At 40.6% G+C, this 122670-nt stretch overlaps 1 protein-coding gene and 1 long non-coding RNA gene across 2 annotated transcripts; one reads left to right on the forward strand and one right to left on the reverse strand.

Annotated features, from left to right (window-relative positions):
- Positions 1–66076: 66076 nt before the first annotated feature.
- On the forward strand, positions 66077–113004 carry LOC139779837 (uncharacterized). The gene is made up of 3 exons (XR_011720026.1): positions 66077–66148; positions 86159–86230; positions 110837–113004. It is a non-coding gene; the product is annotated as an uncharacterized lncRNA (long non-coding RNA).
- Positions 84226–85010, reverse strand: LOC139779836 (jerky protein homolog-like). Its single transcript, XM_071718314.1, has one exon. It carries the CDS (start codon positions 84940–84942, stop codon positions 84361–84363), a length of 582 nt encoding a protein of 193 aa, XP_071574415.1. The 5' UTR covers positions 84943–85010; the 3' UTR covers positions 84226–84360.
- Positions 113005–122670: the final 9666 nt, after the last annotated feature.

Raw genomic sequence — 122670 nt, forward strand, 5'->3', positions numbered from 1 at the left:
CACGTCCGCGTCGATGCCACTACTATTCGCGAATGTCTTTTGTTCAACAGATGTCGCGATCATGGTTGGCTACGTATACGAGGTACGTATGTAGGAGGTACATTTGTACGAGATACGTATGTACGAGGTACATATGTACGTACGAGGTACGTATGTACGGGGTACATACGGGAAGCCCCCTAAAAAATTGTACCTCTTAAAACTGTACCTCCTAAAAAATTGTACCGTGAATTTATAAGTGCGGTACCTCCAATCGGTACCTCCTCCTTTATCAGTAGGGGAGACCGGGGCTAGACCGCTAACGGGGTAAATCCGCCAAATCAAATATCTCGGAACCTGTATATTGTGCGAACTCGCTATTAACATTGTAAACGCTGCTTATGGTACCCATGTGACCAACGGAGTTTCGGCAGGTTACCTGCCGTGTTATGATTTTTACGGAGGCAAACGTGTTTTCGTGGTGAAAAGTGAAATTTTCTGCGCGTGGAAATTTTGTAATATCTGCAATAATATTTGCTCTCCAAATCTCGAGGTACGTGATTATAAATGCATGCTGATTATAAAGAGTAATGCATGCTGAACACGAATCCAGTGTAGATATCTAATATTTCATGGGCGATCAAACCTGAAACTGATTTATCCCGGGGGGGGGGGGGTGGCGGTTTAACTCCGGCATTTTTGAGATTTCAATTTTTGCACCGTTGTCGTTTTTGCTCTATACCGGTTAAACAAAGCGACGTAGATAAAAATTTCCTGTATAAATTTTGTAGCTAAAGGTTCACTCTTTACAGTGGTATACCACATTTAACTACAATTATTTATTTTGTTGTTAAAAATCGGCACCGAAAAAAAACTAACGGTCTAGCCCCGGTCTCCCCTACCTCGTGTATTCCGTACCTCGTGCTACTGTACCGGGAAAAGTATCTCCTAGCAGCATGTAACTCGAAATGTCATTTCCATTTAGAAATTAGTACCTCGAATTTGGAGATACTACGCGGTACATGCTTAAGAGTGTAGAACTGCGTCCGAGTTTCGGTTTAAGCCAATCAACTTGCAGCTTTTACAGAAAAGCAGCAGTTTCATTGGCTTAAACCGAAACTCGGACGCAGTTCTAGCTTCGTGGACACAAGGCTTTAGAGATGTAAATTTAAGGCTGATTTGCTTTAGCGACAAATTTAAGGCTGATTCATTATTTCACATTAAGAATGTATCGTCATTAAAATAATACTACTATTCCTATTAAATATAATTACCTTATACGTACGTTTTTCGAAATCTCTGAAATATTAATGAGACGCGTATATCATCTATTGTCGAGGTATAGGTATAAGACGTCTCACAGCTTGTAGTAAAACCAGAGAAGAAAATTACGTTACTGTAAATGTGGCACCGAGTTGCGTACATTTGTTGCAAAAAAATTTAATTGAATAGAAAGGACGTCGAAAACCCGACATTGCAATTGTTCTTGATGTATGCGCTTGCACGCGTGCATTAGTAATCATTCGTACGGATGTACACGCAACGTTAGCTACAAGGTCCAGTGTGGCACTATAAACACCGGTGTGACGCCAATTACGCAAAGGGTCAACCGCGATGTTTTGCCGTATGAGAACCGAAATTATCCTTGTTCCACCTCTCCCCGCCCCGTATGTTCCCCGCTCGTCCTGTTCCTGTCGCCAACTAACCAGTGCTTCCGATTGCGCTGAAATTTCAGATAATTTCGCTTAGTCGCGGCACCGGCTGCACCGACCTATCGTGTAAATCGGATATTTCCTAGCCTAGCAACGCTGTCTCGGCTGATTTCGCACGAAAATCCTGTCTAGGCGAAACAATACGGTAATGAATTGACATGTTACTCTCAAATCATCTCTTTTAATGGGACTTAAACATTTGTATATTGCACCCTATGTTAATTGATATATCATCTTTATGGTTTCTTATTTATAATTTTTTTATTTTAATTACAAAATTACATCTCTCTAGATATTAAAACAATTAACAAATATCTCCCAAAAAGAATATATTTTATGTTGCGTGTTATATGAGTATCCTATTAACAATTAAATTTTAAGCGCAATAATCATTTTACTAAATAGATTAAAGCTCGTTCGTTATACTATACACGTATAATTAGTCTAACGACATAGAATGTCATCATTACATTATTTTCTGTAAAGAACGCTATGCAAGTTATTTATTAGTTTTGATATCAAGATGTGAAAGTTTTCACGCGAAAACCATTCAACTACACTCACGTTCGCGAACATGTTTACGATAAATTCATTGATGTAATTTCTGCGGCAGTGCACAGACGCGGTTTCAATTTTTGGACAAAGCACAAAGCTTAATAATTTAATGCGCTGGATAACACGAGTACGTCGAACTAATATTTTAATATCGTCCCCGTTTATAACATTTCCTGAATAATTTAATTGATCGACACGCCTCATCTCAAAATAGGATACATATTTGCGAAATTCATGCAAATCTATGCTTTTTTAAAGAAATCGACAAATTCGAATGCAATGTAAGTCCTATATACTTCAGTACTAAATTATAATTAAAGAGAAAGCAAGATTTTGAGCTTCAATTTTATTTTAATTTTATTAGTAAAATTTAATTGATATGTGTGAGAAATTATCTTTATATGTGATAATGTAACGTTACTTATTAGTTTCATGCAAAGTAATGATAGAAATATCAAAAATTGGTTAGAGAAGAACACATTTTCGAGGGGTGCAATCACTTTTCATTAGCTCATTCAATCAGAGAGACATGATACACCCGGTCGATTATATGCCATGCAATTTACCGCGCTTCTTCACGCCGGAAATTAATTTTATATCGGTCCGCCGTTAAGGCGTGAACAAACGAGAAGCGCCTTCACCTTATTACCGAACAATCCCGAGCACGGTCAGTTAATTCGCGAAGACGTGGCGAGAGCCGGAAGGGGTGAATGCGACTTTCGTGACGGCGGCGGGGGGGGGGGGGCGGGCCACGAGCCCGGCTTAATCAAATTCAAGATTAAACTTCGGAGTTTCGTAAGTTGTTCCTTGCGAATATTTGTCGGGGAGTGATTTTAATTTCCATAAGTACCGCAATCTCGCTTCTCTCGGTATCCCCTCCCTTTCCGCCTCTGTTCCTCTCCGGCAGCATTTTCCGCAGCCCCTTCAACTGCTTCGGTGTGTTCGCGCGACCGGTCGACCATTCACGCGCGCGAATGTTGTAATATTAAAATTTTCGATACCAGGAATTCGCATGGTGTTCGACGATTTGCATTTTAACGACCGTGTGGGGGAGGAGTAGTGCCGACTCTCGCGTGAACATTCCGGGCACATCGTGAGATCTTCGGGAATCGAGGAGGAAATTTTTAGTTATGATGCGCCGATTAAAATTCTGTTGCGATCACATGCATCTCTCTCCGATATTAAATGTTGTCGAGACAACTCTGAATGGTGAGTCATTTTGTTTTCGTGAACATCTTTTCGTGACATTACAACATCCTTGCTTCTTCTGACATATTTTTTCAAAGATTCCAGTTATATTCTTGAGAAATTCAATTTGTAATTTAAACTCTCTGATAGTCGTTGACTAGAATAGTAAAATGCGAGTATCGAAATATTTACATTTTAAATATGAAGATATCCTATATGTGATGTAAAATTATGCTGCGATTATGAATGCAAGAGGTATTTGTAGTACTGCTTGTGAAGTAAAAGCGTGAAAAGCGTGAAAAAATGTATTTGTATCGCACAGAAAGTGCTGAAAGTATTAAAGAAACATACTTGGATATTTCATATAAACATAGATTTTTCGATATCTCAGTTAATGTGTCTCGAACCTCGATGATATAGGACAGCGCATTAGTGATCATGCGCGCACGACACACACGCGCGACGAAACTGTCAATTAGAAGTGTAAATTCTTTACTGCGCGCTCGTGGCCGTTATGTAATAGCGGGATACACCTGATTAAATTTCTGCCGCTATCACGCGCACCTGCTGCCCGATTTAAGATCCCTCGCGAGGAAGAAGCTTGGCGGTCGAGAGAATACAACCACCTCGATATTTTCCCTCCTAGCGCAATTTCACATCCTACGACGACCAAGTTGCTGTCCCTGATCCGGCGGAATGATGCCGAAGTGCCCCGTTTTTTCCTTTTTTGGAATATCTTAAAAATCTGTAATCAGTTTTTTAAAAATTACGAGGTGCCTCGGAGAAGAAATATGTTAATCAAGTTATTTTAAGCGAGTAATATAAATACAGATTAAAATATAAAATTTTTATAATAAGCGCTATGATTATTATTGAGAATTAGGCATTCAATGAATCACAATTGTTGGAAATTATAAAGTAAAATTAATACAATTTAATATAATTAAAGAATAATAACGATGAATCAGCTGATTTCTTTTCATTAATTTCGAACAATCTTCTTAAAAAAAATTCAACGATTTTATAATAACATTATAAATTGCGAGAATATTTCTTTATCACTTTTTTAATTTAAAGTAATTTAAATAACGCATTCTCGATGATATAACAGATTTTTCCTACTATACACGAGAACACATGTAAGATACACAAGGGCTTTTTCTTTTGAAAATTATTAATATGATGAATGCATTCTCGGAGATATAACAGATTTATCCTACTTTGCACGAGAGCACATACCTTATTAATACATAGACAAGAGCTTGTTCTTTCGAAAACTATCATTAATATGAATATCTTAAGAAGTTTAGACGAACAAATTTCACTTAATTTTATTTTATGTTATCAATCTAGCTTATAAAATAAAAGGAAATTCCGTTCAATGGGGATTCTGTAAGACAATGCACGCAATACGTGCTTCATTCTCGCATATGCGAAACGTATATACAATCTAGCGGAATTATTATCGCGAACGTTGCGCAGCAAGAAAGTTACCCTGTCCGGGGCTAACGATAATTAAGCAGTCCACTCGACATTATAATACGGGCAATTTACTTGAGAAACGCGCGAGCGCGGGAAATTACGATGCGCCATCGCCGAGCACCTACGTCGGCTACGTCGGCTCAGAGAGGAGCAGGAGGGAAATTAACGAAATTCCGTTTGCTCGTGCCGGCGCGGCGCGATACAACGCCTCTCGCCTCTCGCCTCTCGTGGGGTCGATAGGGTATACCGGGCGAGGATGCGAGAGGCGAGTCAACTTCCGTCTTTCTCTTTCTCTCGCCCTCTCTACCTCTCTCTGTTTGCCGCCGAAGGCAGTTATTACGGCGTTATTTCAACCCCTCCGGCCACCTTCCCCCGGCACATTGCGGTATTAAATTCCCATATTGTCACGCTATGCGACCCCGGCGAAGTGCAATCGCGAACGCACAGCGGTGGCGGATACTGTAATTTTTATCGATGGACCGGTGTGTGCGCTCTAACGCGAGGAAAAAAAACGAAACTTTATGAAATGACGCGTCCAATAGCACAGGGCACCCCAAAGCCACGGGGGTATATACGTGTGGATATAGATATAGATATAGATATACATATATTTTATATACATATACATATGTACACGTATGTGTACGTACACATATACGTACACATATGGTTGCACGAGATATAGGGACGTATGGCTGTTGCCCCGCGGGCAGTTGGTCCACGTCCGTTGTTTGCACGTCTTTCTTTCGCGCTCGCGGCGAATACACGACACGCGGAGTAATACAACTCAATCCGTTAAGGTTACAGGGAGTAAATCAATTAGAGTTGCGCGTACGAGACCCCTGTTAACGGAAAGCGCTTTGAAGCCATGTTGGTGTAATGCATTCGGAAATGAATTACCAAGCCAGTGTTATCCGCGGGGCATACATAGGACGCTTTCCTGATCGGGCGCGCGGGTCCTGTGGAGTACCTCGCTTCTAGAGAAGCGCCAGGTACAAGTTGTATAATATCATTAGCTTATTTGCATTCACAGCCGTGACATAGCTCGCCCCGATCCTAGGAATCGACTTTCCGCCAAATTGGATTACCTTACAGTACGTTGCTGGAAATTTTATGATTCATTTGTTTCTTAACATTATTACGGACGGCGTTCGCCAGCGGTGAATAAAATAAGAAAATGCAGTTGACTGGAGATACTTGTACAAGTCGAATATAATCGGAATAAACGGAGATTTTATCTTCCTCGCGGACCAAATTTTCTTCTTTCCCCTTCGCTTTTATTCGGGGTGACCCATATGTCTATATTATTTGTGTATCCATGTTTCGCGGTTATTACTTCGCACGTCGCGTACGCATATACTTCATACAATACGTATGAACGGAGCCTGGGCGAGGCAATAAAAATGCAAAACTTACATCGTCTTCGCTGTGGCACAATAGCTTACTGCATTTCTGAAAATAATGTATGACGTTTATCGACTTCCCGTCCGAGGCAGTTTGCAAAAATATCAGATGTGCCAACGTGACAAACGATACCGAAGCGCTTATGTAAGTTTATCTTTTGTGTGGTCTCGCTCTCTCTCTCCCTCTTTCTCTCTCTCTCTCTCTCTCTCTCTCTCTCTCTCTTATATATCCTTGTATGGTATCAAATGTATTAAATTTTCAGACCGCGATATTCATATCTCATGAGAGTAAAAATAATTACAAAATGTAAAGCCGACCGATGTTATCCATATTTTTTACTTTGCATCGATAATCATGTATGTGCTATAATGAAAATATATAATCGTATACGGGATGATTCGATAAAGTACAATCGTATTTCCATGTTACAATCGAAAATCGATTTCGCTAAACTTTGTTATTCAATATATTCAACAATTTATTTAATTATCTCTAAAAACTGAAATACATACAGTTCTTAATGGCATAAATTCGTAGTTATGATTATATTCTCTCTATATAAATATTGTCATCGCAATGGCTGTTGTTAACAAATCCTAATTATCTGAGACTCTACATTCTGTGTTTTATATTCCGCGCGACACGTATCTCCCATCATCGTATCAAACGACTTAGTGAAAGATGCAAAAAAAAACATCCCGACCGAGCTTTCCATCGTGCGGCGGTTTACAGAAATCTCCTGTTTCAGGCTTAGAGAAGTTTAGAGGAACCTATACACGTCGGCAGTCGCGCAACTTCGCCGCGATGTTCGCAACCCTTGTTTGGCAAGCCCTTCCGTGATCAGGTTTATCCTACGCGCGTGAAATCGATGCAGACACCCTGACAGAAAGAGAGAGAAAGAGAGAGAAAGAGAGAAAGAGAGAGAGAGAGAGAGAGAGAGTAGTAGTAGTATCGGTATAGGGAGCGGGTTAGGGGGATTTCTAGTCCGCTCGAATTAATTGCATCGCAACGAGAAGCCTCGTAAACGAATGCGTAGCACGCACGTCGAGCAATTTATGCGATTGCTCGTGAATTCTCCTAACTGAACACGGCATACAGGATCCGCGCACAATAGTGAGGATCTTTTATAATTTTGCGCTTTCTTCCGATTCTGCGAACTGATTACTTTACAGACAGAGGGAGAAACTTTGCTAAATATTTATATTTATAAATTTTTTGTTAATGTGGTTCTGGTTTTTATTTATGCATATACACACATATGGAAAATCTATTTAATCTCACTTTATAATGTAATAATATTTCTAAAAAGAACGTGTCCATTTTATCGTAATTTTATTTATGGAAATTCCAGCTATACGGCCGTATGCTTTTTGTCTACAAATTCGTCTTTTTAATCACACGCCTCTTCCGCAAGAGAATAAATTAATCCATTCTTCATGAGTTCTTTTTTAATCGCGTCGAACTTAATAGATTAATTCTAATATTTACTCGCTTGCTTCTGACTTCGCCAAAGCAAACGCTATACGCTGTTTTGTTCATGCAAGTGCGATTAGACATAATAAGTTCAGTATAATCGTTTCGTCGTCCGTAAAATAATCCACCTGGCCGTCGATCAACGGGAGGCTTTTGCTCGCTTCAGCGGCACCGCGATTCCGGCGGGATTGTTTAACCGAATCATATCCCGCAAATGGAGGTGCCTCGCGTGGGCGAATCGAAACCGACATGACAGCCTGACGGTCGGGTACGACACTATACTTTCGCAATTACCTATGTTAATTACGTGGTTTTAACTCGCTCGCACTATCCGACATTCGGACCTCCCGTACTTGCCCCATCCTTCCCTGCCTTCGTTAAAACCGCGCGTGTGTGCATACACGTACACACACGTATGTACACACCCGCTCCCGTTTCTCTTTCCTGGCCGTGTTGTTCCTCTCCCTCTCTGTGTGTACCTATCGAGTTCACGTACGTACGTAATCGCGTAGGTTTACATCCCTTTATGTGCATCACGGGCTCTGATTCGTAGTGCCTCGCGATTACGGCGCTTAATCGAGCGATTCGTTTACTACGTGCACAACTCCGTTTTAGGATAGAAACTACCACTACTGTAGCGTTATGTGTGGACATAGTACATCTCGATCGATTAAGGTCCGACTCCGCGAAATAGCTTTACTGCTTAATAATTTATCCTATAACTTTAGGCTCATCAATTTTTAGATGGTCAGCTCGTGAATCGCGGCGCATGAATGTATAATTCTACTTTGAGGTACGATACTCTGAGGGATTCAATTTTATGAATAAATTTTGCAATTTATTATTCTAAGTTATCGTTGAACATACTATACATTTTTAGAAAATATTAGTCAGTATTTATCAAGTTTGTAATATCGTTTAAATTGCAAATGTGGAAATCTTCACCTTTGCTAATTCAACCATTCAGCTTTCTCACGTTCTCCGATACTTTCAGCGAAAGGCGTTAAGTATAATTAAATTTATTGGCGCTACGTATAAATGTCACGTCATGATATTTCGCGATATATGGCTCACACAGTCATTTCTAGCTCGAAACTACCACGCGAAATGATCGATGCGAAATGATGTCTCGCGGCGGGCATGTGTGCGCGCATTCGAAACGACAATCTACCAGGCGGCATAACGCGGCCGCTTTGATTTCACCAGCGCGTCGAGCTGCAACTCTCGTCTGGTTCCTATCAGGAAATACGGGCACGATATAAACGCCAGACAGCGCTAAAGACGGCTGTGGGAAACTTTTCGGTCGATAGTCATTACCGGTGCAGACAGGCATCGTGTGCAATCGTGAGACCAACTAGGCTCGCCTCGCACGAAGCAGCCGCCGCCGCTCCGCCGCGCCGCCGCCGCGTCGTTCCAACCCCGCAAATATGCCCGACGATATACTTTTCTCTGACGCGGAATAACCGTACTTTTCGTCCGACGAATTATGTGACGAATTATGTGACTATCCGCGCTGCACAGTTTTTACTCGCTCTCACTCTCTCTCTCTCTCTCTCTCTCTCCCTTTGCCGAGTCATTGTCGCGAATTGGACCGCACGATGAACGTTACTTATGACGCAAGAATTGACGAATTCACGCGGAAGGAAAGCGTATAAATAGGTACACGCATACATTATTTTTAAGTAATTTTCTACGTTTTTTAACGCGGGCGACACGCGAGACAAGCAGCGCGGATGGCGACGAGACGGGGTTTTGTGAATTTGCATAGAAAAACTTGGGTACCGACTGGAAGTAATCTCGCCAGTTTCGCACTCCGGAAGACGGTGACACGTCGCGTTTGCCACTGTGCCGTTGTAATTTCACGGTTGAGTACGACCGCAGGGACCGAATCGTGGGCGCGACTCGCGATCAATGACACGTCCTCAGCCGACTGTTATATAAGGTTCTATGTGATTTAAAGCGGAGTACTGAAATATTGGGCAACCTTAAATACGACCGTGCACCGTGTAATCATGCAAACAACCAGTATGATAATTTATCGTATGAATCCATGAAATATTTATCAGAGAAAATTGAGTAAAGTTACAAAAATAGCGCTTGCAATTTCGTATCATTTTTTTTAAACCTTCATCACTAGTAATTAATCAATTGTTTGATAAAAAATATCAGTAAGATCTCGCTCGTGCTTCTCTCAATCGGTCGTAAATATGACGAACGAGGCGTTAACACGAGCCAGGGATCACGAGTGCTCGGAGGCTTTAAAAATCTAATCTCCCGGGAAGTTGAGGCCCTTTATGTTTAAAGTGTCTCGGTTCTCCATTGTGAGCACCCGCCTGGTTTCTCACTCGAAAATAGCCGGCCGCCGTTGTGCATAGCGTGTAATATGGTACGAAGGAGATAAGGACGACATGTATGTCGACGAGTCACACAAGATAAGCTGAAGAACCAGGACGGTTACCGTGGGGGAACTTCCTCATTTCTCAACCCCTTCCGCACTTATCGTCCTGGTTATGTGCCATTTCCATACACCTAATGGCACACCGCGAATAGCGAAACAGCATTTCGTTTTAATGGGGAACGATGTACACGTATACACACGTACAACCGTCGTCGTACGAGAGGACTTTTGGCAAGTTCCCGTCGTGTCGTCATCATCGTCCAAACTTCCTCTTCGTTAAGTACTTTGGCAACACGTCCTTGAGAGAGTTTTTGCCGACGACGGGGTTAGGCGCCTGTGCATACACCCTGGGAAAATTTACATGCTTCGGTTGCAAGTAATTTTAGTTCTTAGCGGTCTACAATATTGAGTACTGACCTGACACGGTTCGACCTTGAATGTAACCAGTGAGCATATATGTTCGCATGCATGATAATAAGCTTGCTGATGATTAAGCATTCGTTACGTTTAGAAAGACAAAATTTTAGAAATGTGTACTAAATCAGAAACGTTAGCTTTGTGAGAATTAATAATTTCCTTTTCTAAATTTTTGTTGAATATTATTTTCTGTTATATATACAGTTATTATATATACAGTTATTAGTTAATTATATAAATAATTTGAAGCTAGATAATGAATGCAAAATAGCTCAGCTCATGATATATTGCTCGGTTTAAATTATGCTTGGATTATTTATGAAAATGATTATATAAGCCACTTATTTTTAAAGTTTTAATTAAATTGTGAAAATCTTGTTAAAATGTGTGGATATATTCTATCTATATATACATATATCAGCTTTACTTAAGTGCATTATATTTCAAATTTTATCTTCGCTATTTTAAAACTGAATTACTCATATGTCTTGCTTTAAATATTTTATTCAATTCTAAAATATCCTACATAGTAAATGTCACATGACTCGGATAATCATTTAAAAAAACTACATTAAATTTAAAAAAAATTTCTAATTGACAACGCGATTATTTATATTTAATTAATGAATTGTTAATTAGCAGCATTTCTTGGTTTAGTGAAAGCTAGTGGATCTTACGATACAATGCAGTTTGAAGAGGAAAACGTGTTGTTTGTGAAAAGAGACCTTTCGCTTTTCCAATTAGAAATTCATCACGTCGTGTTTCCTCGAGAATAAACCAGGCTCTCTTGGGAGGGATGCTCCTCGGGGAAATATGTGTTGGAATAAGTCTACCGATACTGCGTCGCCTACGATAACCTATCTGCGGGTTGAACGCAAATAACGTTAGAATTCTTGGGTACGTCCATTTCGTAGCGAATTAATGCTTCAGTGTTACGATGCATAATTTTCTTCGCTGTTGGACAGTCAAAATATTTGCGCTCTGCTGGAATATCACGTCAAAAGTCTTATAACTTCGGTTTATTCTGCACCTTAACATGGGCCAGAGTCGTTTCACTTATCGCGGTTTGTCTTTTTTATCCCGTTTTTATTATGCGTTAATCAATTTTGCGTTTTTGCTCGTGGCACCTAACACTGAAATCATCTCGAGATCGTTTTCTATATCAGCTCCGTTATTACGCCTGTAATTAATTCTCTCGCTCTTTAACGTTGGCGTTTGAGATTAAGTTTTTCACGTAGAGTCTAGAAACATTAAGCTTTTTTTAGTTATATCTCCTTACTATGAGAGGATATTTCTTTTTCCTAAATGTTATGCGAGGAAGACATAAATTGGGTCAAAGAATTTTTATATTTATTATATCTATTACATTGCTTCTTGTTTTTATAGAGTAATTATTCTACAAAATTTGACTGTATATATTGATATGATTGTGATTAATATCGTACTTCCACTGGAAGTCTTCCAGTTTTTTACACAATTTGAGAGATCTTTTTTATAGTTTCATACCTTGGTCATTTTTACTTGGAACTAAATATCTATTTGAATTTACAAATATATTTTATTATGATATGCAAATACCTGAAGCAAAACTCGATTAGTGAATCGAAGTTGGAATGAAATGTGAGTGAATTATACGTACTTTGCAACAATTAAAAATGTTGACTATACTTCGATCGTAACTGAAAAGGAAATTTATCGTTCGAATTGCGAGAAATCGTGAGAATACTGATCCATCTGAACGGATTAAGGTCGATCCCGGCGCACCGGTCGAGCACTTTCGATTACGGATCGGAGCGAGCCTTCTCCGCGCGCGTTCCCATTAACGAATGAAAGGGAATTAAATTCGATCCGTCACATTTATTAACGAGCGATTATGGTAATCTGCAAAATACGTAACAACGATGTGGAGCATATACTATTCGACTATTCGCGATTACATTTTGAAACTCGTATTCGGGAGTGGCCGCTGCGCCCACGGATGCACGCTCCGATGGCTGCATCCGTGCCCGGCGATGCCCCGTTATACTGACTGCTTTAAATCGGCACCGCGTGCGCCAAGCCTTGTGGCCTCGTTAATCTCACGTCTTTCGGTCCGTACGATTGATCAGATTAGATATCGTTATCGGATAATTACTACGTCTTCCGTTAATTGCGCATTAATGCATCGCGTTTTGGAGCAAGTGCGGTTTAATTTGTGTGAATTCGCGTTTACGAGCGATGCATATAGGTGGTTTGAAAAATATGATATTCTTCTTATATGCTTCGATTACGAGAAATATCTGATAAGTAATCCCGTCAGAATTGAAATATAACAGTGAATATTTAAATTGAATTTTTTATCGCATCGTAGATGTGCGTTTATGTGTGTGTTTATTCTACTTTTTTAATATCATAAAAATATTAATACTTTGTTATAAATCGTTATAAATAAATTGGAATATATTTTATTATAAAATACTGACCCAATTTTTTCAGATATCTGAAAATTTAATATATTCTGATAATATATGCTGATGAAATATAAAATATATATTATCGCTTATTCATCCTTTTTTTTTTCAAAATCCAATTTTACATTTTCTTCGTATAACTGTCATGCATTTCGCAATTTCTCGCTTTTAATTCTTTTAATGTTTTTAAATAAAAGCGATTTTTGAGGTATCATCGTATTCTGAATTTTCTCGCGAATCGCGTCGTTAAAATTTTATGATCGCGCAGCATGCCGTACATATTCATGACTTATGCGTTTGCCACAGCCTCGATTTTGCGACGGCACGTTTCGGTCAAGCACTGAATATGATTAATTCTGCCGTTGGTTCGTCAAAATCACGGAGTTTCGAGTAATTCGGCTGTCGAATTAATGGAGATTATTTGGCATTTATTTAAATAAATATACGGTACATTTGCCTCTCGGAATTTATAGCCACTAAATTTCATATTTTAATTTGCGATTTGCAATTCGCATTTATTATTGTCATTGCATACAAATAGTACAAATAATTTAAAAAAAACTTAAATTAATTAACGAAATTGCCACGCAAGCCGTAAAATTGTTCTAGTAATATTATAATGTTAAAAGCTTGTACCGTATAAAGTAGTTGATAGTATTTGTATACGTTTAATGAGTATTTTTCGAGACAGTTTTATAACGCGCCTTTTTGCTCGGACATTGCTACGCGCGCGCGATGCTGTATGCCCGGCAGAGAGGAAGATGTAATTAAAATAATCTCGACGAATTAAAGCGTAATTACGACCGCGGTATTCACTTCATGTACCGGTTGCGATTCCCTCTACGACAGTTAATTAGCAATTGCGTGCACGTAACGCACATAATTCCGACTTTACGGCTTACGATTCTCGCAGGCGATCTTCTACGCGATCTCTTTTGTCCGCATTCGGTGCACCGATATATATATCGCTGCTTTTCGTCCTAAAATATCATTGATCGCGTGGCACCGCGATGCGCCGCGCCGCGTATGCAGATCCCAATCGAGTTTTAATGCGCGATTAATTAATCGAGTGACGCGAAATAAACGCTTCGCGTTGAAATTCTATCTCGACTGTCGGCGTAGCAAAACGTGACGTTGAGCGAGCCATCCTTTTCCACTCGAGTCACATAATTGAACGGACTAAAACCATCTCCTCTCCCCGTCCTCATCTTTCTGCTTCTGCTCTCTCTCTCTCTCTCTCTCTTCTCTCTCTCTCTCTCTCTCCCTGCGGACTTCACCCTGCTCATTCGTCCCTTTCCTTCGTTGGGCCCTTCACCGTTTCTCTCTTCGTGTGTCCCCGTTTAACGTCAGTTCGAATCGGGTGTAGTTAATTGACGTCTACTGTCGAAAGAAATGTATTCGGTAACCGTTAAACGAATTCCGTTTTTCAGCCCTTCCCTCCGTCCCACTTCACTGTCTCTTCTCTTTGCGGAATGGAATGACGATGAGGAGAGCAATTCCAGTGATGAGTGGGAGCGAGACACCATCACGAGTATTTTATTCCGATGCGAGACACTTAAGGACGAGGCTGTGTATGCATATAGATGACAGTTCGCTTTTCCTTCGAACGCGTGCTTTATTCCACGCGAAATAGAAATTTGCTTGCTGGCGATTGACATGCGAATGGAGGCTGACGAAAAAAATAGCGTGAATTCGCGATTGACTGCGTTTTATTAATCGAGTTCCTCACTAATCTTTTCTTTTTTTTTCGTCTTTACGTGATAAAACAGGAATTGGATAATATGTCACGTGAGAGAGAAATATGTTTGTGTAAAGTTTTGCCGCACCACATCAGATATGTGCGTTCTATTTTTTATATTATACTTCAAATATTAATATTCTACGAAATATCTACATATTCCGTTATCAAAAATTTACCCAATTTTGCTTTTATATAATTTAACACATGATTAATATATAATATATTTAATATAAGATTATTACACGTCCTCGAATTATTACATCTTCGGAACGAGACAGGTGCAACTTAAATGCAATATATTATTCAAGAAAATCCAAATCAGATTTTGTTCTTTCTTTTTACGATATGATTTTGATAGTTAATTATAAATCGTATTAAATGACATTTAATCGTGAATCATAGCTTAAATATTTTGTTTACTGACGGAGAAAACTTTTACATCTGTTTTAGTCACTTTTTTCCATTAAATGTGTTGTATTTATATAAAGACAAAATGATGATTGACGATCGTCTTGTTTCTTTTCTCTAACTGCAAACTATTTTATTCTTCTATTATAAATTCAAAAGACTTTAAACATGTATGACCGAAAGAAATCTCCGTTTACAAATTTATTTGCTCGTGACAGTAGGTAATCTAAAACCAATCCCATAAACGCGTTTAATGTACATGGTTGAGATTAGGGTAACCTTCAATTATCCTGTATTGTTTAATCGTAAATATATAACGAGAGTCGCCACAGTTAATCCTGCTCGGGTATGTTTATTTGATTGCGCTGAGCATGCTACAATCATTTTGTTGTAAAAGCGACAGTATTCCGAAAGAATATCCTGTGACAATAAAATGAACTCCTGTTTTTTTTTGTTTGAGAGACGAAATAAAAACGAACGAACAAGAAAGCGTAAGAATGAGAGAGGAGGGGGAAGGGAAAAAGGGGTGAGGAGGAGGGAATGGCAATGAGAGAGAAAGAGAGAAAATTTGAGGGGTTGAGAGAGACAATGAGAGTATTTTATTCCATCGCGAGACACTTAAGAGACGTGGAAGGGTGCAGTCGTATGAATATAAATGACAGTACGTTGCTTTGAATACGCTTTGTTTTTCCGCGGAATGGGAGTTTAAAAGGCGATACGCGCACGGATGGGAAACGGGAGAAAATTCCTCTCTCGCAAATTTCGTATTGAGTGAAAATATGATATTAGCACTGAGGCGTCGACTTAAATATTTAAATAAGCTGTCAGGATCAGGTAATATTTTCTCAATTATTTGAAACTAATTACCGTTTTAAATAGATTGTATTATTATAGATGCGTTTTTTTTAATTACTAGACACAGACGCGCGCTATTTAGCTTTATACAACTGATACACACAACTGTCAAAATATGCCATGACAGCCGCTCACGAAGTTAGCGCAGCGAGAGAACCAATTAGCATCGCGGAAAAGAGTCAACAATAAACTTCGAGACTTTCGAGAAGACTTCGAGAGATGCGAGTATTGATTTAACATGCCTTTTTTTAGGTAGGGCAGAATTTTTGATGCACATTAGAAATTTATCTTTCTGAACGAAATTTTTGCGGCGGTTTATTTATAGCATTTGAATTCTTAATGTTAAATACATTTTAATTAATTATATTACCTATACAAATTACATTTCTGTTAAAAAATGAAAACGGCATTTCTCTCTAGTTTTTTTGGTCCTTGTCATTCGTAATTATTACGCGTTATTACAGGATATAATAGGTAATATAAAGCAAAATATTACGTAATTATAATTACATATAATAGATATATGTATAATTGATTTTATTTATTTCGGATAATTTAACTGACATAGTAACTTGGTTCAGCATTAATTTCGATCAGTCGTACTGTTTTGTTTTTCGAAGTACCATGCAGACGCATGCGAGTGCGAACAATTAAGAATTTAACTCTAATTGAGCTGATGTCGCTTGACCATTCTCTTTTGCGTATTAGTTATGCAGTCTTGTTCGTACCTAATTAAAGTATAATTTTCTAATTGCCGTTCTCTTTCGCGAGGCGCGCTCAGACATCGAGATATTTGCATAACGTTAATTTAATGGGTGCGTATGCAGCGGTAGCTTCTCGTTCTTCCTGAGCCTGTTCAAGACGTCTCGTCGAATAGCAAATATGAGCGGACGACGAAGGGAGCAGCGGCGATGGGGACGATAAAGGTTCCTTCGGCGGTTGAATACGTTTTGTTTTCCTGCATGCCGAAAGACGTTTCAGACGTTTCAGACGTTTGCGCGAAGACGGAGAAAGAGACGCTCACCGACTTAAACGAAACTATAAAGAGAGGGAGAGGGTGGAGGAAAAGGAGAGAAGGATAGGGGGGAAGGACACAAGAAACGAAGAGATGACGGAAGAGTCGGAGACGAGGAAGACGTCCTCGGTGGTACGCGACAACTTGCTCAGCCGCATCCTCGAAGGACGCTCTGTGTGCCACTGGATGGAATCCCGGGTTCCCTTAATTACAACGGCCCTCTTCCGTCCCATTAATAAGCGGCCTAAACAAACTGCCATCATATAAATACTTGAAGATTTCTCTACCTCGACCACACTATCTCTCTCTCTCTCTCTCTTTCTTTATGGCATACGCACAGTCTGCAGCTTAACTGTCCTCGTTGTCTTTCCTTTCTATTTCGTACCCCTTTCTTCGCCTCGCTCCTTTTCTCGCCCTCTTCTCCGCGCTCTCTTCTTCTCTATAATTAAATTTGCACCGAGCTTCGCGAGTTTGGCTCCTTCGTTCATTTAATCGGACACCGGGCGTTAGTATAATTAAAAGCACATCTCTTTTGGAATTTGTCTCATCTGGACTGCCTTCTCCTATCTTCCTCTCTCTCTTTCTCTTTCTCTTTCTCGTTCGCTAACTCGCTCGCTCGTCTCCGTTTCCGCGACGGCCTTTTCCCCTCTTTCTATACCATCGACACGAGTCTTGTTTGCTAATTGCGGTGTACATCGTCGTCCGTGTGTACGTCCGTGTTTTCGGCACTTCTCGCGTACGAAGCTCAACGCCATGATACGCACACCGCAAATAAGCGAGTCTTCCTCCGAGTCGGGCGAGTCGAAAGAAGAACCTTGTACGCCGGTTTCACAGGGACATCCGGCGGCGTTTCGGTCTTTGTTCGCACTCGTGGAGAGAAATTATTCGGACTCGAATAATTACGAGAATATGCTGCAATTATCGCGTGCGAAAGGACCGGCCGTACTCGTAAAGGTACCCACTGTCGTTAGGTGCGTCGTACTTACGCGCCTGTGCCATCGCACCGATGTGGACCAGAGAGGAAACTGGAGGCACGAGCGCGTGATATAAAGCCTATTTTCAGGAAACTCACGTCATTAAGAGAAAATGGTTTTGCGCAATAGCGAGAAGAGAATAACAGTAATGCGAGTTCGTGTAAACCGGTAAGAATAGTTCTTCATTTAATCGATTTGTTTACCGTACCTTGCACACGGAAATTGTTTCTAGTTTATGCAAATTTAACGCGTGAATGATTATGCGGATTAAGTGAATAAAACTTGATTTTTCTCTTTTTTCTTGTAAAAACATTATGTGTCATTTTAAATTTATTCAAATGAATATGCTTCTTTTGATCTTCTTTGGGTACTTTTGATTATAAAAATTGTATTTTTATCTACTTATCTACTTATTACTATTATTGTTACACTGTTGGAAAATTTGTGTTAAATATAACATAAATCACATGTCCAAAACGGTCCACTCAAATTTTTGTGTTAATTTAACATAATATGGATGTGTTAAGTGGTAACACTGATATTATGTTAAAATATTTCAACAGAAAGGAAATGTAATTCTGATCGTAATTTGAAGTTAATTATGTGTACAATTAACATAACTTTTATGTTGAAGTTGAGATTGTAAGATAAAATCAACACTCTATTTCTGTAAATTTTTATTCCTACTTCTTTTATAGAGTAAAATCAACATTCTTTTTCTGTAAATTTTAACACATTTAATAAATACGTTCAAATTGTGTTACTTTAACATATTTTTTAAGTTATTTTAATTATTTTACATTTTGAATTTGTAAAATTCAATTAACATAGCAGGCATATGTTAAATCTACACACGTATGTGTTGATTATTTTACACAAAAATTTTAACAAGGACTTTTTTTAACACACAGGACCTCTGTTTTCAACAGTGTATAGTACTGTCGCGATTGCGTAAAAATGTTAATGCGCAAATCTCTCCTCGTTCTCATGCTTACTTTTGAATAAATGCCCGCTACGTTCGCCACAGGGTGGGGACAATCGATTTTGCCATTATACCGGGGATTGTTTTACTTTACGTTCCGTGGAATAAACACGAAATCGTAAATTTCGAGTGATGGCCGGTGTTGGAGAGCTAAACGACTCCGATTATTCGTGCGGCCCCCGGCCGCGGCACGTACGCCCGACTTTATCGAAGCCGGCTTCGAGATATACCTCGCGTCTGGGACACAACGTTTCCTCGATACTCGACGAATTACGACGGCGGACCCGCATTTTTCTCGGATGTACCCCGTCGTAAGACGTCCGATCGACAATTACACACGTACGTCGTACGCGGCTAAGTCTCGTGCCGCGTTTTATCTTGTGTGGCACGTTTAGTGTTCCAAGGCGTGACACGGATTCCTCGTCGCTGCAGAAACCGATCTCATCCTCATGGCTTTCTTGTTGTTGCGACGGACCCGCTTTTGCGACGCTTCCGACGCAAAGTTTCTGCCTTTCTCAAGCCGGATCATTGAAGTATTGGATTGTCAGGGTCGAGATTTATTAGATTTTTTCTTGTGTTTTACATTGGAACTCTGTAGATAATTCACGGTAATTCAGCACTTTGGGTTAAATAAATCTGGTATGCGATTCGCCATTTTTTTTAGATTATGGTTTTCGCGATATAGGTTTAGGAAGGAAAGAAAAACTGGATTTGACCGAGACTAGCGCTAAATGACCCGTTGCAGTAATCGAGCCTAAGAAGAAATGGAACGATCGCGTTTTATATATTTCTTCAGTCAACTTGATCGATGGATACACTTTCATTGTAATATATAGTAATTAAATTGTGATATTGTCATCAATTGGGTAATAAAGTTAAGCGGAATAGTTTTTGGATAAATAAGATCAGTTTTTTAAATAACAAACTTTACTAGTTTCTATTTCTTGATGATTTTATATGGCACCTTTTAAACGAATATTTTTTGTATTTACACTTTAACAATTTATTTTTTATATAATATAGTTATATTGTATGCGATTATTGTTGCGTTTCTTGTTTGCTCTGAAAAAACCTGAAGTTCACGCCATAACGATGCAATAGCACGCGCACTCGCTATGCGAGATCTTTTACACGCATTGTCACGTATGCAGGCAGATAGAGATACGGAGGCGCGGCGTATGTAAGACGCCGGGCGGAGTTTCTCAATATTTAATAGCGTCTGGGTACGAGTGCTGTCTCGACACTTCTGAAATTGCAAGGCGTGAAGGATTCGAGAGCGGTGCGGAAACTAGAAGAAGGGAAGACGAGGAGAATTCGTCCATTGTCTACGACGAAGTCTCGCGACGATTACACCAAACTTGAGTCCGATCTGAAGTGCGTTATGAAGAAAACGGTCGCTTATTGTTTTTCATCAAATTACATGTTGCAATTAAGAACCTGAAATTTTACACCCATATACATATTTTGGCTTTCGGCATAAATAGATTGCATTTTTCAAGTCATATATACGCACGCCGCTCATATATATAAATATACACATACATATATGTACGATCGCTTCGAATGTGCTCGCTGACGATTTGATTCCAAGGATTCGCGCATACAAAAGCAATTCAGCGTGCACGGAGTCGTTCTCGATAAACGACATGTGTTGCTCGAAGGCTGCGAACGAACGATTGTCAAGTCGAGAGAGAACGCAAAGGTATCGTGGTACAGATTTAAAGAGAACCTAAAGCCCCGGGTGGTCTTCGAGAGGAGGACAAGCGGAAAGCGAGTAGGGAACGAGGAAGGAGGTGCTCTCGAAGAAGGAGGAGAAGGAAACGAAGGAGGTCTGGCGGAGCATAGTGAGATTGGAATACCTACCACGTAGAGAAGCTGAAGAGACGGAAAAGGGGAGTGGGAGGGGGGGAGGACCCTGATCCGAGTCAGAAGAGACACACAGCAAAGAGAGCACGAGGACCGGGTGGTGGCCATGGTAGAGACACTTTCGTAAGATTGAGCCCGAATTCAATAGGGGATGAATAAAATATAAACCAGCCGCTCTATTGCGATCCGACGCGCGGAGGCTAAGGGCGATAGCCGACCTTTGTGTAAATAAATAAAAATTATATCCATCCCCCAGCTGAACGCGAGTGGACATGTACGATGGTTGTGCACACACGCCGGCTGATTCTCTCGGCGAAACTAAATGGCCGATTAAATCAATCGTTTCCATCGTTCGCCCCGTGATGGCCGTGATTTCCTATTCGGATATCTATACGATGTAGCGATTTACAGCTTTAATAGATCGTGATGGACGATTATTAATCCTGTCGTTTGATTATGACATTTTTATCGAGTATCCAAAGTTTATGCGATTTTTTCGTTATTGAGAGATACGCGATATATTATTAATTATTTCCACGATTTGTGATGACCAGTGACATTTATGCGAATAGCGTTTTAAATTATTATACGTAGGCAAAGAATTAATATTTTTAACTTACAATTAGTAAGATGAGTATCTATGAATCCTAAATAAATGTCTATCCATAAATGTTCTATTAAGATCAAAATTATTATTTTCACACAAGGCAGTCTAGCACACACAGTATACACACTCTGGTAATTTCATGTTTGAGTCAAGCTTAAAACTGAAGGGATGAAGATTATAGTCGAAGAAGAAAATGACGGGATTTCGATGGCAGCTGGCAGCTTCAACTTGCTGCATCTATGCAAATCGCAGTGCAACAGGCACGCTATAGGGTAACATATTTAGGCGCGCTGAATGAAGACAGACAAGTTTCCGCTTCCACTCTCAATCGTTGTACCGATTACAACGACAGTCGGAAATAATTAGATCGTGACGTCAAAGAGGGCGCATGCCGTTTGGATTTAATCGAATCACTCGCGAAACTTTCTCAAAGAAGTTGTGTTTCGTGCGGAAACTTCCAATGCCCTTCATTATACCCTTTGATCTCAACACTAAGATCTCCGCTGACAAATTACGTTCTAATTAAGATGAGCTCGACGGTTTGCGGCTTGCGGAAATACTCCGACAAACTAAAAATTGAACTAGTTGGTCGCATAATTCCTATATTCACTCGTCCTTAAAAGTTATTGCTGCTATAAAATATAGTGTTTTGCATTAACAAGGTTACTTTCGCTTTGGACAGAAAGTAGATTTTGGAATTACGCAGGGAACTTGACGGCCTTATGGACAAAACTATTTCCTTTTGAAAGGATATATTTTGCTGACGTTATTAACATTATATACAAATTAGTAATATAGACAATGCTATATTATTATTCTATTTAGAATAGTCTTAACTTTCCTGGACATTACGAGATGCTAAAACTTTTATTTACTGCGATGCAAAACAAAACGCATAGAGCCAGAACAATTTCGCTCAATTTTATGAAATTTTCATGTGTCGGTTGTCAACCAGCCGATTTCATGGGGAACCTGCTTGCGTTCGCAGCAACCAACCATGCGGATAATTACGATGCAGAATTGCAGGTGTCGGCGAAAAATCTGCACGATCATTTCGTTTTTTAACTGTTGGAATGACTGCGAGTTGGCAGCAATTTAGCAAAATATTATAGTTTCCTACTTTTGTTTCGTTTCCTACTTTCCTTAAGTTAAAAAACTAAAGAAAAAAATATCCACCGTTCAAATTGGCTGACTACAAATTGAGACTTTCTTCGAAATCAGTTTCGGTGAATTTAGATCTATATACTTCATTAAACGCGTGAAAATAATTTCTACGTTTTTATGACAATAGAACCGCAGCGCAATTGGCGTAAGATACGTTTGCCGTGTACGTAAGCGTATATAGAGAAATGAATTCTTTGATATCGCTGGTATTCCGTTATTCATATCCATCGTGGACATTAGCCGCTGTGGGAGACCGTTTGCGTCTCGCACCGGTAGAGAATCGATTATCGGCATATCGAAATTTTGCCGCATCCGGCCAGTACTTCGGCATTAGACGACCATACGGCACACAGACAGCCGGAGTAAGCAGGCCGGCGAGGTGGTGCGAAGAGGGAGGAGGGAACCAGAACGAGAGAACCCGCCGGCTCGCAATATTTCGCGTTCATAGCGTTGCTAAGCCGCAACTAACCGCCTTGTTAGGAAGTTACTCCTCCTCTCGACCTCGCATCCTCCCTTCTCTATTTGCTCCTTTTCTTCCGGTCTCTGTTCTCATCCCTCTCTCTTCCTCTCTTCCCTACCTCTTCACCGCGATACCACCGTCTGCTTCTTCTCCCGTCCGGCCGCCACTTATACTTCTCTCCCTGTACGATTTGCTGTCTCTCTTTCTTCATACTCTTTTTTTTTTATTGTATCATATATGCTCTCGCTCCTTCTTTTCTACCTCACCTTTCGTTCATCCTTCTTTTGCGCTTTTTTCCGGCAGGATGTATAGCCACCTTTGCTTCATGTTCCTTCCCGTCTGCGTTTATTACAATGGGTGTCTGTGAACGAGCGCATTTGTTTATGCTAATGAATTTCGTAACAACGATATAAGTAAATTGCATTTTATAAACTAATCGTGAATATTATTTTATTATTAAACAAGATGGTTCTTCCTGCCTCTCACTATTTGTACTACAGACTCTTCTAGAAATGGTTCTGTAGATAAAAATACGATTGAGGCATTCCGTATTTCTGCGTTGACTACCGCTTCTCCACTTTTGTTCTCTCTTTCTCTCGTAAGCGTGTTCCTTGAGACGTATCCCTCTGATCTCACCTCAGACCATCTACCGGATACTAAATCATAACTTGAGAAATTCGCGTGCAGCGCGCGGGACACCTTTAAGACCTCAGAGGAAACTTAGCGGAGGAGGGTACTGCTGCCCTTGCAAACCTTTGATAACTAAGTACGTAACGTTTCCTCATACTCCGCTACATCGTGTGTGTGCGTTTCGGGACCCTTTCCGACATAAATCCACTTACGTGGCGGCTCCCGGTTAAAGCCTAATTGTAGATACCATATAAACTTTGAAATGACTCATTTAAGAAATAGATTCTTTTGTTCTTAGATTTAAACGCTTTAATTAAGATTATGGTTGAATTTGATGAAATGTCTATTACGATAGCGGTAATTTAATTACAAACATAAGCGGTATTATATTGTTAATGGATTTAAGATTTAAATTAAGGAAAGGAAATATTAGTGAATTAAAAAAGCATCTTGAAATTTAACTTTTCCTCATGTATCTTTATTACAATACAAGAATATACATATCTTTATATGAGGATTGTAAAAGAATTAAAGAATACTGCAGTAACAAAGTAGAAACAAATTGTCCATGCGATACTCTACAAGTGTATCTTTGAGTTTAAATTTGACTCTTCGCAATTGAGAATTCAATGATGTTTGTTAAGTGTCCTTTTTACTCTGCATTAAGAACAGATCCTTTTTATTTTCAATTTACGCAAATTATGAATTTTGAGGAAACATTTTTACATTTAGAATGTTTCACAAAGATTCCAGATCGTTTCTCCCCAATGATATTGCGTCTATTCTACCGACAATTTTCCTTGGCTCCATCTTCGAGAGCCGGAGGTTGCTTGAATGTAAACTAGATCGCGACAGCCGATGCTTGGCTCTTCTCCCGGAGATGTCCTTTGATGCTCAAAGGTTCCTTTGATGCGCAGCTTATATTCCTATCGGAATTAAATATGCGATTTGATGTAACTGCATGTGCATGCGGCGTCAACCAATATCCGAATTCAATTTATGATACAACCGACTATTTTTTTCCGTTTATTCATGCAATATAACGATATATAGTTACTCTCTTTTTTGATCTCGTAGGAAAATAATTGAATAAGAAATCGAGCAATGAGAAAGCGACCAAATGATGCATTTTAATACATATTTTTATTCTTTCCTGTACTATGGCTTTAGCTAAATAAATTCTTAGGCATTTTTTTATTGTGTTTTTACTTTGAACTTTTTCGTATTTTTAGTCTTGAAGCCTGCAAAATTTATATTCAACATAATCTGATCTACATTGATAAAAATCAGAATGTATACTGCACCGCATAAAAAAGAAAAAATGTCAAATGACATTGGTCAATGGCACATCGATTAAAGCCACGTAGTGTCACGTTTTATCACTTCCATTTCAATAAACTCCATCCAGGAGTGGAGCCCAATTCACGAAAATGGAACAAAAAAAAATGTCTTATTGAGAATCAAAGGCCATGGCCCCGCAGCGGTGATGGTTAAGAGCGTAAATCTTGATACGTGCCGTATCCAATTTATCTGCGTGCGCCCAATGTATGGCGTTATTAAATACGTGACCTTATTGGGCGCGCTTTTATAGAGTGTTGTAGAGTCGCGTTGAAGCGCTATATAGTTTTATCGCCGTCGGCCATAAGTTTCATTGGGGTCGCGATTGTCCGGCAAAATGAAACACGCGAAGGGGGGTAATAAAAATGTCCGAATCGCTTGATGACTGATACTGACTTGTTATTTCTTGTTTCAGGTACGTAACAATGTTTTCACGTTGCCCTTCTACATCAGTCGACAACACAGAGTGAGTAAATTACTCATATATATTTCTATAGTCACATCAAGAAATTGCAATTTGATACAAGATTCACGGAAAAAAAGGATTTGCTATTATAACGGACAACTAACATTTTTTGCTGCGATAGCTAATTAATTTTGCAATAATAGCAAAACCTTTTGCTGCAATACCAAAGTTCAGCAAAACTGTTTGCTATTGCAACAAAATGTTTCGCTATTATTGCAAAATTAATTAGCTCTCGCAGCAAAAAATGTTAGTTGTCCCATATTTAACAAATAGATTTGCTGTTGCAGCAAAACCTTTTTTTTCCGTGTTTATATATCATTGCAGCTCATAATTATGATGGAACTAATAATAAGTTGTACATTTTATATAATTTTTTTAACTATAAATATTCGTAAACTTATAACTTTACACTAATATTCAATTTTTCTTGATTTATAAATATCTTAATTTATTTTCCTAATTCGCAATTTTTACCACACGCTGTTAACAAATATATAATATATATATATTGCTTTATAAAAATATTTTTATACTACCAAATGTTATGTACGCTTCATTTCTCACTAATTACTTAATTGAACAATTATATAAATCTGTGAGAATTCTGATTTCTGGACGATTTGTTTGCTTAAACATAACTCGCCGTTTTAAGTATATAGGTAATCTTATTACTCGGTATCGCGGGACTCGTGGACGCCACGATCGATCATTTTCAATTACAAAAATATCCGTCTACGACTACGCGGTGCCTATTACAACAGTATGTAAAGGTCGCGTGCGTCGAAGCTACTAGACACGACGTCGCCGAGTATTTTCTAAATTTGCATCTCCGCCATCGACGGAGGCATGCAAGCAAAAACGGGAGCGGATTAGCAAGACGGACGAACGAGATAGATTAATCGGCGACATGTCGGCGCGCCGCATTTTTTCACGAAAAATCCTGAATATCGTTCATCGATGTGTCTCGAAATTCTGACACTAATATAAGGCAGAATGTTTGATTTTCTTTAAAAACTTAAAAACAAATTTTAAAACAAACATTTTAAAAATAGTCCCATCTCGCGCATGAAAATATTATAGATGAAGATCGTTCGGTAAAGACCGAAGTTTTTTAAAAGTTATTATTAATTGATTAGATTTAATGCAAAATGCAAAGACTGTGATCTTGTGAACGGACTGTGGTCGTTCAAGAAGTGCTCTTCGGCTTGGGTGCATCGATAATGCTAGTCATTTTTATCTTAATTTCAATCCTGAGTTAATCCATTTAATATATCTTTTTCCTGGATTGTAGCTCTAGGTTATACAGATAAAAAGGAGAATTAATCGGATTGACATTATTGATAAAACGATTGGCATTAGCTTATCTATCAGCAATTATTTTCCTTTGCAGGTTTCTATAATTCTAATTGTGTAATATATACAAATATAAGAAAATTGAGTTAGTCACAGTTGAAATGGCAGGTTTATACGAAACTGATAAGAAAGTAGATAGAAAAGTGAACAAGTTACTTGCATAAGACTGATAACCAATTAGAAAATTAATTCTGGAACAGTACAATTACACAGACAGAACCGTTTCTTATTTTTTAATATATTTTTAAATTAATCATCATATTAATATGGCGAATATAAACTATCTATATAACTTTAACTTATATCTTTACGAAATAATAAAAACATTTTTTATTATTAAAAAATATTAATAACTTTTTCATTATTTATTGATATTTTGAATTTATTTTAGCAAGTTTACAACCATTATTTGATGCAATATTTTAAAGAAATTTAGTAACATAGAAATCATGTGATAACACGAAATTACAAATTTATATTGACTTGATATTCCAGATATATTCTTATTTGTTTTGCACTTGCACTTTTATCTACATTCTCGCTCAAAATGTTTACAACTGCACGAACATTTGGCAGAACACAAATTTGCTTTTGAAAAAGGGAGAACAAGCGAGCAACTTTTCATTTGGCATACCACGCTATTCGTTTCGCGCTTGAAGCCGCCGTAAGCGATGTAGGTGCAATCAGCCATTACTGCTGAAGTGTAAATCCTATCGGCCAAGCAAAAACGCCGCCGGATACGCTTTCGAACATCTGCCATAGTTTCGGGCGGAATTCCGCGGCATGCAGAAGTTACGTACGCGCGCATCGATGCGGCACGGCGCGGCGCGCGAACTTGCTCATGTCGGCTCTCGTATCCCGAGATGCAGACTGCGCGGCGACGTGCGCACTTGCCATTTGCCATTTGAAATTCTTTCGCTCGCGCCTCGTTTATTCTCCACGCGGTAATTCCGCGCTTCGGCTTTAATTTTAAGCGGATACGACGACGCGCTAGCAGACGGTAGGTAACCCGACGCAGTAAATCCGCGACAGACCGGACGGCGACGACGACGCGTTGGCACACACGGTCTTTCCGTCTGTTCCTACAACGTTATCTCGGAAGCTTCTATCCTGATTGTAAGTGAACTCTCCGGCGAGTATGGAGTGGAAGGATTGTAACGTATGTGGGAAATAAATGCGCGAGAGAAAGAGATAGAGGGAAGAAGACGATGAGAGATAGAGATATAGAGCTTTGGGGACAGACCCGACATTTCGTTCGCTTTCGAAGACAGCACTGCGCTTCGAGTCTAATTACTCGAGTAAAGCTCAAGTCGCGAGTACCTCGGTAAATAAACGAAGTAAACGAGCGGGGCTGGACTGTCCGCTTTCAACGATGTGTCCGTAGCCGACTCGTAATTGCGAGTAAAACTCGAACTGGCGTGCAAAGTGCTCGGCGCGACGGGAGCGGACCAGTATTTTTCAGTCTCTAGAATTCAGCGGGATACTAATCCACTGGGGTAGATAGTTTGAATTTGTAGTTGAAAAGTTTACCGGAATTTAGACTCTTCATAATTTTAAATGCTTTTACGAAAGTAAATTTTAATATCTTTTAATTGATGGAAGGGAGTTATTTACACAGAAAAATAAATAAAAATAACAAAGTAAAAATTGTATACCAAAAGAACGCTGCGCTCGATCATTGATATGCTACTTTATTTTATTGTTTATATTAGGGATAAACGTATATCCATAAAACATAAAAATATTTCAACCATATTACTAATATTTATCCGTTAAACAAATTTCTTAAAGAGGAGAATATAAATTTTACGGAAAGTAAACCAATGTCAAATATTACGTTAGTGTTAAATCCGCTGATAAATTGCCTGCTACGTTTAAGCGAATTTACACGCCGAATTAAAGGATCTGACCGTTTAATTCAGTGATAACTTGTACCGCATGTATGTGACAGCGGTTTACGATGGGAGACCACGTGCCGCGTGTGCGCGACATTGGTCATAAGCGTATGTAATCGAAGGTACATTGGCCCCCCCCCCCCCCCAAAGACGATTTCACGTGTAGTTACGTCCGTTTTCCAACAATGGGTGTGACGTAGCTTCTGCGACTGCAGTTGTTAGTGGAACTCGTAGCGAGTAGCTGAGTAGCGGCGCGGACAGCGCGTTGTAATTCGATAGTCCACCGAATGCAAACTCGCTCTCCCCTCTTTTGCATAGTGCCGTGTTCATCTCGAGCAAACAAAAGAACGTCTATATGCGACGTTACACACGCCTTCGGTAAGCAAAGGACCGACTGTCGGTTCGCAGGAACCCTCGATGCACAATAAACTCAACCCGATGGGTTTTAGGTCTCTCCGCTACGTTCGCTTGCGTGGACGCAAGGAATTGACGTGTCGTGTAAATCTATATACAGGATATTGTAGAAGTGTATGTGTGTGCGTGTGTGTGCCAAGCAAAAATTTTTTCGATCATAACCAGGTTGCGAAGCAGAGAAATCCGATGAAATACCATGTTTGTTTTTGATAATAGTCAATAGTTACGAAGCTATTTTGGTAAAATACTTGGTGAAAAAATTGCTTATATTATATTGTTTTCTATAACAATATAACTTTATTCCTTTGTAAAAAGATATTTACTGTGACGTACAAACTTATTTGATATACCTACCTAAACATCGGTAATTTCAACTATTTTGTATTGGCATTGTCAATACAATCACTTTTACCGGCAAAATTTCCCAGGCAAACACACGTGTCGAAAGAATTGTAGAATGCATCGAAATTGTACGCTTAAATGAGAGTAGATGCGATTGTCTGCCCATGATAAGTACTTAGTAAATGTTTTGAGGCACTCTTGTCCCGCACGTGCATCTGGTCACCAGGAATACTAGAGAAACCGTCGCGCGTGCAAATATGACAGCAATATCAATATCTGTTTACGACATTGGACCGCGGCAATGCGCCGGGTTAACGTCCGCCGCACGGTACCATTATTTTATATGGATACCATGTCGGGGGCGGCCGCGTCTTTTTTCGCATATTGAACACGTTTATCACGTCGCTTCATTCGCGTTTCCGCGAGCGGGGACGCGTTCATCATTTACTTTTATCGCCCCGGAATTTCCGGTCTATTCGGAACAAATTCCATTTCGCATAACGAGCGTCCATTAATATATTAAACGACCTAAAAGACTCTTCCAAGAACCGGACGTGACTGGAATAGATACAGGATTTCTTTCAGATGAAGAAAAATCTGCATACATAGGGTGATTACTGTAACTTTCGTGATCGTCGCAATTTTAAGACAAAAATTCTACGTCAGCGAAGATGATTTCTAAAGCTTTGTCCACTGTTGTATATATTCATGATTAACTGAATAACTGACTCCAATTCAGTGACACTGTGGTTACTCGCTTGTAGCCACTGAGAGATGCTTATTCAAGCATAATTAATGTCAGTAATTATCTCGCAAGTATCTAATTTACATGACTCTTGAAATTATTAATCAGTATATCTTGTGCTCTATATAAATGTCTACATATGTATATTTTTAAATTTTTCTCACGTTGATAAAGAGATTCGAAAGGTGCTTAATGAACGCTTGCACATACGCATTAACAAAGTATTAACAATGGTCAAATTTTTTTTTAATCCAATGACCGTGTGCGATAAATAGATCTCCCGGCGTATTTTCTCGACGAATTTTCTGACGAGATGGAAAAAGAAGATTTCGCGAAATCGTCGAGATTTAGCAGAAGGACAGAATGGTTGGCGCGGGGCGCGATGACTCTGACAAAGGGGTTGCAAGGCGACGGAGAACCGAGCGAGACGGAACCGAGAGAAAGAGAGAAAATGCAACGAAGCGGAGAGTAGAACTCGACGGAGTCTCGGCCGAGCATCGGATGGCCGAAGGGATGGTAGGCTGGATTCAATTACTTGGAGAACAATACTGCTTCGCCGTCATTGTTTGCTCGAGTACTTGCTCAGGTTTTCCTGGTTTGGGACCCCTAGCCTCGAATCCCATGTCCCGTTATACCACGGCATTTTGTTTGCTTGCTATAACACCGTCGACGATGATGACGAGGACGAGGACGAGGACGAAGACGAGGACGAGGACGAGGATGATGTCAATAGTCTGGGAGGACTGCTATACTCGCCTTGTCGACCTTGGCATCTACGAAAGTTGCCTCAGGCTCTCATTCTGTGCCGAGTGCATCGAACCGGTTACGTCCGGGTTCCTCTGATTTCTCACTCTAACACTGTGTTCGAGCTGTGATTTGAACTGTTCTTTCCTGCACGTGCAACACGCCGAGATTTTTGGCGGCGATGGAAACGTGGCTTCAGGCGCTGATATAGTATTCCCACGTGTCCGGGTCCGGACACCGCGCGCCGCTCCCTGGCGCGAAATAAAGATGGATGTATCTATTTGTCTTTCCATCCTCCTGCCTATCTATCTTTCTATCTGTTTATCTATCTGTATTTATCTTCATCTATCTGTCGATCCGTGTAGGTTTATTTACTCGCGTTCGGTCGTGTATCTTTGGATCTTTACCAGTTTTGATGCTTCCTTCCGCCGATATCTCTGTCGGAGCCTAGCTCAGCGTCTTGCGCGCAAAACATCGTACTTCCAAAATTTCTCTTTATCGTCGAACGATAAGCAATTTATCGGTATACAGACTATTTCGTTATCACTGAATATTGCGTTAGCTATGGATAACAAAATTTGACAACTTAGAAATTTTTATAATTAATTTTTAACATTAAACATAAATTAATTTTGCGCAGAGCGAGTAATAATAATCGCGCATTTATCGATGCGCCGATATTGAAACAGTTTTTATTTAATCAGTTCGGTGTCGATCATTTATAAGTGACACCAGATGGCCATAAGGGTAAGTTGACGGTGTCGACGTTTTCGTCAGCTTTGTCGTGACCGTTTCATTTCTATTCCCATACGTGGGGCGGCTCTCGCGTACTCTCGCATAGAATGGTGTATGCGTACGTCATATCGCATACGTGCAAATAGATCGTAAAAACTTTTTGTCCCAAAAACGGCCGACCGAATGTGACGAGCGACGGTCGTTCGTTATACCCGGACAATGAAATTCGTCGTCTACCTACGGTGGCCGTTTGTTCTGGTCGCGGTGATATTTGCAAGCCTCAATAGTTACGACTCTTTATTTCCTTCAAAATTGATACAGAAACTGCTCGATTCTTATGTTTGTTTGTTCAATTCAAATTTTGATACCGTCATCGAAAAATTGTTTAAAAAAGACACTTATGAGCTAGGCTAAAAAAAGGCTCTTTTTAAGAGAAATATAAAATATGTATAATGTAATAAAAAAATATATTATAATTCTTATTACATTTTAATGTCAAAATTTTTATGTACGTACACAGTTAAAAGATGATTTTTTGTTAACAATTTTTTCGTGTAATGTTATTTGTTATTAAAAAAAAGGAATTGTCTATATGCGTGCATAGTATACCATATTCTACATCTTTTCAAGCTTCTGAACGCGTTTAAATGTGTAAGCTCTTCAGGATTTTCGCGATTTACGTTTTTCTTTGCATGAAAATTTAATTCTGGTTTTTTTTACGGTCGTCAATAAATTCCTCTTATTTGTTGGCCAGCAGTCGTAATTTCTCTATTATGCGTGACACTGCACTATTTAGAGGAGCATCTTTTGTTATGCAGGTTTCTACTGCATGAAATGGAAACGCGTCGCCGGATGACTCGTCTCCATTTCCGTGGGCGTGAGTCTGGATTTTTAATGAATTTTTAACTATTCAATTTTTGTGCCGACGAGTCCCATTCCCCTTCCGCGCGCTCTCTCTCTCTCTCTCTTTCTCGATGTAACTTTCAGCAGTCGCGCCGGGTTCGAGTAGATGAAGTTGAGAAGGCAGAGTCGCAAAATGGCTGCGGAAGAGGACCGTTGGGTGGGTGGACGTAAAGTGCCGGGACGGCGTGGGGACAGAGGGGCGGTACATCGGAGAGTGGAATAATGAATAATTCCGAAAGAGGGATTCGTCTTGCAGCCGTGCGCACTTCGGCAATACAGAAACCGAATTCGCTAGTTGTTCCTTCGTGAAAGTTCGAAAGGAGATTCGCGTTCGCGCGGTTTTATCAATTCTCTCATTCTCCGTCGCGCGTGCGACTTTGCGCACTCAGGAAGTTACAATACAGATATAAATCACGTCTGTTTGTTTTGCGATAATAATAATGTCAATACTGGTTATGACTAAATCGGGCAGACTGTAATGATTGCGAGAGATAATACTTATTGCTTTATTTATTGTTATATTTATTAAATTTATATCTGTATTTAATATATCATATATGTAGCGTCAATGGGTTTATTTTGTATAATATGAAGATATTGCATTAAATGGAAATATGTGGAACGATTTCGGTAGTTGTATGATGCGCGAATATTTATTATCTTATACGCACTATAGTATTTTATAGCGAATTCAGCCAATGCAAATATAGCGCGCGAGCGTAAAGACCGGGGAGGGGGGGGGGGATTAAATATGCAAATCTGTGAAAGAATGGTGTCACAGATCAGATAATTACATCGATATACAAAATCTATGGTGATTTTATTATCTGCGTAAAAGTACGATAAGTTCAACCGCGGAGAGGAATAACGGTGGTACAGGGACGTGATTGTAATTCCAGTGGCGTGTTTCTCGTAATTACGCGCGACGCGTCACGTTTCGGCACCGAATAATTCTTGCCGCGAGGCAACGAGAGAGAAAGAGAAACAGAGAGGACACTCGGAAAAATCGAGTACTCGGTGCGACGCGACACGGCGACACGGCGACGGGGGTATATGTATATTTCCTCCGCGAATATTCCGCGTTGCCGAACGTGCCGCGGAATCCGCAGCGGGCGACGATAGCGCGGTCGCTCCCGTTGGCAAGATAAGGGGCGGCAAAAAGCAGAAATGAGAAATGCTAATGGCATTCCGTTCTCAGCGCTATCATCTTTCACGGGGTCGGACAAAAAAAATAGAGACGCTACGAGGGACGGGTGGGGGCCGCCGCGCCGGTGATGGGGCGAAAAAACGAGCAACGCACGTTTGCACAGTCGCTAGTCGTAGGAGCCTGCATCTCTGCAGCGTGGTATTGAGATGTACTTTACTATAGGACTCTCGGCCGCTGATCAAGAGACGCGTGGTTGTGTCTCGCGCCAAATGCACGCGCCAGCGATATCGTTCGTCCTGAATATTTTATAGGAATAAAATAAAACTCGTGACATGTTGGAGTCGGTGCGTCATCCCCTCCCCTCCCCTCCCCTCCTCTCCTCTTCTCCTTTTACCACGGTGCTTCGTTTCTCCGATCTTTTCGCGTTACTCGAGGTGAAGTGGAATAATTTTGTTCTTTTGGCTCGTTGAAACGTTAATTGTTTTCCTTCTGGTCGATTAATTTCGTCCTACTTTTCGGCACGTAGCGCTGCGATTCTTACGCGTGTCTTTCTTGTTTGCGTTAAATTAGATCTGAAATTGAATTTGCAATATTTTACAAATTTATGTATCTGTTTCTTCTCAGTACATATTGCAGCGCGCAATCATTTATCTTCTTTTGTTACTTTTCTTTGAAATTTCTTCTCTGTAGCTCCTCTTACATCTGCGTCGTTTCTTCGAGAATTAATTTAAATGTCAACTCATGTCACAAAATGACGATTGCGAAATTTAGGAAGGCTTTGAGAAACAGGGTGACCGTCGTCGAGGGTGTTCGTTGTTAATTACATACAGTCAGAAAGACATTAGCCGCCTTCTGTGCGGGACGCACACCCTGTCGGGAGATTTCGACCGGAAGAGCGTGTATGAAGTATTAGTGAGGATGAGAGCGGCGGAAGACAATGCAGTGGATACGAACTAATTGCCGGATTCTCCTGCCGTCTAGTGGACCAGGAAGATTAACTGCACACCCATCCTCCTCGCCGTCCGCCCTCACTTCTGTTTTCTCCTCTCTAACCTTCTCGTCCCTCTCGTTTTCCACCCTCTTCGTCGCCATACGCGCCGGGAGAAAGAGAGAGAGAGAGAGTGCGTATATATAAATTAGTTGAATTTACTTCTGCCTATGTGTGCGCGTCGCGTACATGAATATTACATAGATTAGTAATTTAAACCCTTAAATGTACTCGTTCTTCGCGCATTTGCGATCTCACATACGATTATATTATAGTATGCTCAAGAATGTCGTAAACTCACGTTTTTACATATTGATAAAAAATTATAGTGTTGCAATAACGACAAAAATACTTCAATTAAAAATTAGAATAGAAAATGAGACGTAACCGTACATACTTCTTGCTTTCTTTTAATTTTTTACATAGACATAAAATATTTTAAAAAAGATACTTTTCTTTTTTGTGTATGCATCCAATTTTATATATAACATAAATTTGAGAATTAAATTGTTCTTTTTGCTTCGTTTTACACATTCTTGATCTCCTTAAGAAAAAATTGATTAGAGAGAATTTGTAGCTAAAAGGGAGGACGATAACGTTGAAACACAATGCAATTATTTCTGTTTCGGAATACACACATACACATTTATTTTTCTCTGAAATTTCCTCTTTATGGTATAAGTTTGTATCATCGTTTGATATTCGCAATACCAATTTGGAATATCTTTGTAATGAGCACCGTTTGGATGACAACGGATTAGCTCGCGAGAACACGAAAGAACGAAACAGTGCGGTGTATCAGTAAACAGACACAAAACACCCACGTAGCGTAGCACCATTTATATCGCAAAGAGCCTAGCCTTGTTAAATACTGCACGATGGAACGACTTACGTCCGTTTAATCTTAAACGCGAATTCTGCGGTATCTCGCAAGGGGTTGTAGTAATTCAACATGCCTCGTTCTCCATCCTCTCATGACTTTCCTATCTCCCTCTCGTTCTCGGCATAAAGGATGAAATGAAGCCGAAATACCACGCTCACTCCCCCCCTCTACCCCTCTGCTATTCTCTACCGCATCACCCCCTCCCCCACCACCATCACCACCATCACCGGTGGCGGTATCTCTATCGCCTCCACCTTAACCTCGAGTGCCGCGAATTCTCCCATCCTTTATCCCTCTCTTTTCCGCCTTTCTCGCTACCGATCGTTGAGAGAGAGCGTGCTGCTTGCCCGTAAAGCGGCAAAGAATTCACCCGTTATTGAATCAATATTGTGCAAACCTATAAGCGACCCCCACTTCCCCGTAACTATGCTCTCATCTCAGCTCGTCGTGGTACCACCCTCTCGTCTTTTCCTCTCCCCGCGTTTTGCCATCTACGAGGAGCTTGATATGCCGCCGAAGGAAAGTATTGTCTACTCCCCCCACTTCCGCCCCCTCCCCTTATTCCCTCTTCCCCTCCCCCCCCCCTCCGTTATCGATCTGTGTGCAAATATTGAACCACGTCGGCGTGGGCGAGAACGAAAGTGGGAAAGGCCCGACGAGACGGCATAGGAAAAAGGGATGGAACGGGGAAAAAGAGCGAGCGGCGGTAGTGGCGGTATAAACCGCGGGCGCGGGCAGAGATGATAAGAGGGCCGAAGGAAGAGAAGCGGGGAAGCAGAGATAGAGAGCGTAGTCTTTCCATCGCGGATGAATTTAATAGGGTGGCGTTCTCCGGTGCATTCCAGTCGAGTTAACGACAGGAGGACCCTCGAAGTCAATTAGAGAAAATCTCTTTGGCGTCGGCTCGTGTGGCGTGGCTTCCTCTTCTCGCGCAGTATCGATGACCGCGTGTTTGGCGAAATCATCGTCGCCACTTTTGGCACGTAAACGTAAGCGCGCGCCACGCTGCTGCACGATTCGCACGATTCCTTCGAAGTAGAGACCGCTCTTTTTTTTTGTCATTGTCCAGCTGGTGCTTACGTCGGAGAACGATCGTTGAAGCGGATCGTTTTCAAGTGGCCTGTCAACTGAACGGACGACAGTTCGTGAAATTGCGGCGATTTATCATTTCCTGCAGAAACGTAAGATTCACCGTTTGAGACGATCACCTTGACGAAAGCTCCGGTGGAGACTTCTTTGTGTCTTTATGTGACAAACGAATTATGAATAAAAGTTGAATCAAACAGGTAATTAAAACATTGGATCAAGTACAATATACCGCTATTTTTTAAGTAGGTCTAGCCGATAGTCATAATTTGTGATAAAGTACATCATGAAATTGGAATACAATTTAATCATTTATGTAATAAATGATAATTGATTTTATATTTTAGGTTCTGATATATAATTATTAAACCCGATTACTTACTCCCTAATAGCGAGGTTTAATATATAATATGAAAAAATTAAATTTTTTAATTTTTTTAAAATTATTATTTAAATTAAATTATTATAAGCTACATAAAAATTACGTTAAATTATTATAAGCTACATAAATATGTTATTATTTTGCACGTTATAATAAATAGTAATTTGTATTATTTGAATCGATTATAGGATATTTAATTATCAATTTTATACATCATTTGATAATGATCAAAGAGAGATATCAGATTTATTTTCGAGCAACGAATTAAAATTAAAGTTAGAAAAACGTAAAAATATTAAATGGAAAAAGGATGAAGAGACAACAGAGAAAAATATCGTTGGAAATCCTCGATTGCAGGTTCTCTCCAATGTTTAGGTAGCAGTCGTTTAATAGATTCTTCCCGAGCGTGATCTATTTTTATTCGCGCGCGACGGCAGCGGTCGACATTTATTCGACACGGACATACCATATCCAATAAAGTAACACGGTCCAACAGCGGCGGTCAACTTTCGCTACCCGCACGATGCGTGCGCTCGGTAACTTCATTTACAAATTATACCGTGCGTGTGCATTCTCGCGATTAATATGCAACGACTTCGCGCGCAAGGCGAGCGGGCCGAGAAGAGAAGAGTGGAATGAAGCGGGAGGAAACTGAGAGGAAAATCGCTGGGTAGGCGATATGAATGGTTCATTTCGCGTGGACTAATATTTCGGGCTGCGGGGGGGGGGGGGGGGGGGACGTCCTGCGGAAGATACGCTCGTTTCTCTCTCCTTTCTCCATCTCGTCTTTCTCCCCTTCTTCCCTTTTTCCTTCTCCCCCCCCCTCTCTCTCTCTCTGCCCCACGATCCGCTCCGTCTGACACAATTTAATCACGTTTTACCGAGCACCCGCGTGTGTTTGTTCGACATTATAGCGACCGCTTTGCTGTTTACCGTTCGCGTGCATCCCACCGATATTTTTTATGGCTTGAATTTTATACGTCGCGCACTTCATTCCCGGCGTGCGGCTACTATCACCACCCCCGGCGGTTTTTTAACTACTGCGTTCTCGAGTGATGTTGTCTGCCGGCTGCGCGTTATTTTTTTCTCTCCCTTTCTGTGTTTTGCTCATCTCATATATCGTTGCGGCGAAGCCGCATATAAATATCTGGATGCTGTACTCACATACTGCAGTTTTGATGTATTATTTTTGCTCATACTTAATTAATGTACATTTTTAAACTTATGTATTTTCATTCAGATGTAAATGTATCTCTCTTAGTTAATGATTTAGAATATTTGACTGTACACTACTACACTGTATGTCCTTACTTATTAGGTGCAAATAATGCCATATGATTTTCTACGATTTTCTACTTATAAATTTATCACGCTTCCGTACGGTCATATATGTCCGTCACGTTCTTCTTTTATTTTCATAGTTGTACGCTCGATCATCGTATATTGATTAATTGGTCGTGTTGTTTCTATGAAAAGTGCCAGCGATACGCTAGAACATATCAATTCGCTAGGGGATATCGCGTTCGACCGATATCACGTTCAGTAGGAAATTTTTGTTTCTCAACTCTGATGGACTCGTTTAACCGCGGTTCGGATGTATTTTTGATTTTCTCGGAATCGCGCGATGCCATGCACGAAATCGCCATGTATACATATCAGAATTCGAGTAATGACTTTTTATGCGATGTGATTCATTAAAATACTGTGTTAAAATACTGTTGATTAAGCAGTACTTGATCTTGTAACAATTATATAACCGGATACGATGTATCACTTGCGTTGCAACATGCGTATTTGATGCGATTTTCTATATTTCATACGATGTATTATTTAACGCTTTTTTATTTCCTTGTGGAAAGTTACGTTGAAATTCATGAAGGGTCTATTTTTATTCTCTTTTATTCTTTCTACTGATATTTATCTTTGTAGAGTCTAGAATAATATAATAAGAATCTAGTATAACATATAATTGGTTAATTAATTCCATTTTAGCTGAATATTTTGGTTAGAGATGACAACACTCTATAGTTGTTTGATATATTTACGAAAAATCTATCGCAGTATGACTTCCACGCAGCATACGCGTACGGATTTAATAGACGAACGTGAAACTCTCTCTCTCTCTCTCTCTCTCTCTCTCTCTCTCTCTCTCTCTCTCTCTATTTCACCCGTTTCGAATAACACGTAACGTCGTGTCACGTCGCGGGGAAAAATGTTTTTTATGTACCGAAGTCGGGCTTGTCCCGCGGGAAATGTTACGCGCGTGACACAACCGAACCTGCGAAATTACTTTTTGAAATCCCCGTCTATCCTTGCCGTCTTTCTCACTACCTCGCTTCCTAATACCTCAAAAGAGCTTAACTCCTTTTTAGGACAGGATGTGAGGTCTGTTTAAAATTTCACGAAACTTTCACAGAACTATACTTATGTGCTTCTTAGCTGCTGTTTAAAGTTGGATGTGTTTATCACGATATTTCCTAAAAGATATATTCTGCATCTAAAGTTGTCTCTCTTGAACTTTCATAAGAAAGATGACCGATCGTCATCGCCATCTCTTTCTCCCTCTCTTTATTATGCATAGCTTTCATGCTTAGTGATTAAAGATTAACGATTTATTAAATCTTAATTGAAATTTTTACAATTTACGCGATACAAAGATTTTTTTATTAAATAAAAATAATTTTTGTCTTCTCGTTTTTTCGTTTAATTGAAAATTATTATTTTATGAGTCTTAATCAACTTGTTAGTGATCTATTTCTCGATTTCATGAGCGCACGTAAAACACAACAATGGTTTAACAAATGACGAGCGCAATTGCAGAAAATAGAAGGACGTTTAGCATACACGAAGTGGGATCGTTTTGAAAAGTGGGCTTTATTTCGCTCGGTGCTTTGTCTCTGCGAGAAGTGCCTGTTAATATTATTACGGAAGGACCACGATGGATCGTGATGGCGGAGCAGTTGGGAATTGAGATGGAAGTCGCATTGCGTGTCGTCGGTTGTGCTTTTATTTCGGCGAGAAACCGCTGAAAGGCGGTTGTTAACATTTCCCCAACTTCTCCGTGAATAGATGCAGTCCCGCATTGTTCTGCCCGGTGCGCCGCGCCGCGCCGTGCCGCCGAAAATTGAAGCACGTTTCGGCTGCAACGGTACGTGATGCGCGCGGACTGCCGCTTTCTCGCCAGGAATACACGGCGCGAAATAAGAGGTATACCAGGGGCACAAATCAACCGAATACAAACGTATTCGCGCGTCTCGCGCTCCGACCGGAACGCCCGGTTGAGTCGCTCCTTCCAAACGAACTTTTTCGTTCGCACCTACCTACGTCGCGAGCGTGAATCTAATAAACCTCTGCGAAATGGCCGGGTCTTGGGACCTGTGCTTTATATCTACCATACGCCATCACGTCTCGTGGATTTTTTACGCGGCGACAACATGCGGCATGCGGAATAACGTTCACGTCCCCCGTCGTTTGGTTCCCCTCTCCTTTTGCACGGACGCCGCGACGCCTGTAATAATATATGTAAAAGTTGAGCTGTTTGAGATAGTTGTACAGGGTGATTTTAGTAACTGAACTAAGTTATAGCTCTGTTCTAAATCAAGATAGAAAAAAATGATGGAGAAAAATCTATTTAGCATGCTCTATCATTCTATGATTATATTTTATTGAACAATAAACCGATGTAAATATGCAACTGTAATTTTTTTAAATGGAATCATATACGTTTTTTAGCACAAGTTGATTGTTCTCACTATTCTGCGTATAAAAGTATTAGTATAAAATAATCGGAAGATTAATACTTTGCTAGGTATTAGAGGAAAGTCCCCTATATTATGAGATACCAAATTTAATTTGTGTGCTTATCGGAAGTCTATAGGCAGAATTGAAAAAAGTAGTAGGTCATTTTGAAGGGAATTTAATAAGCTTTAAGATGCTGAAATGTAAAATCTAATTTAAATATTAATTTTTCTGAAAATTTGAAAAATTTTAAAAATAAGCTTTATGCAAAATCGAAAAAGTGTGCTCTTATACGAGATACCCCGAGAAATCGCTAATAAAGTGCAAAATACATTGGTATTGCAATTAGAAAACTTCATTTAATGTCTCTGAAATACAAATGTAATGGACAAGCTTATTTGCAATTATCGCAAACCCACTTATACTCAATATTTCCAGCGCAGTCAGATGTGCGTCCAGCATGAGCATGGCATGCGATCAGCACACTCTTATAATTTCGTGTAAACCTTCCCTTAACTTTAACATAGTATTTTCCCTCTTTTTATTACTGTACAATAACCTTCATACTCTAGCAACGATCGTCACCCTGAATATCTCATATTACGGACCCCACGCCTTGCGGTTTCACGATCACCAAATCTATCCTCTACAATTAAACAACTCAACATATCCTGTATTTTCCTATTAATACGGACCTTACTCTATCGCTGCATACAGAACTCATTGTCAAATATTTATTTATTATATAATAAACAAGGTTCAAAGTCTCACCTTCATGGAACTTGACAACATTCCAAATTCACAATTTCGATATTCGTAACGAGTGCATGCACTATCGAACAATGAATTTTCTACTAAATAGGTTTTACACCAAGGGCAATAAGTTCACGGTGGAACCAACAAATAGAACCTAGAACCTTAGTTTACCAGAAACCCCGCTATCGCATATTAGGAGCTTATCTCATAATAGGGGACTTTCCTCTACATATTTTATGTCATAAAATTACTTTATTATTACATTAAATGCTATTAAACGATTTATTACATTAAATGTGACATTCTAAATACCTTCCAACACGGTTTTTTTTATGTTTTTCATAACATTTTGACAACTAGTTACATTAGAATAAGCTTGCGATTCGTTCTTTAAAGTTATTTTTTGAAATAAATTCCTGCGAACACGTTATCTTTCAAAAATCTCCATAAAAAACATTGTTCGAAAAAATATTACAGAGTGATAGATCGTACTAAATAGTAAAAAAGATTTTTTTCCATAACTTCTTTCTATCTTGATTTAGAAAAGAGCTAAGTATAATCCAGTTACCAAAATTACCTTGTATACAATAAATCATTATAGGTAAAAGGCTTTTATAATTGTTTATTACGGTGGCAATATAAAAATTCCTGTTACAAATAATACACGAGAAATAATTTCGAGAAAAGGACTGATACCGTCACAGTTTTGTCTCTTCTTTTTACTTGACGGGAATTATTGAATTCTCAGGACACACGTCATGTAATATTACGTATACATATGCACAAACCGAGTGGCTTTTGTATTTTTCGCCAATCTCTTTCGCTTTCGTAACATGAATGTAGTGACGTAAAACTTTTTACATTGCAGTGTGCGCAAACTTCGGTTTTGCGGTTTTTTTTATGGCACGCAAGAGAATTTCTGGCGATCATATATATTCGCGGTCTCACATTATTGCCATTCGAATACCGGTGAATTTCGTTGATTTGCGTGTATTATCTATTGCTTATAATGTTGCGCCACCACGAAAATTGGGAAAAACACTATCTGGCGGGCACGCGCGGTAGACGAGCGATTAATTAGAAACGTTGTCGATTTCGATTCACGCATCTGTTTACCCTGGCGATACATTTCGGTTGCCGCGCGTAATTAGGCCAGTTGAAAACAAATTTTCGCTCGATTAAACGCGGTCGTTAATGATGTACTTATAGCCATTAGCGAAACAGATCGGTTATTTACTGTATCGCAGTAAATAACCGATGTATCTCGGTTATTTTTCGACTTAAATTTGCAATAGATTTCTTTCATAACAATAAAAAATCTATAAAAAAAAAATAAAAAGTTTGAAATTTTAAAACATCCTAGCACAATCCCAAAACAATACATTGTGTTTAAACATATAAAAAAATTTTATTTAAACATCGGGACCAATTTAAACCGTTAATAACGTCCTTTATCATGATAAGAATGACCTCGTTTTCGCGATTTTGAAAGAGTATTTGGTCACGTTGAAATTGACGAAGAAGGTTGAGAGGTTTTATAAACAGTGTTCGGGGTCACTTAATCTTCCTTAGTTAGCGATCGATGGCTTCATAATCCCCCTCTTAACGTGAAGTCTTTTTGGGATTTAGTACGTCGAAGATGACTAGACGATTTATTGCACAGACGTAATAGAAAGCTGATCAAGATCGAAAGGAAAAGAATGGGCGGGCGCGTTTGAGGCACTCGTTGATATCGGAGGGTTTTATTTTAAAAAATGGAGTAGGCTCTTAGCGAGAAAGGCCGAGTTCTTTGAAGTAAAGATGATAATAGACTGTACCTCACGATATCAAAAGCAGCAACTCCGCGATCGTTTATCGTCACAGATTTATCGAATCTCTTTTATGGACCCGAAATGTTTTGAAGGGAAAAAGATGTTCCCCGGCGAACGATCGAGAGTTCTACTGAGATTTCGTGATTAATGAACAAACTGCAGTGAGATTCTGTTACACTGAGTACATTATACAAAGCGAAATTTTCGCTATAATGAAGTTTGAATCCTCGTTCAATGTTTACACACTGCATAGGTAATTCGATTTAACGAGTAACTTTATAATATAACACACTTTTGATCTAGCGATTTCACAGAGTTTGCCATAATCAATTTTTATTATGATTGAGGAAACTTGTCGTTTATCAAATGAAAAGAATGGTTTCAAGCCTAAAATTATTTTCATACAATCTCTATATCTCTATATAAAAATGAATGTATATATGTATGTATGTTTATCCGCTATGCAAATCTACAGTTTTTAAATTAGAACAACCAAATTTGGTATACTATCTCTTATTTTATAAATCAAGAAGAATGAAGCATATCAGTAAAACATCTAACGACTTAATGGTCGCGCGCGATAATTATTTGCGCGAAGCTATTCTTGCACAAATGAGTCTTGCACAAATGGTCTTGTGCAAACTTCCATCACTACTATCAAGCGTCTGCGTTAGTTTCTTCCTGCACGCGTTAGTTTGACGTCTTAATAATGATTTTCTCGATACCATATGGTCTTAATACATTCACGGAAAAAAAGATTAGCTACTATAGCTAAAATAGTCGTAATATATGGATAACTAACATTTTTTGCAACGAGAGTAACATTTTTTGTAGCGAGAATAAAAGGTTTTGCTACTATTGCTAAACTATAGCTCTCGCTGCAAAAAATATTAGTTATCCATATTTTACGACTAAATTTAGCTAAATTTTTTTCCGTGTTGCATTTGGAGAATAAACGTGGATAACCATCTTGTAAGATTTCAATATAACGTTGATGGACCTATTATTTATCACGACCATCGTTCAGTCGATCCCTCTTCTTGGATATGATCCATGATTTTTCCTAAACGTTCTTTGTATCTCTCTCATATCACGCGAACAAAATTCGAAATTTGAATCGTCATAAGATCATTAAAATTCCAGATACACTGTTTTAAATGCATTTTGTTTTATAATAACAAGCTTGTTTTGTCGTCGCGGCATCGCCACCAGCATTTCAGGTTAATCTCGGAATTTTGTCACGAAGTATTCGAAGGTAATTTTACCATCTTGACTTCTTCCTCGTCTTACCTCTTAGAACTATCAAAAGTTACTCGATGTCAAGCGGAAGCTTCGAGGGAGCTTTCTTCCCTATCTCTTCACTTCCGAGTTTCGCAAAGGGCGATATCGCGTCGCCAGATAAGGACGGCAAGAAGATGGAGAAACGGAAGAACGAAAAGTAGTGGAACAAGAAGTAAAATGGGAAAGAATGGTATGTAGAATTTCAGATGAAGTTGGAGGAACCTGAGCGCGCGCGCGCGCGGTTGTGGATCGTGAGTTATTACAGAATAGCTCGTGAATTATGGTTGGACAGTAACAACTACATGTGATTTGAAATTTTACGATACAGAATGATATATTGATAATTCTGCGCGATAAATATAGTTACGTCGGTATAATTTTACGAGGGAATACCACGTACCCTGTGGTAATGCTCGAAAGCATAAACGTTGTTTGAAATTTTATGAGACCCTTTGTAATTATATGGAAATCTTCAACACAGTTATGTATTTGCCATTTGGACGCTTCTATGAATGAATAAGCGCGACGAAAGGCGGAACGCGCACATAGTTGTACTACTGACCGATTGACCCAGATGTTTCTCTGCATTATGAAGGAAAAATATCAGAATCTGTTTTAAAACTGTTCACGAGGGCTCTTAATTAATTTGGATAAATCTTGTAAAGAAAAATGTAGCAGAAAATTCTTTACGCTACAGGTGTTACATGGAATTTTAATTAATTAATTGTTATTGTATGTAATTCTAATTACAGATATTGTTGCTCTTTTACTTTTATAATTTAACAAGTGGTAATTTATTAAACATTGTTTATATCACGTCAGTAAAGTGCGTGGTAATTTTAGATAACAATTATTCCGGTGTCTGGTTTCAAAATCCTAAATATTATGGAAAATGTTCTACGATATTGTTGTCGTATATCACATATTGCAATAAGGATATTATTTTCTGCACGATAATATGTATGTACGTACGAATTGATTTAGTAATTTATTATTATATTAAGTTGAAATATTCCATGATATTCACAAATATTCTGTGCCAAAATGAATTAATTTGAAACGCGCTAGCAACGTTTCTCCGTGACAAGTTCTCCAAAACATTAATCACGAGCGTTGATGTAATATTTGTTTTAACTATGTAAAAAAATGGACGTTTAATTTCTGCGATGAGAATCCACGTGACTTTCGTCGGATTAATTATCTTAAATGTGAAAAAATTGAAAACCGCGAAAGGGCGGGAAGCGTGAGAAAGCACGTTGGCGGTAACATAGGATAGCAAGGAAAGGTATGACGGTGAGGAAGGAAGAGCGAGTGGAAGAAAAAAGTCGACTATTAGATACTAGCTGCCGCAAAACTTAAGAGAACTTATGAAAGTGGGATCGCGGGTTCGAGTGCTATAGTGATACATGCCGGTATGGTACCTCGGGCTCCTCCCATTCTCCTGCTCCACCCCCAGATCGTCTCTCCGTGTCTTTTGTTTCTTTTTCGCAGCACGGGATGAAGGAGAGAACAAACGGCCAAGTAGGATATACGAAACATATTAGACTCTACGGCACGTCCGCGAATTGGCCGGCAAGTTTCTTGCCTTCTTTTTTTCGTTTCTTCTTCAGCTCGGCGACATTAACCCGTATCCTTCGTTTTTCTCTTCGGAGACAAGGAGGGCGTAGAGCGAATTGTGTCGCGCGCCGAGTCTTCTCGCAAAATTGAGCCATCGAAAAAGTTTAGAAATCGTGCTTTGAATTCAGGATGTTCTCTTTTAGGTCCGGTCTTTTTTCCGCGGCTGTCCATATGGTATTAATTTACGGGACGCAGCGAGATGAAGGGAGAATAATTCGTGTGCGATCGTCACCGTCTTCGGATTGTTCTCTTCCCTAGGTCGTTCCGTTTTTCCACGGCCCATTTTCCCATTTTCTCTCCTTGCTGCGGGGACGCGTTCGGGGAACGAAGCGGATAATGAGACAACGAAGTTGGCGGGCGCGACCCGGAATATCTTGAACCGTTGACGACGGTTCGCGATACCGGGAATTGGAACTATCCTCCATTGCAGCCCAGCAAAAGGCACGCGAGTGACAATCCTATTAGCGAGTAGGCAGCCGGCAAAATAGCTTTCGAGATAATAAAAAGTTGTTGGCGGGGGTGGCTTTCGTAGTCGATGCTTTCCAGGCACAATCCAAGCGCTACGGTCCGAAAGAATATATAAATAAATAAATGAAACCACTTTACATTATTCCTAAACACGTCCTAAACGTCTTTATTGAGTTAATATTAAAATGTACTGGTGCATGTAGATTTTGCATGATCTGGTTAAATTGCATTAGGACGATTTAACGATGTTAATCTACTCTTGGGATTTACATTTATGTGTTTATATCCATTTAAAGCATATTAATAAATATAGCATATGTAATATAAATTGCGAGTCTACACAGAAGTGACTGCATTTGATAATAATGGTTTGGAATTTGCGATTATTATCGTAAATAGTGTTTATTCGGAAATATTTAGACTTGACAAAAGATATATAATCTGTAATTTATATATTCAACTGCAAATCGCGTGTCATGCAGAGAAATATTCTAGTTAAATTGCATTGGGACAATTTAACAATTTTAATCTAATACTCGATCTTGGAATTTACATTTATATCCATTTAAAACATTAATAAGTAGTATAATATATAAATTGCACGCAATTCTACGCAGAAGTGACTGCATTTAATAATAATGGTTTGTAATTTGCGATTATTTTGTAAATAATGTTTATTCGGACATATTTAGACTTGACAAAAGATACATAATCTGTAATTTCTATATTCAACTGCAAATCGCGTGACATGCAGAAAATAGAAATGCAAAATTAGGTAATAAATTAACTTCCATTGAAAAGTGTTTATCATACAGCAATCAAGGCGCTTTTGACAATTATTACAACATAATTACGTAAATTTCGGTGTCCCTATGGCAATCATTGAACATGAAAAGAATTCGCGACACATCGGTCTCTTTCCCTTCCTCCCTCCCCCCTCTCTCTCTCTCTCGCCCCTCTCTAGGGACCGCAATAAAATCTAAAAATATATACCTTTCGAAATAAAATAAAATGGTAAACGTAGCGTGAAACGGCTTGTCCGTTATATAGCATCGCTGTGCAACGGCAGCAGTACCTGGCAGTAGTACCGCGGCGCTATAGAGCGGCCACGTCTCTCCTTCTCTCCGTCCTTCGAAATACATTTTCCGTATTACGCTCGAGCGTTCTCCGTCGTTTCTCCGGTGCACGGTCGAACGTGCGCTTCCGTTCCGCTCCGCGTGTTCTTTGCATTGTCCTTTTGCGTTTTGCACCGCCGAGTCCTCTTCCGCCGCTATTGAATTTTCATACTTTCGCGCGATTTATAACACCGATCAGAGACCGTCGCGATTCTTCGTCACTGATTCGGCAACTATAGACTTTGGAAGCTACGAAGATAAAACATACAGTTAGAAAGTCAGATAATAGATGAATTATTTTACGTGTGTTCGTACGCTGGATTGAGAATTCGTTGACGCACTGCGGAGTATATTTTCTTTAGTATTAAAGTAAAGTTATTCAAAATTTAAAAGACAAACTAGGCAACGGCATATAAAACACGAGGAAAAACTTCAAAGAATGCTTTTTCAAAAAATGCATCTTTAATCAACTATACATTTACAATGTTTAATAAAAGAATGATGTTAACAATTTATTTTGCAAAATGTTTGATTTTATTTATGTCGCTTTGCCATTTCAATTGACAATCTGTTCTAGATCATTCTATTATTATTTTTTACAGTATACATCCTCTTTATTGTATATTATAGTTTCTTATTTATTCTTGTTATAGCTGTTCTCTGTTTTTGAACAAACATGAAATTTCATTTGATAACATCTCTTCTTATATTTGCATGCGTAGGTGGTTTTATCTCTAGGTGGTTTTTATTTTTCCCGGATTCTATCTCATGTAATTTTTTATTTTGCCACGTACGTTCTTTTTCTTTCTGCATCTTATCTTTTTTCTTCCTTTTTTTTTAATTTCCGTTTCATGAACGAACGCATCCTCTCGCGTAGATTCGAGCTTTTCGTTTTCCCTCATTCACGCCTATTTCATACATATTTTGCTCTCCCTTTCTCCCCTTCCCTCCTCTTTCTTCTCTCTCTCTCTCTCTCTCTCTCTCTCTCTCTCTCTCTCTCTCTCTCTCTCTCTCTCTCTCTCTCTCTCTCGTTTACACACTCGTTTTTCAATCTCTTTCTGTTCTCTTTTTCATTCTACTTGACGCCACTTTTGCCCTCGTACACCGCGCTTGGTGACTTCTTCTCCTTTTTTTCTCGCCATTCCAGCTCCGTGCGGCAGAATCTTCGTTCTCTTTTATTTCCGTCGCCTTCATTTTTCCTTCTCATTCGACGCTTACGTCGCTCTTTGTCCATTCCGCGTCGTTCGCGCCGTCGCTTCCTTTATTGTATTTGTTCCCCGGTGTCCTCTCTGCTCCCGTGTAGCACGGCCGCGGCCTCCGATACCTCTCCAGGTTTTCCACGCACGTAAACGCGCGTTCTCTTATTTTTCTCAGCTCTCTTTTTCTTGCGTTCGTCCTACCATCGCGCGCGCGCTCGCGCTCACGCGATCCGCCACCCGCTACGTGACATTTTCCGTTTTCCTTTTTGGTATGTACGCTCGGTATCCGATACGTGATCCGTTCTCCTTGTCTTGATATTGTCCTTTTCTGCCGCACAAAGTGCATTCCTCGGGCGTCTCCCGTTTTCGCACCGTTTTTTCCCTTCCTATTGCGTTTACTCTACGCTTCTCTTCCCGTCTTTCCCTTCAAATTCCTGGCACTTCGTTACTTCGCCCGATGGGCGATCCTCGAAAATACGATACGCTCGATTCCCTCCCATTACCCGCGTTAATTCGGGTACGCAGCTCGAGAGCGGAGAACCGCAAGATCGTCGGTCGGGGCCCGGCAAACGGCTATGGCCGTTGCTCGTTGGAGCGCGAATCCCCAGTCAAACAATATTCAACTAAATTTCTGTAAATTCGTCGTTTTGGCCGAGATGGTTCGATCGTTACTATGGGAATTCGAGGTGTTACGTGATAGTCTTAACTGCGCCTGAAATCAAGAGACAGCTTCTATACATTATGCAAGTTCTTGCGGACTACATAATTTGCGCGCTGCTTCACTTTTTATGTATATCTACTTTCTATTTTTTAAGGTAGAGTGTCAATGGCGCGATTTTTGACGCTCAAGCCGCGCGATTGCAGCCGCGTGGCACTAATCGCGCGACAGCAGTCGCGCATACTGTTATCAAAAGCGCGATGAGAGTCGCGTGACTTCACATATAAAAATAATCATTCTACAGCCAAGGAAAGCACTTACTTATTTTATTTGATTTCTTTTAAGTAAGTTTTCTTATAACAAAGAATATTTTCTTACTAATAGTTTTCAAATATCTTGACACAAGTCTTTGAAAAGCCAGAATCTTGTTTTGAGTAAATGTAATACTTACGACGACTTTATGGTAGATTTGCGGATACACCTTATCAAATACTTGATCCGCAAATCTACCATAAAGTCATTATAAGCATTACATTTACTCAAAACAATATTCTTAACTTGTGTCAAGATATTTGACAACTATTACTAAGAAAATATTCTTGGTTAAAAGAAAACTTATTCAAAAGAAGTAAAATAAAATAAGTAAAGTGCTTTTCTTGGCTGTAGAATGATTATTTTTCTGTGTGCAGTCTTCTATGAAACATGGAGGAAAAAACTTTAATGATTCTTCATGCTATTAAAGAAGAAGAAGAGGAAGAAATTACATTATTATTATTTTGTGAAAGCTATAGGAGTGCTCCAAATGATTTGCTTATTGCAAGAGAGACAGAAGAATTTCAAAAAATTTTATAATTTTTATCTTTTAGGTAATATAACCATTTATAGTTGTTCACCAATTCACACAGCATAAAATCATTCATGTTGTGGAACGTTAATTTAATTAAAAAGTAGAACTTGCCAAAATATTAGCGACTAAACTGCTCCAAATACAATTGAGTGAACTGAGCCGCACGGCTAGACTGCTCCAGGAGCAGTCACAATCGCTCTAGAGTCGCACGACTAAAAACGCGGGATTGGCAATAGTTCCATTGTATTACATGCAAAGCAGACCATAATCAAAGACGCGCGGCTGCAATCGCGCGGCTTGAGCGTCAAAAATCGCGCTATTGACACTCGACCTTTTTACTGCGATTTATAAATACTAGATTATAACGCGCGCTTTGCGCGCGCCTTGTGATGTTTTTTATTTGTTATTATCTATGCAAAAAACATTTGTACACTCGATCAATCGACAGCTGAATCGAGACGACCAATCACGTTCGTAATAACGCTGGAACAATGCAATCGCGATTAGTGGCCAACTTTAGGGTTTCATACCGCTTTTATAAGAGGATGTATAGGCAGATTTTACTCAATTCAATCTTTTTACGTGATTAAAGATAGTCATTCATGTTTTATTCGAACAATTTTGTAGATTAAGAGTGTTGGGTAATTGATCGTAGAAATTAACACACACACACACACACAGTACATATTAACTTATAAATTTCCTTCATTCTCGGAAAAAGGCAAAAGGAAAGGAGAAAAATAGCGTTCAGAAACTTCACTCGTACGTTGCCAGAGATAAAATAAGAACAATTGCGCGGTAATCGACACGAATGAGGGCTGGGGTCGTGAATTATTGCGCTCGGATCGATTCGAGGATTTTCAAGTGAGAGGGACGCGAGAACTGAGGGAAAAAGGAGTAAAATGCTGAAGATGGCGGAAGCTGGGAAGGTGAGGAGGAATCCGCTCGGCCGCTAACGGACCGGGAAACAAGACTTGCAGGCCCTAACTTTCGTTACAGCACGCCGCTGGGAATTTATTATTCCGCGTACGGAAGGGGCGGCTCTTGCGTAACCCACGTCCACTTTAATGCAATTACCGCCTCGTGCCATTCCAGGGTCTGAAGAGGGGTCGGAAAGACAGAAGGGAGAGGTAAAGCGGAGATCCTACGGAAGGATTCCTTGTGCGCTTTCGTTTCTTTGTTCTCGCGGAGATTTTTTTCCACGATGTCGCCAACGTCGCGTCGCGCGAGCGCACTTTGACCTCGCCTTATCGTAGCCAGGTCATGCGAGGAATCTGTGCCCCTCACCAGCATGGTAATTAAATTTAAATAAGGGTACTGGCGCGAGAGAGAAAAAACCGACTTGATGAAGAGTGAAAAAACGCAGGATCGGAATAGTCGATGTGGATAAAGCCGCAAAGGAAGAGATTGAAGCAGTGAGACGTGGGTGGACGAAAAAGAGATTTTTGAAAAATACCAGTGGCGACCACTCCGCCACTCGCATTCTTGCCTTTTCTTGTTTTACAGAATCAAGAAAACACGGAAAGCGAAAGAGAGCAAAATTTCTCGAGACTTCCACCGTGCATTTTCGGCATTTTCTTTGGCTTCGCTAGGTTTTTCGCTGCGTTTTGATGGGCACTACTGACGGTCCCGAATACCGTCGCCGGCTGAAGTTGCATCGCTCGGAGTGCATCACAATTTAAATAAAGAGCGCGTCTCTCGGTGAAAAGACTCGCAAGACGAAGAGAAAACGAAGTTACAAATGGTTCATCCGTAAAGACATCTCAAGGGAATTAGGACGTTGATGCGGAGTGACGGAAGAGAGAGATTATCCCCAGTCAACTTGCCGGAATCCTGTTCCATTTAACGTAATTACTATTTGACCGTGAGGTAAAGAATAACGAGAAGGAGACCCGACTTTTTTTGCGTTCCGCGGAATTTCTTCATCTAGAATTTTGTTCCGCGCTTCTTACTTGTACGCGTCGCACATAATACTGTGAGCCGCCGCGAGATTCGCAGAGTTAAGTAAATACCGAAAAAGTCTAATTGAAGGGAGTCGAAATTGCTTAAGATAGCGAAGCGTTGTGGCGCCAAACATGGCGAGACTGCTTAGATGGAACAGCCGAGGGCTTTCGAGCTTTCGTGTAAAGCGGAATTCTAATTGCGTGGGATCAGATGGATCGAGTTTAGTTTCGAGCACGTCCGCTTTAACGCGATTAGCCTCGCGCGGAAAAGTGGAAGGGAAAAAGGAAGGGCGAAAGGGCGAGTTTTCGTCGCTCTTGCTCTTCTTTGATCCCTACGTTTGTTTCGCCACCTTGTTTCGCGTCCCTTTGCCGACTTCCGTCGAACGAGGGGATGTCGCATGCCTGACCGTCACGCTCGTGCGGTCAGGCGGAAGTCGACAAACACGATTTATAATGCGTGATTCTTTAGGTACGGCTGTTGTTAGTTTTTTTTATTGACTTCTTTATAAATAATTGCAGAAACGGATACACGAAAAGATAAAAATTTAATGTTTCGGAACGCTCGTTAGTTTCAAATTTTATCGATTGTCTTTATGTAGAATATTACACGTGTAAAATATTTAATCATTATTCTATGCGTGATTTAACTTTACAGCGCATAAACGGAGGTCTGTGATTGTGCGGTTAATTTTTTATATTATTATTGTTATTGTTACAATTTATACATGACTGGCTTTGATTAAAGGTCCATATAAAAATTTGAAGATTTTCGCGACTGATTGAAGAAAGCTTACTCATTGAAACGATAGATTCTGTTTTTTTTTTGTGGCGAACAATTACTCAGTTTTACCATATCCAAAACGAATTCCTTACCAGTGTAAACTCAGTCGGAACCAACAGTAAGATTTACGTGATTACAAGGTGCGCGGATAATTGACGACTTAACCATTTCTTTGCCGAGTAACTTTGCCCTAAGTAAAGGACCGAGCTCCGCCTCCTACTCGTCGCTCCTTCATCCGTAAATTTGTTTCACCGCGTTGGCCAGCCTCCTCCCGCCTCCTGCCTCTCTCTGGTCAAACTTGAGATCAGAAAGAAGGAAATGTTGCAAGGGGTTCGGTGGCGGCTCGCTCTGCGCCGACCAAGCAGGGAATTCAAATAAGAATCCGATGGGAAACGTGGGCGTTTTAAGGGAATAAGACGAGCTCGTGAAACGAGTCCACCATGGAGAAGGATCCCGGAGATAGGAGCGGCGAAGAGAAATTGGTAGGGTGGTGCCGGATGATGAGAGCAAAAAGTCGTCTACTGGCGACGACGACGTCGGCGACGTCGGCCGCCGCCACCGTCGCTGCTGCTGGCTTGCCGGTGACTGCATTGCGCCGTCACGTCCCACGAGACTTTGGGGGTCCGTTCCAAGATGGTTCATTAGTTGTCGCAATGCAGGATCTCTCCTTGCTTTCGCTTTCTCTCTCTCTCTCTCTCTCTCTCTCTCTCTCTCTCTCTCTCTCTCTCTCTCTCTCTCTCTCTCTCTCTCTCTCTCTCGATATTTATCTATCTTTTTTTTCTATTCTCCGTCGTTTTTTCTCTCTCGATCCTCGACGCTCGGTTTCCCTTCCAGTCGGATCCTCCGGCGGGCCGCGCTACCTTCTCTTCCGGCCCGCGTTCCGACTCGAGACGGCCGTCGAGACCTCGAAACTCCGGGAATAGCAACGAAGAAGGATATTTTGCTCAGTCAAGCGTGTCCGAGGATTTCCACGAAATCCCTGTTTCGGATGCATCGAGTTCCTTTCTCCGGAGGGAGGGGGGAAGGGCAGGAGTTTCTCCGTATATCCTATCGGCGTCCTCCTCCTCGTCTTCTGTTCACCTCGTTGCGTTCTCCGACCTTTCTCCTTCCACCATTCCGCCGGATGGTATGTCCTTGTTCGACTGTGTAAGCTACGAAACACTATACGCACCTTCTTGTGTGGCTCCGAGGGATTACGAATTGCCGCAGCGTTGCAGTCGTTCCTCTCTCGCGAGCCCGATATCGAAACAATTCCGTGTGCCAAGTCGCGCGGAAGTACGCTCAAAGACTCTATGATCGGGGCGAGATTCGATTCACCGTCCCTTCTCACCTACGACGAGCGTTCCCGGCGGCATTGCGGCAAACAATATCTCGCGACGTTTCGCGAACCTGGAAGCCTCTTCGGACCATTCGTTCGCGTTCGATACGATCCGATTCCTTCGGGCTGTGCTTCAAGTTGAGGATTCTTTAAAGGAGTTTCGCTTTTCCAGACGCTGTTTGATTCCTTGACGTTTCATGTGTCGTGTCTTTGAAAGTTTCGGGCTGTACCTGATAAGTGTTGTTGATCGAAGAAATATGTCATTCATTTACAATTTTATCAAGTGAACAACGGTTTTGACAAATTCGATTTCTCTTATAAGATTTTTACCACGACATTTCCCATAGTAGATCCCGCGCGTCTTACCAACAATTTGTACGACGTTGCCTTGTGTATTGGTTCATATTATTATGTTAGATGTGAATAATAGTTAGTTGTTGTGCTTGACTCGATTTTTATCAACGCGTTGTAAGACGCGTATATAAGCGTGAAATAAGTATCGAGAAATACAAGGATTCAACGTTAAACGTGTAGGAAGAACCACACTCGATATATAACTATACGTGGCGAGCAAACATTTTGACGTGTACAAATTTGTGTATTTTCTTTTTGTCGAACGATGTTCGTTCCACGAATATCATTCTGTTATAAAACAAGATTGATTGTGTGTCTAGTAATCTAAAAGACATAATCTGTATTTAGATTTTTGATATATTTGAGATACATATCTTAAAATTAAAAAATGCAGAAAATAACCGAGTTATTGGAGATGAGATTACGCCTGATATCCAAATTTAATCTTCTAATATCAATTTGTCGCAATAAATAAAGTTTTATTTCAGCAAAATATCCCGAAAATATACCGAATCAAATGTGTTAAAATGACACGCAGTATGTATTTTCTATAAAATGCGTAGTAGTATAAAGATTTATTGGAACAATTAACCTCAGGTTTCCCTCTATATGCTGCTCGCTCTGATAAAAACTCATCTGCTCGCATGCAGTCCCTCGCGCTTCGATGCACTCCCATCCACTTGAATTTTCGACGAAAAGAACATCGGCTGTGGAAGTTATATTCGCATTTGATTAATATTTTCCTAAGTAAATGCGGGCAGCGATTGGTTTTCGCTCTGAGAGAGAGATCGCGTATTTCTCCGTGCTGTATTTCAATCTCCCTCCCGTTCCGTGATATACATATAGACGGCGCCCGCACGCGCGGCTAATAATAATATTAAGTTCGAGTGTGCTCTTGGAAACGCGCGCGAGCGGTGAAAATCTGTGCAAACACGTAACTGGCTGCCGTGTTACGCCGGATAAATCAAACAGATGATGGAAACGTGATAAGTCCGCTTCTCTTTCACACGACGGGTTTTTCCCGGCGCGACTCGATCTTGGATTCAAATCGACCTTCAAGTTAATCAAAATCCAAACGCCGTTCCAGGACGAGACTCGGAAAGATTTCCTAACTTCATCTCTCCTTGCTCCCCATTATCCCCAACTGAGGGAGGCGCGCGAAGGAAAGATCATACCCCGTTCACTTCCGTTTCTCTGCGATTCTAAGCTTTTCTTCGCATTTAAATCTCGAATGAAGTCGTAATTTTTATCTCGCATCGCTGTATTATCGATTGCAAAAAATGCAAGGTTTCAACTATATTGGTCTATCTCTATATATATTCGAAAATTATATCATTACAAAAGATAGTTAAAGTTAAATGAAGTAACATGTTCTCTATCTCTCTCTCTCTCTCGTTTCGACCGTTCTAGCAATCAATTATTTATTAACCTCGTCTGTATTTTATATTCTCTCTCACGTCTACACATTTGCTTTCCTCGCTTCACTTTTGCCTCGTTTTCTTCTTGCCTGACGTGCTTCGTTGAACAGACACGTGCATTCTAGTCTCGTCCTGCATCGAAGTACCTCGCAAAGGGGACCTACTTAAAACTGATTTCCGTGAATCCCGTACTCTTTTCGGTGCACTCTTTTTCGTATTTTCTGTCGATCCTCGTACTCCGATGTCCCTTTCCCTTGTTACGTAATAAATCTTACATTTACTTTGTAATAAATCTTACATTTTGCTCCAGCTGTTTTCATATCAATCGTGAATTTTTGGTTCTCTTCTTTTTTTTTGCCTTACATAAACGTTGCGTCTTCATCTTACTCCGTGGAGTTACTTCCAGCTTTTTGCCGCCCTTCGCATTCTCGTCTCCTTATTTCTTATCTCCCGGCCTGCTTCTCTTTTTCCACGAGTCGCAGTCGAGTTAAACCGAGCGCAACAACCGGTCCTGCAGACGAAAAAGAGATTTCGTCGTTGTCTTTCTCTCGTTCTTTTCCTTTCCTCTTCTACCGTATGTCCACCCTTCTCTCTCATCTCTGTAGCGTGATTGTGCGTGGTTCTGCGAAGGAACAACGCCGCCGCCGAGCCGGGCCAGAGCTCCTTTCTTAATCTTTCCTGGGACAATCGTCTCGGCGTGATAATTTAATCCGGGAGTTACGGAATTAAAAGTTTCCCGCTGAGCGACGCATGACCGAGGATACTGTCGTCCTGCTCCCCCTTCTTCTCTCTCACAGCTCTCCTCCTTATTCTCCAAACTAGTGTCCGACGTTCTCCGCCTTCTCGTTTTTTCTCCTCCTCTCTCTCTCTCTCTCTCTCTCTCTCTCTCTCTCTCTCTCTCTCTCTCTCTCTCTCTCTCTCTCTCTCTCTCTCTCTCTCTCTCTCTCTCTCTCTCTCTCTCTCTCTCCTCCCCTCCCCTCTCCCCCTCTCTTTCCTATCCTTTTTTTTGTCCACGCGTTCTCCTTTCCCATTACTGTCTTGACTGTTCTTTTTCGCGAACGCAACACGGACGAAAAGTATCTCGCGACGCGCGACCAGACTTCAGACTTAATTAATAAATTTGTCTCGCTTTGCCTAAATATTAGAATTGCTAATTTTCGTAAACAGTACGTACGCTCCGCTGCAGGCAGCTACTTATCTCTCTCTCTCTCTCTCTCTCTCTCTCTCTCGGCTTCTTTGAAGGCTTCTCTTCCTTTGAACTCTGTCTTCCCTTATTTGAGTCTTCTTTCATGTTATGTTTTCTTTTGTAAGTTTTGACTGTTGTCCTCTCGATACGCTGTGAAGAGCAGCATGTTTGAAAAGCAACTTCATATGAGAAACGACGCTCTAATAACTAATTGTTGGAAATTTCTTTTCTTGGGAATTTTCCGTTTTACTTCTGCCGAATAACATTAGCTGTAAATATTTTTCGATATATTTTTAAATTAATAACGGGGATTGTGTACATTTATGAAATAATGAACAACTGAATTAGTCGGTAATGCGCGCGTGTTGTGTAAATTAAAAATTGAATTAACATATATACGCTATATTAAATTTTTATGATAAATCCTGCGGTGGATTTGAAAAGAGGAAACTTTGTTGTAAAGATGTTTTGTGGTGAAAAGTTATTACGTTGTGTAATTTTTAGTTTTCAATATTGAATATTATAATAATTATATTTTTAATGAGATTTGTTAAAGTATAGGCTCGAAATTAAATGTAAAAAATTATTTTATTTATCTGCAATCTAAAAATTTGATTTCACAGAGGCTATTTAATGCTTAATAATAAATATCTCATAACTAACTCCTAAAAATTTTATTAACAGAAAATTAATTTTCTAAATTTTTTTCGTTAGAAAATTATTACTAGAAGTTAGTATATTAGGCTGTATTAATGCGTAGACGCTAATATTCTTTAATTTGTCATAGTTTTGATAAAAGATGAAGGAATAAAAGGTATAAGATTAATGTTAAATGTTCTGCAAACTTATTTATCAATTATTAACTTCAAACTGTGTTAAGAATGCGTTAAGATTGCGTTAATGTATTGTGATTTACACTGTCATTAGATCGTACGTATATACATACAGTTTGACGAAGTTATTAACCGTAATTCAGGAAATCGTCAGATAATGTTCTCTAATCAAGAGTATTCCGCATTAGCTCTGGTGGATTTCTCGTCCGACGTCTCGTCTCGCGTCCTTGTCCGCGTTTAAACGAAGGCCGGCGCGGCGCGGCGCGGCGGCGCGATTAATCAAGCGACTAGAATTTCTAGTACCGACGATCTCGGCGTAATTTCTTCCTCGGTGGTTGGTACGCGGCATAAACATTTTCCAACCTCTCGGCTTCTCGAAAAGAAGGGAGCACTAATTACGTACCCGCCGACATCCGCCTCCGTCGACGACTCTCCCGGATTATTAATATTTACGACAATTCGCGGTGTTTCCCCCCGGCCGGCACCTAACTGCGCGATATACCAGAAACTCGACGACTCTCATTTTTCCGACTATTTACTGCTGGCAGTTGGCTCGTTTTCTAGCCAGGTCGCGCGCAGGTCGCGCGCGCGCAAGAGAGAGAGAAAGAGAGAGCAGTTATTAAAATAAAAAAGTATGATAAATAAGAACGTGAGCGAGGCGAGGGAGGAGATTATTAAAATAACAAATGCGTTGCACGAAAACGGACGAGCTCGCCGCGTTTTTATCCGTTTGCTGGCATTTGTGCTGTTTTTGCGCTTTACCTGAAAATATTTTTCGCGACACGCGCACGAGAAGCTCTGTCTACCGGAAAAAAACAACGCGCTATATTCTCAATTATGGACGTACAATAAATGATAATCTTGTTTTCATGGCGCGAGACGAAGTCTCTTCCTCTCTTTCAGCTGAATTTTTATCTGGATCGACTGAAAGATAAATCCCGGGAGAGAAATTATAATTCTAATATCCGACGGTATTAAATATTCAATGCAGATGGCCGTGCAAGATCAGTTTCCGGCGACGCGCTATGTTAATTAATGAGCTGGATCGACTCTCTAATCAGATGTATCTTCTGATTAGCGACAGGACGCGACGCTCTTACTGGCATCGCCGTTCGTGTAAACACGAATCTAATTTGAGCGCGTCGGGATCGGTAGCTCTAATGTACGACGCTCTAATTATCGTCAAAGGAGACCGGGATGACACATTTAATTTACAGACCTCAAACGAATCGCCAATCATCGCGCGCGCGGTAATAATTTCATTGTAATAATTCGCGAAAGTGCGCACGTTTGATGTTGGTAAATTATATCGATCCGAAGGTTATATTATATGATCATTCGCGAATGTCTCAACTTTTTTTTTCATTTTTGCTGTTATTCGGAGAATCGATCGTCATGACGGATTTAAGCGTGCTCGACGTTTAACTTTGCATCGCGGGACACGTCCCAAAAAAATAATCCTGTTGTCGCGTTGTAGGGAGAGAGAGAAATATGCCGACAAGTAAACGTTCATTTGGATTAATATCGTTACACGTAACTGTTTGTCCTGTCAGGCGTAAACTCACTTCACCGTGTTTACCAGCGCGAAATAAAATACGATTTGCCCGGCGGCAATTTATTTCTCTCACGGTCCGGGTACAAAATGGTGGCCTCTGCGCGTGGAGATTCGTCGGACTTTCCGGAATGTGTCTTCTAAGGAAAATGACTTTTTACTTACGTGCTCCTGGCGAGCGGTAAGGCGGGAAAAAAAAGCTGGGACTTACGTTGATTGCCTTGTTCCGCCATCTCCCCCCCCCTTACATTCTTATATTTATATAATTGTACCCTCTCGGCATTTGCGTAATCGTGTTCGAGGCAAAATAAAAGCGTAATTTGTGAGCGTAATTAATGACTGGCTGTTCGTAACGCCATTAACGCTACAATTTTGAAGTTAATCATGTTAAATATCTCCTACGTTTGGTGTATCCTGTACATACATTAGCGTTATTTTACAGCAAAATTGTTTTAAACTAATTATAGGATAAATGTTTTAATGATTACCATATGTTGCTTGATCATGTAAAATAATAATGTTTCGAGTAGCATTATATATTATAATAATTGAAATGCAAAGTTCACTTTTCATTCTATATTCGTAAGAGTTATTGATTGTGCATTTGCTGAATAAATACGTCTGTAAAATTAACTCTTTGCGTCAGTAATTCTAGAAATTTTATAAGAATAATATTGTTCAGGAAACAGTACAATTTGCACTATTACCTACCGACGTACACCTATTCTACTATTTAAATATACTATATTATGTGTTTTTTGTTCAGTAACAATAATATTACATCACATTTATAGTACATTTTCTGCGATTTTACGCGATTTTTGTTGCAATATATAAATGATTAAATTAGTTAATTAATTTTACTCCTTCATTCCTTAAGGGGTTCCTATAGTGGCAGGGCATAATTAAATTACGAATTAGTAGAATTTAGCCAAAATATCGAATGAATCTTATTCCATTTAGGATATTTTTAATCAGTAAGCTCATATGTAGTTCCCGAAACAGCCCGATTTTGCATTTTTGCTCTTAAACATTTATAATAAATAAAATACGAGTTAAAGTGTGCACTTAGTGCATAAAGTGCACTGCCGCTATAGGATCCCCTTAAAAAAAAAATATATATATATATATATATACAATACATGTCTTTAAAAAAGGGATGAGAGAGAAGGAGGAAAATAAATGACCAATTTAATCACTTACATATTTTAACAAAAAATGACGAAAAACTTCTAAAATATATTGTTACAAAGATAAGAGATTTACAAATCAACCATTTCGACTGCTTTGATAATTCTAGTGTTCCATGAATCCAGCTCAATAATATAAAACGAAGACCCATGTCGTTACCTTGAAACAACGTAGAGTATGTTGTTTTGTTTTGTGGGAAACAGTTAGGCCCAGTTTCACAAGTGTCGGTTAACTTTTAATCTTAGATTAACTCACTCTTCGTCTCTTTCTAAGGGGAACGTTAGAAGGAGACGAAGAGTGAGTTAATCTAAGATTAAAAGTTAACCGACACTTGTGAAACTGGGCCTTAGTGGGTACAAATCTATTTGGAATACGTTCAAATGTTGATGGAGGATGCCAACCGAAAGTACTCGTTGCAGTTAGATCGCGCCGGCACGGAAAATCCGACGTGGAGATAATACGCACGTAACTATCAGTCCACGTGCGTCGTGTCCAGAAATATATAATCTACCTAACTGCGGAGGTGTAGGGAGATGGGGAACGGACGTCAGGAGGGAACGAGATGTGCCTGATCGTTGTTACATGCTTGTCGGAATATCGCGGTGAGCGGCGCGTGCACGTAACCGGCCGATCGGCGCGTTGCACTCGCGTGCGAACCATAAAGGGAGCGCAGAATTTCACGTGACTCACCGAAGCTACCTGCCCTGCCCGGCCCCGACGCATGACTCATGCTCGCAATTTGCCAATTAACGAACTTGCCGTAATCAGATAGTGTCGCCTGACTCTGATCGTGCGCTTATGTTAACTGTGCCGTCGCCGTGAGGTCCGCCGAACGCGATGTTGCTAAGTGCAGCTTTGCTTCAGTCACCCCACTCTCTTTTACCGGCCTTCCCTCCCTTTCTCGTTTCTTTCCTGTCGCCTCTTTCTTGGAAGCAATATCAATAAGCTCTCTGCACATTGACTCGTGCGAGACATGCAAACGATCTAGCTATTCGTCCGATAGAAATTACCTATATATTTGTTTTATTTTGATTATAAGAAATCAATCCAATCTAGTGCTTTCAAAAAAATAACTTTAATAAGTACTTTTTTCGATTTCGTTCCTTTATCTTTGTGCATTCTCTTTTGGCATTCCTTCGTTTCTTTAATCTTCTTCGGTTAATAAATACGCCGCCTCGGCCACGAACCTGGGATAGGTATAAGCAACCGCGTAACCACACCGTTGCATTTTATCCCGATGGTACCTCTTCCTCTCTCTAATTAATAAACCCGCCGTGCTGACGCGTAGTTTCTTGCAAACCTTGGGTCACTAGCCTCAGCACAAACGTATTTTTTATAATTAACAAACCCACAGAGTTTACTGCAACCTCACTCGCGACGTTAGCGTTTATCTTTCCCTTCGTAATTGCTGGTATTCTCTCATGTTTTTATATTTATACGCATCTCTTGCGTTTCACGACAAATCGTCTCGGACTGGAATACGTTTTTAAAATAAAGAGTGGAAGACGGGTCAGAGAGTGAGAAGATGAATGAGCGAGTTTCTTTATTTATTGTTCTTGCACGCTTATCCTCCTGCCGTGGGTAATCGACTCATGAATCTTAATCGCGTACAAGTCTCATGAGCATCGCTGGGCTACTGAACACCGTTTTTAATTGGTCATTAAGTATGAGGCAGTTGTCCAGTGGGTTGATTAAATTGACCTCACTTAAGTTGACAAAAATGCCAAAATTTGTTATAAAGGTGTTTGTTGTACGAGAGCACATTGTGAAACGTGGAATCTCTCTGTACTGTCGTATATCTTTTATTAAATCACGTTATGCTCTTATCAGACAGAAATGTCGTAACATATTGCAAGAAGATGAATAATTGTCACGCGTGCATTATGATCGTACAGAGAAACAGAATGTACGTGCAGTCTACTCCGCAATGCTTTCATTTATACTTCCATAAACTTTCCGCGCATATGAGATGAAAGCTTTTCAAATTAACAGCAGCTAAATTCTAGAAATGTAGCGCGCTGAATTTACTACGCGCTTGTTTATTGCATTTGCTGCGACATAATCTTATATTACGTCACCAAATATCGCCGTATTGTTTGCGCGATGTCTTCTCCAACTTGATATCCGCTTATACTTTATCCGAACATTTTCTCGTGTAATTCGTCGCTTTCACCAATAACGAGATCTTTTTGACTCGCGACGTCTAGACGATCTGATCCACATGAAAATCTCTGATCCTACCGGCAAACATTCGGTTGTGTTTGACAGTCGGCGTAATGTACCGTCGAATTCTCGCTATCACTAAATCTCTCGCATGCCATGAATCAACAACGTCGGCGGCAACGATCAACGAGCCGACAAGTGTAACGTTTTGGAGGATTATCGTTCATCATCTAGTTTCTGCGTTTGTACCATCTGCGTTAATAGCGTCTCATAACTTGGTTAATATTGCGGATCTTCTATCGTTTGTTGTAAGAAGTAAGAACGATTTCCAGATGTCTCAAAAACTTCTTCTCCTTGAATTAGGCTTGAGCCTGTTTTTCCAACTTTACGGCTCCTCTTCGGAGGCTTATTGTTGGTCCTGTGAGCATTTACCGGGGGTAGGCTGCTAACCTCGTCCACGAACCTTCCTCCTTGGCCGGGCTTGGGGCCGGCAGTGTTGACTTCTGAGCTACTCACTCATTTGTCACACGGACGGAGAAAGCATATACCTATGGGACAACGGTCAGAATCGAACTCGGGATCCGCTAATTACGAGTCGACCGATTTTGTATGGAGCCTACGTCATTTGTAGTTAAACGGCGCGTCTGATGCGACATTTTCCATTTAAACTTACGCAAGAGATTCCGATTATCATGGTTTAATTTAGTAAAAAAAATTTGCTTCAGTATCTAACGTTTAACCGATCTTTCGTTTGGCTGATTTGTTAAAAATCCTGAATTATAAAATAAAACAGTGATAGAACGCGCCTATGTTGCAGTTTATTATTTGGTTACGCTTATAAAGCTCGTTTAATATGAAAGAAAGAACTTATTTCGATATTTGATAATAAAATTATTTGATAGAGATATAATGGAAATCAGAAAATGTTAATTAGGTTGTATTTATTTTGTTCACAAGGTGGAAGACAGCGAGGATATGAAATTTTATATAAGAACTGATTCATTAGCGAAAAATTGCGTAGTGAGTCGTCATACATTGATTTTTTTCGCGCGGAACTTACAAGTTACTGATTGTATTTTCTCTTTCGTGTTCCGAGTGTAATTACAGCCGCGCTTAAATACGCCGTGAAGCACGACGAAGCAGTAATTATTCTGTTTTTGCCAGGTTTTACAATCTTTGTCATCGATTAAGGGAACGTATAAAAAAGTAATTAAAACCGGCGAGAGTAACGTTGCATTATTATTACAATACGGGGTTTCATAATCCCACGATAAATGCCTATTCCACATAATCTGCCGGCTGTATTTCCGCAGCAATTTGAATACAAAGAACCGAGATAACCCGGCTCCGGTTCCCATTGTCGAGGATATACATAACCGCCGGCCTGCGGTCATGATACATGCACGTGTATCTATGATGGTCTCGAATTAGTTACCGGCTGGAAAAATTTGAATAGGGCGACCAAATTTTGCGGCCGCGTTACGCTACTGTTTATCGGATCTTCAAAAGAGACTTATCATAGCATAACTCTTGTATATGCATATATAGGTAATTAACGTACCTTAATTTTTTAGATAAATCTCAAAAATTAAGATTTTTAATCTCATTTCTCTTGGTCTCTTTTTGACCATTGTTGAGAATTTATTACAAACCGGTTTATTATTCAGTACATCATAATTATTTATATTCTAAACTCTTAAACGTATAATTGAAATGGATTACGTATGGCCGTATAAATATGTAACCAATTAAAAAAATGTAAATAATATGAGTGAATTAAATTTAAGAGTGCAAATATTGTAGATAAAATGGACGTTGTTGTTAGACATTCTCTTCAGAAATAAAAGTGAGAAGGGTAATACGATAGAGATATCATCGAAACGTTATCTTTTATTCTATTGTGAACGAATGTAAGTCGGCGGGAATGGAAGTAGCAGTCTTAACAACAGTTCTCTGATGAATAATTGGTTAAATACACAGTAAATTAGAGACTGCGAATAATAGCGTGAAATGGTGATTAGTTCCCTTCCGCTATAGCTATATCTGTACCGAGAGCGCCAGCGATGAACAAACGTATCGCGCCGATGTTAATTATGTAATGCGTATGACAGGTATCATTAGGGTAATGTGTATACTGTAATAACAGACGGTGGTCTTTAAAAGCCACCTTCGCTAAAAATTAGCGACTAGGAGCGCCGTGGCAATGTATTTCCTCGCGTTCGTAACAGCGAGAGAAGAAAAAGAGGGTGTAACGTGAAAATGGACTGGGTGTATTCCGTCAATTTGCATTCTGCAGAAATCCGCAAATAAATGCTATCTTAACTCTTAACTGCATGGCTTAGCATATATACAATCTTCTGAATGTTCATACAACGTTTAATTAAATCTTCTGAAACGCGGCTATTTCTATGAACATGATTATATTTTAATAGATATTTAAATGTGCTTTAGATTTTACAGCTTTTACAGTATTTTTATAACTTTTTATTATTTTGTTTATGTTATAAAATTCAACATAATCTTAAAAAGATTTGTATTCAATAGACAGCGAAAGAAATGTTTGTGCATATAGAAATTCTTTGTGAAGTCACCCACACTTTACCTATAAATATGTCATTTGACAACACATATATTTATGTCAATATTTTTTTCTGTTACAGGTAAGCAAGTGTGTTTATACATTTTCCTAAGGAGCTAATTCCCTCAAAAACGGAAGATTGATAGTGACTGAGCAAGAAGTAAGTTAATCACCCTCGAATTTTTCGCGTGACATATAACTCGCTTAATCATGCCCTTCCGCAAGAATTAAATTCTTTATTCTTTCGATAACGGCGTTATATCGTGGCGGTGGAAAGCGAATTAGTAATTGTTAGAAAAAGCCGACAGAATATAAGTGGTCCAAGTTTACAGCGGTCATTAGTACTTATACACTTATTTGAACGAGATAGAATTTGTTTTTCACTTAAAAATTGCTACATGCAATTCTCTACATTGCTGTTAGCAACTTGCATACGTTTGCTACAAAAGTTACATAACTAGAGAGTTATTATTTATTCTGGAATTAATATGCGATTTGTCTTATCACATAAAACACTGGGGAGATAATTAATTTTATTTATTCACGACGGAACCTGTCGGTTTTCGGCGACCAACACAGATATTCGGTTAAAACCGCGAAAGTAATCCACGCAACCGGTCGGTAGGCGTTACGGCACGTCGAACGCGGAGAACGTTTCACGCTCATGTAGGTACGTACCTAACGTCGCATCGGGTAAATACATAAGCCGGGGATGCGCCGGTGTGTAATAGAGTTTTGCGTGCTTTGTTAAGCGAGAGGTAGGCAGAGGCTTTTCCTGGGCGGAAGGGAGGAGGAGCCGGCGGGGAGGGGGCGGCGATGCCTGATAATGGTGGTGGTGTGTTGGTGTTGGCGGGGGGTAGACGGCGCACGGGAAAGTTACGCGAACAGGTAACTTTTGATCTGAAAAGTGGTGGCAGGTTGGCAGGAGGATAGCCGTGGACTTGAATGGCGAAGTGCCTCGAGGGCCGTTAGATGCATTTTTCATGTCTCGGCCAAGATATACACCTAGGCACAAGTGGCAAGCGCGCCCCCAAACTCTCTTTCTCTTCTCCTCTCCTCTCCGCTCCGCTCCGCGCCGCGCCGCGCCGCGCCGCACCGCGTCGTCTGCCTCGCACTCACGCACGCGACGTCGCGACGTCGCGACGTCGCCCTCCTTGTGTCCGCTTGGCGGATAACGCTAGTCACTAGCAGCCCCCTCCGTATCGCAGCTCGCTAAAAGTCTCTCGGTGATATGAAGCGTGTATTCAAACGATGTAATTTCTTCTTCTTGTCTCCCCCTTTTGCCCCGCATCTCCCTCGCCGCGGGCGCATTATGCTCGGTTTCTTTTCTCGGAGCTTCTAACTCCGGAGCTTTAAAATTGTTTCTGGCTTTGCAGGCTAGGCCGATCGTTTCGGATCGTCCGGGATTTCGTCCCGAACTCCCCGTCCCGTCCCCCGTCCTGGAATTTATTATCCCCGATAACTTTTCTCGCATGCGAAGTCGCAAGAATTGCCGCTGCCGACCGACCGAGCGACGATGCGGGCGGGATCGTGGGGCAAAAACGGGATCGAGGATAGCACTTTCAAGTTTCGGACGCGTGACGCGAATCGGACTTCTCTATCGCGCGCATGTGTGCAGCATAAGATATCGAGTAGGTCGCTCCTAATGCTTATCTTCGATTCAGTGACACACGTCGTACTCGGACTGGATACAAACAGCTTTCCCTGTCTCTCTACTAAGTTTAGACGAAAACTACGTTTCCGGCTTTATCGCTTCACTATATATCATGTACGTGATATGTCTCAAGTCTATCGAATACTGTTTGACAAAGTTATATAGATGACCTCTTTTAACAACGATAAGTTTGGAAGTTACGATTTATGACCATTTCTCACTTTTTTATTAATGCATGCGATATTTTGTTAATTAAATGTCTAAACTCGTTTAACCCTAACTTAGCATCACGCATCGCGTATACCAATATAATGAATAGTAATGAATGAAAGACGAGCCACTCTACCTCTTATCGCAACAGCTCATCAGGACGTCGTAAAATCATATCGGGCGTCGTGCCAGAGAGCGACCGAAATAAAGAAGAGGGGACGAGTTCGAGTGCGGGGTTAAGACGTAGTGGTCGCGGATGTACCCTCGGGAATTGTTCAGACGGGAGAGGTTCGAGGGGGAGAGGGGGCAAGTTAAACGACTACAAACGAAGGTAACCGTTAGGCGAACGAAGACGACGCGATGAGATCTGCTTGAGATTTCGAACGCGTGCAGCTCTCCTTAACCTCTGCCTCGTCCGCGTTTTTTAACACGAGATCTTTCTTCTCGTTTTCGTCGTTGTCCCTCTGTCCTCTTTTCGTTCCCCATCCTTCCCCGGGATGGCCGGGTTTCCTCCTCCCGGTCAGGTCCCTTCGCCCTGCTGATCTCTCTCGTCGAGCAGTTCCATGGCGTACTTTGCTTGCAAATCAAATTGGACTGGGGACTTTGCCCACCCACACGGCGAGAATTTTTCGACTTTTGATCTTCGACTAACTCGCGATCGATCAAGGAAACACCGGGGAGACACGGGGAAATTCAGTTATCGGACGTCAGCCATCCACATTGACCTTACTTCTCTCTCTTTCTCTCCCTTGTGTACGTAAGTACTTCGGCAAGTACTTATGTTCCTGCTCACCCAAGACAGTGCCCGAAGACGCTCGAGCGCTTCTTTGAAAACTTTAATTGCGATTTCAATTTCAAATTGTCATTGAAATACTGTCTCGTCTGAGATTTCCAATCACATCTCTTGTAATTTTATCGTCTTAAATACAATTCAATCTCACAGGCCGCTCCATATGTTAAATTATAGTGATTAATTTGGCTGCCCTTGAATGTTTCCCAAATATTGGTCGTACGACCGAGCCGTGTAGCTCACAGAAGCATAATTTGCAAATGGAATAACATTCCCCGACGAATATATCAAAATGTAAACTTGCGAGTATTTGAGTAACCTCAATTGCTATCTGCTTGTTATCTTCGTTGCTATTTCTCTATATTATTCCACTTTAATGTGTTTCCATAGAGGCGATTAGAAAACTTTATTCATTCTTTATCTTATCTCTCCCGTAATTACAATCTTCTCATCGTTGGTAAGAATTTTTCACTTCTCGCGCTAATTATTCATCCGCGAATCTCATTCCCTTCGTTCGGATCGCGCCATTCGTCGTCATGCATCTTCAGCTTCCGTAGATTATCTAGGGTCGCGAACGTTACAAACGACTCTTTTCGACGTGCGATCATCTGCGATGGGCGAAATTTTGCCGGATGCCTTCCCCAAGACTCGGAGGATTTGTCGAAGATGAAGAGATCTAACGTCGGCATTAAGACTCCAACTTCTTCCTGGACGTCTTTTCGGACGCGTAACACTGTCCGCTCACTCGAGTCTACCGCGTCGTTTTTCTCTCACGAAACTTTCGACCGTTCTACTTCGTCCGCCTGCACTTCTCCCTCGCACGCACCAACAAGGACATATATGCACCTAGCGCACTAGCACACCGTCCCGTCGATGATGAACACCGACAGCTGAGGAACAATAAAAGTTTTACCGAATGTTCGAGAGGATGGAGGACTCTCTCTCGTATGAATACTTACGAAGAAATATGGCCGAGCGAAGAGGAGAATTCTCGCCGGAAATTTACCCGAGAGATCTTCTGCTCTCCGCTAAAAGTACGTCCTACATAGCCGCTTCCTTTGCCGTAATGTTAATCTGACCGACGCTTCTATCTCGCGATAATCCGGATTGCGTTGAAGAAGAAGGTTGTGGAAAATTAAAATAGTCTGAGACAAAAAACTGGATAAATATATTAGATGAATGTTATAGATTTTACAGTCATTTTTTTATTTTTTTGAGCTATTTATATTTTTACATAAATTATATCTTATAATATATGATAAATATTTTATTTATAAATTATTATATTTGTACATCGAGAGGTTTTTAGGATTAATTTTATCAATGCCAATTAACGCTAAATATAAATTAACTGAGTATCCGAATAAGAATTGTCACTTTTTTTTCGTAATGAATACTCCGTATTCGTTGGAGAGCACACTTTTGAAGTTTGATCCGAATCTCTCGAGGAGGCATTGTAAATCGGTTAAAAAGTATTCATGTGGAATAAGGAGAGCTCGAGCAAGTTTGGAGACAGTTTGGCTATCGTTCTTGGTACAATTGCATGGGAAAAGAGCTCCGAGAGCTTTCCAGAATGACTCCCTCCATTCGCAGAAAGAAGTCTGGCGCGATCTCGGGGTTTAGATGTCGTGCGGCCCGATAAGGAGGCCATGATGGTGGACGGAGGATGGGCGAGACGGTAGACAAGGGAAATAGTAGCGGGGAACAGGAGTCGAGAGAGAGAGGGGGGAGGGGGAGGGGGTGGTACGAGGCACCGGTCTCTATCTATGTTAATTACCGAGGCGAACGTAAATCACGATCGCCCAGGTGCCGGCCGGGCCGGCAAAGTAGGTAAGTTACCCCCGTCTCGCCGCGAGACGTTGGCCGCGGGATAAAAGCCGTAATTAATTACGCAATTACCAGGTCCTACTTAAAGATAAAAACCGTATTTTTCGCTTCGATGCGGCTTACTGACAGCCACATTGCTCTAACCAGTCCCTCGTTTTCTCGTCTCCTCTTCTCTCTCTCTCTCTCTCTCTCTCTCTCTCTCTCTCTCTCTCTCTCTCTCTCTCTCTCTCTCTCTCTCTCTCTCTCTCTCTCTCTCTCTCTCTCTCTCTCTCTCTCTCTCTCTCTCTCTCTCTCTCTCTCTCTCTCTCTCTCTCTCTCTCTCTCTCTCTCTCTCTCTCTCTTTCTCTCTCTCAGTCGCTTCTTCTGTCTTTCTCGTCCTATTTTCCACTCGCGCCGATTTTCGAGTGGCAAATCCTTCTAGGTTCTCCTGGCTGCGAAGGATGCGCGTCTTCACCTTTTCGCCGACTCATCCTACTTTTCTCTCCTTCAACCTCGCGTCCCGCTCCCTACGCTATCTCATGGGCCGCGTATTCCTGCCGGTCTTTTTGTTACACCCGTTTTCCCAGGCATCCCTGATTTAGAGCTCATTTTCGTCGGCCGAAAGCTGTGCCGTTCTCACCCCTGAATCAACTTTGCGCCCTCCACAAATCACCGTCGAACCATTACACTTCTCTCTCTCTCCTCTCTCTCTCTGTCTCCCCCCTCCCCCTCTTTCTCTCTCTCTCTCATTCACTCTTTGTGCTATTATTGTATTGTGAGTACGTTGAGCGTAGGTAGCTTCAGAAGGCGAATGAAAACCTTCGAAGAAAGAATATCACGAAAGAGAGTTGATATAACGCAATCGATCAACGGTAAACAAAAATCAATGAACTACTCGAATTCGAGACACGCTATTTCAACAAAAATAAAATTTATATTTTTTATTGTGATTATAAATATTATATTATAGAAAGTAAAACACAGTAATAATTCTTAAGTCCGATGCAAATTATGTGCCAACAGTATGCAAATTTTTAAGTTAGATTGTATTAGTATACAAGCTTTTTATGTGTTAACTTCAAAGAGAGCGATACATGCCGCACCTACTTTCTTCCTTCACTTTTATCTTTCTATCGAATGTGGTTGGTGATCTGGCAAAAATGTCAACATTACGTATCCTAAATCAATTTGAAGGCATCATGACTCCTTACATGTTTATTGCTCCTGATCGCGCACCCTCCGTCCGAGCTCGCGTTACGGCGTAATATATCGTCGTCCTGGGATCACCATCGTAATTATCCTCTAATGCCAATTCATAAGAGCGTCGGCCATTTTCAAAGCCCCGCACGTAACTCCGGGAGAAACACGGCAGCGGTACACTCTCACACGGATGCAACTTCGGCCACCATAGCAGCATTTGGGCACACGTACACGAACTTTGTTCCTTCTCCTGGGACCAATATACGTGTATCGTTCTCTACGATAAGAGGCCACGAGCAAGGAGAGACGTCTTGATTCCTCTCGCCGAATTTTCCCTCTTTAGCTTTTTCTTTCTTTTTTTCTTTCTCTCTCTCTTTCTCCCTTGCTCCCTTCTTTCCGCTGCGATTTTCGTTTCCGGACAGCTAATCAGCCGACGACGACGCGGCACGATTACCTAAACGGATTTAACGGGCCCAGGACGTTTAAGCGAGGTAGCGAGTAAAGGCGACTGGGCCGGCAATTCGAGATACCTTTCGGCAGCTTCGAGAAAAGGAGAATCGAGCCGGAGACTCGCCTCGTGGCATTTCTGATGTGGCCATCGGTGCGGGCCATGAATCTTTCATGCGTCAATCCTTACTTCTTTAGCTACCCGCGCCTTCTCTTTCTCTCTCTCTCTCTCTCTCTCTCTCTCTCTCTTTTTCTCTATTCCCTCTCCTTCCGCACTCCCAGGTTGCCTTTCGCAGTTCTCTGGAAATCCCAGCCAGCCGACGCTTCGAGTTATCAGTCAGCAGAATCTGTCAATCGCCGGAGTAACGTATTCCAGCCGGCACCACTGCCACAATGCTACCATCGCAGTGATTCTCGTGATCTATTTTTCTTATTCTTCTTGTACTCAGTGTCTCCCCTTTCGCTTGCCTCACGTTCGCCCTGCTCACTTCGTATTTTTATGGGCTTGGACTCACCTCGCGCGCTCGTAGGGGAATTGAAGTTTAATGGGGATTGACGCGTAAAGCCGATCCCCGACTATTTCTTTCAATTTAATCCCGTTTCCTGTAATTCGTGTTACCTTACGCGAGGCAATGCCTCACGTGCGAGGTAATTTTGCTGGTACGACGTAATTGTTTCTGTGCTCTATAAGACGGTTCATCATTATCAAAAAAAGTTTGCGATGTTAATTTTGCTCCGGATTTCAAATAACCGGTATAATTTAAAGAATCCGGGGAAGATTAAAAACCTTTATGGAGAAACATACGTAAAAAAAATTTCTGAATTCTGAACACTTCTTTTCAATGTAAATTAATAGGTTTGAATTAAATTTTACTTTTTTTAATGCAAGAGCCAGCATAAACATCGATGCAATTACTTAGGTTGCTGACTATTTTATGCGAGTGCCAGCATTAACGGCATTGTAATGTTTGCTGAGTGGCGCTTTCCTTACTTGATTTGTATTTTTAAAATCTCGGAAATGGACAAAAAGTTTTTCCTCCGCACGCTCCAAAAGAACCAACGGCCCGTAAAAGTCTATTTCTGTTTGCTAATGCGTCGCGGATTTGTTGCTCCAATAACGGAAGTGCAACGTCTCGTTGACTTCTGAATTATTCAGGCGCTATCGAGCCTTACGTTTTACATTGCCACTTACTCCCCGGCGCTGTAATGGAAGGAATGGTGGGCATTCCATACCGACGCGGACGGCGGAAGCTGAAAAAAGTCACTCTCAATTAAACATCACGCTTTACTTCGGTAAAGCTGTCGGACTTGACCTCGCAACCTGTCGACGATTCGCAAAAGCGTGACCAGCGCGCTTTTGTCGATTGCATATAATTAAAATATTTACACGAACCTGTCTGTATAATCGCGATATTACAATTTATAATGTCACTCATAATTTATGATATTCATTCGTATATTGTCTGTCGTGGAACGAGCGGATTAATATTAATAGCGAAGCGTCATGAACTGCGGTGCCGCGAGTCGAAACAATATGTTGGCGAAACATTTAATCGAGTCGCGCGTCGAATATTTACACATTAGCTCCCGAGCTCTCGTCTTTAGTAAATCCTGCGTACATTGACTTTTTCCGCCGTTAATCCTATGCCATGAAGATCGAGGACTCCCGTGACATCGAGCCTGGCGGTGTCACCTTACTCGGGCTCTCCTCTCGTTTGCTCGCGCATCTATTTTCGTTTCCTTGCATTAATCTCATTACGGCCCGCGAGACGTTGGAGGTGAGGGGTGGGGGGAGGGGGAGTGTCGTCCTCGCGAGAATGTAATATGGATCCGGTCCTACGACGATTCTAATCGCAATTCCACGGAGCGCGCACGAGACACCGACTTGAAATCCGATTCGAATTCGCAAGGGGTGACGAACGTACAGGAGTAGCAATAGGGGCAAGCGCGGGGGCAAAGACGGGGGGGTAGGACGGTCGGCCCCAAGGCTCATCGTTCATTCATGGGGCATTTACTCGGTATCCCCGTAAAGCCGGCCTCTTCCCAGCCCTCACCCGCGCGTCTCTCCGTCCTTCTCGCTCCTCGTGACGGCACACACCGGCAACCCCTTGTGCCTTCTTACATCATTCTCTTGTCCGCCGGAATGGATCGGGATCAGGCGGATATAATATCTTCCTCGAGGATTCATTTTCGAGCGCCGTTGACCGTGGAGCCGTTGCGCCGCGCTGCGCCGGAACCTCGGCGGCGTGACATCTGCAATTCGTCTTGTGTGAAGCACCGTTCACGAGGCCATTATTCTTGAATTCGGAAGTCTAGCAAACGAATCCCCGCAGCCATTGTTTTACTGCGCTGACCGTGCCCGTCCCGAGATTCGTGCCAGACACCCGGGTGTCACGCGTTCGCATTAGCGTTTATGTTACGATACGAAATTATCACTCAACCACCGCAATTCATCTTGCGTCCGCAATGTTGCGCGTGTCATACATTATAATAAGCCAACTTGATGTTTCGCTCGAGATATTTCTACGTCTAGAAACGTTAATCTTTTTGTAAATGTATTGTATTATCAATTGATAATGTTAAATGATAAAGTTATTAAATTTATGTAAGACGTGGAGAAGATGACGATGGAGAAGAAATTGGATTTATATTTAGCAGTGGTGTCCGAGAGATTTCCGATAAAAATAGAAACTTTGTAGGATCGTAAAGACTCCGTGTTTGCGGCACCAAGTGGGAAAACTTTGCGTTTTTCATTTCTACTGAAAAATTTGATGTTCTTGCGTTACAACTCTCCCGCGCAGTAAGTCACAATCCTTTGTACGTTGCGTCTCGTGACCGGCACTTTTTATCGTGGCTTTCTTAACAGCTTGCTGTGGGATTTTAGTGCTTGTAGCGGCGGCTAGAACAGGTAGGTGTAATATATTCCTGGAGGATTCATTTTCCAGTGCGGCTGACCGCGGTCGTCCGCTCTCTCTCTGCAGGAACTTTGGCCACGTAACAACTGCAATTCGTCTTGTGTGAAACATCGCGCCACGTCGTACTGAATAGTTAGCCACCGGATTCGGGAAACCCTTAAACGCGAAATTTGCAAAACGCCATTCCGCCACCTCTCTCATTTCTTATTTTTTCTAATACGACAAAAACCCCAATAGTTTGACGTATTATGTTCGCGCCGGGAATTAATCCGGTTTAATTAGCGCCACACATACGGAAATTGCCGTAATAATTATTGTAAAATATTTTACGCGGGGGAAATGAGATAATGAAGCAATTAACTCGGTAGTGTCAACAACAAGGCATTAACACGGTGTATTTTGTGGTTACTGGAAACATTTAATTGCAAATTTGGCAATAGCTTTGAATGTGAAACAATGAAATACTTTTGGCTTCAAACTTTGTCAGTAATGCGAATAAAATTGATTTATTTCGTATATATAAATATATACAGCAATTAATATATTTATAGAAACAATAGTTATATATATATATATATATACATATATATATATATATACGTACAAACTTTTGATTATCTATGGAGATTAAAATAAAAAATAAAAATTGGTTATTTATCTAGGATTATATTTTATTTATATTTCAATCACACACACACATACAGTTTTTAAATTTGTCTTAATAATTTTCTTCTGTTTTTTAATCATTTCATGTAGTTCTCTATAGATAAGTTGGATTGGTGTTCTATACTTATTGCTCCTTTACGCGGTGAAAAATATTGGGATCAACCGGACGTAATATTTTCTTTTAGGAATCTTCTTCGGGGTAAACTTGCCGCAGTCGGTGCGGCGCGGCGCGCTCGAACTTCCAACGCGTGACAACTGCAATTTATCTTTCCGACCTGAAATTTCGTGGCTCATTATTTACAACTGTATCTGTGCGAGGAATGAAATTCGATAAATGGTCAGTAGTAACGATGAGATTACAATTTATCATAATCGTGCGATAGCAGTATTTATCGCATCGCACACGTTTGGCTATCGATAATTAGAGCAGAAATCTCGATGTGCAAATACTGATTATTTTATAGTAAATACTAATAAATAATTGACTATATGATGTACTAATAATGTTTTAATCAAACAAAAATATATTGAACAATTTGACTGCGATATTATTGATAATATTGCCATTAAAAATAGACTTTGTGTTTAGACATTAATACATAACCTTGTGTAAACTTTTCCAGATAGTAACAAAAATTAACATCATTGTCAAGAGTAATAGCTATCTATATAATATATTTTTATAGCTCTAATAAAAATTAAAAATAAAAATTGTAAAAATTTATGCAAATTTCGAAATATTGATATCTGTTAATGTCAAATAATCATAATAATTTATCATAAAGTTTATTTTATTAATATTTAGAAGAGGATAACATTAATGTCATGAAATTTGTGTTGTCGGATATTTATTAGTATATAAGAGGGTATTAAATTATTACAATAAACAATAGCAAAATATTATTTGAATACTATAGGGTAGGGTACGATAAAGATTACCTATAAAATATATGCGTCATTTGTTACCGTGAAGCACAAAGGAGTTTTTTCGATTTATCGACAAGATTATTCGACGAAGGAACAAAATAGGTGGTTGTTGTAAAGTGTTATAGTTTCCAGGAACGCGACTGGCTCAATTCACCCTACCCTTATTCATCGAAACAAATCAATTCTGGGGTTTCCATGTTTTTGCATTTTATACGAAATGGTTATCAAGCGGATATACTATTTTACCAATCGTGACGTACGAGAAAACTTTCAGATTCTATATAATTATTCTTTTTCAATAAACAGAATCGTTAGAATAGGTTTTGTTAGATGAATACATTAGCTAGTATAGAATGTATTAATTTTGTACATACATTTTTATGATAGACTTTAATAGAACAAATTGAAATTTTATTGAAAAAGAATGTGATAAAGTAACGAAATTTAAAAAAAAAATGTGATGGCGAAAAGAACAGTATAAAGAATCAGTATTACTTTATGATGAAGAATAAAATTTTATTCTTTGTGAATTGATTTTTATGAATGTAAAATTTACTTACGGTAATATCTCTTTATTTATTTATAATAATATCCAATATTTTTTATAATTTATGAAACCATTGGTGGTTCAGTCATTATTAAAAATTCAAATTAATCAATGATACCAATGAATTCCATACATAAAAGAAAGTACATATTAAATCTGTGATTTCAGTATTCCAGAAGAAAAAAATATATATATATATATCATTCCCATAGTTTTTAAAATATGCGAAACCAAAAATTAATTTCATTTATCACAAAGCAGCATCAATGATCAAGAAACGTAATGACGGTAATGCCATAATTGCCATTCTTCTTTCACCGCGGCGCGCGGTACCGAAGATACCAAAAGTAGGAAACTAAATCTTTGTGACTCAATTATTGGCTCCTCACCGGCGATGGTCGGGACGATATGATGAAACCCGGAAAGTGCAACCCCCTCTTCCGTCATTCTCATTGCATCCGGGCGACCGCGCGGTGAAACGGCACTCAGATCGAAGGTTATTATAAATTCCAATCATAGAACCCGATCGATAAGCTGCGAAGCTTCAAAGAAAATTATAAGTTGCGCATCGTGGCTCGCGGGACGGCAAAGGGAGGGGATCAGAAGCTACACGGTGAGGTTAGGGGTGAGATAGATTGGGGAGGGATGAGGTGGACCGGGTCGTAAAGCCATGAAAGCGCCTCCAACAGGATGGCATTGTTGGCAGCTTTTAAAGTTAATAAATTCGTCGGCTTGCTTTACTCTTCCGAACGTTTTCTTTCTCATTGGTTCTCCCTCTCTCGCTCCCTACCCCCTGTCTCTCTCTCCCTCTCTCTCTCACACTCTCACACACACCGATGTTGTTATCCTCGTTTTTATTCGGGCCAGACGAACACGAAAGAAAGAGAAAGAAAGAAAGAAAGAAAGAAAGAAAGAGATTTAAACTTAGTTTGGACGGAAGAACGGTCTAACCGAATTTAATAATAACCCCTCGATGATAAATCAAGCTTATATTTAGTGCCGCGTCCTGCTGTATTAACCATTTCGGACAAGTACTAGCTCCTACCCCCCGAGAGAAGTGGGTAAAACTTCGCTGTGCCGTCGGCTCGATTGTGAGGAAGCTCGTATAAACGGCGCACGGAGGTGTAATCTCATACGCAAAGTTATCCAGGCACGGTATTGTTCAACATATTGCGAATTATGCTTATGCGCTCGCTGTCATTATGCTATATACGTTTCCGTATTTCATTAAGTTAATTAATGCGCGTCATATAGATAGCAGCGCGACTCCGATTCCTCCTATTCACGCGTTGGGCGCGCCTGGCTAAATATTTTGCTTGCATCGGCTTGCCACGGAAAATCGCGCGTTGATAAAACACACCGCCGTTGTATCATGATTACGACTGTTATTAATCGCGCCTCATATACGAAGCGAACCTTTTAATTGGCCCCTCGCGCATTTTCTGATGTTTCTTTATTCCGATTTTGATAGCGTAACTGGCACGTGTATATCTTGATATTTTGTTGAATTGTGACTTACAATTAGTTTAAAATAATATTTTATTCAGTCCGGATTACCAGATTTTGTAATGTTTTTTTTTTCTTTTAATATTTTTTGTCTGTCATTCATATGTCGCGTAACCGCGGTTTATTTATTTATCTCGGGGATGCTTCTTATTAAAATATATAAATTTTTACGTTTTTCATAAATTTAATATCCTATAACTTTTGATTTTACGAGATCCGATGTTAACAATTTTTATCGTGATGTAAATTTCGCATATAGCGGACGCGCGATCTCTCGCTTCCTCCGGCACTTCCCTCTTGACACGTCGAAAAACTTGGCCGCTAACAAACCACACCCATACTCAACCCGGAAGGACCATCAGGTGACCCTACTCGAGCTCCCCCGCTCTTTGTTATACGATTATTGCCGTAATACCCAGGTGGACTTGCCCTTCGTAATCGTAGCCGAACCCCATCCGCTCACTCTTATATGCCGCTTGTAAATTGTGTTCATAGAGCGCATTATGCGTCCCCGTTCCACGAAAGCCACTGCCTCAGGACAGAATATGTAACGTATATATACCTATGCGTGAAAATGCGCGTATCGGGAAAAATCTTTGTTCACATGGATGTGCACCGTAAAATCTTTTTATAGGAAGAATAATAATTAACAATAAGTTGCTTTAACGGACGTATGTGATTGATGGAAGTATTTACTTCTATTTTTTATAATTTATTTTTTTTTTGCTGCAAATATTTCGGCAGATACCTATTCTTGATTGATGGAAAATATCAATTAAAAAAGATGAATTGTGTAATGTGCATAAATATTTTCCATGCGTGCACACGCGCAATCAGTCGACATGGAACTTGCTTGAATTAATTAATAATTCTAAACGCAGGGGCAATTCACCGGCCGGAAATTTTAATTAGAAGACTCCCGTGGGCGACAGATTTCCGCGATTCATACGGGAGTTGACAAAAGCGCGGAATGCAATTTTCCCTCGTTTTAGGATCGTCGAGATGGAGTCTCAAAATTTCACAGACCACTTCCTTCGATTCCCCAGCGAGTCGGCGGCGCCTCGGTCATATTAATATTAATTCGCAGTTCCCCCCGATGTGTCATATGCGTGTCGATGGTAGGTGCGTTACGACATACATATCTTTTTAATAACTTCCCCCGCGGAGTATCGCGACGTGACGACCGTATTACGTCAAACGTCGACACGGCGTCGTATGAAAGTCAAAGTGTAATCGTAAGAAAGTATCGTGTCGTGAGTTTACGTATCGGACGCCAGCGTAAAGAGAAATATTCGGGGTTATATTTCAATCCGCCGGAGTACCCACTTTATGTACCTACGTCTCATCCGACCGGGGACCACGGATGGATAACCGACGGGGCGGTGGGCGGCGCGCGGGAAGGGTTGGAGAAGGGTGGCGGAGGCGATATTTTATGGGTACCGGCTTTTATTGCGCGAGACTTTTAGGACATCTCTTAAGGGAGGCGTGTTTGTAGTATTATCGGTAATGTGGGACGTCATCTCAGGTATATCATAGAGCTTCGTCGTCTTATGAGTCGTCTGTGCCCCGACGGCTTTCGTACGGAGACTCAGCAGCTTTTTATATTCAATTATTTAATTTCATCAGAAAATTACATCAGTTCTTTTTGAACTTAGGGGGTTTGAGTAAAGAGGTACAAGTAGCCAAATAAAAAACCGTGCTGTGTGTATAAAAAAATTTAAAAGAAAATTGATCTTTTAAGGCTCAGTCACAATGAGAAAAATAAGGAATAAGATAAAGGAATAAGGAATAAGGCATGTTGCATCTCACTTTAATGTACATGTACTGAAGTGAGATGCGACATTCCCTTATTCCTTATTCCTTTATCTTATTCCTTATTTTTCTCATTGTGACTGAGCCCTTATAATTATACTATTCTGCATCTATATTTTTAAGATTTGATTTTTGATATTGTTTAATTAAAAACTTTTTGTATAAGAAGATCGAGTCCATTATATTATACCGATTTATTTTGATAAAGATATTTAACTTTTTATTCGTAGACTTCTCAATTGCAATAAATATTTGAAAGAATCGGGAGTATGTTAGTATTTTAACTTTTATCTATAATATACACAGGAGCTTTGTGATTGTGCCAACTGCATCATATTTTATAATAGCATAATTTGAAAATTATATAATATCTTTAAAAAAAATAGCATTTCTTCCAACTCTGTTATTTCGACATATTAGCAATTTTTTTTCTACAATGCATGTTTCACAAATAATATGCAAAATTTTTACAAATTTTATTAATTGTACATTTATATGTTATATATGCGACAGAAAAAACGTAAAGGGTTGTTAAAAGCACTCATAAATGTTTAAGGACACAATAGAACAAAGTTGTTTTTAACACTTTATTATAGGAATCGAATATAAGAAAAATACAAAATTGATATGGTAATTTAATTAATAATTTACTCAGGGAAAGATAACAGTTATACATGTTCTTGAATATTAATTGCGTTCTATCACAAAGCATTACTTCAATAAAGTTTCATCAGAATTGTAATGACTACATTGAGATTGAATATAATATCATCACCTGATGTTATTGCGAATACAAACAAAACTCAGCCGTCTTCGTCGAGGTATCATTTACTTCCGTAACGAGGGAAGGTAGCGAGCGACGATAGGAAGAGAAGCGCGATAGAACAAGGAAGACAGAGGGAAGAAACAGAATCGAACTCTTTCACTGATGCATTAACCGCAGCCGGTGTAACGGGGTACCATCCGCGCTGGCGGCCGCCCGCGGTGCGATAGCTGTTCTTCGCGAACTTTGAATCAGATTTTAATTAAACGAAATTGCGAAATGATATTTCACTATCAGCTATAGGCGTAGACGCCGCGCTACGGCTAGTAGTCAGGTGTCCGGACGAAATTAAGTTTAATTCGCCTTCTTTCCCGGCAGCTGCGGCGGCCAGGCATAATTTTCACTGTAACTTTGCGTATTGCTGCTGCTGGCGGACTTTAAGATGGAATCGCGAGGCCGTGATATATCGACGTCGGAAACGGGAGTGATCAGTTTCGATAAATATTCCGTCAAGATTATTCTCTTCTTTCTTCGTTTAACTCTATATATAGCGTGCAGCTGAGATTTCTTCAGTAATTAGTAAGAGATCGGGTGACTAAGAGGAGTTAATAATTAAAAAAGTTTAATGACCAAAGAAAATTGCAGATGTAAGAGTCTAATGTAATCTTGGACAAAAACAGCACATTTAATAAATTAATAAAATGCAAATAGAATGAAATAGCAGATTCTTTAAATATTCCATGAGCAATTTGAACTAAAATAGAGAAAGGATAATTAACTCATATTAATACGATAAAGTTTAATCACGATTATCTCGATAAATGACAGCAATGCTATCGACGTTATTTTCAACACTGAAACGTTTGTTATGCTGGCAAAATTTAAATCCAGTCATCAATTTAAGATTATCGCGGCAGATTAAATGAACTACTCTTCTAAAACGTCTTATTTTAGTGAACTATATAATTATGTTTTACGATCAATTTCGCAAGTTGCAGGGTGAGCGGAGTCGTTCGAAACTGCAACGTGGGCAAACAGGTGCTTCGCCCGGTGTTATTTAGCTTGATTCATCATGTTTCCCCGCAGCTGCAACATCGAAGAGCGCGCGCGCACGCGCTCCCTATCGTGATTCCCGATGTAACTCCGCGTTTCGAGTTTCCCCTAAAACTTTGCATCAAATGGACGTGGAAAACGATATAGCGACATATTACACGCGCCATTGAACTATGCGTTATCAGCACACGGCTTGCGTTCGAGCGTATCATTTGCAATTCAAGACACCGTAAGCGGATTAGTCCTTCTGAAAGCATGTCATGCTTTCGAATCTGTTTTACGAGTGTAAGAGAACGCTTAACGTTGTTGGTTCTGATAATAGAAATCAAGCGCGCGGTTAAGAATGATTGTTGGTTGTCCGAAATGTCAAGTGTTTTCACAGCGATACGCGTACGCCTATTATAGTCATAAATTGTCGTATCGCACGCTTGAAGACGTCAACGCCGAATATTTGCCTCGCATCGACAGTCATCGGCAACGCCGGGTTGAGTTGTCACGAATGCGAACGGATCGTTAAGCCGATGTCACTCGGGCATTCAAGCGCGATTCAGCGTCTCGCGTTTCGCGTGCAGCTGCAACCAGCTGCCATAATTTCCATCGCGCGACACTTCGTTTCGCCGTCGCGTCGTCGCCCGCCGCATGCACTAATGGCCGTGCATGCGCCCGCGCGCCCGCGCCTCCAGGAGTTGCTGGCACGAGTCGGTGCCAGAGGTGAGGCGACCCTTTAAAAAACGCAGGAAACGGTTTACGACCCTAAAAATGTTTTATTCATGCCGCGCAGGGGCTCCCAACCGTTTCACTAAACGCGCACACCGTCAACGTCGTATCAAACTTCAACTATAAGCCTGGCTGAACTCGAGTTTTCCGAAATGCGCCGGGCATGTGAAACTAAGGTCGTAGGCGGGCTGACCCTCTCGGCGTGTATCTCTCTCACGTTTCGCCTCGATATATCGTATACGCGAGCTCGCGACTACGACGAATGTATTTTTCTCCTCCTGCACACCGTCTTGTTTGCTTACTTAACCGATAAAGGTTCGAACAGCTTTCTGACGTTTCTGAAGTTTCTCTAGTTTCACGATTTTCTCAGAAATCGACCTCGAAACTTTTGTGCATATGCACATATTCTTCTTATTTTCCTTCTTACTTCTTAATACAGGTATGTAATTCCAATGACCACATGAAGAAGCTTGCAGAAACTTGCGTTATTTATGTAAAAACTAATTATATTTTAGTCAAAACTAAATATTTGAGTGGATAGAAATAAGTCTTATACAGCCTGGCTAGATCTTTTATGCTTAATAATATTATTTGCGTCAATTTATGTATACATTACTTCACTCTAGTAAATTACGTATAAGGCTTATTCTATATATCTACAGTAGAACCTCGATTATCCGAGGTAGTGCGAACCGAGCATACCTCGGATAATCGAAAACTCGGATAATCCGGAAGAATATAGTAAAGACTGTTAACATAAAAAATATATAGATATTTATTCAAAACATACATAATTTTACATAGTAGAACATATCGTTCATTTATATCGCTCATAAATAATACCATAATCCTTAATTTTTTGATAACATAAAGTCATTAATACGGGATTGCTTTAATTTACTCTTCTTTTTTTTAGCTGCGGTATCTCTCCATCGTTTCATCAATAATAAGTCACTTGAAGCAGCTTCGGAGAGTTCTTCGACGTACTTAAGAGCAAGTTCTAAAGCGTTTAGTCCTTTTTCGTGGCTGATGCATTCTTTGGCCGGTGTATCCTCATTGTCAAATTCACTTTTATCTCTTGAATTGATGAGTTCAACAATTTCATCGTCATTTAGCTCATGTTCACGTATCGTTCTTTTCAACATTAGCACAATCAGGGATCATCAGAATCATACTATGTAAATCTACATCGTCTTGAAATTTATCGCTTTGTATATCGGGAACCAGAATTTTGGACCATAATTTCTGTAGTGTGGATGTCACAATAGCATTCCAAGCTTGAGCTGACCAATAAATAACGTCTTTAATATTAATCTCAATCAAGGCTTTTTTAAGTGTCTTATTAAGATTATTTTTTTCTTATAGAATTGACTGAAGAAGAAAACGTCGGTAATGACGTTTCAGTGTTTCCAGTACTCCTTGATCCATTGGTTGTCCAATAGCGGTCACGTTTTGTGGAAAAAAATTTACAATAATGTTACCACTTCTAAGATTTGAGTCATTTGGGTGAGGTGGTGCATTGTCAAGTAATAGGATCGCTTTTCTGGGGAGTCCATTCTTTTTCAAAAATTTTTCAGCTGAAGGAACAAATTGGTCAAAAAACCATTTTTTAAAAAGATCGCTACTCATCCAAGCACTTTTCTGATGCGCGTAATACGCAGGCAAAGCTTCATGGTTAATGTTTTTAAGTGCCCTCGGTTTAGTCGACTTCCCAATTAACATCAGTGGAAGTTTATGTTTTCCTGATGCATTGCTACATGCTAAAATAGTACATCTCTCTTTATTCTTCTTATATCCCGGAGCTGCTCCATCTCTTGAAATCAATGTTTTGGAAGGCATCATTTTATAATTTAGGCCAGTTTTATCACAGTTGTAAATTTGATCTTTTGTATATCCTTCTTCTGCTACGAGCTTTTGAAATTCTTCTTTAAACTTGTTCATTTCACCTTCATTAGCTGATAATTTCTCGCTGCACGAGTTACGACAACTCTTTTTCGTTTTTGAGACATCGTGATGCTTTAATTACTTATCTCGGACGCGTTCCACGAATGTGTGAGCGAACAGACAGACGTGCGATAGCGATATAAACACAAATATAAACAAGAGCTCGAAAATACTGGTTATAAGCGATGATGATACAGGCGAATTGAAGCTGATTTAGAAGAGGCATAAGAAATATACATAAACGGACGCTCGCGCCTCGGATAATACGGAAACTTCCGATGGGACAAGCACCTCGGATAATGCGGAGTGCCTGATAATCGAAGTTCGGATAATCGAGGTTCTACTGTACTTGTGTTTTCCACATATTGATCAAATTTATCAAATCTTTGTTTTACTAAAAATTTGGTAAAATAATATCAGTTATGCTTTAAAAAGTTGAATATATGCTTATCAAAATATCGCTCCATTATATATATATATATATATATATTAATCGTGCAAAATAATAGAGAATAGATTTTGGAAGCAAACTGTTTAATGAAATGATTCACAAATTAATAACGTTTTATCGAATAATATTACCGTCGGATACACTGCAAGCTGTGTACAGCAACCTCTTTACTTTCTTAACTAGCTACGGGATATAACGATGATTTATACACATACGCGGGACACGTTGCCAAGTGCGCCGGGGCTTAACATAATGCGGCGTTGGGGGATTTAAATAATTAGCATAATGAGGTGAGCGAGGGTACGACGTCGCCTCGCGTGCCTCATTCGAAGACGGGCTCAGGGAACGGGAGGTCCCCGTGGCTAAAGGGGACTCCAATTTCAAACCTGAGCACCGTGGCTGTCGAGGCGGCCCAGAAAGGATGGTCCGAGCCAACCGGCCCTTAGCAACCCCTATCTCGTATTACTAATTAATTATTCACAAGTTTACTCCGCGTTACACGAAAATTTACGCCGTTCATCCCCGGTCGCGTTCCCATTTGTTTTAACTTCGGCGCGTTGATTTTGACTTTAAGATGTTTTTGTTTCCGACGAGTTGCCTCCTCGAATCTGCGTTTACAAAAGCTTACCCAATAATGTCGCATAATGTTCCTTTTTTAAAGAATATTTAGCCGAATACAATTTATCGGTTTTCTATTAATTGTGTAATTCTTTGTTAATGGATAATAGTGTACTTATGTGCAACTCTTTTTTTCTGTTTCAGGTAAGCATGCTCGCATACTCTAGAAAGCCAGTTTCTCTGAAAGCCATCGGTTTGACGATGACTCGACGGAAAGTAAGTTAATCATTCTTGAAATTTGTATGCCACACAACACGCTCGATCATGCTCTTCCGGAGGAGCTAAATTCTTTTTCCGGTTGACAGAACGTTGCGTTGCACGGTGTCATCCCATCTGAATGGGAGGCGCTCCCAGCAAGAGACAGCGAGGCTGAAAGTTGCGCGGCAGTCAGCGAAAGTGAATTCTCCCCCTCTGACGTCGAATATTCCAGCCATGTTCGTTAATTACCGCGAAGTAACATGGCGTGAGTAATAATAGTTTTGCGACTCCCGCGAACGGGTGGCTGAAGGATCGGGGTCGGGGCCAACAATAGCGGAGTTAATTAGCTCCCTTGTCATTTTGTAGGAAATAGGGAAAAACTAGCCAACTATAAATCACTTCATGCACGCTGGTAAAAAGACTCGACGGTCTGCGTCGCGCTTTCGAGCACGGCACGGGAGTATGCAGAGCAATGAGCTCGCATAGCGGAACTTACTCGTCGGTCCAAGTTCCCATCGAGTCACGGATTTTTCGCTATTTTCGTTACAGAGAGAGGGTATACAGGAGGTATTCAAGGAGGTTGTGCTAAATATTTTAGGGATGTACGTTGTAATGGACGTATGTTGCTCAAGGATAGGCGTAACAGACGCCTGTCTGAAAAATTTCAACGTCACCTTTATTTTGAACAGAAAATATTAACCATGCGTTCATTAATTCTTGATCCCTCTGTTAGTGTAGTAGACAGTAACTTTCACATAATCAATATATTTGCGGAACCTTTGAAACGTTGATCGGCAGCTGTTGGCGCATTAATGGATTGACGCATTGCCACTCCCGGCGCTCTCTCTCTCTCTCTCTCTCTCTCTCTCTCTCTCTCTCTCTCTCTCTCTCTCTCTCTCTGTTGTACCTACTAAAAAAAGACTTAACGTACTGCACCGAGGAAACGTCGTTCTCTTTGTGCGACTTTCTTAATAACGGAAACGAACCGAGCGTTGACGAAGCGCGCGCGTGACTATGGCCTATTCAATACTATCTGCTCCGCTCGTCATAAATTACGCGGAATTAGTCATAAACTTCTACCTATCTGGCTTCGCTTGTCGCGAGGACATTGGCTCACTTTTGGGTCACGTCGACATACGCGCGTCCGCTCAATAAAGAACGGACGTTTTCAATTATGACTATCTCTACTGTAATCGTGTTCCATCGTGGCAAGGGATACGAATCGGTACGAATTGTATTCTGAGAAAAAAAGTATTGGGCGATATATCAAAGATATTTCAAAGTATTTTGTGGCTGTTTTAAGATTCATATGCAAAATCGAAAAACAATCTATTTTGTGAAGTATCAGATAACACAAAAAATTCGTAGTGTTTTTTATGTTAAAAATTTTCCAAGTTGATGCAGATGTAAACGAATTATTTCATCACTCACGTTAAACGTTTGAGAAAGTTCTTGACACGTTACTCTTAAATTGTTTTCAACAGCGACACGTAATTCTTCATTATCCATAATAGAGGGTCTTCTTGAACAAAGTGCATCTTCAAGTGATTTATTTCTAGAAGCAAATTTTTTAAACCATTTCTGTACAGTACAATTTCTTACCGCATCTTCTCCACACACATCTTACGAGTCATTTTTGCAGCCTTCGAACCGAATTTAAATTCATAAAGCAAACAAGCCCGAATTACACCAGATTCAACTGACATTTTAAAAGAGTTTAAATTTACAAAAAAATACACATTAAGTCAATTGCATCGATTGATTGATGCGTATATGTACCTTATGACGTACGTAGAAACTTGTGTGTGTGTGTGTGTGTGTGTGTGCGCTCTGCAAACTACAAGAGAAAATAATTCATTGCAGCGAACTCTACCGAAGACCGTACGAATTTTTTTGGTTTCTTAATATTAATTTAGATATATATATTTATTTTAAATGCTGTTTCTCTTGTGATAACAAGTACTTTTTTCAAGAAAAGGATCTATTGACATTGACGTCTCGCGTCTTAAAGATACGTCTATTTAATTATATTTTTCAACGTTCCTACTTCCAATTTAATGCGCAAAGTTCAATTTTCTTATCGAAAAATGTCGTTTAACTCTTTATTAGAAATACGGGATCCAATTATGCCCGGACTTACGAGCTTCGACGGGTGTTCAGCCGGCAGCAACGGCATTTGGCACGAACGACGGCTTCTTCTTCTTCTTTGTCTCGAACTTCGTCGTCGAATAGCAGACCACAGGGAAGTACTTTTCTCGAGGCGTGACGTCATTTATTTCTCTCCACCACCAAGAGAGACCGGAGTCACCCTCCGACATTCCGGAGAGTCGCGAGGGTGTGTCGGATATAACCGTACCATTCCCGGATTAATAACGTTAGCGCCTCTAAAAAGATCTTAACGTTAAGGTTTCGCACGTCGTGACGCGAAGGGATATTCGAGATTCGACGAAAATTGGGTGGCGCCCTTTTGCTCTTCTCTCTCTTCCTCTTTCAGCTTTTTGGAATATCTAATGCCAGGTACGACGAGAGAGTCTGTTTATCTCTTCTATTAGCGTAAAGTCGAAAATTTCGTGCTCTACGTGCGTTCGCCATCTGATCGAATTACCGAGATACCCGTGTCATTCTTTCCAGTTTTACGGAAACTTTTCGTTGCGAACGAAAAAAGTTTGCACTTTCGAACTAATGTTTCGACCACCACTTTAGTTGAAACGTTAATGCCAAGAGAACGGAAAAATAGGAATATAAAAACAAATGTGCCTAACAAATTTTTTATATATTTTTCTTAAAAAATTGTTAAATCTTTACTTCTATTTTTCTTTTATATAAATGATGAAAAATATTTATTATCAGGAATAGTACACAACTTTTTACAAAGATAAGATTAAGCTTTTAAATAGGATACAATTTATAATATCTATAGACTAGTGTATCACTTTGCCAGGAAAACACAGCAGAGATGTGCAAATGTATATTGGTTTATTTGTTTACCTCGCGATCACAGTTCAACCACTTTGCCCATTCGTGAGAATTACGTAACGTAAGCGCATGTATGCACGTAGCCAAAAGTTTCGTTTCCGGTTGCATGACCATTGGCGTTATAGTGCCTCGAGCGGTGCACAAGATTCGAGAGATGAAGTCATTCGACCCACGAAGGTAGCCAGTATAGCCATTCTCGGATTAATAATGTCCGCCGTCGAACAAAGATTTTACCGCCGACGATTTTCTCGCGCGCGTCGGCACACAAAGGGAACAGACCGTCTCGTAGCTACCCGAGAAAATTGGGCCTGGCCCCGTTGGTGCCCACGGCCGGAATATCCGTTGTCCTCGCAGAATACAAAATGCGACCAGCGTCACCATGACCACTATCACTGCCAACGACACCCACGTCGGATTGTAACGGCTCGAGATAGAACCGTGTGTTTACTCACTACGCAGAAAGTCAAAAACCCTCGAGTTTAATAACGTTGCTTTCTTTCTCTCTTTCTCACTCGCTTTTCCACCTTCCTTCCGCCCTTTTTTTCACTATCTCGCCGTGCATGCTCACGCGCATGCCTGCAAGAGAGCGTGAGAGAGAGAGAGAGAGAGAGAGGAGGATTGGCCTCGCATGGAAACTAGAGTACAAGGGTGGAGGTGAGGTATAAATGTTAGGGTACCCTATCCCTTACGGAGGTGGCGAACGCGTGTTATGTGCCTGACATTTAAATATCGTAGCCGACGCCGGAGACCTCAGGGCGGGTTTACTATCGATTGCAATTGCAGATAGGACTGTTAGCCTACCCTCTTCGTTTTCACTCCCTTGTCCCTCGCGTTTTGCGAGCAACCCTCCCGCGTTCTGCCACTCGAGATGGTGCTCCGAAATTATCCCATTTCGAAAAATGTACGATCATGTTGCTCCGTAATCAAAAACATCGAGCGAAATGGGTTACGCTGGGACGATATGAAAGCTGTATTATCTGCTGCCTTAATCTTCCCGTTGCGTGCTTTCACCAATTTAGATGAAATTAAACATTATGAAGATTGTTAAAGAAAGGTTTGGTTAGTTTAAAGCTTATATATAAGTGATTATTTAATTAACACTAGAAGTAATACGCTATATAATGTAGGTTGCTGTAAAGTTAATAGTGATTATCCGATCATCCGATTATTGAAATCATCCGATTATTCGATCACGGAATTAAAAGGAAAGGAAAGAAAATCTAATGCAACGTAGAATCTAGCAAGAACAAAAAGAAAAATTTCTATTATTGCACTATATATATATATATATATATATATATATGTGTGTGTGTTCTAAAGTACTTTGAGTACTGTACAGACTATCGCATTCACTTTCAGTTCGTAGCTAGAACAAACTTGCTGCCGAGATGTCCCCAAAACTCGCGAGCTTTGTCAAAGACCTATTGTTCTCTGATCTCGAGCTCTAGAATCTCAAGCTTCGAAACATAAATGAAAGGTTTGAGAGACAATAAGATGTCTAAGCCATCTGAGGCACACAGTGTCTTATGCTTTTACGCGTTATATCTATTTGCATTTTTCATTAAGATCTCGAAAAGTCTCGCTTTTTTGCTACATATAAAATGTCAAAAGTATTTCTGTGAAGAAGAATGTTAAATCTAATTTATGTTTCTCTCTAATTATTTTATATAACGTAACGTAATATTGCAAATGCATTTTTTTGCTTTTGAATAAATAGTTATGTATAAAATAGTAGTAGAAGTGAAATCATCTTAATTTTAAAATATAGGATGAGTAATTTATTACAGCGTTCTTTTTTCTTACGATTTTATAAAGAGAATTGCTAAAATGCTTTTATGTTATAATTCAATATTATTACTCACAGAAACTGGAATACGTAACAGTTACTTTTTTGATAACATAATCATTTATATTTTTATTTTTATTGGCATATACCACTATTCTGTCCGAAGATTTGCCTTTAATCAATTGCGAGGTTTAAATTAGAAATATCAGACCGCCGAGCGTCGGGTGATGGTAATATCGTAATAAGACCAAGTTCACAGATTTACGACCGTAGAAATAAAAGAATATCCGAACGTTTGCTGTAGTATGCGGCATACCGGATATCGAACATGACGCCAGTAGTAACACGCGACTGGTACGGTACCACCTGCATTGGTACTGAGAGAACGGAACTTTCGGGTAGGAATTGCTTTCCGAAAAGGGGTTGGACAGGGCCGAGAGGGTTTTAGCATCGAGTCACCCCCCCCCTTGATCGTCGGTATCGCGAGGCTACCGGCGGAACAACCGGTAATTTCGTCAGCCGAGTGAATTTTGTAAACGGATCTGAAACTCGCCTAACTTTCCAACGGCATCCATCACTTTGTAACACTTTTTCCTAATTCCCCTCCTCCGCTGCCGGGGTGATTTGCGGGGCGAATTGCAAGTTGGTATCTCTCAAGGCAAAGTTTTGATTTCGGACTTGCCAAGCTTCGACTCGTGAATCGGTCGCGATTAACACCCGTCGATTAAGATAGTATTTCGCCTCTGAACTTTGTATCTCTTCGGGAGTATCGTTGATAGATTTCTTCTCCTATAGGGTAACTCCGGTATATACGCCGCAGCTAAGGGAAACTTAATTTATCGAGTATTATTTACTAAGGCAAATGAATTATACCAATAAAAACTTTATACTGTCTACTACTATAAAAGAAATAGAAATATGAAATATTCATTTTTTGTATTTAATAAAAAAAACTTTTAGAAACCCTTGCATTTTTGCCATATATCCCAGAGGGGTGGGTTATATGACATTCATGGCTGAAATATACGCCTTATAAAGAATTACAAATAATGTTTATAAATAAGGCAATAAAATGTCATAATAAGTTATAAAATGTGTGTAAGAAGTTTATTAAGATGTAAGAATGATAAACAAATTATAAAACTGACAAATTTTAAAAAGAAAATAGAAGAGCGATAGATGCATTAAAGATTATTGTTATACAATCCAAAAAAAGAAGGAAAAAGAACACAGGAGATTTTGAGTTTTACAAAGTGTCTGTACTATGGCATAAATCCCACATGCTAACTTGCCGTATATCCTAAACAGGAGGGATATACAAGATATTAAGTTAAACAAAAAATACAAGAGCTATGCACTTGTATTTTGCTGTATTCCATTATTTATTATCCCTCTACACTTATGAATCATGAAATAACCATTAAATCTTTTACATTCCCTACAGTAATCATTTTACGTAGGTCGTAACACAAGATCGCGCTTCTTACTACGGTGAGAAATCGATTCAACTCACAGTTTCGTTAATATTAACAGCAAAGAACTGAAATTACAACACAATACTAATATGGCATAAAGGCACATAACAGAATAATTGCGAGCAAGTACCTTCATTCTTTCTATTTTTTCTGACATCTGCGGCGTAAAACCCCGCGCGGCGTAAATACCGGAGTTATCCTAATAGTACCATCAAAATTGCTTTTTTTAAATTTATTTCTCTGTCACGCGTTATCTACTTTTGACAACGCGATATAAAGTTCTATTTGTTTATGACATTAGAATTAAGTGGCAAAAATTTTAATAGAAACTTTTTTATTTTTTTTATCATGATTTTTTATTCCTATTTTTATAACATTCAACATTCAGATTCAACATTCAGATAAAAAGAATTTTTTGTAATTACATCTTTAAAAAATTATGTACCTATATAAAAATTATATGTTTCCTTATTTATCTTTAAGAAATTATAAGAAAAAATGTTTAAGTTTAATTAATATTACATTTAAAAAGATGAATACACAGAATTAGCATGAAGTAATCAACCTGGCATATTATGTATCATCAAGTATCTCTTACTGATCAGAATAATTTTCCATTATACATGAATATATAACGTAATGTACGTCACAAAGTGTCTAAAGTGAAGGCCAATTCGTGGTGCAGCACTTTGCACTGATCTGATCGTGGCGCATATGCGATCGTTAATGCATCATTAACTGCGGATCAGACGATCTTCGGCATTGTCCGTCGATAGAAACAATATGCCGGCTATTAATAGAGTTTCTATTAAGCGCTAGGATAATCCAAATTCTCGGGATAATACTCCGGCCACAATTTCATTTTCCATTAACGCCAGCGTGGAGATCGATTGCTTTGCGATCATCGGCACTATTATTGCTCCGGCGCCAATAATGGAAGGTACATACCATGATGATTAACCGCGTTACGTTCAACTAAATCGGCTCTAATTTGGTGACCACTTTTTTTCCCCGACGCGTTTGTTGCGCTTTGATGGAAAAGTAATTGCGCGTGGACAAGTGATTTTGGTGTCGATAGAACGCGATCTAAATGCATTCTTTAACGAGAGTATTGTACCGCAATTATTCCAAGAAGTATTTTTATGATACCGAGAGGAGAAAATTATATCGAATGGGATAATACACGAGGCACACCAAGCGATGAGACATTAAGTGAGAAAGATTAATTAACTATATTATTCGCAAAGGACTCCCCCGCAGAATGAACGAAGCAATGCGACGAGACTTGATATTCATCGGGGAGCCATCGTTGATTTTCAAGGCGCGGCAGAATTTTTTTAATTCCCATAATTGCGAGTGATATAGTGCAATCTACCGTCGCGCGAGACAGCCGGTTATTGCAGCGTTCATTAGAATATTTCGACGCGGCGCGGCTCGGCGCGGCTCGGCGCGGCGCCATCCAGAACCGCGAAGGGGTACTACCAGCAGCACGGTTCGAGATAGCCAGTTTCCAAAGTTAATAAATCATTCCTGTAATTGCCAGTAATTCCTGTAGTTTCCACCACACACCACTTTCCGCCTCAACTTTTCGTATAACTTGGCGCAACTTCGACGCGAAGATCGGTACGCCGTTTTCACTCCGCCATCGAAGCGAGCTTTAGTGAGATGGGAAAAGACGAAGGGGGATGTGGAAGAGAAGAGAAAAAATATATATAACGCGGTCCATTTACGCGGAGGAGTCGACTTATCGACCGACGGCTCAGCCCCCGTATCCTTCTTTATTGCAGTTTACGATCCTGCTTTACCACGATTCCTATTGCATTATCATGTTTTACCGTCGAGGCCCTATATGTTTCATTTCATATATACGTCATTTGCACAGCGGTTGGTCATATGATACATTTCTCGTTAACCTTTGCACTGGAATGGCTCTGAACTTTATCAGATTAAACGCGCACACCGCATAAAGATTTTATTTATTTCGTTCGTCTGCGGAGTACGTCTAGAAAAAAAATCAGGCAGGAATAAACGTATTTTATTATCTTTATTCAAACATTGTAAACGTCTCTCTTTCTCACTCAATTTTTAAATATATTACATTGAATGTTTTAGTAGTTAAAGTAGAGTAAATTAATATTTGAAATTCATTTAATTTTAATATACTTATAGGATTAAGTCGCGCTTAAAGCGGTATAAAAGTCTGAAACTGAATCGGTGATGGGAACCAACGACTTGACATCAGCACGCACGTCATTCCTCGTCGCGAGTAAGGAATAGCGAAGCATTATTTTTTACCGGGCATTACGCGCGTCCTTCCCATCGGGTATCCTTCTTGCGGGATTTCGCACGTCGCGCGACTTTCCCGAAGACGAAATTATTCGATGTAGATTACGAGCGGAGCCACGAATGGCCACGAACGTCGTCCAGGGGGATCAAACAGTCCTACATGTTAAATAAATGGATTCCTCTTTCTCTACGCCGAGACGCCGCGCCGCGCCGCGCCGGGGATAAAGATCCGGGTAAAGTGCCGCGACGCGACGCGACCGGCCACTACCGATCGCATTGCGCGCGCCATTCTCGAGTCTCAAGAAATTTTCAATCAAACGTTTGGAATGCCTGGGGCCATCTTCATCGAATGCCACGACGAGGAAATAATGCGTGGCCGCGAGGAAGCGAGGAAATCCTCCGACCCACTCTCCCCTCTTTGCCCCTCTGTTTCCGCCACCCCTCACGGCGACGACGGTGGGTTTGGCTCGGCGCGCGTTCTTGAAGGCACCCTCTTATCCGTGACATACCAATAATGGATGCGGGATTAAAGGGCCGCCAGGTTCGCGGATTCGACTCTTGTATACGCAGTGCAGACACATTTGATTTACGAGCTTGCTCGCGTTTCTGGATTCTTTTCCACGTCAGCCGTCCGGGATATAAAGCACGGGATGGGCTCGATTTTTGTTTATTCTGGAATTTTACCAAGGAGAGTTTTACCCCGCGGAAACGACCGCGTCGACTTCGGGCCCGCTCTCTTTCCTTCTCTCTCCCATCCTTTTCCTCGCTTCGCTGCTTCGCTGTTTCCCCTGTTCCCATCTTATTTCCCTAGACTCGCTGCGAAACGATGTGCTCGAATGAATAAAGGACAGCCGTACGTACAAGATATTCCACTTTTACCGTGTCAAATTTTAACGTTTCTCTGATAAATTTAACGTTTGGTCGATGCGATTGGTCGATGTGGTAGAAAATTGTATGTTTCGGTTTTCTCCTCATGCGGACATTAAATATTTTGTTAATCTTTATAAATTTTCATTAAAATAAAGTTTGAAATAAATTTATCAAAAACCAACATTCGAAATAGTTTGTTTGCAATTAATTATCTGAAAATCAACAGTGGAAGAAAAATCAATTCCGAGTTCAGCAAAGAAACTGTCAACAGCGTTTGATGCGTTAGTGATGATACACGCTTTATAGATTAACTTCGCGACTACAATTCAGCGAGAGTACTCCAATTCTATATTTTTTTCGAATATAAAACGAGCCGCGAGACATGGATGAAAAATCTGTTGTCTGTTGTCGCGACTGTTCATACGATAACTATTGACGAGCGTGACGGGTATTGCTGCCGTGGGGTCGCCAAGTTTGCGAAGAGAATCATTTTTTGGCATCCCGACGTCGCGTCGATTGTTTCTGTTTCACCAGTTAATGTTGTTATTTTTTTACGCGACGATTAGTTTTGAAAATTTACAGCGTTAACAATATGGATCGTTTGTATAAAAGAGAAATGTTTTAATTTGCGCATTAAAAAAATAATATTTTACTTGTGTTTTAATTGACTAATAAGTACTTACTTTTTATTAGTTTTTATTATATATTAATATCATATAATATAACATTGACGAGTAGGTACTTAATGAAAAAAACGATTTAATGATCTGTTTCAAAATTATGGACTTTTACTTATATTTATGGATTATTTTACTAATTTTATTAATGAATGGCTTTAAGGGGATCCTGCAGTGACAGGCGAACTTCCTCGATATCGATAATGTCAACCTTTCTAATTTTGTTTTCCCTATATCTGTCTTTGTCTAACGAAATGACATCTGTCCTTGTTTCGATTGCTCGCCATCTCTCGCAAGATCCGGCAACTACTGTTGCTGCTCTTCTTGTCATTCTGCATCCGTATTTGCATTACTAAAATAATTCTTCGATGGATCTTTTTTTGTACGCATTGAATCTTACTTCTACTTACACGATATTATTCCTACATGTTTTCCCAAGGGAGGATGATAAACATTATGTATGTATAAACTGCAGAATTTTTGTTTTAAGCAAATATTGTCGTCAGGTGACAGCTGTATGTGCCCAAATAAGTAATATTTTTAATTTTTTGGTGTTTTTGATATAAAATCGCGTTTGTCTCCCTAGATTTTTGTGCGGACTTTAATTCTGTAAAAGATTTTTGCAATTCTATAAAGCCGGCTTTATTCATACGGCTGCAGGATACCCTTAAGATTCTTTTGCAATATTTGCGAGAATAATTCTTCATGCAATATTATCAGAATTCTTTGTAAAGAATTATATAGTAATACATTAACGTGCACACATTTGATTATTTAAGAAGATCATTTAGGGCCGCAAGAATATATAATTTTACGACCATTTTTCTGATAAAATTTACGATCTTTCCGCTAAATTCATGAAGGCTCTTTCGATATTGCGATATTGCGTGCGATCTTTAGGACTTTCTAGCTATACGACGCGAGTATCCGCATACTGTTCATCCACTTTGAAACTCCACTTGACATTCACTTCCGACATCAAAATTTTACGTATCCGCAGCTACGGCAGCACGGCAGAACTCTCCAGGTACGATCCTTCGTCGTATCTTTCGTGGACGAAATTTATTAACGCAACGGCGACGGTCGACTTTTAAACCGATCCTGCCGGTTTATAGCTTGCGGCAACGTCCGACAGTTGCACCAATAATAAACTTGATGAAATGGATGCATGATCAATTGACATTAATATTGTGTTTGACACCTTCGACTCAAGATTTAATAATTGCACGAGGTATATAAATTTCATCGATTGGAAATGAAGAAATTGAATGCAATTCCTCGTCGATTGCTGATATCAATTCTTGTTAATTTTCAATAAAAATGTTGTTATATTATATGTACGAAATAGTAGATATTAATATGAATCTTTGTCTATTCGACGAAAAATATAATTCGTTATTTTTACGTGTGAGTTGCACTGATTACAGTATTAATATATGTGTGATTTATAAAAGAGATCTATACAAAGCTTCTCTATAATGGTAATTTGCATAAACAGCAAAATTCTGTGCGAATAACTCGACCTATAATCACAGTCCTTTTTACGCCAATATTTCAATGCTCCATCATCACTATCTCTCTCCGCAATGTATTCTGTCATCGTACCGCAAAATCCGCGCGAAGTAACACAATTATTGCACATCGCCACCGGGGTCATCTATCAACGAACATTTTCGTCGCGCGTCGCGGGGTTGGTTGCGTCGCTGGAATAATTGGGACATGCATACCGTGTAACTGTTCTGTGCGAGATAATTGCGTTCTGCGAAAATTCAGATACATCAATCCACGAATAACCGGCTGCCCCAAATTTATTTGTTCCAAAAAGATATGATAAAGAGGAATAAAGAGAGAGAAAGAGAGGTAGAGGGGAAGAGGGTGGTCTCCACGAAGGCGACCGAGTTTTCAACCGTGGCGGGCCACGAGTTACGACGCCCGTTTTCTGCGTAGAGCAAAGGGTTTGGTAGGGCGGGGCGGCGCGGCGAGGGGGGGGGGGGCGGACCAGCGCGTGGAGGTTTCGAAGTGGAACGTCGATGTACGCGAGAGGATGGCAGGAGGAATTGAGAGGGCGAAGTGCGGTAACCCGGTTGGACGTAGTCCAGGCATTCTGGAATCCCGACGGTCTCTCGGCCAGCTGATCGACTGACCGGGCACCGTCAGACGGACGGACGGACGGATAGATGGAAGGGCAGGAGACGTTGGGGGGATGGGGCTCCCGTCCGAGCGGCGCCGCGACGCCTCCCGGCTGCTCGACGTTCTCCAGTTAGGAGAGCGAGGGAAAAGGGTTGCGTCTCGCCGACTCTCACTCGCGCGGCGCGCGCCCACTCGTAAAATCGAATTATTAGTTACCACCGCGCAGGCACAATTCACGAAAACATCTCGTTAAATCACACCCCCCCCCTTCCCCGTCTGTGACCCCTTCGGCTGTGCGTTCTCGCTTAAGCTTGATGCCTGCTTCCAACACGCTTGAAAACAGGGAAATCACTTCACGTCACGCCGTCGTTTCTTTTTTCCTTTCTATATTCTATTACGGGTTTCTCTTTTGTTCTTTCCTTTTTAGATTTGAAATATCTGAATTTAATTTATCTTCCACTATATACCATTGTCTCGATTTATCTGTGCAGTAAATCGAAATGTGTTTTTTATTTAAAGAACAAATTACATTCTTTTTATTCTATAGTGGAAAATTAATTATTGTCTTTATGCTTAAACATTTGATTTTATTTGATTCAATTATTTCTTATGAAATGTCGTTTGTTGCATTGCTTTTCTTTTAATCAAAGGTAATTATTTTTTGATTGTTATTTTAGATAATTATTTATTAATTGTTATTTTAATTATTGGAGAATGGTAATTTTTACAACAATATTTTTTTATTCGAATTATTTCACATGTATGGTTCTCCAAATTTACAACTCATTCGTTTCATTTCCCGAAATTCGCTACCATTAAAGCCGTGGAAACTATTTTGCATTGTTAACTTCTAGTCAGCAGAAGTAATTTTGCCTTAATTTAGCAGCTCGACCTGCATTGCGGAGCATAATTTACCTTCTCGGCGGAGAATCATCCCCTTAAAACGATATTTGTTGCGAGGATGACGTCGGAGCTGGGATTCACGGGGAAGCTCATAAGGAAGGCTGGCCTTGCGGAAATCTTTCCCTTTGGACATTAAGAACGCTCAGGGCCGCGTATCTCACCGCAGAGAACTAACAGGGCCCTCGTTATATCTTGCGGGGCTTGTGTAGAGTTCAGCAAACATTCGATGGAGAAGGTCAACGATACTCTCGACGACAGCGACAGTCCATCTAGCTCGTGTCCAATAGGCGGACCTGGGTGTGTCTCCGCGCGACACACGGGACTCATAATGACGACGAAAAGGCCGGTCCTCGTGAAAGTTTTCTCCGGTTAAACGAGATTAAATGACACAATTTGCCCGGAACTCGCCGGAATAGTTCTCTTTCGGTCTCGCGTATGCTCGTCGAAGTGACCTCAAGAGCGAAATCGAGAGAGAGAGAGAGAGAGAGAGAGAGAGAGAGAGAGAGAGAGAGAGAGAGAGAGCTCTCGGGCACTAAGCTAGTTATGGTTCTGACCCGGAAAAGCCGCCGGCGGTTGTATTTTTGGCAATGGTGGAGTCCTACACGGTCGAGTGATTAATACGGGCTTCCACTTACATCGTAAACACCGCAACATGGTTATTGCATATTCCATTACGGCTTGCGCAGCGATACCGCTTTGAAGAGAAACAGCGGATGTGAATTGAGATCGAGTCAGTTTTAAATGTCTTGTACGTACGAGTTATTTAAATTGACATGTGCTTTCCATCTTGCTTGTCATGCATTTTTCGCGATTGCTCATCGAAACGTGAAATATTCAATTTGACTGCAATAATAACTTCTCGTAGTCTTACAACAACTCTTTTCGATTTGTGTCAACCTTTATTTTACTTTATTTTTATTCTATGCATTCTAATACCGACTTAGGCGAAGGTGCTTTGCGATTTAATCATATAGCGTTAACAATTAATGCGTTAATCATTTCCATGGTGTGGAAATCTAATTATACATATAATTAAAGTGAAAAATACACGTATTCTAAACTAAAGTCTTCTATTCACGCGTGGGTCAGTGAGGATTAGCAACTTGTGCTACTTCCCAAAGAACTCTCATTATCAAGCCATATGTAATAGTGTGCAATGCGCGAAGCGTATTTTCTTCTTTCTTCTTGAGATCGAATTACGTGTCTCGAATCTTCTTGGAGAGGAGAACTGATTACATTGGCGAGTTCATTTTTCACGAGGCTCTGCGGCTTAGGTGAGGGTGTCGATGCTTCTTGAAGATCCAATCGCCGGACCAGGAGTATATAGCTCGGTCAAGGTAGACATAAGAGGACAGTCTCCGTGATCGGTCCACGATTTCACACGCGCCACGCTCCGTTGATTTTCAATCTCGACGAACGAAACTAGCACGCGGAAGAAGTGCCCCGATAATACGCAGTAAATACAGAAATGCAGTGCTCGAAAGTGTCAAATAAACCGGCGAAGGGGAGGGGGGGTTGTCGAGCGGTAGCTCGATGTGATGTTCGAGTTCGTTTAGAGAGGAGGAGAGGGAGCCTTTTCGCTAAAGGGGTGATCAGAAGAAATGGCATAAGAAGCGCGCAGGTGGCGAGACAGACGGATGCGAAAACTGGTGAACGAAACGAGTATCGCGCGACCGATCGCGCAGATTGAGATGGACAAGAGAAGAAGAAGAGATAGAAGCGAAGAGATGAGACGGAATAGAAAAGTTAGGCCAAAAAAAAGAAAGGCGGAAAGAAAAGCATGGGGGGAGGGAGACGAGACCGTGAAAGGGGGACGGCATGAAGATCGGCTTCGGATAACTTGAGGGTGGAGGGATCGGGGAGAGGAGGTTCTGAAAAATCTTTTCCGACGGTGCTTCCGTCCGTCTCGCGCCCCCGTAGGCCGCGGCTTCTTCGCTATCGGCCTTTCGTTTCGGGCATCGGGCGAAAGGAAGTACCGAATGCTCGAAAGACGGCGTGGTTGTGCGGCACGGTGTGTGTCCGATGTTATCTGTGGTTGCCATGGGGATGCTATTGATTGGCCGACGCGCCGACAGACGTCACGGGAGTCGCGGCGCCACTCCGACTATTGCCCGCCGCCCGCGCCCCTCGGTCTCGCGAACCGACCGCCACCCCCTGCTGTCCCTCGCTCTCAGTACCACCCTTATTCGCTTCAACGTGCCCTCGCACACGATGCAGCTCGGCCCTGCACGTACGTCCCCGCTCGTCCGACGCTCGTGCACGTGAATCCGCATGAGTGTGTGACGCGTACACACACATGTTTGTTCTAACTACCCTCGTATCCCATTTGATAACCCGAACTCCTGTGTCGTACAGAGGCGACTCCCTTTAATCGTCCTCCCTGGAAATGCTATTGGGCGAAACTTCTTAGTATATGCCTCGGTCGACGCAGGTGACTACGCGAATCGCTCGCATGTACGCGATGCATGTAGCACGGCCTATGTAGGCAGGCCACCCCCGCACCCCGGGTGGACTTTCAGGGTGAGTGATGGGCATCAGCTGGGCACCGATGTGTTCAGTGACTTTCGTTCGCGGCTATTAACGATCGTGCTTCACCTGGAAACAATTTGCGGGCCGTGTCGTCCGTCGCGCAACGACCTCGAACGACATTGTCGTGGAATGATGAAAAGGGGTGGGGGAAAAACGGGGGGGGGGCCGGAGTGGCAATGTGCGGGCGTACAAACGAGCGGCGGGCAAGAGCGCGTGTCTACTACTTATAGAGAGAAAACCGCCAGCGCGACGACTTCCGCGACCCGGAGCAGCCGTCCTGGCGCCTGGCCGGTCATATAAAACGCCAGAGGGTTTCCCCAGGCGTTCGCGGTTGCACGCGAATTCCAAGGAACGGAAACGCCCGGCGATGCGAAGAGAGAGAGGAGGCGGCGATAGGACAGTTAGGCGTGCGCGACCGACCGACCGGGGGGGGGGGGGGGAGGAGGGGGGGCAGACGACGCCGACGCCACGTTGTGTCTTGGCGATTGCATCGGTTTGACTAGGGATTGATCACGATCTCTGAGCCCTTTCGTAGATATTTATACTGACAGAATTATATCAGGATAAAACATCTAATGCAAATGATTCGACATATAAACTGTAAAATTGTGCTTAAAACGAGTAATTTGATGCAAACTTTTTTTTATTCAGTAAACGTTTTGAAAAATCTTTATGCGAGAGAAATTCTTATTTTGTTGTAATTTTTTATTTAAAATACTAATATTTGTTTTACATTAACTTTAGAATTTTAGAATTATTCGAATCATATAAGTAATTATCAGGCATTCTAAATTTTGTTAAGAAAATTAACTAATTCTAAAAATGAAACAAGAAAGAAGTATATTAATCTCTTTCACTGATTTTAGCATAAATAAAGTCAACTTAAAAAAAAAATTACGAGATAACAATTAAAAAGAATATTAAATCTTATTAAAATTTATGTAGTCTTGCTTGTATGTGTGCCTATGATTCTTGTTACGTATATTATTTTAATTTCGACATTAATTAATTTTGATTGCGATATTGACGTTTCTTTTGTGACGCGATTACTCGGTGTGAAACACACATTATATCTGTCCCTTCCAGTTCGTGTTCTATTAAGAGCAAGCGTGTCAGGTGTTGAGTTACAGCCACGATGTCGCAAAGCCAGATGCAATTACCAAGACGTGGCAACATGGATGATCGGTTACATCGTGGATGCGATTGGAATATCAATCACGAATATGAGTTTCGCAATTTTGGGATGCTGCTCACGTTACCCCGCCCTTGTGACAAAAAGATAACGTCGACATGGACGAAGGCAGTCGAAGGCGATGCAACGCCTCGATTTATCGGTGCTGTAAGGTTTTTTTCATTACGCGCGCATAACTTTCAGTCCTCTGAAATTAATCTTTGCATTGCCAGTTGGGTCGAGCATTAAAAATATTAAAAACGAAGAATTATCTATTTTTTCGACGAACTTAATTTTGCCGAAGATCTCGGATGTTATAAGAATGTTATCGCACATATTGTAACACTATTTCTTCAATGGTTGATACAGTCACGCAGCAGTATATTTAGAATTTATAGAACACCTAACCCTTCAAAGAATATTTGAGTGAATTATTAATTTTCAATGTTATTCGGTAGAACAGAAATGATTAAAGAGGTATGCGAGTATTTTGTTGAGTGTTCGGGCGTTATTTGGGAATAAGACGGTTAATATCACCGTAAGTTTGAGACGTCTTACTTCTGTTGTCCCATCCTCCTGGGTTTGCAAGTAGATAGATTACAGGTGGCAGGTACTTCGGTATGCGGGAGAACCGCCCGCCTAATGTAATGATTATTAATTGCTGCGGTGACGATATGCAGTGCACGCAAACGCGGCGGTTGCACCTGCACCGGTTTTATTAGCGTCGGCAATTCGGTAGCTTCTCCAACTAATATACATACATCTCGGTATGCACGGATAATAATCGTTGTTTCGAAGTTGGCGCACACACCGCGCGGACGAGCCTCGCGCCGGCTTGCCGACTAATGCGTCGTGCTTTACTCTACTTGCCCTAACTGCGGATGTCGTCGTCGTTGGAGTGTCATCGCTCGTAATATTATTCGAGGTTTGAGAACCGCGCTTATCCACCTGTCTTAACTATGGCATGCTATTAAACAGGTCGCGACGGCAGTCAAAATTTAGTTTGGCTTAACCTTTTGGTGACGAGTCTTTACTTGTTAGTATATATTGAGAATAATTCAATATTTCTCTCACAGGTATTGGAATTTTTTACGAATTATTTCTAAATGGCTATCAATATTTTAGAGACTTTTCATTGATTTATCTATAACAATATCGGTTGAAGAAACTTTAAATATTGCATCGACATAATTTTAGCATGGCATTTGATGGTCAGTTTTTTATTTACTTTAACAATTGTAATTTCTTTACTTAATTAAAAATAATTTTGAAGTCAGTTAACGGATATGTCTTAAAATTCCTTTATAAGAAGAGTATGAGAGTATGAGAGTCAATAACAAGGAACATTATCAAGCTATGTATGTGACAGTCATACGACACGTAACTAATTTATGACATGAAACTAGTACTTAATACCATTACCTTACCAGTTATGAGAGAATACTAGCGCTTAATAAACTTGTGACTATCATATCGGCGTACTCTGAGGCAAGTGCTATCTAAGGATCATTAGTCATCCCGAAACTTTGCTATGGAAAAGATCAAGTACCGATAATGTTTTGCGTAAGTTTGCCTGCTAGACGCAAAATCTCGTGATACATTAGTATCATTAATATGTCAATTTATCATTTTTGGAACTATAATGCTGAGAAAATCGAATCAATTTTCTCTCTCTCTCTCTCTCTCTGTCTCTCTCTCTCTCTCTCTCTCTCTCTCTCTCTCTCTCTCTCTCTCTCTCTCTCTCTCTCTCTCTCTCTCTCTCTCTCTCTCTCTCTCTCTCTCTCTCTCTCTCTCTCTCTCTCTCTTTCTTTCTCTCTATTTCTTTATATGTATTTCACCGCGAAAACGTCAATCAGTCGATCGTAACATCGAACCAACATTAAAAATAAAATTCGACAGCGGGGCTTTTAAATTGTAACGTGATGATCGTTTAATTTTTGTCGTTAGCCCTTCGTTATTTTCTGCTCGGTATCTTTGCGGTCTCTCATTTTTGTAAGATAAAGTAAAAAGATTGGAACTGACAGGCGAGAGAACACGGAAAGGGAACGAAACTAATTGCGGTGCCGCGCAGCCCGCTAGTTCCGCTATAACGATGATGCCATCTCCCTTGAATCCCGATACGTCTTGACGTATTTTCGATAGTACGAAAACTTTCGTACGCCAGATTATAACGAAGGCACTGCTGGTCTGGGTAGAGATGGCCCATTCTTGATGGACATTTCCATCCTTGAACGACCCGATATTCGCGGAGAATTTATCAAACCTTTTCAATTTTAATAGTCCATCTTGTAAAAACTTGTATATTTATGAAAATTATAATAAATATTTATAATAATGGAATCTATGACAAAGTATAGATATGCGATAATATTGGCTAAGGAGTAAAAACTTATAATAATTTTTTTTTATTACATGTTATAATGCACATTAACCGGCGTTCCATTCATAAATCAGATGATATGTCGCATGGGAAAAGCTACAGCAATAGCTACAGCATATTTAAAGAATAATAGTATCACAGACAGCTTTTTTAAAGAGATATTTAAATCTCGCAAAGAATGTAGAAAAATATCTATATATATTTTGTTAAAACCTAAATATTAAAATAGAAACACATACGAGAGAGCGAAAGAGAGAAGTTATTCTTGAAAATATTGGAAACACTGTGCATTTTGAGCGAGTTAACATATCGAGTTAACACCATCGCGATCGGTTTTATTTACGTGAGTCTCGACGTTAGACGTAAGCTCCAGAAAAAGAAACGGACGGTCTGTTGTTAGCAAATACAATAGCAGATGCGCGATATACGGCACGAAGAAATCCGATTTACGTACGGGCAAATGCAACATCGCGACATGTTGCATTTGCTGTTTCGATACGCCAATCGGCATGATTTTATTGTCCGCCTAGTCACTGCACGCCGAGAGTTATCCTTCCTTCTCTATACCTACCTATTCCCTCCCGTCGCTCCCCTCGGCTTCCTATTTTTTTGTTATTTGTACACCAAACCGAGCCGAGTTGCTGCAGCGCTACGGCAACAACGCGATTCGACGACGGCGTTGGTGGCGACGGCAGTAGCGGCAGCAGAAAATCTCAAATAAATCCTTTCGTAATCCCGCATCGCTCCTTTCAGCCAGTCCGGATTTCCACTACCTCGCTTTTATGCCACCTCCGCACCCTCCCAAAACTGCTCTTCCCCTTTTCTCTTCCGTCTCCCTACCGCGTCCTGTCAAGAGAGATTCTACAATTCTACCGTCTCTATCTGTCTCTTCTTCGCCTTCCCCGTCTGACATTACCCTATTTTCGCCATTCTTTTTCTCTTATCCTTTCCTCTCGATCCCCGTTGCGCCTTTACTAGCTCACTCACTCGTTTGGTTTCTTCTTTTTTTCGTCTATCTCCTGTTCACATATTTTGTTCGCGTAATTTCGCCAGTTCTCTTTCTCGTTTTGATTCGAATAACTCAAGTCAGCGCGGGCGGCGCGGCGCGGCGCGGCGCGGCGCGCGGCGGTGTGCCCCGATCGCATTTGTTTCGTTTGCTTTTCCTGCGCGACCCTCAATAGAGACTTCCTCGCCATTCATGCGTACCATCATTACGATATCTGGCGCCGCAAACTGCAACTGAAATGGGGTCCGCCCGGTTTTGAAACTACGTTCGTCACAGTCGGGGTCGGGAGCGCCAACCGGAATTGGTCGTCATGCTGCGGGGAAACGAGACAAAGAGATTTATTGAAACGGCATGAACAAAGAGATTTTTTTAAGCTATTTGTCTTCCTTTCTTTTTTCGCGAAATCGAGAGCAATCGCTCCATTCAATCACGCGCCTGCGTATGTATGTATGTGTGTGTTTACTGCTTTCTCTTTAGTATATTTATCGCGCTATTATTGCATCATCGAACGCATTTTCGCTCGGCTCGGGTCGCTCGCCCGTTTGAATTATGTCATGCGATACTTCGGCTTCTTATCGCCATAAAGAAGCGCCCGTTTCGTAAGTATGAAAAAATGCGTGATTTTTTTTTCTGTCGAAGGACGAGGTTGTCTCTATTCTCGCGCCGCGCCGTGTCACTTTTATCCAGCTTACGTTAAGTCACTTTTTTATGCTGGTCCTTATTTAAGGATTATATCGTGACCGGATGAATATAATATCGGTGGGGAAAGAAATGCTAGAAACAAGTATGCACAATGTATTTCTTTTTTTAGAATGCATCTAAAAATTGTTTGAGTAAGTGAAATTTTCGACAATTTTATATTATTTATATAGTAATCAGATCGAATATGTGAGTATCATAGTTAATTTGCATAAGAAGTTGCTAAATAATAAACATATACGTATTCAGATTTATTTAAAAATCGGCCATTTATTTTAAAAACCAAGATAATTATTATGTTGATCATTATTTATTGACTTGCCAGTTTACACAATCACACGCGCTCCGTCCTCTCTAATTGACATCTCTAACAAATTCAGCATTGGTTCTGGTACTGTGGCACATGGTACATGGGCCTACCGAGCAGACTCATGAGAACTGTCCATGCCGACTTAAGGAAGCTCTTATTAAGGTCACAAATATATTTGAATGGCTCAATTTAAGGCAGAATTAACCACTATTGCCTCATTTATCACAATGCGAGATTAATGCGAATAAATGAGTGTATATGCGAGGTTTTCTGTCAAGGTTATTTTCGGTTAATAATTTTAAATATTTAATTTGTATTGTACACTGATGAAGATCACATTTAAGGTCAAAACGTTGTGTTATTGTTTAAATTGTAATATATGATCTAAACACCACCAACGAGCTTTGTTCGCTAGCCTTTTTCTGAAATTGTTTATTATCATGCGAACGTGACAAACGATTAATTTTACATATTTATTATGTAAATTCTTAAACATAACAGTTATTGGGCTTGGAGGCAAAGGCTGTCTAAGTAAACATTAAAGGTGATTACAATGAAGTTTGTCGCCTCGTAAAAGTTATTGGAAACACAGGCAAATAATTTCAATCCAGTTCTACGTTCGATTAGACCGTTCGTCCAGACCCATGTCACTTGACCCCTCGTTAATTGCCCTGGCGAACAGATCGGGGAGTTAATGCGAGCTGCTAAATTATTTACTTCGGCTTTATCGTTTCCGCAAAGTAACGATTTGGCTATTGCTGTGATTACGTATGCGGCGACTCTTTGACGTGATAATACATTGTGCAATGTGCAGTGTGCGAGAAGCGTGCGTTATCGTGTGCAAGCCGATAACGCGAATTGAAGGGAAAGCATCATTCGCGTATTCAGATTACGGATACGTTTCTACAAAATAATTGCTTTTCTAAAGAAAATAATGATGGGCAGTAATTTTAATATTCTGATCAAGGAATTCGAGTTTTAGATTGAATTTAAATTGCCCGCAATTAGTTTGGTTTTTGGAAAATGACAAACTTATTTTTCGCAACGGACCACGTCAAATTCACTTTAATCGAAGGAATAAATCTAAATAGGCCTAAATAAACCTAAAACATGGTTATATAATATAAATCAAATGAAATATCTCGAGTTGTCTAAATACGTAATAATTTAATGCACATTTGTATTACCCACAGTATTTTCGGAGAACTTATCGACTAACAAGTTGCTAACCGCTCGACGTTGGCATGATCGACGGGCACGTAGCGGAAAGTTCACGTTCGCCGTCTGGCTCGACGACGATAACAAATTCATTTCGAAGCCACCGTAAACGATCCCCCGTTGAGCTATCCGCGAAAGTGCGCCCGAAGCTTTCGTAATTTATTAAAACGTCGCAGACACGAAAATTCGAACGAGCCTTCTGCCTTCTCGAGCCTTCCCCTCTCCCCCCCGCCCGCTCCGCGCGCAGCACTCTCTCTCTCTCTCTCTCCGCCTTCGCTAGCCTCAACGCGGATGTCTAACTCCTTCCTCCGTCTCTTCGGGATCGCTGTAAAATTTTCAGTGGATCCTGCGCAAGCGGAAAGTGTACCTGGGTGGTTACGACGGACCCACGTCCACCATTTACACACGTTTTCTCGTGTGTAGTTGGCGCGTAAAACGATCGTGAGGGCGGGCGCGCAGGGAGGACTGGGGGATGGCCGGGCTCGGCACGTGGAATAAGAATCCAAAAAAGACGAAGGTGAGGAAGACGACGAAACGGCTCCCCGGGGCTTTCCCCAATCAGCCGGCGCCGGAGCGAGCTCCCGGCCGCGCCGTTGCCGCGGCTAAAATGCAGTCTCTCGCCTCGGCCCCCCGGATTCCACCGGTATTTTCTCACCTAAGACCCACATCGCGGGTCGAATACGCGCGAACTCGCTAATGCCGCACCTAGCGTTGCCACAAAGCATCGCAGCCGGCACACACACTCGGGGCAACTTTTATACGTTCGTATGGATTCCATTAGTAATCTTTATGCGATCTGTTAACGCGCGCCGTGCGGAAAGTCGGAAGAGTCCTTGGAGGATTTCTTTATTCTTCCGCGCTAGTTCCGCGCGACTTTTATAGCGGAGCACCGAGCGCTGAGTCCGCAACTCGCCTCGCGCGCGCGCGCGCGCGTCGTTACGTTTATATCGTTCTGAGAATTTCGGGGATTAGAAACGTCGATACGATCGCTGCAATGAGTACATTTTGCAAGCGACATTTACTCGCGAGGCTATATGGGGAGGGAATTCTAGAAGTACTGTTTCAGTTATTTGGTGTCAATTTTGTGGGAATTTGATATAAAGCTATTATTTGTTGCAACTTTTCAAGCTTTAAAATTAAACGTTTTGTAATTAAATCTGTTGTGAGATTATAAATTAGTCGAAGTAAGTTTAAAAAATTGAATTGCGCATGTGTGGAGAAAAAGTGATTTTTTTTTTATAAAGATTCTTTATTCTATAAAAAGAATGATTCTTGCTTTGGTATTTTATAAATAGATGAAGAAAAAAATGGTTCTTCGTACACACCATTCAACTTTGAATTAATCAAACTTTGACTAATTTACACTTTCAGATTTAGAGAGTTACAAGATATTTAATATTTTGCTAACATTTGGGATGGGGGATGATTTCTTTAGATACTCGTCATATTTTAAGACTTCTTGTAATTATAGAACTCCTCGCATATCTTTTTTTCTCTCTTTGATGCAAATATTCTTAGCAATACAAATACTAATTTTTTGCTATTTCTTTACCTTACTTTTATGATAATACACATTCAGATCAGTGAGATTCGGTGCATATATGCGTCATAATGACATTACTAATAATGCCCACATCTTTCTCAAGCTCCGTTATCGCTGCGATGTTGCGAAATAAAACTGCGCACGAAGTATAGTATCCGGTTGCCGTGCAACTTCTGCATACTCGCTTTAAGCGATTCTGTTAGTAACCTTTATACCGCTGGGAAAGAAGGAAAATCCTTCGAGAATTTTTCCCTGAACGGCTTACCTCTCGACTTTCAAACGAGACTGTTCCGCCATCTTATGCATAATGGTACCGAATAAAGTCATAACAAAATAGTGTATAAAAGTTAATGTCGATGCTTAACGAAAGAAAATGTTATTCTACCTTTGCATTTAAACACACACACACACACACACACACACACACACACACACACACACACACACACACACACACACACACACACACACACACACACACACACACACACACACACACACACACACACACACACACACACACACACACACACACACACACACACACACACACACACACACACACACACACACACACCCAAGTCTTGTTTATAACAAACATCATATTATAAGGTTTTACAATGTACTAATACTATTAATACATTTGATTATGTTTTCTGTTGCAGGTAAGCGTGCGCATTTATCATGTTACGAGTTATACGTAAGTGAGACAATTATATGGGTGATGGAGACGACGCGAAGTAAGTACAACATCGAGGATATTATTACAACACTAAACGATAAATAAATAAATAAATAAATATTATAGCAACACATTAATTGGCAACTACGCGATATTCCGCGTATCATTCCCTATCAATTAGTAATTAGATACTTGATCATTCGCTTCCCCCATGTGCACATATATTTGATGAAGCCAGGTACATGGCGTGTTCTAATGAGTGCTGTTGGTATCAACGATGCCATAATTGCTACACTGAATTACATTGCCTCATCGATCGAATATATAGTTAATGTTTGGCAAACGTACGTGAAGTTAATCCACGGAACGCCTAATAACTGATCAAATCTATTTGTTCCAATGGAAACATAAATCGATATCGAATCCATAATAAAACGGCTATGAATTTCTGTTCTTCAAGTTTTATTGAATGTTGCAGTTTCATTTTTTTATTTTAGTAATAGAGATATCGATTCTAGCTGTGTTTAGCTATAATCAGGATACTATTCTTTCCTAGGATATTATCCTCTTTTTTCATATATTTGCAAATCTCTTTGTGTACACGTGTGTCTTGATTATTTTACCTTCGAGAAACCTTCTTCGAGCTTTGATATATCATCGTCCAGTTGTCCAGTTGGCTCGTAGTAGTAAATACTCTTCTACTTAGTTCGCCGTCACGATTTCCGGTGGTTCCATCTACCGCAGCCGAAGCTCGCGGTTAGTTAATACACCTTTCACTCAGCATCAATAACCGTTAACTTTCAATACGGCAATATCAATCGAGACGACTTTGTCCGATACGAGACAGAGATTTTGGCGTATCTAACACAAGACGCCGCTACATTATAGATCCCCGGACGCGGATCCTAATATCGATCAAGATCGATCTTAAGTATTCCAATAACGACGTTTGATTTAGGGTGAGTCAGGTCGCGGCCAATTACCTCCCGATTCCGGTCGGAGGCGATTCGAGACAGTCTGACGACGCTATGCGCAATTAGGCGACGAGATCAATTTGACGGCAGAGGGACGACCGATCGTGCGATCGCGAACTTTGTGTCGATCATTGATTCGCCCGATGTTGCGAGCGAACCCCTTGAATCAGCGAGCCTGAATTCGCGTTACTTACAGATGCGCAAACACGAGAAGGTTGACAAACGTTACACACGGTTAGAGGAGATATTGCCGCGCAATTGACCCCCATATCCCCCTAGCGTTAGTATGATATTAGATTAGATTTCGGCAAATTGTCCCCTAGAATTACGCGGACGCATGAGAGAGTCGCGCCGTTGTTTACCAGGCGTCAGTTCGGAATTTCGTGAGATTGTTACACCGAGTGCAACTTGGGAATGCAGCGTGACGCTGTTGGCTGTTGATACATTCGTATAACATTTGGATGGCGTGTCGCAAGAGATATTGCAATTTGAATTACTAAATATGTTTGCCACGATATCCTATTTTGCCGTTACTTAGAAATAATTTTAATTTCAACAGGAAAACAAAAACAATTTGCAGCTTATGAGATAATTTAATATTTGGATATTATTTAACAAGTGCGTAATAAATAAGTTCTGGAATGCAATTCTATTGTTGATTCTACCACCGAATGCAATCCTATTGTTGGCTCCAACATTTGTACGCTGTTTGCGCGCAGTGTTTTGATGTTAATTACAAAATGTTTGATATTAAATTATCTCATTAACGTATTATCGCGGATGATATTCCTATAAAAAAAATCACCATGTACCGCAGTTAAATCTCACATATGTAAAAAATCGCTGTTTACGGTTTATAGATATAAATGCTTTATACGCGATTATCGGAATGAAATCCGTATGGCGTGACCGCAAATAGTCTTTTCGCTTTTCATCGTGTAAATAGCTGCGAACATTACGCCACAATAATTACGTATTGTCATCTAATTGGCTCGATATTCCCGGTATTACGGTGTGCGCAATATTAGATTAGATTTCGCCAAATTGTACATGGAACGGTGGAAAATTACATAGCTGCGTTAGAGGGGGCCGAAGGGTTTATTTGTCGGGTATCATGATACATGCGGAATACTGCGAAAATGTGCTTCGTTAAATACATTTGAAATTAATGAATCAACTTGGAGAATTATTTTTTATAGCTACGGATCCTGGACCAAACTCTGATTTCAAAGAAAAAGTATTAAACGATTAACTTGTCAGATTAGGTTCTCTGACATAACTAGACATAGAGTGTATTTGAATTTAATTTGATGAAAATTTCGTGGATCAGTCAATTAATTTACTTGCGATTTTTATATTTCTAACTGCTAAGGCTCACGTAACTCTCAGCTAAATTTTTATGAATTGGTCGGCGTTTTCGAAATTACGGTGCTCGCGCGCCGAGAGAAAATCGTATAACTTCCTAATAAAGTATTTAGCCACCGTATGGAAGCGCAGTGAGGATGGTTATACGTAGGAACGAAGCGAAGGAGGCGGATGTAGAACGTGGAGGAGATGCAGGAGTGCCGGTACGGCGGGAGTTTCAGTTTCCGGGTGATCTGTAGCTCCCTCGTCGTGAGAATCGATGCCGCCAGCCGCCCAATAACCATACATCGTACGACTATCACACCCCTGGGGTATATACCCGCGCATCGTATCCTCCTCTTTCCTTCGCCCTCTCGCTTTCTCTCTCCCTCTTCCGCGTACGCACGCGTGCCCTCCTGCACCCTTCTCTCTCTCTTTCGCCCGACCTTCTTCATCACTACTTGCCTTATTACAAATAGCCAGGCGTACCTATCCCGCTTCGCTTGAGAAAAATTGCCTGGGATTTGAATTATTGCGCGTTACTCCTCTCTCTTTCTCGCGCGGCTCGAATTACTATTCGTTATTTCTCCGGCCGAGATTCAAATTATCCTAGGAGGTGCGAATTGTTATTTATTAGCCGTTTGTATTGAATATATTCAGGCCGGTGTTTCTTCCGCAATTTTAAACACTGCCTCGAATTGTGTGGCTCTCTCTCTCTCTCTCTCTCTCTCTCTCTCTCTCTCTCTCTCTCTCTCTCTCTCTCTCTCTCTCTCTCTCGCTCGCTCGCTCCTTGCTTTTTCACCTCTTCTTTCCAATCTTCGCGTGGCTCTCTTGAAATTTTTATATGCAATCTTCTGCCCGCTACAGTTTCATCTATTTGTACGTCTTTGTTCTGTGCGTTTTGTTGATTTTAGGGAAAAACATTGTTGATAACGACTTATTGTTAGTAGTTAGTTCGTTATCTTTCGGTTACCACGCCCTCGATTTGCGTCACAACACGTTACTCGTATCGTAAATATCTTCTATTGCTGTTGACTGTAGTATACTGCACAACCTGATCTCACCTTCACTTGAATTTCAAAGTAGCGCGTGTAATTGGAATTAATCTCCACCAAGTTTGATATAACGAAGATGAATGAATATTATGGTTCATGTCGATGCGCGACACCGACTAGAGAGGACATTGTGATTTTTGTATGCTTAGATATTATTTATATCGTATGTATTTTGCCAGTATATTTTTTCTTTAGTTTTATTCTATCTTAAATTTTTTCCCCATTTTTTATTATATTATTATCATTATCATTATCACTGCCTTTATTAATTTGAGATAACATTTTACACACTTTCTATTCTTACAAGTTACACATAAATAAATATTTGATATTTCTTGGACGCGCGTGAATACAAAGTTTGTATTGTAGACAAATAAATCACTTATTAATCATTATTGACATTTAAGCAGAACGCTAAGCTACAAATACTTGTGTTATTCCGCACTTACATAAATATCACTTTCTCTTGATTTCAGTTTTCTGACACAATTATTTTAAATATAAATTTTGTTAAAATTGCACAGTTGAGTTATAGTTGCCGCTATTCGTTATTTTTTACTCATTATGGAGAAAGGACATTTAAGATGGCGACTAAACGTAGAAGAGAAAATTGTGTTCCCGTTCCTCGAGTGAAATTATGCAAAGTTACGAGTGCGACTCGTATTTCCTGTGATAAACCGTTAGCGTATTATTAAAATTAAAATCTGGAGTAACTGGTAGAAAATCTACCGTAATTTAATCTCTTTAAGCTGCACAGTTATATGAAGCTGCCGCTGAAAATCCACAATCGTTATTTTCATATTGCGTTACGCGATCATTACGTCACAGCATAACTTACGCGTAAACGAAAGAAAAGTTACATATCGAATATAGTATCGAGTCGTACCTTATTTATGGAAATTATGTATAAAGAATTATAAGATGACAGCGCTATGTATGAAATTGATATACTATATTTTTCTTATAAATTGCGTGATGCAGTATTGTAAGATGTCAAGCTAGGTATCGCATCGTAGCGAATTTAAATGCGAGTGGTCGGCAAAACGCGGGTCGATTAGCATTATGCTGTGGGATCGCGCTTTTTAAATGTTGCAATTAATTGGCGGAAGGAGAACAGGGGAGAAGATGGAAGAAAACGCGCTCAAAGGCGATATTTATAACGGTTCTGATTTTACCGCGAGGAAAGAGCCTGAAGAGCTCCGCGGTAGAACAGAGGGTTGACAGGAGGAGAGGGGGAGGAGAGACGGCGGTGTAAAAAAAAAGGGAAGGAAGCTCAAGAACATTCGAGAGTGGAATACGAAGTGGGCCGGAGGAGACGAGACGGAACGTGATAATTGCGGCGTAGGATAATTTAACAGGCGGCTCTTTTCCGCCTCGGCTTCTGCTCGCTGTCCGCCCCCGCTTCCTCTTTCTCCCACCTTTCCTCATTCCTGTTTTTAATACATCCTCCACTGTCGTCGCGGCACGCAGCGACGTGCCGTGATGCTAAACAAGTGCGAGAGAACCTACGAACGTACGACGGAGAAAAATGGTACGCGATCTCCAGTTGGAAGTGCCGCGAGGAATTCCTGTAATCGTTTTAATTTCAATAATGCCGCATTTAATCCTTTCAGTTTTAATTAGTAGAATTAGCAAACGAATTGATTACCTGCAATTTTTACTGGCCTGTTTTAGCCATGAGATTTGGCGAGGAAACGAGCTCGTCTATAATCGATTTATTACCCAGATAAATTAGATTTAAAAATGTCTTCATGATTCTCGCCCGAGAGACGCGTCCTATATAGGCTTGCCTGTTCGCTCGCTTCCTCCGCTTCTGCCTCCGTCGTGAAACGGTCATCCGCGCTGGATGCGCAGACAGTTACTACGGCAGTATTTATGGAAATGAACCGAGGTAGTTTGAACCCTCTTTTCGCCCGCCCGTCCCACCACCCCCGTCCGCGTCGACTACACCTACTCCATCGCCTACACCCCGCTATATCCATCTGGGGGTCCATCCCCGCATAGACTTTTTCCACCTCGCTCCCGCGCATCCGCCGCGCCGCGCCGCGCCGCGCCGCGCCGCGCCGCGTCGCGCCCGCCCGCCCTTGTCGTTTCGCCCGCTTTATTCTCTTCCTCCATCCTTCTGCCCTTCTCCCGTTCTTCTCTCTGTAACCATTTCTTTCCCGCCAACGACCATCTTCTTCTTGCTCTCCTCGTTTCGCGTGCGGACAAAATCCACGCGCGCAGCTGCTGCCGCTGTTTGCCCACCTAATTACGCGGAATTCATAAGTTACGGAGCACGGCACGCGTGCCGGCGCGGCGACCCCACCCGGTTACTTTTATTCCCGCTGTAATTTACGAACGAGAACGCGCTGGTATACCGTACCCCGTCGCGGCTACCTTTTTCGCACGACTTAGTGGAAACGTTATTTTTCGTGCGCTCGTCTGCGACGTTTCTATATGAAAGCATCGTTTACGTCGGTTCGGATTCCAACCTAATTGATCGCGCCGTTGCACGAGTTTGCTCCATGAGGCGAATTGAAGAAATTGCAAGGTACTTTAAGTATAAACTCGGTGGTTTCTTTTATACCACTTCGTGGAAGGGATTATTTTGCTTTCGCAAGAGAACGTTGACTATACTTATATTCGAACTAATAATTAAATAATGAGAAAATGATTAAGTGAATAAATTATCGTATTTATCATCATGGAAACTAAGCAACGAGAAGAAGTGATACAATTTTAAACTATTTTGTATGCAGTTATATCCTTATCTTTTTAAAGTTTATTTCTTCAACGACTAATTAAACTGCGTGTTTCATTATTGTTTTATTGAGAATTTACCACGCGTCAGTAATGTGGACGTGTTTTTTGTCGAAGACAAATGTTAAAACCGAAGAAAAATATCGCGCTTTAATCAATTCCACTTTCTTCACAAAACGCTGGAAATTCGATTGTACGTAATTAGTCCTATGACCAGTTAGCTTTGGTTTGGGCTAATCGAGCTGTGCAATTCGGCGGCGGTTCTTGTGACAGATTGATTGTAATGCGGATATTACCAGAAAGTGGTTATCAACGCATAATAGTAGCCGAGTTTCGCTTAACGAGCGGAATTTAAATTAAATGAATTCAGTTTTGGTCAGAAAGATGCGATCATCGTCCCTCGTATTTTTTTGAAGTCTCACGATGCTCGTTAGCTTCGTAACTTTAAAGAGGCTGGTCCACTTGGGAAGATCGTTCTTTATACAAAGACAAGGTACTCAACCGACTTGTATATTTGATGTATTCAGCGACAATCATTCGCTGATGCTTGAGTGCATTTGTACAACGGGGCGCACTAATTGAAACGATAACTTTATAGTTTATTGTATTGTTTTTTCTATTGGTCGAGCGTGCTATTGCTGATTTTGCCACCTGTAGGATTTTTATGCTAACAAAAATTCTTGAAAGTAATGAAATTTCTTAGTGTTACTATAAAATAATGCATTTTTAACACATTGCCTACCCAGATTTTGTATTTTTCTTTTATATACGTTGCAGCAGAATTTTTATAGGCATACAATGTGATAAAATGTTGTGTAATGTGATTAAACAAGACTGTATGTTTACGAGTACTTGATGAGCGTACTTTTTGTTTTATATAATTATCTAGCTATTTGTGTCATTTAAAATTCTATATTAGTTGATGTTTATTTTTTACAAGCGTTTTAAACAATTTTGATAGCGACGATCATTGTTAGAGCGTCACTGAAAAATCAGGTCACAGATGACCAGCCAACCTGTTAATGCGAAAGATTTTAAATTTATCAGCTATTTAGGTATAGTAGAGTTACAGAATGGAAATATGCAATTTATCTGCAACAGCGTCATTAACGCAGCGAGCCATATCGCGCGACATGGGATAATCTCCAGCCGGCGAATTAATTTGTTTTCACAAAGATCTCAAAGGACGGCACTCGCGAAAGGGTGAAAGCGGTGGAACGCGCGCGCTTTCGTTCGATATCGGCGCTTTTCGTGGCTGCGCCGTCGAAGCGCTCATTAATTCAGCACTTTTACGAGGGCGCGGCGGTCAGAATCCATTCCGGACGATTAGACGCCCACGATCGCCGCCGCCGCCGCCGCCACCGCCGCAATAGGGCCGAGAGAGAGAAGGAGAGGAGGGGGGGGGGGGGGTTAAACGCACATTTAGCGATCGAGCTCTTACGGTAGCTCTCGGAATCGAATCGAGGCAAATACTACATTTTGAGCGGATTTGCACAAGGGATTTGCACAAAGATCCAAAATAATATACCCGCGAGCAAGTACCCGGAGAAAAACGCGCGGGCATAGATGCGTGTCGTCGTCGAGACAAATCAATATGACTTGGTGGGATAATTTGGCCGCGTCCTGAAAAATTAAACGTACGCGCGCGGACACAAGGGCTGATGTATTCAGTTACGCCCAATTATTATCTTTCTACTGTCGTGTGTGCGCGCCCCGGGTACGTTGCTCACGAATTCCATCACTTTTTGATTGCGCGGCGACGCCGTCTCTGGGCGATGGAAAATTGAAATATTCAAGAGCGGTGTCTCCTCAAATGGGAACGGGATGCGAATAATTCCGATATCCCGGGACCGATCGGATCACGTCCCGGGGGCCACGGGGACGGCGGGCGCTGCGCCGCGCCGCGCCGCGCCGCGCCGGTCGGAAATAGGCCACGAAAGTTAAAGCAGCAGACGGGATAGCGGGCGGGTTAGACTGGACTGGTAATTTAAGTTGTCATAAGGAGATCATGCAGTTACACCAGCCGCCTTGAATCGCTCTTCCGCGTTCTGCCGGTTGACATCCGCGAATTCTACTTGCAACCTGTTGCTCTCTGTCTCTCTCTCCGTCCGCACCCAGCCACCCCCTCGCGCGCCGCCTCTTTCTCTCACGTCTCTGTCTTCGTCGTGTTCCGCTAACGGGGTCCACGTGTAAGTGCATCCAGTACTTTAAAATCTCATCGCCGCTTTGCCACGTTCGTAATCGGATATGCCATCAAATTGCGATAGCGTGCGACCTAGGAAAAAGTCTCGTTACTATGTTCACAGCGCCGAGTGTGCTTATCCGGCTCCCGTCTCGTGTTTACTGGATGAGATCTTTATGTTAAACTAGTGAAACTTGAAATAAACAACTGTATCTGATTTCAAAAGTAGTCATGAATGGAAATGTGAATTTTTTGTTTAATATTTTTTTCGCGAAGATTTTAATTGTCAAAATCTTGCAGTTGTCATTATATGATACTTGGGATTTACTTTATAGACTTTGCCCAATATTTTTTTATTCATGATTTGAATATTGAGATTTATCTCAGCTTTTCTGCGACGTAAAATTATTTATTATTATAGATATCTAATATTTATATAATATTTATAAAATTATATTAGTTTTTTGATATAATTATAACTCTAAATCAAAATGTCCCTACAATCTGACATTTTGTTTTCGTCCTTTGCTATATCGAAAATACTTAGTTATTTTATAATTGGATCGATCGTATTATAAACGCACATGCTTCGTCGACAGTTTGACTTACGCGTGCGTCGCCGGGGAAAATTTACATGTCGCATAGCGAAGCCCAGACCGGTTGCATGCCGGAATGCTATGCGTTATCCGACTGCCGACAGCAGTCGCAGTTGAAATCGTGCGACGGCCTCGAATGGAAATGCATCTGTGCATCGTATATGTCGCGATTTACCGTTCATCGAAGGGGAGGGAGGGATGAAAACGCCCTACTCTAACCCTCTCTCGACAACTTTACCCGTTCAATCTTCCCGTACGTACGATCTCGCTCTGCATTCGCGACGAGGAAGCTCGTTACTCCTCCAGACCTCAGGCAGTAGATACCTCAGAAAGATTGTTGTTGAACGCGGATTACATAATCAAGTTACACTTGGCATATGAACGTAATGCATACGTGCATCAATTGCAGCCTATAATTCGCGGTGATTGGTATGTCGCGCGAGACATAAATACATTTTTAGAGACAAGATACGTGCGGTAATAATGCGATATTACTACTACAATCGTTATGTCAACGACCGCGATAATATTAGCTCTCGCCGAGGATATGTATGGAAGTGTTTTCCTTCCTATAGGTAGTACTCATAATGTTCCAAAAAATTTCATCTTACTTTACATAACTTTGAGTGAGTTTTTATATTAATAAAATTATAGTTGGAAGCTTTGTTATTAGGGCCATTAACAATACGGTATCTAATCAAATTTTTGTAACCCTATCCGATTAATTTTCTTAAGGGCACGTGTATCTTTTTTGTGTCGCATGTAACAATGACGAGGATGCTTCTGCTCGCGGGAGAAACAAGTACGTTACAATCGCGCTGGCATAATCCAAGGCAAGGAACATCTGCGTGGATTCGTGCCTGCTCGAAATGGAGACATTTTAAGCTCACGGGACCTCGTCCTGCTTGGCTCCCCTTCAAGGAATTTCGGTCTATGTAAACGCTCGGCATATATAAAGGACCAGATGTCCTGTTACCTCGACGCAATCAACTTCGAATACCTTCCGGAGAATTCACATGCGGCCGTGACAAACCTCGCTGCAAGACTAGACTCCCGAAATTTTAGATGCTTTTATACGAGAAATAAAAGGGAAAAAGCTGAAGTCGCAGTTGAAAGACTCCTCTCGGTCTCGCTAGTATAATATTAAAAAATACACACAAAATATTTATGTGTGTACTAGAGAGAGAGAGAGAGAGAGAGAGAGAGAGAGAGAGAGAGAGAGAGAGAGAGAGAGAGAGAGAGAGAGAGAGAGGAGAGAGAGAGAGAGTCTCCTATAAAAATCTACACAATAGAAATTTATGTGTAATACATAAATTTTATATAAATTTCTGACAGCGGATTTTTTTTTAAAGCGGCTTGTACGGCTAAATTATATTTGTCACGAAAAATATCTATGCCTCCCTCTTGTGAAAAATTACGATTCCAATAAAAAGATGAAATTAATAAATACGATGTGCTTCGTGATTCCAGATATTTGAGAATTTCTCGCGCGTCCGAGATTCAATGGTATTAAAAGAATTCGTAATAACGAACGCGTTTGCAAAGGGGACTCTCGCTGACGTCTTCTCGCATCGAGCAATTGCATTAGGACGATAGACACGTGTGTAGTTTTGCATATTTCGCGAGAAACACCTGCGAGACTAAGCTCGTACCCCCTCTCCCCCCAGGTTCTTCCTCCTCTTAGAACAGAAGAAAGGCGGCGACATTTTGCGAGAACAGAACACTCCGCTTCTCTTCCTTCCTCTTTTCCGCTTCTTCTCTCGCTTTTGCTCTCGCTGGTTTTCGAGAGGATTTGCGCCGATGCGCGTAGCAGGCGCTCCCCGCTTACCTCTGTTTCTGCGACGCAAGAGATGCGAGGAGCACCAGATGTCCCAGCACCACGGGCGCAATCTACTTCGAATGCGTACCCACGAATTCACATGCGGACGTGCCTCATGCAAATGTCTTTCTTGCCCGCGTCGCTCTCTCCTAAAAGAAGCTCCGCGCGCGACGGCGTTCATTAAAGTTATTAGTTTTGTGAGACTCGCCGGGCGTTCCAATATTCTCAAAGAATTGCGCGGTGTACGCGTTGTTATGTGAGTATTCCACAGGCACGTGGTAGTGCATGGAAAATGACTTAACTGTACAGACGATATAATATTGCTTTTAACACTTTTCCTCTTCTTACGTTTCCCTTTTTTTACTTTCATGTTGAATCATAAAAGTGTAGTACTTTCGGTAACAGTTAATATAGATAATGGAGTAGATAGCTAAGCTTTAATTAGTCTCATAAATAATTTGATATTAATTACTCATAGCGTTGGTAAGAATTGACCGGTAATTAATATTTGCGCTCGCTAATTAATGAAATAATAATAATGACAGTTTAAAAAGATAAATAATTATATAACTCGCAGTTTGTATCGCGAAAATAAAATACAAGACGAGCGGAAATGTAATGCAAGCAACATTTATTATAATACATTCATATTTTTATTTAAATTATTTTATATTATTACACAGTATTTTTTTTTCAAAATTATTCTTAACCGTTTAAGTGCTTCAATTGTAAATTTTGTACGGTGCTGTTTCATTCGCTTTTTGATTGGTTCATGTCACTATAATGACTATCTTCCGAAGCAATTAAATTGCGTTTTGAAGGTGTTCGTGTTAGAACGCCGTACTCGGAATTTTTGCTGGTTTTGCTTTACCATCGGCGATCTTATCGCACCGATAATTCGAATCGACGAGGAAACTCGCGCGGCGCACTCCGTATTTATCGGATCCCGAGACTTTATTCAAATTTCACGTCACTCGATTAAGCAGTCGATTTACTCCGGATTTGCTTTCGCAGGAACTTCGCGGTTTCGACCACGTGCAAATTCGCAGGGATCTACTCTAATAGCTCGCGCTTAGGCAAAACGAGAGAAAGGGAGAGAGATAGA

This window comes from Temnothorax nylanderi, unplaced genomic scaffold (assembly GCF_030848795.1).
Source record: "Temnothorax nylanderi isolate EJ_2023f unplaced genomic scaffold, tnyl_v1.0 TNYL_tig0244_pilon, whole genome shotgun sequence".
NCBI classification, from domain to species: domain Eukaryota; kingdom Metazoa; phylum Arthropoda; class Insecta; order Hymenoptera; family Formicidae; genus Temnothorax; species Temnothorax nylanderi.

What these genes read in the sequence shown, in the direction of transcription:
- LOC139779836 (XM_071718314.1), bottom strand. Translation starts at nt 84,942, where the DNA reads ATGAACAAGTTTAAAGAAGAATTTCAAAAGCTCGTAGCAGAAGAAGGA.